A 121896-nucleotide genomic window follows, 5' to 3' on the forward strand; every position below is an offset into this window, starting at 1 on the left:
TTTGAATATTTGTATGTAATTAGGTGTAATTTATTTTAAAAGATATATTTGTTTAACATAAGATGCTGTAATGTGATTTATAATAATTGAGAATAAAATTGTCTATAAAGATAACATCAAATGTGATTATTTTTTTTATAATACTTATTGAAAATGTTATTATGATGAAAACTAATTTAGTCTCCTTATAAAAAAAACAATACTAATTTAGTCCCCTTCGTTAAATACTTGTTATTGCCATAAAAAGATACGAAAATACTCTATTAAAGCTAATTTAACTTATCTGTTTCCCTAAAGTAACCTCGAGTATACTCACCATTAATTATTTTTTTCCAGTTTTTTTTACGCTTTCTTCGATCACCATTGGCGGCTGCCGTTATTTTACTGGTCACAGTTCCGACCGCCACCTACATCGTCCGGTGGGCCAACCACCACCCACATTGACCTTGAAATATCAATAATTGTTTATATCTCTTATTTATTTCGCATATAACTAATTTTTCATTTTTTTTCAATAACATAAGACATTAACAAAATTATTATATATAAATTATCCTCTCTTCTTGTTCACGAGTGCATTGAACGGGTTCACGTTCTAATTTTAATTAATTTGTATATATGTACACAGCATGATCATACGCTCTTCACAACTGTAAATTAACAAACAGTAATCATTGACTTATAAAAGTAATCAAGGCATAAAAAAATCCAAAACAGAGAAAAAAAGGTGTATGGTGGTGTTGGAATTTATTCGTTCTTTTCTTTAGCCTGAAGAAGGCATATTATTCTCTAACACACATTTCAACCTAGTTTTGACTTGGTTCCAACAACAAAACATTTTCGAACATTCCCTTGCTTTATTTTTCTTTTTTGGGATTCCGTGTGAGTAAAGTTTTGAAAATTTGACGCCATCATACCAACAAATTTTAATTTAAGCCTTGGCACACGCGTGTTTTGTCCTGGTTTAGTTTCTGTCTTCCACAGAAAAAGGTTGTGCTTGTGAGTTGACGAAATCTATACAACTGCTCGTCTCTGGTTTGTGACCAGTTGTCGTATTTTTACTTGGCTTCCATCGAGAATGATTTTGGTGGAGGATTTCTCTGGTTTAAAATAATATTTAGCCAAAATGTTATTAATGAATTTGGTGGGTGTAAGAAAACGGCAAAGATTACTATGTTGCTGAAAAATATAATTATTTGAGACTCGTTTTCATTGGTAATAAAATACAATATATTTAGTCTTGCTTGTATTATTATGTTGGTTGAAAACCATGGGAAGAAGTCAACGAGGGGATTCAAGAGGATCATATTTATAAACATCATTTTATATTTATCTTGAAAAAATATACCTTCTCTATAATCATATAACAACAAAAATAACTACTTTCACATATTAAGAAAATTAGTTAAAATTATTTAATTTTATTAATCTCAAATATAAGATAAGATTATTCTTAAAATATTTTTCGTTAAAACTTGATACCATCAATAAAATAGATTCCTTAAAAATAGAGTTGTAATTAAATGAAGAATATTTTAAAAATGATATTATTAATTAGGAGTAAAATTTGTTAGATTTGCTTATACTTGAATCCAAAAAATAAAAAAACTTTTTTGCTTATATATGAGTCTACAAAATATATATGTTAATCTTTCAATCTCATTATAATTATTCTTGAAGAAAAAAAAGTGTCAAAAAATAATTGTTATTTTAATTTTTTAATGTAACATTAATTATTTTTTCACCTATATCCCTTATAATATTAATGATAATATAAGGTCAATTTTATAAATTTATTATTCTCTTTTTTTTTCTTACACGGTATAAAAACAACTTAGGACCATTATTATTTTGAGATTGAGGAAGTATCATTTTATATTTGTGTATTTTTTTGGCTTGATAATGATTAAGCCCATTAAAATTTCTATAAATCAGTGCAATAATTTTTTTCTATAAACATATATTTTAGGTTAAAATATGTTTATAATCTCTAATAAATATCTAAATTTTGTGTTTACTTCCAATAATTTTTTATTGTTTTTGCTCCCTAATAGAGAACAAAAATTTTATTTTCTGTCCTTGTCACTTTTTTTAGTTCCTAATAAATTAAAAAATTTTGTGTTTACTCTTCAATAAAAGAATTTCATTTATTATTAGTTTATTTGAAAAAGACTAATAGCAAATAATTTTTTTTATTGAGAAGCAAATGCAAAATTTGTCAAATTATTAAGGACTAAAAGCATATCAAAAACTAAAAATAAAATTATTATTTTTATTACGAATTCAATACAAAGAAAAAAATTATAAAAAAAATAAACATAAAATTCAAGTATTTATTACAAATTTAAAATATATTTTAACCTATATTTTATTTCTATCAAATCCCTATATAAATATGAATCCAGATGACATGTTAAGATATCTCATAATTAGGAACATATAATCAAAATCCTACTTCTAAAACTTGAACTATCCTATTGTTTTGAACTGACTATTGGGAGCCAATGGTGTTCAATTAATTTTCAACAAAGTAAAATATGTTTTTATTCACTATACTTTTAGTGAAACTTAGTTTTAGTCATTAACTTTCAATTTTAATCAATTTGATCCTAAATTTTATAAAAGTAGTGATTCTAAAGTGCTTTTCAAACGAAAACAATTTTCTAAAGTTCAAGAAATAAATTGATCAAAATTAAAAATACAAGAATGTCATTTTTTTTATACCGAAAGTACATAACCTAAAAATAAATTTTACCCTTTTAAATATAATATCATAACATATTCTGTCTTAATATCAATAAGTTTTCAGTTTTACAAATTTTCCATATCCTATAACCAGTCGTATATGAGAAGGGGAATACTCCGTATAGCTAGAAATATATGACATGAATTTCTCATAAAAAAAAAGAAATATATGACAAGAAATTAACTTTTGAGATGAGCTACGTCTAATATGAAGTGTAAAGATATATATGTCTCTTGCATTGATATATGTAATAAATAGAGTATATATGAACATTTTTTTCTAAAAAAAAATGCGAACAATTTTTTGAAAAACTAATTTTAATCAAATAAGATAATTAAAATAATGAAAAATAAAAATGATTCATATATTTAATTTTATTTTATTTTTGATGAAAGAAATTGTATACTAATGTTAGACATTAAAATTGCCTTTATTAATATAACTTTTGTCTAATCTATTAATGTAGCTATTAAACTTATACTAACAATACGATGTATTGTGTAGTATAATATTGTTCATATAGAAATTTAATATATACTATTGATACATATTGTTAATATATAATTTAATGTATCATATTATTAGTATAGATTTATAATATCTAAATTAAAAGCTTAATTTCTGTTAATTATATATATATATATATATATATATATATATACTATATTAAAAAAAATTATAATTCCCTTTTTGATATTATGAAATTTTATAGTGTTTATATCAAAAAAATTGTGCAATTTTTTTTGTCTAAGTGAGAAAAACAGTGAATTGGCGGACTTAAAGCATGAGTGACATATTTGCCGAAAAATATCTCAACACTAAGGACTTATGACTTTCTTTATATACACTCTTTTTTTATTTGTAATCTGGCAAAGTAAACAAGTTTACCTTCAACTTTTTTAAATAAGTAACTAACAGAAATACCCTCAACGAAAATATGTTTTGTATCTCTATCACAAAAAAGTTACTCAATAATAGTAATTAAATTAACTTAAATTACAATTAAAAAGATAATTTATATCATAACTAATTTGATGACTACTAAGAAGGGTAACTTGCATCATAATTAAGTCAATTTCAATTAAAAAATAATTTATATTATAATTAATTTGATTACTATTAAAAAGGATAAAAATTTGTAGTCAATATTTTTAATTAAGATATTTACCTAATATCTTAATGTTTTTAGTCTAGAAAATACAGAAGAAAAAATTGAACCTTAATTAATATATCAAGAAAAGAGAATAAGATGTAGCACAAATTAACGATGTCAGATATTCACTTAATATGAAGATAAAGTTGATATATATATATATATATATGATAAAGTTTTCTTAGTATTTATTTTTTATACACAAGAATATGAAACATTACCTAATAATACTAGAAATGTCAGTAACTTGATTGAACCAAAGAACTCAAAAACAATTGATCTCTAAGTAATTAGATACTACTATCATGACAATGCTCAAACTCTGCATTGACAGTAACCAAAATACAATGACAAAGACATGAAAGCCAGCAATTGGCCTTCAGATAGGCCAAGTAATTAATCAACAATTCAACAATCCCAACCTAAATACCTAATTAATTAAAAGTAATAAGTTTTTATGTCCTTGCCAGTCAGCTTCTTTAGAAGCTCCTGAACAGCTGGGATACATGCTTATACACTACGGAGTTCAACCGCGTAATCATCCCCAACTTGGAGTTTTGCTTTCTTCAATATATTTTCTACTGCTGTCCTGAGCTTGAAACACATGATTAATTTTTTCAGCTTTAGCGGAAGCACCAAAATCATGTATTTGTCATCCATTCAAACTTATCAGTAATCGTTACCTGTCAAGAAGATCTGAACATAATTCCTCAAATCTAGTTCTTGTGAGGTGTGTTCACTAATACACCGCTCTCATTTCCATTTGCTGTTTTGAATGACAACTTGAAAACATAGGCATTAAGTAGCTTTGCTTTGTACAAATGGTGAAAACACACTGAAAAACTAGATTGGCCAATTAAAGGACAAAAGTAGATACCTGATGGGTGCACAAGTCAAGAATGAGAGGTTCCTGATTGCATTCCGGGCTTCCTTAGTGATGCACACAAGAGCTTCTTTGTCTTTTGAAAGGTCTATGCCTTCAACTCTCTCGAACTTTGAAACCACCCGATCAACAATTCTCTAGGCAATAGGAAACAAACAACTGTCGGCGAGAAAACATCACCACCCAAGTGTGCATAAAAAAAACTACCCTTCTCATAAATATCTTGAACTTAAGGATAAAAAATCTTCCAAGGAGACACTAAAAGTATTGTTTCGAAGGTGAAATTCCAAGACAGTGAAATGATTTTTCTCTTCAGTGGGATCAATAAGAAGAATCTCTAAACCAGTGATCTTACCAGCTTCCTTGTTTTGCGAGTCATTGAAGTAAACAGAGAGCCTTAGTCAGTTTAAGGTTCAAAAACTTAGAAGCTAAGCATCATCCACAAGCTTCCTCAACAACTATACAACACTAGCCCGTATCAATAACATATAGCAAGACAACAGGTGATGTGTAATGTCTTACATTACATAGCAGTCAGAAATCTAAGAAAATTGAAAAGTTAAATAAAGCAATAGAAGTATACCTCGGCAGAAATTTCTTCAGTGTCATCTCTTATGACCGGCTTCGACTCTTGGTCCAACTTGGAGAAGAAAGTGTTATCCTTCTCCAGGTTCACCGTGGCCTCGCCCACGGACTTTACGTAGCCTCTGCTGTAAGGATAGGGTTCGGGAACCCGCAAAGGTGCGTATTTGTGTAGCCATGTATTTGCATCTGTGAAGCGTGGAACAAGATAGATACATAGATAGATGATACCCGTAATCCTAATTTCGCATAAGGAGAAGCACAACCGATATGGTAGATAGGCTCCAAGAAAAATAATAAGGTAGGGTTTTGTTTTGAGAGAGTAAGGGTTATATTGTTAAGGATTCTTTATTTATAATTAATAAGTAACAAAAAGAAAGAATCATGACTAAGTAAGGTAGGCTCCGCTCTCCCTCACACCCACTCTCATTTGTAGGTGTATCTCCTAACAAGCATATCTGTTTGCCACTTTTCCTAAAAATTTTGTTAGCAACAACTATCCAAACTCACTTCTTTTTCTAATATTTTTGTAATTAACCCTGTTCAATTCTTTACCTGATTCAATCTTCTTTTTTTCAAATATATTTTTTAACTTCGGCGAATTCTCTCTTTCATCAATAATTTCAAATCCTTATTTTAATTTACTTTTTAAAGATAATATTAAAGATATTTAAAATTCATTTTACTTTTTAGAATAATGCTTAATTATGATATATTCAAAATTAGTTACTTATTTATATATCTTCGGCGCCTCAGTCTTTGTCTCTAAATCTGACAACAATTCATATTATTTCTTCTCCCTAGTATCAATGTTTTTTTTTTCATGACACCTAATAACTAATTTCTATATATAAAAAAAATCTCTTGACTAAGTCAAATTTAGTGAGTTTCCCTTCCAACCTGGCTGGTCCCTAATCTCAATGTAACATTTATAAGGTTAAATTTGTTGAGATTGTGCATAAGTCAAGACTTTGTGAAAAACATCAAACATAACACTAGATTTTTTGTGTGCATATTATTGCATTTAAATATCGAAAAATAAGCAATCATATAAAAAAATCTCATCGAACATTACCATCAATGATAATGGAAATACTACTCATACATCCACTTTCTCTTCCATCTCACTTCCACCTCTAATTTTTCTCTCTCTCTCTCTTTATCACCTCACTTATCACATTCATTATTTTTTCACTCTATCTTTTTCATTTTCTTTCTATCTCTCTTATTTTCACCTCAATACACCACAATGGGATGTACATATATATCACAAGAGTAATGATACACAAACATCCACACTTTTTAAACACCTAATTAATACTCATAATTTATATTTATCTTTCTTTATGTGACATCATAATTTATATACACGTAACTTCTTTTTATTGGTTAAAGATTTAATCAAAAGGAAAAAAATAAAAAAAGAATTGACGCAAATCATGGATCAGCCGCTAATTTATGTTTTCGTACCTTTCGTGTGACATATTCTTAGTACCATAAAGTAATTTCCTTATAAAATTGAAGTCCTATCCTCGAAAATAAAAAATAAAAACTGAAGTTCAAAATTTTCAGGATTGTCTGAAATAAAAAATATATGTGGTGCAGAAAAAAAAAAAAAGAAATCCTAAACTTCCAGATTGGTTGAGTTAAGACGCGGAGTTCGATCTATCTATTTTGGATCCATAAACTTGAATGAATGAATGGGCTGGAACTTGCAGCATGGGAATCATTTATGCAACTGTACACAACAAACCCATCTCAAGTACTAAAATATTTACAATTTATACATTAAAAAAGACGAGTCAAACACACGTAGCTACATTTTAAAAGAGTTAAAAGTGGACATCCGAAAAAAATATAAAAATATAAAAAAACATTTGTTGAAAAAGTAGTTGCTATATGAAAATTCATAAAATTTCTTACATTTATTTTATCAACATAAACTCTTAATAACAAAATGGTTAATTTAGATTGAAAGAAAACGTGTGCAGCATGTATCTTGTTGCATTATACTTGATTCTACGTACACATTTTTTAATCATACTTTCCTCTGTTGCAAAGGATTGTTTGATAGTTCTTTGAGGTGTGTGTACACGCTGATGAGAAAGTGAAAATAGAAAGGATAAAAAAGAAAAATAAGAGATATACGTACATTTGCATAGTATTTTTATCCATCTTTTCATTTTATTTCATTCTTCTTAATTTTATCACATTAATTATATTATTAATTTATTCATTTTTACTTTTTTTTTTTATTTTTCTCTTCCTATTACTTCTTACACCCTACAAATGAGTTATAGATGTATCAGATATACAATAAGTGATATAATAATAAGAAAAAGAAGGTAAAAGTAAAGGTATGAGAATATCGAAATTCTTGTTATGTATCACTTGAATTGGAATATTGACGAAATGTCCCTTCTCCCTATAGAACAGCATGAGTCCAAACCCTGCTTAAGTTCCTATCGTGAACAAATGATATTAGCTTAATTGACTACCTAGGCCATCTTACAGTTACGTACCATTCCAGCATGCTCATTTGTTTTCAGTGTGAATTAGTAGCTCATTGTTTTCAATGTGAAGTATCTGAAAAGATATACATGGATGGATAAATAAAAGCATCAATATTCTGTGCATGGACCAAAGTTTCTCAGAACCAATAGATGGATAGAACGAGGTTGAACACATATAAGCACCAAATTAAACCACCGACATACATTAACTCATTAATCATCTAAAACCAAGTAAATAATCCCCCTCTCTTCTATACCATTATACCCAATATATTCCCATTCTCCCTATCCAAAACAAAAATCATCACAAAGTTAACAAAAATGAAACCAATATTAGTTCCTTTATTCAAGGACAGCATCATACCCAGTAAATCCCCTACCCCACCTAGCTAACCACAGCTGGTTCATTACAAGATAAGAAAAAGAAAAGAAATGTCATCCATATGTACATAACAAAATGAAAGACCAACTTACTTAACTATGGGGAACTTTAATTCAACAGAAAGGATTTCCGTAGAGAACACTGCGCAGCAACTGTGAGAAGATGAGAGAAGAGGATCCCAGGTTCCTCTCAGAGCAATATATGCAATTCTTTTCCCAATCTTGTAAGAGAAATTTATATATATTTGCAGGATTCAGCTGACATGATCGCTCCGATCCAAACTCCTCTCACCTTTTGCTTTCCCATTTTCTTACAAGTATCACCTTAATTTCCTCCCTTTAATTTCCCATTTTGGCCCAAAAAAAAGAAGAAAAACAAAACAAAAGAAAAAAGTAGCAGCAACAAGACAGAAGGGGGAGACAAACTTGAAAACCATACTTCTTCATTCGATTGGATTGTATTTTTCTAGATCAGAGAAGTGACTGATGAACCAATATTAGCAGCTTGATCGTTCCAAACACCCAAAGCTGTTGCTGAATTATTCCAATAAAGCAAAGGATCGTACAAGCCCACATGCTGGATCTGGCTTTGGAAAGCACCACCATTCCACTCCAACCTGTTGTTGTTTTGTCCTAATTCTACTTTCACATCTTTTAATGCCACCATCCCTGCCTCACTGCTATGATCACTTGCTATTTGCAACTGCTCTAGTGAGGTTAAGCTTAAGCCATGCTGGAAAGTGTTGCTGCTATCAGCATCATTTTTCAATCCACCACTGATGAACTTCTGTTGAAGCAAAAGAGAAGACATAGCTGGAGTAGTAGTAGTAGTGGATGTATAACTTGAAAGAAGCATATTGTTTGAACCAAACCCGCTTCTGTAACCGTTATTATCACTAGCTTCATTGGACAAAACCCCGGATGAAAAACCTAATCCAAGGGCATTATTCAACTGAAGATCAAACCCGGAACTGGAGATTCTAGAACCGAACCTAGAGAACAATGGAAGATTCACATCGCTAGAGCTACTTGGTAATCCATAGAACAAAGGGTTGATGTGATTTGAGGTTGAAGCAGTGTCGATCTGGGGTTGTAGTGAAGCAGCAGCAGTGGGAGCAGAAGAAGAGTTAGAAGAATTAGAAGCAGTGTCAATGGCGGCAGAACAAGGGCTTGTTATTGGACGCTTTACACGCTTGTTTCTTCTGCAGCCTCCACCAACAGGAACGTTTCTGAGGGTTCCACCTCTTGTCCAATAGCGCTTGCAGGCTTTGCAGAAGTGTCTAGGCTGAGACAAACTGTAGTTGTTGTAGTAGCAGAACTTGGTGTTTGATGAGTCACAACGAGGGCACTTGAGGGTTTCTGGATGTTGCTGCTGCTGCACAAGTTGATTTTGACCTGGTTTTTCCATTACCTTATTATTGTTACTACTTCCACCATTGGAACCCATCAAGACCTTGTGATCATCCACCTGATGATGAAAATATTTAGAGGGTAATTAAGAAAAATTAATACAATAAAATATACAAATTAAGGGAGATCCAGTTTAAGTGGCGTTGTTCTAGGGTATGATAACAACACACACAGTGGAGGTATTCTCTTCCAAAAGCAAAGCAACAAAATTGCACTGGTCATGTATTTGTCTAATAAGTGTGTTTGTGTGTGAGAGAGAAGAGAGAGAGAGAAGTGAAGAACCTGTAGCCATTGGTTGGTCGTTGGAGGGATGGCTACCATTTTCTCACAGTTAGCCGACATTTTGCTCGTTCGAAGGAATCCTTGAAAACAAAGAGTAAGCAGACAAAGAACAGATATTAAGTCTTGCTTGTAGGTTTTAGATAGTAATGTAATGTGATGTGAGCTTTAACAGAGGGAGTGAGACACTGAAAATTTGAAGTTGTCGACCAGCATTTAGCTAGTAACATGAACTTAATTATTTAACTACGTACTGAAGGATCATATATATTAAATTAGTTAATTTCTACAAATAAGTCATCAATCTAAATAATCTAAATAATTCTAGACTCAATATCTTATTTAAAATTTTAAATTTAAATCTTATAACTAAAAAATATGTCCTTAAAAGAAGAGAGGATGAATATTTCATATTAATAACAAAAATAATAGTCTTACTGATCATTGTTATAAAATTTACAATGGAAGTTCATTTCTTTATAAAAAAATCACCGAATGCAACGCATAAGTAATATTAATTTTTTTTCATTTTTAATTATCAATTGTTACCTTTAAGTATAATCTTCAGAAAAATTGATATTAGAATTATATTAATTGCTTTCATGTAAAAGAAAAATTGTCTAGTTGCACGTAGGACGTAGTTTCACGTGGCGAGTTTGATTTAATATTAGAATTTACATTTTACTAGTTAAACAATTATGATTATTTTACATTTTAAATTTTAAATTTGTATCGTTTTATAGTCTTTTCGTTTCTTTTTATCTTATCATATATATCACCTTTTTTCCCCTACGTATACCTCTCTTCTTTCCGTGGTACACGCATCTTGTGTGAAAAACCATTTTTGAATAAGAAATATAGAATAATAAAACAAGTAATGTTTATTTGACACACTTAAGTATATTCACCTTTTGAGTAAAAGAGAAAGATAATAAGTAATTATATAGAAAACGATAAATGCAATTAAATGATGTGACAAGAAAAACTAAAATTAGGGTGAGAAAAGTTAAGAATAATAAAAAAATATGAGAAGGACATTCAGAATTTAACAATTGATTTCAACTGATATTATTCAATAAACATTAACTAAGAGTTAATCAGACGTTAGTTTTTTATAATGTGATGAATTAAAATTTAAATTCATATTGGGAGAGATATTTATATTAGTGTTTGATGATGTCTCAAATAAGATTAAATAAAATACAATGCTTTAGACTTTAATGTCTATTTATTAGTGTAAAAACATTTACAAAGTTAATTAATCATAAATCATTTTTTATATAACATTTAAAATAATTATTATAAAAATTAAGATACTATGAACTATTTTAGCCTCCGTACCTTTTTAATTGTGATATTTTCTTAAGAAAATATTTTTATTTATAATCTATTGTTTGTAAAGTTCAATATTTTATTAATTATTCTTTTATCAACTATATATTTACTTATCTCATAATTTTTAATTAATTTACACATGTAGAGTGAAAAGAAAAGAAATAAAATAAGAAATCACAACTATTTTATTATAATAAAAAATTATTGTATTTTTTGTTTTCTACTTAATGAGCTTAATTAATTAATAAATTAAAACGAACGGAGGAAATATAATTTATAAATTAGTTGAGGAAGGTTTAACTTATAAATTATATATTAGTGAAATAAGCTATCATATACTTTTAATATACTCAAATAAATTTATAAACTGATAAAATAAATTATAAATTAACTTAAATATGATGCCAAATACACTCCTAGAAACCAAAAGGAAAAAATCCAAGAGGCGATGGAGGTACAACAAAAATGGGAATTAATCAGGCAGTGATTAAAAAAATGAAAAGCAAGAACCACGATATAAGTATACAGGAAAATGTAATATTTAATATAAAATAAATATTTATTCTAGTAAAATATATTAATAATTTTTTAATATTTAAAATGATTCTGAGAGTTACAGAGACCAACAGTAGACGCTGGTTCCGCGCATCAATACCTAACATTTCCTCGTAGTTGTACTACAGACTATAGGGACTGAGAGAATCTGAAAAATAGGAACGAAGAGGGAATCCCAAAAGCCCAATGCCCTATAAGGAAATAAATTCCATTTCCACTTTGTTTTAATTACTGTAGTAATTTTAATCGACAAATGCGGCAGTTAGATTTTTAAATTGTTAAATAGTTCTGTTACTTCTTGGCCAAGAATATTAATGTGAAATTTCAACTAAACCAAAATATGAGAAAACATGCAATTTGTATTAACAAATTATATAGACGAATAGAGCATATTATGAGTATAATTAGAAATAAAACCTTTTTTCTTAAAAGGGTGAGACAAGTGCATAAATTATTAAAGAAAATAAATTGTGCTATCAATTTTGAGACTTTTAAAATGCTTTTGTATTGAAAATTTATTAAAAAATATTGTCGATAATGATTTTATACAAGTTATTTTGAATCAATGAGATGATTAGTATAATATGCAATCTTAGGTGATTTAAAAAATGAAAAAGAGATACATATATTTATGTTATCATATGGACAAGGGTGTTAAAACAAATGATTTGGATTGAATTGCAACCAAACTTAAATTGAATTGAAATGAGTGTATTATTTTATAAAATCAACTCGATTAATCGAATTATTTTTATTAAATCAGTTTAATTAAACAAATTGATTTTTATTTAACTATTTTTATATTTTAAAAAAATAATTCAAAAATTAGTTTCAAACTAATTTGACTTTTAGAACTAATTTAAAATTGTTCAGTTAAGAATTAATTTTTTAAAATTAATTCAATTTTTAGTTTCTAAATTAATTTAACTATTTAAATATAAAATTAAATTGATTAAAACAATTCAAAATCAATTCAGGTTGATTTTTTTTTAAATCAATTCAGTTTTATTTATTTTACTGATCTAGTGTTTACACACCCTAGTCATGGACCAAAAGTTTCCAAATGAAAGGGACAAAAAGCCATTATCTTAAGAACCTAGGAAGGCCACGCTTTGCTCTTAAGAACCTCTTGCTATGCTCGTTCTTTCTCCTCTCCCACGTAATTTGGTCACGACATTTTTTGGTTTATTAAATATAGGATATATAAAAACGTATTATGAAAGAATCATTAAAAAATTAATGTTTTATTTTTAAATTATTAAATTTCCTTAAAATGTGAAATGCTTCTTAATAGTATTATATTGCTTGGTAAGAATTCATAAATTATTTTAATCAAAGCTGGTAATAAAACCGTTAATGGGGGTGTCAGAAAGAGACAGAGAAAGGGTTGGAAGAGTGAGGAGATGGAGCCTTGAGGTGCAGAATCATGTGGTGGCAGCTCAGCTTCTAAGGAAAAGGAATTAAAGTGAGATAAAGCAAAGCACAGATGGGGAACAAATGGATTTTGTAGTCTCCCAAGGGATCTTCTACTCCTCTCAACTTCCCATCATTATTCTTCACCAGTTTCAAATCTATTTTGTTAAACTTTGGTTATTAGTAATTAAAATAATACTACACTCTGGCTTTTTTTTTTACACTTATAAAATTGTATATTAATCATAAAAAATGTCAGGCATACAATCATTAAAAAATAAGGACAATATATTTATATAGAAGAACCTTTGATGCAAAATGTATATAAACATTTAGTCATTTAGATATACATTATTTAATTTTTTTTAATATGAATTGAATGTAAGTTACTTTAAACACATCAGTATAGATAAATTTTAAAAAAAATTAAAATAATAATAATAATCTTTACTATAACAGAGGGTATATGTATATATGAACTGAATTTGGAATTGACCCTATTATATATTCACCGATTGAGATCAATCACGGTGCGCCATTATATAAGTTAACAAGTTACTAGTGTTATTATTGTGTTGGAAGAAGACCACTTAATCAATGTTTATCCATAACAAGTGAATATCTTAATTTTAGGGATGCTTAACACCCTTCAAAAACCAAATTTTTACATTTAAAGCATTTTGGTTTGTACTTTGTACCAAGATTTTTAGTCAGACTTAAAATATTCAACTATCTCTTTTAAAATACCTTAAAAAAACTCTCTTTTAAAAACTAATTCTTATCTCATCTGAATTTGACATAAAAGTATTCTTTGAAAAATCCAATTGGAATGATTTTTTCCCCTTTCTTTTAATTAGAAAAGGCAAACTGTTACTGTAAAACTCACATTATCTATGACCGTGTTCAATAAAGAGTTGGATCCATTATAGAGCCCCTACCTTTTACCTTTGCAAGAGGCTGATTTCACAACTAGAACGTCACTTTTTTTTTTACAGCACTACCTCTTGCGTATGCCCAATAAATCGAATCATCATACTAAGACTCTCCTTCAAAAGGGTGAGATATAAAGAAAAGGTTGTTTCTAGAATCTAATTCCAACCTTATCCTAACTAAAAAAGAAGAGATTGTTTCTAAAATTCAAACGCCTAGATTTTAAGTATATGTTTGGTTTTACATTAAATTATCTAGAATCACATTAAAATATCAACCAATTAGGTAATTTTTACATCTTTAATTTCACATTAAGAAATTAGTTATGAGTCTAAAATTGATTATGAGTTAAATTTTTTTTGGCCTAATTATAAATTTAGTCTCTCTATTTGTCTTAAAGTTCGATTTTGATCACCCTATAATTTAATTCACGAATGTAATCCCCATATTTTTTGCAGTCTTATTATTTCAGTCCCCAATCCTAAAATTAGATGTTTACTATTAATTGTTTATCTTGATCGTGTCGCACTTTTATTGGACGTTAATTTCGTAAACCTAATTAACGTCAACCTCCCACAAAAGCACGACACGTGACGTTCAACGTTCAATAAAAACATGACACATAACAATCAAGGCATACAGTTAACAATCAACGTTCAATCTCAAGACTAAGTACTAAAATAACGAGATTGTAAAAAACTGAGTGACCAAATTTATAATTTTGAAACAAATAGGGAGACCAAATTTACAATTTTGCTAATAACTTTTGAAAAATTGTATGTTAGATAATTTTTTTTATCAAATTTTTATAATAAAAACATCTAAACATAAATTATATCACTTCAAAATTTATTTTATTTAAATCAAATTTTCAAAATCAATTTTCTCAACATCCATCTAAACACACAATTAGTCATAAGGTAACTATTTTATTGATGTGTCCTGGTTTACTTTAACTATTTAAATAAAATAAAGTTGAACATTACAATCAATTTTTAAATTTATTTTAAACAAATCTAAGCTTATTTCTGAAGTGAACCAGTTTATTTTAATATGAATTTAAATAAATAGGAGTTTATAAGAATAAATAAGCTTCCTTAAAAAAATAAGGATAAATAAACATGCACTGACATTGTAAATCTTTTTACATAAATTATAAATCGTCATGATAAAATTATTTACGTTAAAAATTATACTAAAGAATATTTCTAATTTAGTATGTAGTATAAAAACTTTTACACAAAAAATATAACTCTACTATAAACTTATTTTTCGTACTGTTGTTTTATTGTGTGTTTAAAAACACCTATTGTTAATTGGTCGTAGTGAAATTAAAGTGTAACCGTGATGAGCATATATAAAAAACTTTAACCATGATGAATTTTCTTAAAATATTAGAAAGTCGAATCTTGAACCCAGCGACACTAGAAGGGCTTATACCTTAAAAAATTATATTAATATATTTCAAAAAATTTATATTATGTGGATTTTAATATATATAAATAAAATAACAAATGATTTTAGATTAATATAAAATTTTATATATATGAAAGAAAGTTTCAATCTATGATTTTTATAAAAACATTAATGAGTTAAAAGTTATAAAATTATATATATATATAGAGAGAGAGAGAGAGAGAGAAACGAGTAATTATAACTAGATAAAATTACTTGTGTTTGAACTAGGGAGTATTATTCTATATGGAATTTTGGTGACAATCTGAGCATGTTGTTGGCATCCTATCTAATAGAATTGAAGATGCTTTCCTTTTAAATAATAATTTAACATAATAAAGTGACATAAGTTATTCACGATTTTATGAGTTTTGAAACTCGAAAGTGATTAAATAATATTATATATATCCTTTACACTCAGTCTATCTTCAACGGTGTCAGTATAAACAATTTAATTTATGTCATTTTAATCTTTAGTAATTTAATTAATTTTTTAATGAATATTTTTATTAATAAATTGTTCAATTCATAAATATTTTATTTCTTTCTCTTATATTTAATATAAATTTAAATAACTCAAATAACAGTTACTTATATAACCAACTTTCTCTACTTTTAAGTAACTTAATCCATGTGATACATTAAAATAATTTTTTTTGTTAAACTGTAATGTTGTTAGTATACATACTATTTACTCTTAAAAGAATATGATAGTACTGTGTCATGGAAGAGAAAAACAAAATATAGATGTAACAAGATTGAATAGTTCTATTAATATAATTTTCGTGTTTTTCTTGTGAAATTTTTGAGTGACAAGAGAGGATGTAGATCCACTTTTGATAGTTAGAGATGGAGGTGGAAGTGGGTCCTCCCTACCCACACCCACTACTCGCTCGGGACCCATCAGCGCCGGACAAGAGATTCCAATTTGGCAAGCAACCCTGTAATTCTGCTAACAGATAAAGCTTAGGCCTTTGGGGGACCAAACCATCAACCCAAGCCAACTCTACCCATCAAAAGCTCACAACAATTCACTTTTATTTTCTATTTTTCATTATGATAAAATTTTTAAATAAGATTAGTTTTCCAATTTCATCACTAACAAAAAAACTCAATGAAAATTTATAAAGATATTTATATATTATTTAGCAATAAAATCACCACATCAATATAAGAATCCAACGGATGTCTTTTTAAAATATGAATTTATTTCTTACTAATTACATCAATCTTTTTATTTTTGTTGGTTAGTTTTATTTTATTATTGCCCTTACTTTTTTTGCTTATAAAATTTTCATGTCTGCACCTCAAATTACCTTTTTGCCCTCATTGTCTTTTGTCCTTTACCTTCCTAGGCTCTCGGCACCACTGACTAGTTACTATTCCATCCTGATATGTAATAGGCATGCTTTTGTCAAAGCCTAGGTGCCTGAATAGTTCTATTTCTTTTCTTTATCATCTCTGTGCACAATGTTTATGCTAAAAAGGATAAAAATGAATGGATTTTGTTCGTGTCACATATTACTGTTAACTCACATATCATGCATTGCATGTACCTCCTGTACTTTGTGCACAGACCCATCATGGCTGTCTTGTAATCCAAAAAGAGAAATTATTTCTGTAGATTGTACAACAAAGTTTAGATAGAAAGAAAGAAAAGAGAAAAATGTGTAATAAAACTAGTGCTTTAACGAATAAAGAGAGAAAAAATAATGTTAATAAAAGTGTGATAAGAAAAATGTTGTGGCAATATTGTAATTTAGAGAAACATATTTAGCTCACACAAGAGGGAAACAAATGCTAATGATGTTACGGTTCATGGTGGTTGAATAGGGCAATTTTGATGGCAAATAAAAGATGAGGATTTTGATGTGAGATTCTCCCGGCCATAATTCAACTCGTTTACAACCCGGTTAGGTTCTAAATTAAGGGAATAATTCCTAAATCATATGATTGCTTTGTATACCTTTAAAAGTTGGAGCTTCGTAGAAAAATGGATGTCATGAAGCTAGTATGACTTTAGGGTGTGATTCACCAGCATTTTACCATGCACGTCATCAATCCCAGAGCCAATTCCAATGAACCATATTAAAACAAAAAGTCATAGCCAATTCACGATACAACAATGTTAAAATATCAACGCTATCCACTTTGATATTGCACAATCAATAACAACAGAAAACAAAAGTGGCTGAAAATTAACCAATCAACTGTTGCATCCCGTATTTTTTCTCCTACTTTGAGTCTTGTTTTTATGGGTGTATCCATAGTATCTTAGTCAATGATTAACATATCTCAAGTAATGAGATCCATTGAAGGGTATGAGATCTCTCTCAATAATTTTTTTTTCCTACTCGCAAACTTAAGAATCAAACCTCTACGCCTAACCACATGTTTAGAGAATCAATTTATCTACCAAACTTACCACACGATGTTGATTCTTTGAATCCTGTTAATGTTTCAGCAGAATATACTTAACTACGTGTGTTTGTAATATTACTTTCTGATCTTCATCATAACATGACGGCCGGGAAAACCTTGTTAGACAGTTTTTTATTTTAAAATGTATTGTAGTTTTATTGGCGAAATTATATATGTTACCGACGTTCCTGTTTTTTGTATTGTTAATTGCTAATAAATTAAATCAAGGTGTGGCAATGTAAAATGAGCCACTTGATAATAGTGGACAGTAATTAACAGAGAGAATAGTGAACAGTCACACCAGGGAATTGGACCGCAGGCATGCACCAAGAATAGAAAATTCCAGTATACGGTCTTTTGATACAGAATCTATCACTAAAATTAAGTCACGTTTGGTTTGGACTGTTTCTTAAGGAAGTTTTAGCACCCTTCAATCGCGTGGTGTCTGAGAATGTTGGCGATGGATTATTTTACAATATTATTATAATACTGTGATATGTCCTAGCTACACCACTACTATTTTAATCTTTTCCTCTTTCCCTCGGAATCCTTTTGTTTGAAGATTCTTCCACTTTGACAATATATATTAAGAAGAGACTAATTGGTATTATTATAAGTATGAAAATGAATAAATAAAAAATCAAAAGGATAATGATCGCAACAAGCAACCTGTCAACAGCTCTTATTTGCAAATATGAAATTTCTGTGTCAGTATTATTATATGATTAATGACTATCTAAATGATAACACCTTCGTAATTATGTGTTTACTCACATTCCCTTCTTTTGTATCTTTCTTTTTGTCTGTTATACACGGTTGTGCGAAGCATGATATATGGCGAGAAAGCAATTTTCAGTGTGTGATAATTTTAGTACCAACAGTCAGCTATGGGCCCTGATTATGATTTTCAAAGAAATTGTGTTCAAGTTAGGTCCACAAACCTTACACTACAAAGTTTCCTACAAAAGTCCAACATAAGTTGTAGGGTGTAATCCTTTCTAAATCAGTAGTTAATCACCCTCGATCATGTATGATTTACGATTAATTATTTTCCATTTAGTGACTGAATTAGATGCAATATCTATCTCAGTTGTTCCCCTGATACTTCAACTTCCTTACCAAATTATCCCAAAACAAGTACATATGATAATTGACAGGAAGCTAATATCACGAACCTATAAAAAAATGTAACGTTTAAATATACTTTTTGTGTTCATAATTTACCTCAATTTGATTTTGTACTAAGCAGTTTGATTTTTAGTTCTTATAATAATAATTTCATTCTGTTTAAGTTTTGGTCTTTGCCACTAGCAATATGCCACATATGTATTCTAGAACAGATAAACATCAAAAGTAATGTTTAATAAATAATAAAGACCGAAATTTAAATCGAATAAAACTATAAGAATCCAAATTATAGAGACAAAAATAAAAGTCAAGGTAAATAATAGAAACAAAAAAAATATTTAATCCAAAAATACAATAATGAACCACGAAGAGTGCGCTTAGATTATGTGAATCTGCTCAGAACTACGAGTTACTAAAAGCCAATTTTTTTGACTAACTAATAACTACGTACAGGGACAGGATCATAAAATCTTTGTAACGTAAATCTGATATTCTAGTTTTGTTGATACTTGATAGCTTTGGGCAATTGAAATTTATAGTCATCACTAACAATTACAAGTAGTACCAGTGCTGCCTAGCACAAACACGAAGCTAAAAGCTATATATAATTACATGGCTCCAGTCATCTTTGCAATGGACAATTTAGAGATTTTATACAGAGTAACATATCTTGCACAAAGCCTCAAAATTGGTTAGCACGCAAGAGAATCTTCTAATGAAGTTCATCATATATGACATGAACCAAGCAGAGTTACTATGATATTGGTTTCGTACCCAATATATAAGAAAATCCACAACCCAGATTCACATATGCAAACACATTGCATCCTCTTTCTTTATCATTCCCATAATAATTATACCCTTAGTTAGAAATGTGCTGGTCCAGTGATTTGAACCATACAAGGGTGATTTGGAGATAACGGTGTGGCATCTAAAGAGAAAAATAGAATAGAAAATTAGTTGTTAAAGTGCTTTGGGTAATGCAAAGAAAAAAATAGCGATGAACTGAGTAAATACTAAGTAGCATAATTTTTAGTTCTTTAAAAAGGAATAGAGAGTAATTAAAAAATTAACTTTGGAGGAAATTATTATTAAAAAGAGTTTCATATATATAGTGAATAACATCCCTAAAAATATTTTTTTAATCAAGTTTAATAGTTGATCCATGTAGTTCGTCTAGCCAAACTCATGTAGTAGAATATAACTATTATTGGTGGAGGAGACCGATAAGAGAGTATGCCAAAACCGAAATAGAAAAAGGAAACCCTTGAATCTTTGTTATTTGAGAATAATCTAGATGAGTTGAAATTCTAAATTTTTTTCTACAGCTGAAGTTCTATATTTGATAGATGACACAAAAATTTCATTATAAAAATGAAATCATCAAACAATATAATCAAATATAAATGATTAAGATTTAATTTTAAAAAATCATGTAATTTTTTAAGTAGTCATATCATATTAAAATATTTTATTCATAATTATACGATTTAGATATAATAATCCTCTTATTCTGATATAAAATACTTTTATATATATATATATATATATATATATATATATATATATGTGTGTGTTCATGAAACACCTTTCATAGTTTTGAGTGGTCCACTACAAGAGGTTGTTCTTACCTTCCTATTGACGACACATGCCAAATTTTCAATAATTTAATTCATTTTTCCATCTCATGAGTTTGATGAAATGAAACCTCAAAACAGTCCTTATTATCAGCAATTGTTGATCAGAACACTTCACTACATCGGTCTAAATATTTAAAGTAATATACAAGAGTATATATGGAATGAAGTGTTTCTGTTTTACATATCAACTAAATAAGAGTAATTTGAACCTTTCTGCCCTTGGCCGATGAGACAAATTAATCATGTTCGGGATATTATATTTGGCATCTCTGCATGTTCAAACTTCTCATATTGCTTCAACCAATTAACTCAGTCATATGTGTTACTTCGGCCAGAACCTATTGGCATAGACATGAATAATTTGAATTTGAGATTTGGTATCACGGGACTATAACATTATATGCTTTACATTATATAAGTTAGCACTTCCTTTTCGATCGTCTTTGAATTAATTAATTATTTATTTACTTTCTGTCCAGAGAATCATTTCCGGATCATAATGTAGGACTATGATTAATACCTTACGAAAAGTCGAAAAGCATCTGTAGAGGAATGATTAAACACAATAAATCCCACCAGCTTTCCCTGCTAGCTAATGTGTAATCGTTACAGCTATTCCTCACTAGGAGTGCCACTGTTTCACCACCAATTTTTCTTGTACCTTCTACTACGTTCTTACCTTCATTATTCATTAATCGAACAATCCTTCACGGTTCTATGGAGTTTAATTATTTGAAAATTACATGAACTCTAGATTTCAATTCATTTATAAATTATTTTGTTTTATATTTATAAAGTTATAAATTTTATCACTTTTGATAATATTGTAAATGATTTTATTGTAATTTTAAAGTAAAACAAATCATAAAAAGCTAACAGTACAAGTAAGAAAAACATTATCAATTCTGCACCTAACAGTGTTTAGGTAAAATAACTCCTGGTGTATGATAAATTAAACACACCTGTGCTAACTTCACCTGATGTGTCTGCTAATTAAGTTTGACTTTTCTACGAACTGAGTACATACCTATTCCCTAATAATTACATCATAGCATATATAATTGCTGGTTTCTCGTGTTGGATAGTTTTGGGATTGGGTTCTTAATCACTCACACACCAACTTCCGTATTAATAAGAATACAATTTGACAATTGTCCCGTCATGATAATGATAGTGAAAACGTATTAAAGGAAACCTTGTTGCCTTATTGAAATAACTCCCACTTGATATATAGCAATAGCAGGTAGCCTCCCACAATTTGAAAAATGGGGCAAGCAGCAAAGTGACATTTGTGCAACAAATAAAATATGCAATGCTGGAAGAGGTTGGCAAGCTCGAGGAACCAATTTCTATTCTTGGATATTAAGAAGTGAGAGAATGTTGGGCCAATAATATACCCATATGAAAAGCTGCATGATTTATATATAGGTGGCTGATTATTGTGAACAAATTATACAACGCAATTTAATCTGGAGAAAGCCATTAATCAAGCCGTGTTAAGCTAACTACTTGAAGCACCACAATACTATATTAGTCGATAATGGGGTCCGAAAGTCAGCACACGCTCATCAACGTGGCCTACCAAATAGAAAAACTCCTTTCATTAGTACGTTTATATATCAGAAAATTAAGGAGATATGCATTATGCAAACAATTTTAAGTTGATATGGCCACACATCATAAAATTTAAAGAATAGAAGAGGAGTACCAAAGTAATTTCATTGTATTGCTTCAGAAAAAAAGAAGTTAACTCAATTGTATTATCCACAAGATCTATCTAACATAGTTGGCAAATCATTAGGTTTTTTAAGCATATTGACAAAGATTCAATTTTTTGGTGGTGTGTATGAAAAAAAATTGTTGAAGAGACAATTTACCTTCCCAATCTCCTCTTCTTGAGAATTAGTCTCATGATTCCGATTACAATATCTTTAGAAGAAGAAAAAAATAATTGTATTTGATTAGTTTAATATTGGGCGATCACAAGGGACCACTTTCTCTCCCCCAAGGTTTGGGCCATCACATCTGCTTTACGGGGTGGGGTGAGTCGGTAGATGATTTTTTTTTTTTTAAGTTGGTAGATAGTGGTTAAAATCAATGTAATTGGATCGCTTCACCTGTTTTTGATCAATATTGGGCCACTGTAATGCAGCAGCCTTATCTGCCATTTTACTTGTGATTGGGCCGAATGCAACTCACTTAAAAAAATATAATTATAGAAACAGTGATTGGTTTACCCATTCCCTGCAAAACGAAAATATCAATTTATTGTAAATGATGCATTAATTCATATATTGTGCTTTACGGTTTGTTAGGTATATTCGAATGATATGCGCATATTTATTCAATGAAATTAAAATTATTATAAATTATATATCTATGAAATAAATAAAAACTAACGTTATATTAAAAAAATATTAATGAACTATGATAATCTTATTTTCTATTCAAATTATTCTTTGTACTATTTTTCTGTTTTTTGTAATAGCTATAATTTTTTTAGTTTTACATAAACAATTTTAATACGACAATTATGCCAAATTGTCAATACATGTGCTACACATTGTTTGGGTTAGAATTTCCAATCCTAGTACTGTTAATGAATGTAAACTTCTTGTTTATAACATAACGTTACTTTAGTTTGAAAATCAATTTTAAATTTGTGACAAAAACTTATATTCACATACTCAACAAGTCTTACAATTTTAGTATGTGTCTAAATTAACTCTTAAAATTAGTTCATAAGGTTGCTATCCATTCATATAAATCATTTTGGTATTAGGCAATGGAAAATCTCCAACTCACATCCTTTACACTAACCAAACAATTCTTGTGTAAAGTTTGCATGTTAGACATCTATAGTAATGCAATAATGACATCAACAATCACTAGTATAGGCTTGACATCATTTTAAAATTGGAGTTTAAACATAATTCAATTTTAGTGATTATAGGATTTTGAACAATAGAGTATTTTTTTAAAATTTAATTTTAGTTGATATGATTTTATTTACAATTATAAAAAATGTCATTATTTCTTGTTTTTTATATATTATAAAAGAAGGTTAATAAGTTAATTTTTTTTATCCATAAGGATCATAGATAAATATAAAAAATTTATAATAATTCACATACCTTATTTAACTAATTGAGTTAGATTCCTTAATAAAATTGTGTTAATGTTTGTTATTATAGCTATTATATAAATATGTATTTTTTGTGTTTTTATATTCATTCATCTATGTTAAAGCTTCCTTTAGAAGCATAGGTGGAAGCTTTAACCGATATAGATAAATATTTCCCAAGTAAAAGATTTATGATATCAGAAATGTGAAAGTAAAAGAAGACTACAATATCTTTTCGCATTTAGGCCATGTAACCAAAAAATAAAATGAAAAGGTTTATGATTTCTTTGTTAAAATCTATAGAAAGAAGCGATTTCTTTATTAGTTGACAATAATATTCTCATACCTTCAAACACATTGTTTTCAGTTTTGTCTTTACAGTAGAAAAAAAAATGTATGCATTCAATTTAATCATTATAATTCGACTGCACTTGTATTTTGACACACACGAGATGTAACATTTATATACATAATGAAATGACACAGCTTCTACAGTTCTACATTTTTTTATATATATGTCCGCTTTTTCTTTATTTGTAGTTTTCCAATTGGTATATTACATTTTGTGTGGATGAAATGAAACTGTAATACTTTTTAAAGAAAAATAGTTTTTACATTGTTACCATAACTTATATCGACCGTCATTTACTAATTTTGTTATAACTAAAATTGATGTAGAAACCATATTGCTTATAGTAAAAATTGGTATAATACGAATATAATTTTTATGTGATTTTAATTTTTTTCATTTTCTTTATCTTTTTTCCTTTCTCATCACATCATATATTTTTGTTCTTTATACTATACTAACTTTTAGCTTTAATTTCTTTATAATTTAAGTTATTATAATAAGTTTATTATATGTTAATATGTCACACTTCAAAATTCATTTAGCAGAAAAAAATTAAATCTTTTGTACCTTTTACTCACTGCTATATGTTAATTTAAATAACAAGAGACATAACAAGAAACAAATTTCAACTCATTATGAAAACAAAAAAATAATATTTTTTGATACATAAGAAAACAACATAAAATAAGATTATTTTTTTTTACTATACAACTATAAATATTTTTAAATTTTGTTTGGTCCCCTTTTAGTCATAGGCCCTAGACTAACACATCTCTAGACTATAACTAGAGTTGGCTCAAGGTAGAAAGAATGGGATTAACTAAATTTTTCAACAAAAATTAATCATTAATAAAGATAGTGAATACTTTATACCAATATCATGGTGATCAAGTAAGTCAGGTTAATATATTTTTTTGTAAAGTACACATGTCTCTCATAAGAATTAAGAAAATTGTACACCTCTTATTATTCTGTAAAACCTATCCATGTATCCCCTGATATTTAAGAAAATTACAAACATCCCCCTAAATTCGTCTAACATTTTGACAATAGCAAGTCATGAATATTAATAATTTTGATTAAAAAAAGATTTAAATATATTTTTGCCCTCATAAATATGAAAATCATTTAAATTTGTCATTGCAATTTTTTTTGTCTATTTTTCATCTTTACGAAATTTAAATTTATTACTTTTTTATCAGAAACTAAGTTCAGGTAACAAGAACTTAAGTCTATGTTGTTGTAGAAAGTGTTAGTTTTTTCAACTTTTGTACATCGTTTATATTTATAACAGATGTAGAAAATATTTGAAACTATTTGTATGTTGTAGAAAGTTTTTCAACCTTTTTAATTATATCGGTTATAGATATAACTCATGTAGAATAATGTTTTCTACATCAGTTATACATATAAACAATGTAAAAAATTGAAAAAACTGACACTTTCTATCATAGCAAATATGTAGGTTCGGGTAATCCAAATTTAATCTTGGATCAAAAAGTAACAAATTTAAATTTTGCGAGAACAAAATATAAACAAAAGACTTTGCAGTGGTGAATTTCAAATATTTTTATATTTATGAGAAAGAAAAACGTATTTTAGTCTTTTTTAATCTAAATTGTTAGCGTATGTGACTTGTTACTGTCAAATGATTAGACGACATTTATAGGATTTGTGTAGATTTTAAAAATAGAAGAATATTATGTGTAATTTCTTTAAACTTCAAGAGAGACATATATAAGTTTTACAAAAGAAGAATAAGCATATGTAATTTCTTCAAATCTCCGGAGAGACACATGTAACTTAATCTATATTTTTATACAAATTAAATAAACGCTAAGTTGTTAGATTAATTTGTTTAAAATAAAATAGAAATGATAGTTTGTATAGTTTTTTTTTAATTTAATGTCTATATATTAGTGTAAATCAATTTTATATTATCATTTAATTATAAATTACCATTTGAATTACTTTAAGATAATTATTTTAAGAGTTAACAAATTTCATATATATAATATGTTATGATTAGATAAATGGGTAATTTTTTTTTTTACCTATCAATAATGTATAATTTTTTTTTTTCTGTTTTTTTAGAGGATAGTTTGTATAGTTTTAAGAAAATAATAACCGGTTCATGGATATCCTTATTAAAGAGAATTAAGAAGATGGCGACAAAATTAATTAGATGCAAATAACAAAATTTTAAATGTAATAAAAGGCAGGTTGTAAAGACAATAAGCTTTTAACTTACATCATACCGGGCAGGTATAAGATTCTATAAATTTTAGTTTTCACTCTTTTAGATGTCGGATGCTAAAATTTGGAATAAAATCATATGGAAGATTGATAAAGTGTCTTTAAGATATGGATTTAACTTATGTGAGTAAATATTTAAAGAGAGAAAGTAAACTTTTATTTTATAATTGGTTTGAAAGATCGCGGAGCTCCTTTAATTGAATGGATTGACAAATATACTATTAATTTTTCATTTGCATAAAAACATTTATTTATATCATAATTAAGTTTAGTTAATATTTATCTTTTTAAACAATTAAAAGGTTTAAATACGTTTTTTTTCTTATAAGTTAATGTATTTTTTATTTTTAGTCCATATAAATTTATTTTTCTAATTTTAGTTCCGATAACTTTATATTTTTCTAATTTTGGTCATTATTGGCACAAACTTTAGGAGATTATAAATCAAAAATTAAAATATTACAGTGACCAAAATAAAAAAAAACATCAACTTATAAAAATTAAAATTAGAAAAATAAACTTATAAAATTAGAAAAATAAACTTATACGGATGAAAAATAAAAAACTTTAACTTATAAAGACCAGGAACATATTAAGCCTAAATTAAAAACATCAAACAAAATATATTAAATACTATAAAATAAATTCTTATAAACTCATAAAGTTGGTGAAATAATGTAAGATTTTGTGATATTTATATTTGAAAGAATGATTTATTAAAAAAAAAGAAACTCATATTCAATTTCTTCCTATATAAAATTCTCTTAATTGACAAGAGACACTGCAAAATAAATTAATTTCTAATTTCATAAGTTAAGTGATACCTATCTATAATCTTATCTATGATCTCTGGAAAAAAAACCGAATTCCTAGACAAAACATATATTAGCCATGAGGTTTAAGTGCTCCCTCACATGTGACGATTCCGCTGGCTTTTGAATCCACGTTATCTTTGGTGGCGAACATATTCTGTGTCAATTCCATTGATGATACCAAAGAAGCAAAACAACACAAATGGTTCTTGGTACACATCTATATTCGTTCATGTGATCGAATTCAAAGTTTTAGAGAATTTGATTCGCCATTACATCGCTGTTGGATGCAAATACATGAACTATGCATTGTTATGTCAGCAACGGGTTCAATTTATCAGTCATCTATTCGATTGATTTATATTTTAATCAATTTTATTCCGTTTAATTAACAATAATAGATTTATCACATGCTTCATAAAGATTAACTAATTAAACATTTTTTAAAATATTTTTGAAATAAAAAACTATTTTAAAAAATAAAATACACTAAAAAATACTAATGGTAAATTTATTGCAGTGATAATTCAAATAAATTAAATTTCTCTGTATTGGTTCAAATAAATTACACGATCTATAGTAGCATTCTAAAAAATATTATTGGCGGTATAAATGAAAAAAAGAAATTAATATTACAATAAAATATATTTTTTATGATTGAAATATAAAAAATTAAAATAACACTTATAAATTTTGAGATTTATTTATTTATTTACACCACACTTACTGTGGGATGAGAGCAATACATCTTATTTTAAAAAAAATATTAATCTAAAATTATTTAAAACATTGTTCATATGGATCAAAATTAATATAATATGTACCTTCTAAATTTACTAAAATGTGATTATGGAATAATAGTTAGCGTAATTAACATGAGTGTAATTTAATCCTTTTATCTTTTTCATCATTCTCTTTATCCTTTTATACATACATGAATATGGAAAAAAGTATTAATCATTAGATTTTATTATGAATAGTGAAGATTAAAAGGATGGAAAACAAAATTAAACCTGCATATACTCATAGGGAAAACCCACTATGAATTAAAAATTGATAACTTAATGAATACCCACGAGCAAAATAAATGATTTTTTTTTCTCCCTGCTTATTAATGAAGAAGGGATGAGTAGTAACATACATGTATTCGTGAGTATTCACAATTTGAAAGTACATAAATTTTCTTAGCTATTTATAAAAAGTTGTTCTAATTTATTTCTAGCATAAATATATATTATTTATTTTTAATATAATTTTAAATATTGATAATTTGTTATGATTATACGATTTAAATTTAAAATTTTTATTTATCACAATAATCAATAGTAATTTTCAGGTGATACATGGTTAATGATGTTTTCAGCAGTTGTATTTTTTTAAAAACAAATATCCAAATTTTGGTCCTAATATAAGAGGAGAAAATGTTAGCTTTAAAACTTCAATATTTTTTTTATAAAAAATACAAGGATATTGATTTCACTATTGTAATAATTTTTCAACTAAAAATATAATTACCCATGTGTATCTTAGTGGTTGTGTGCGTGGGGAGTGTGGGCGCATGGGGAGAGGATGGGATAGAGATAAAGGTGTATGAGTTTAATTTTCACCAATTATAATATCGTCAATAATTTTATAAAATGTGATTTTATTGTTGAATTATAACTTTATATCATTAATTATTATTATCCCTATTATTATCTATTGTGATCATAAAGGCAACGGTCATCTTTTATCTTTATAATTTTTTTTTTATTTTTTATCCTTATAAATTTTATTTTTTTTAACTTTAGTCTTTGTAAATTGGTGTTTTTTCCAATGTAGTTTGGGTAAGTTTTTTTTTTTTGTTTATTTTTAATCATTATAAGTTTGTACTCTTTTAATTTTAGTTTCTTTAAATTTCAATTTTTTTTGGATAAAAATTAAAAAAATACAAATTGACATGGACTAAAAATGAATAAAGTATTTTACATGGATCAAAATTGAAAAGATACAAACTTATAAGACTAAAAATAAAAAAAAATTAGAAACTAAAATTAAAAAATACAAACCTACAAGAATCAAAAATATATTTAAACTATTATTTTTTAATTATAATTTAGTGGCCTCCGTTAACAGTTCTCATTTTTTTCATTTTAAGAAATTTCTTATTTGAAACATCCTCTGCCTCCGTTAACTGTTAATATTTTTAATAATATTAACAGTTAAATTAAGAACAAAATATAATATTTTAATATTAGAATTGATAAGATTTTAAAATAAAATAAAACAAAATATAAATATACAGTGACAATAAAACTTACAAGAAATTATATTTTTAACCTAGCACTTGGCACAAAAATATGTGGTCACACCAAGCCCTATTCAATATATCATCTTCGACAGGAAATACTTGAAAAAAAAAAGTTATAATGTTTACACATAACTTTCTCTAATGTAATATGTGAGTTATAGTAAATTTTATAGTATTTGTATTCAATTTCTTGGGAATAAAAATAACTTAACAATAACAATTTACCATTCAATTATCTTTAAATGATGAATGCGTCATTATATTCCACGATCCGGAGGTGAAACATCCAACTTCTCTATACACACGATTTCGAAGAAGAAAAAAACAAGATATTAGATGATATTAAGGTTAGTATAATACTAAGTGGAGCGATAATGTTTCATACTTTTGCATTTGTAACCAGTGGATATTTCACTAATAATATGGTACACCAATGAAATATATCAATTTACTTTAATATAATAGAATTATTTGTTGATATAATATATATGGTACTATTGGTACAGGTCTAAATTTAATAACTTAATTTTCATTAAACTTTATTTTACACAAATGAGTAAATATTCTTCATTTTAGTTTATGAATTTAACTAATGATTAACGCAATGAGATAAGACTCAACTGCATTAATATGTGAAAAATAATGTATTTAATAAAAAAATTCATGTTTGTTCTCATTTTAACCCCTAAAATGTATAATTTATTATCATTCCGATCCGTAAATTTTATAACTTACTATTATTACAATTCATTAGTTTTATAATTTATTATCATTGTAATTCGTAGCAAAATTAAAGGACTAATATATTTCAATTTCAGATTATCTTTTTTACATTTTTCTAATTTTAGAGGTGGGGGTTACTCTTATACAAACGAATATGAGATAAATCTATAGCATAATATTTTTTTCAGTAGTATATTAAATTTAACTTTGTAATGTAATTTAATCCCAAACTTGATTTATTTCTTAAAGCGTCTTAGGTCCTCAATTTATAGAATCCACTATCTCACTTTATAAATTCATGTATTTAAGGATTATCACATGTATACACATAAATATGTAGATAAAAAATGTTCTATTATCTCTTAAAATAACTCAAAATTCAATTTTAATCCCAATAAAAATTGAATATGTTAATTCTTCATATCTATTAAAAGTGTTACAGTTTCGGTCCTTCTTTAAGGACTAAAACATATATTTCTATATTAAAATACATGACTAAAAACATAACAAATTTTTATGAGAACTAAACTAAATTTCAAAATATTTTAACAAATCCAAAAACATATTTTACTCAAATATATTTAGGAGTATTAGAAGTACAAGAGTGGGCTAAATTTTGTATTCACTCCATAAAAATTAAAAACATTGGAATTTCAACGTGCATTTGAATTGAGATAAACATAGCCGACTTTTGAAACAGTGAGTATACAGAAATTATGGTCCAGTATATATAGGACAGACTGAAACTACCTCAGAGATCATAGGGCCAGCTTCACACGATAATAACTTCTTCTACTGCCTCCTCTCTCTCTCTCTATATCTCTCTCTCTCTCTCTCTCTCTATATATATATATATATCCGTCATCGTTCAATGCGCGTGCCTCTCTTCCTCGATGTAGAGTCTATAGCAATAAAGAATTGTATGACATGTTTGAATTGAATCATCTCCATGAATGGTTAACTTGAGTGGGATCAATTAATAGGAGCATGCAGTTCGAAAATTCAAAGAGAGTAGCCATAGGCATTGAATATTCTATAAAATAAGAAAGAAAGTAGTTCATTTTGAGAGATGTTTCCCTCGTACCAGTGGGGACCAATACAATAAACGATAATAATGAATAAAAGTGGTCCTAGCGAGCGAGAAGATAATGGAAGCAATAAGGACGGTAACCCAGGTGACAGTATAGAGCTAGCTGGCCAATTGTAGTTGGCTCTGCACCAAAAAATGCAAAGTGGGAACAAACTATGCAAGAGGGCCAAAAACCAAAAGATCCCACACACACCATGCAATGGTTGCTATTCGTACGTAGCCATATAGGCCAAAACTTGTTAAATCACTTCGCCCTATCTTCTCCCTTTCCTTTCAATAATACAGATGCACGCTTCGCTTCACCAACGAATCGTCCCCCACACCCCTCCTCATCTTGTCCACGATAAGGACTATGATTCATTTTAATAGTGTATGTTACATCCAGAATATTACTATTTCTCTCACATTTCTAATCTTTTCATTCACACTAGTATTTTAGAGACCTACCTTTGAGGGGAGGAAATTTTGCTTAAAACCCAATAAAATTATTATAAATATTAAAAAATTTCTTTTAATACTTAGAACTTAAATTTAAAATGAATAGTTAAAATGAAACAAACGTATGTGAGTTGATCTACATCTTCAATGATTTTTATTTTATACCATCTATCTATGCACCTTTATTTTTATGATGAAATATAAAAAAGTTAATTTAATTATGAAAAATGTTTGATATATGTGTTATTCAATACTTAGATATGCAATTAAAAAAAGAGAAAATAATATATATAATAGAATTTATGATAAATAAGAAGAAAGAGACAAAAAGTGAGAAATATTGGTGGAATATTTAAAATAAAAATAAATATTAACTAGTGTCTTTAGGATATTGATTAAAAAAATTGGAAGTAAAAATATTTTTAATTAAGACCCTAAAATAAAAAATAATTTATATATTATTATTCTTTAATCAAGTTTCTCTCACACACTCTCTTTTTTTAACCGTGAAAAGAGGAATGTAAAAATGTAATAAGAAATTGAGAATCTAAAATTATTAAATGATCGTGTTTATATATATATATATATATATATATATATATATATATATATAACTTGAAAGAGAGAGATTTAGAGAAATTTAAAGGATTGATATATTGATGTAGTGATATAAGATTATAAGATTTTTTATATAAATAAAAATAATTTATTTAATAGAAAAATTTGTATTCAATTTTTATTATGTGTAAAAAAAATTTCAGTAAATAATAATCACCTAATACAAACAAAATTAATGTTTGATCATAAGTTATGAGGGAGAGAGCGAACTCCACTTTCTTTTCTTCAAAAATTTGAGCACAGACTTATGTTGCCTTCTAATAATTACCACTGCTTTGTAGCCAGAAGACAAAAAATTCTGTCCATGCAGACGACAAGATACTTAAACCATGCATTAATATTGGTGTTCTATTTTCTTATATATTTATTATTTTCGTGTTGGATTTTATGTCTTGAACGTGATTGGATGATCCGTACCAATAAAAAAGAACGTGTGTGGATGACGCTATATGAAAGCCATTTAAAAAAAAAAATCTTTCTTTTTTCAACTTTAACATCCATTTTACCTGGCAGAGCCGCCATAAAAGGCACAAAGTTTTCACTTGAGCTTGTACATCCATTTTATAAAAATTTCTAACTAAAATTTTATTTTATTTTATTTTTATCTCTTTTCATCTATCACATTGTATTCTTATAATATCAATTAAGTATGATATTTAAACACCCGTTTCTGTCAAATTACCTATAATATTAATATTTTCTCTCTCCCATTAAATGTCACTAGATATTTTAAGTATCCAAATATGATTTTTTTTTTCTTTTCAAATTGCAATAATAATTTTTAAGAAAATATTATTAAAAAAATAGAGTACAAAGATAGCCTAATTCATAAACAAAAGTATTATATATGAAACAAATAAGAATAATAATAAATTTTAATTTATTTTATTTCTATCATATTTTTCATAGCTTAACTTTTTTTTTTTATCTCTCACCATTATGTCATTTGCTTTACTTTACTTTTTCTCTCTCTTTCATTTTCTAACAATAAAAGAATGAGTAAAAGTAAATTTTCTCATTAACTTTTCATGGATTTAACTATTTTTTGAATTTCATGAACTTGATTATATTAAAAATTCCTTCCTCTTCGTTTAATTTCTTTCTCCATCTTTTCCCCGTGCTCTCTTGAATGTTGACTGTAATTAATTGCAAGCTGCCAAATAACGAGATTAAAAAATCCTGGCGCGGATGGTTGAGAGCCACTAAAAATGGAAACGAGTTCGTATCAAATTGAAGGGAATCAATATAGTCTATGTAGATTCTCTTACTAAGCTATCAGCAAGTATTATCTAGATAAAATTCGTGTGAAACGAAAATCCAAACATACGTAGTAGAGCGAGGGAGAATAAATGGTTTTGTAGTCATTCACCAAAAAAGAATGGTTTTGTAGTCTTTGCTAGGTCTCCTTGCACTTTAGTTGGCTAGCTAGTTGCAATAACCTTTCACTTTGAGATTTTTTTTTTACACTGTCCTTATAGTGGTGACATGCTTTGTTTGGATTAGAATTAAAATAGAGAGGAAAAAAATAAGATGCCAGGAAAGAAGTAAACATGATAGAAAGATAGTAAAAAAGATGTGTTATTTGGATACATAAAAAATGAAAGGAAGAAGTAAAGAAAATTATTTTTACTTGTTTGGATGATCGAAAACAAAAACAAAAAATTATATAAAATATTTTTATTCTAATTATTTTTTTTTTACTTTTTCTCTTAATATAAAATCATTTATTATTTTTCAAAAATATTTTATTTTATTAAAATATTTAATTCTTCATAAATTCTAACAAAAAATAAAAAATGAGATAATTTTTTTTTGACAAAATAAAAACGGAGATCAGTTTCATTCTATTTCATGGTAATTAATTTGAGAAAAAAATATTTTTCAGGTTAGTTTTGTAGAAATAATTAGATCTTTTTATTTTCCCCTCAAACAAAGGGTGACAATTTATTATTTCTATTTTTCTTTCTGTTTTATATATTTCCTTTCACTATTTATTTTACCTAAACAAAAAAATAGTAAAAGAGAAGAGAGAGAAGTGAAGGGAAAAAAAGAAGAGAAAGTATGCATATTTTAATTTATTTTAAAACTAATATCTTATTTCTTTTAATTTATGACATTTTTGTTTACAAAAAGAAGTAATTATTTCTTTACATTTAAACTAAATAAATATATTAAAAATATTAGATGTAATTATGAGTGGTGTGATTAAAATGGATGAGATATAAACAAATTAATATGCAAAACTGTTAAATGAAAAAGGTATGATGAGAAAATATTCAATGTTGTTTCACTATTACCCTCAAGGTGGCAACCAATAAATGAAGACCCTATGTCGTCCACACTCATTCTCTCAATCTATATACCTTTCTAGTTTTTCTATTTATATGTGGACTACTCCTTGACTTCTCTGTAACCTTTTCTAGCTAGCTAGATCATCAATCTCTCTTTCAATTTTCTCCAAAATTTCCTTGAACCTATGGACGAAAGTTGGAGTGAGGGAAAAAGGAGCATGAGTTACAAGGAGGAGGATGAGTACGAAGAAGAGGAAGAGGAGGAGGTGAGTGAGTATAGAGATGATGGTAGGAAAAAGAAGGTGGTGAGTAGTAAGAGAGGGTCCAAAGCTGGAGGCTCAGTGCCACCTTCATGTCAAGTTGATGGTTGTAGCGCTGATCTAAGTGAAGCTAAGCCCTACCATAGGCGTCACAAGGTTTGTGAGTACCATGCCAAGGCTCCTGCCGTACTCATTGGAGACCAGCACCAACGGTTTTGCCAACAATGTAGTAGGTAGGTTGACAACCTCAATCTATTTGAAGTACTACAAATTTAAAACGATTCCTTTTTTTGTGTGTGAATCCAACTATATATATATATAGTGTGTGTGTGAAGAGGTTTGTTTAGAATTTTGTTATGTATACCTTTTGCCCTTTCCAATCAACCCTAGCCAGAGACAACTCTTAATTAGGGTATACTTTGTTCAAGTGTCAACTATCAACTATATGAAATGTGTCTAAGCTTCTTTTGTGTTTAAAATTTCGTTAATTTTATTCATCACTTTTAAATGTGTCTAAGCTTGTTTGGTGTGTGAAATTTCGTGAATTTTATTCACTTTCATTTTCACTTCTACCTAGCACAGGTTAGTAAAATACTAGCGACAACGTGTCTAAAAATATTTTACTTCTTCCCAAATGGAAAAAAAATAAAAATAATCTTAAGTACATTAAGGTGCATTTTTATATTTATAAAACTCATGAGCATATTTACAAAACTATTTATGGAATGTGCTCAAATTAATTTAATCCTATTACCCCCAACATTCTATACATAGGTATGATATATTCTAGATGACTAACTATTTTGTGTTAAAACAGGGACATTGGTCTGCATTCTAAATGGCATGTTAATACACCTATATATATATATATATATATATATATCATTTTCACTTTAGTGACCACTTATAAATTTTGGAATTATGCTTTTAATCCATGAAGTTGACAAAACAAAAGGTGTTCACGTTTTAACCCACAAAATTGGAGAAACTTCTATGGAGATAGAAAATCGGGAACCGAGATGATTTCGTATATCTTATTATCTACAATTTTGATCTACGCATATAATTTTTGTTAATACACACTCATCAATAAATGACACATTCTTCCATTTAAAAAGATTAAACAATACCAATCATGAACCAACTATTTTGAAATTTCAAGCTAGCTACTTGAATTCGCAAATAGTTTTAGATCCAAACTTTTAATTATTTTAGGTAAATTTAAACATGTTCATTCTATATAGTCTTGTTTGAATAAACTACTTCACAAGTATTTATAGGAAAAACAACATAAAATAAATTGCTTTCATTATAATTTAAAATCAACTTATGTAGTTTAATCCATATATAGAAATTCTTTCATTTAACTTCTACAAAATTTAAAATAGTGAGCCAATTTTAATTTACGAAAAAAGTTTAATCATTTAAATCTTTTTCTGTAAGTACATATTTATAGAAAAATTAATCCAAATAGAACCAAATGAAATGAGTTTGCACCTTTGAACTTGTCCTTAACCAAGAAACATATAATGTTCTTTGTGGGAACAAAATTCTGTCTAAAAATTTTCTATGACTTAAATTTGGAATAATTTCATTTTCTAGGTTTCATGAGCTATCAGAATTCGATGACTCAAAAAGGAGTTGCAGAAGACGTTTGGCTGGACATAATGAGAGGCGTCGCAAAAATGCATCTGAATACCACGAACTTTGATGAATTGGACAACAATGAATGTTTATGCAAGATAATATAACAATAACAACAACAAAGTAAACCTTTCGTCTCATGTGAGCAAGGCAAGACAAGCAGCAACAAATAATTTAAATAAAGTCTCCCATAAATCCTTCATATATATATGCTAAAATTGTTGTGGTAGTTATATCCAAGAGAATATTATAAAAAAAATCTTGCTTCCCATTAATATATATATATATATATATATTTGCGTGCTTGTTCTTTTTTTTAGCATAAATTTCTCTACTATTTTCTTGTACTTTAAAGAGTAACGATCAGTTTTCCAGAATAATAAACATTGCCCAAAAGATGAATCTAAGATTTCATCCATAGAACTTGTTTAAGGGAAATTTAGATCTTCTTCACTTGAACAAACAAATATTGATGGGTGGCATTCTGATTCTAAGTTAATATTGCTACATAATTATTTTTAAAAAAATATTATTGAACCAAAATTATTTATAGTCTTCAGTTTTCTCATATAAAATATTATTTCCAGTCAAAGATTTTTTTACTATAAGACATAAATATATATAAGAGAGTTACATCAAAATATTCTAAGATTAAACTATACTGATTAATCCTCCAAATAAAATTTCTAAAATTATATATAGATTAAACAAATTAATTTACACGATCACTAACTAATAATATGAGATAATAATTACACATAAATTCTGTTATTTCATGATGATCTTTTATATATATATATATCACGCAATTATTTACGTAAAAAGTTTGGAAATTGTTTACATATAGAATTTCTATAGGGTTTGAGATTGTCTAGCAGGACATAAAAATATATTTTCTTTGGTCCTAGTTTAGCCTGTCTTATATAGAGGTCATCAAATTACGATCTTAATCCTTATCATATCTTATCTCTAAGATTAAGGAATAAGATATGGTAAAAATATTACTAATAATTAAGGTATGATTAAAATATATCTTATATTTTCAAAATATATGACAAACCAAAATAAGATATAAAAGAAAACAGAAAGCCGAAACGCCTAATCCTCCAATATATAGCACTAAGATCTCATTTGGTTTAGACCCTACTCGGTCGGGTATTGAGCAAGTATATTGGGTCGGCCCAAGGAAGATCGAAGGGTACAGAAATGAAGGATGTCCATACTATTTTATCATCTTAATTACATTTTCAACTTTCAATTTAGATATCATGTTTCGGTTGACCAATCTAAATTATTGTGTTTATTAAATCTGTTTTTATTTTTTCAAGTATGAGTATTTATCATAATTTTAAAATCAACTTCTTTACATGATATTAGAATCACATTTTTTTGAGTTTAAACAGATCTTATACTTAGATATTTAATAATATAATGATTTATTAAAAAACATTTAATCAGCCTAAAAATAGGTACAAACAATGTAAATGCTTGGAGTACCAATGATAAGTAAAGCTCAACCAAAACATTGAAGCTCCACACTGAGCTTCAATTACAAAAATAATTAGAAAATTATTAAAGTATTTAATTAATAAATTATTTGTAGTTAATAATAACTAAATTATTAATTTATAATTAATTCAATTTATGGCAACTTGTTTGTCTACAATTGTATTCACCATTTGGAGAAGGAGGAAAAAAAATTCCTTTAATTTTTTTAAACTACATATTAGCAAAAAGGTAAATAAAGTTGTAGTAGGAAGAACTATGTTAACCAAACACGTTGAACGGATGTGCACTAAAATGGACTCAATCATCACTTTCTCTTATATTTAATTATTTGTATTTTCTTTAATCAATTTGTTCTAGCATTATACATGCATGTGAATCTCTATAGACATGTAAATTACCTTAGTTTTCTGTACGAAAGATTACTTGTATATTTCATTTGACATAATATACAAATATATTGTTATTAACGTTCACTTTTTGATGTCTCTATGTTTACTTAAAAATAAAAATTTAGACAGGCACATAGTGTTTCTCTTTCTACTCATCTAAATAAAGGAACTTTGAGGGGGGGGGGGGGGTTGTAAAGAGGAAATTTGAGTTTTATATATAATAAAACATGGCAAAATCATATAAAAATGGAAACAAATATTAAAGTGAATACAAATAAGAAGAAAATTCGACATTTTTTTGTGAAAATTGATAAAATAATTAGCAAACTTATATCTCAAGTAAATTAAGAAGAATGACTTTGATTGGGTAGGGAAATAAAAATGAATGTTTGAGTGAAAGGGAAATTTTTTAGTTAAAACTAATCTTAAATGAAGGGGAGGGGGGAAGATGATGTAAATGGTATCCAAGTACACCTGATCGCACCGGAATTATACTTGAGTTTTTTTTTTTTACAAGGGAATTATACTCGAGTTACGTACTTATTTTTGTAAATTTTATATATGCAACGGAGTATATTCAATGAGTACATGTATCCAGTTCATACCCAATATGGGTATGACATGACTAATCAATGCTTGAGAAGAGATGATAAATTCTATCTTATTTCCTTCCTTTTGAAGCACTACATAGATTAATAAAAAAATATGAGTTTTTGAATTTCTAATTATCTTATCAATTATTCTGTCAAAAAAATTATCTTATCAATTATTCGTTAACACATCCAACTATTTGGAGAAGCTGATTGTAAAGTGGCAATATGAGAGAAACAAGCAAATTGGAAAACATAACTATATTATTCCTAAAAAATGTAAATTATGATCCACAACTTTTGTAACTAAGTCTAAAACCTATCACTTTCTTATCCTGAAAAGGAACTTTGTCCTGAAGCTTGCTAAGTAATACTTACAAATTCCTACAATTCCTTTCACAACTCCTTAGAATCTACATTTAAAAGTTTACATTCAGTGTATATAACTAGATTCTTAACTACTCAATCAATCATGTATATATGACAAAACTTTTAACACCACCTACTTTAAGTGTCTTGGTAGTTGGTATAACTGGAAATGGAGAAAAAGTTCAGGAAACAAATACAAACACTTGCCTAGACCTGGTGCTTATTAAGTAAATGGTTGAAAGTTAGATCCTCCTGATGCTAATTTTCTGCCCTCTCTAGTCTCTATCAGAGCACTTGAAGTTTTTAAAAAAATGAAATAAAATTTCTATCTTCACTCTGCTTTCAAATTTCCTCAACAGTCGTTGTGGAGCATAGTAACAGAGCAGAAATCAAAGAATAATTATCAAATAATTCCTTAAATCCATGAAAAAATGAGTGGATAAAAATTGAATTGTGCATGTGCTCATATTACTAATGTGAATAATTTGTCCGTGAGTGAATCGTTTATATTGAACATCAAGTAACTTGTCAGAATCGGACCTTACTGATTGTATTTGTTTATATTTTCATAAAATTGATTTAAACAAAATAAATTTGCGTTTGAAAAGTATATTATAAAATGATTTAAATAGAATTATGGCTTAGTTATATTTTTAATTTTTAATAAAATTAGTTTAATCCTATTAAAAAATTAAAACTCATTAAATAAAAATAGGATTTACAAAATTTAATAAGCCTTACATAAATTTAACACAATAATAAAACATGCTATAGAATATGTTATAAACATTTCTCATCAAAGAGTTATTAAAACTCATCCAAGTCCAGATCCACAGCTAAATCAAGTTATTAAAACTCCACTTTCAGTGTGTGCTTGAATAGCTGTATGCAAACTCACTGAGTCCCAAAATAAAAGTGTGTAAAATAAAGAAATAATACATCAAATATTTAATTTAATTAAAGTATTTTGTAAAATTAACCAATAAATTTGATAAAATTTAAGTATAAAACTTTTAACAAAACATAAAGACTATATTTTTTTCTTTAACTAAACACGCTTTTAACCAATAATTAATCAGTTCAAATATATTACATGCATGATTCTCCTTTGCAAGGTCTCAAATTTAAGTTGTGCATAAAATAAATAAAATAAAACTTCTACGAGATAGTTTGAACAAAAAATTCCTCTTATAGAAAATACATATTGTTGTCTTAACAAAAAAAAATGCTTTTAAAAAACAAAACAAAAATTGTTACAAGAAACACGTTTAGGTACATAATTGCTTTCCCAATCATGTTTTAGTGAGGAATTTTAATTTTAAAAACAAGTATTGCATAATCAGAGTGATTCTTAACAAGACTGCATACATAACCAAGATACAAATCAGAACTAAGGAGCACAGTTGAAATTTTAAATTTAGAAAACAACCGTTAGTTAAGATGAATCAACAAATATATGACGACTTAAAACTAAATGTTTTCCTTTGTAATATCAACCATTGAATCCCATATGCTCCAGAATCATACGATATAAAACTAAATGTCTTCCTGGCCTTTCTAGAATAATTAACTTATGGGAATGCCAATGCCTTATAAGACGAAAAGCATTTTTATTTCCATAACATTCAGGGATCACAATTTATAAGGGAAATGACTGATGCGACATACCATTATCATTTACATACAGAGTGCATAAGCATAACAATAACAGTAAAAGCACTTTAAAAAGTAAGATTGTGGGATATCAAATTACCCTTGGAATAACTCTTGACAAAATTGCTCTGATCAACAACCCTTCTGTATAAATCAAATTTCAATAATCCAATTGCTAAATTGAAAATTCTTATAATAAATCAGATCTACGAAAGTTTATAAAATTTTAAAACTATTCGATATTTAATTATAATCAACTTAGCAAATAATATTTTGTTTAAATATAAGTAAATGTCGACTATTAAATTACCTAATTATTTTTTTTAGTTTATCTGAAACTTGATGTGCATCATCGTTGAGATGATATCAAAATATTTAATGCTTGGGTTATTGAACAAAATAACTCCATCAAGAGTTTCTCCTATAAGACAAAAATAACTGTCTTATGTAAAATCAGTTTTAAACTTTAATAAAGTACAAGTATAATCGTTTAGAGGTTCTAGAAAATTTATTTCCTTGATTTTTCTTTGGCTAACAATCCAAGGCAGAAGATTTCAGTTCAAAGATTTTAATCATAGGAAGTGTACACATTGACAAGTTGTATGCTGGCAAAGCTTTGCCATGGTCATTCAGGTAAACTTTGTCACTTCATCAGAGATCATAACTTACTAGGAATAACTTCCTTAGAAATCACTCCACTTTTTCCAGAATTGAAAATGTCCTTTCTTTCAGCAATAAACTTTAGCAAACCGAGAACCCTTCTCTTTATTTTTATTGTCTGTAACAGACTGAGGTGGATCATGCATAGGATGAGGATTAGGATATGATGGCCGCATCAATGCCCATACAGATGAAAGGTATTCGTTCGGTTCATCTAGAATCCGTAGAAGTGATAAATCCTGCATGGCTGCAGTGGAAAAAGCCGCATCATCAGATGTCAACATACCATGGGTACAAAGTAGGAAAATAATTTGTATTTCTGCCTCCTTTTGAGAATTTGAAGACGGGTGCCAAAGCAGCAGATGGAATGCTAAAATTAAGATGAGGTATTACTGCTCCTCCACTATGCCTTGCATTGCTGTTTCAAAAACATCTAATTAAAGATGGAAGTTTAATCTACAACCATTCAGGAACAATCAAGAAAGAAAATTAAAATCACAAAAGCTTATATTACACAGATAAACAATTGGACCAGATAGAGCGGGCTGAGCTCCTATGAGTAAATTAGGATCACAAGAAAAGACAGTCTCATGCTACAGAGACAGAAAGTCTCAAAGCTAAAGAATTTCATCCAAAAAGATCATTATTGTCTTCAAAACATGAATATAGTCAAAAGGTAAGGCAAATTTCGATTTGTAGATTATAGGCTGCCTGAGAACAATATCCTGCTGGCAATCCAACCCACATGGAAATCAAATCAAATAATAGACCACCTACTCATATTCTTATTTCAAAACAGGAATAGGATAAGGTGGTAACATTATATTTAAAGTTGGTGGCATTACCTTGTAACCAGGCCAATCATGTGACCATCTGAATTGATAACAGCACCACCACTAGCACCAGGATGAATAGCAGCTGTTGTTTCGAGCATTGCTGGGAAGTGCTCATGGTTGTGCAGATGCTCAGGTTGAATGGACAGATAAGATTGAGGAGTCTTTGCCTCAACCACTTTTGCTACCACACCAGAGCAAACAGATGGGAAGAATCCTAATGAAAATAGATGACTTCCAAGGTTAAACAAAAAAATAGAAAGAAAACCCACAGCAATTGAATTGGTTCTTTATAAAATCGGATACAACTCATCAGACCGATAACCCCAACAACAAATTATCATATATAGAAACATATGTCATAGCCAAAAAAATTCAAGAACATCATGGAATGTATCCCATTTCATGCAAATGTCATTTGCATTGATGCATATGACCCTGGATGGTTTTTAAAACAAGCTTGTTCCACCTTGTTTTGAAAGGTAGGAATGATACATACAACAATAGAATAAAAAAAGCAAAAGCCTGACAAATCCTGAACACGTTCAGAAAAAGCATTTGTGCCAACCAGAGGCAGGCAGATACATCATAAGCACCCGTTCATTTTTTGCACAACTCTTGTGAGAACGTGTTAGGTTACCGATTACACAAGTGTATGAAGGAAGGACACATGCCAAGTATAAGAGGAAGTCAGAGCAGCAGCCAGAACCTGGATTAGGTAGCTGACTAAGATCAGTTACAGTTAGTAGTTAGCTTTGTAACTGCTAGTAGTTAGCCTTGTAACTGTTCAAGTTAGTTAAAGGCAGTTAGTTAGTTAGCCTTGTAACCATTCAAGTCTGTTAAAGACAGTTAGTTAGTTAGCAGTCAGCTATAAATAGAGTTGGACTGCCTAGAATTAGGGAGAGGAATAATCACGGTGGTTGGTTAGGTAGGCTACGCTCCAATCCCTAGTGGTGCATTTGTACTACAAGAGTAATAAAATAAGAGATTGGCCTGGTACCATCACTGGTATCAAAGCAAAATTTTGATTCTGAGACGTGAAGCTATTCATGGTTTCAACGCGAGGAAACATGGATGCGCGTGTGGAATTTCTGGAACGAGGGTTCGAAGGCATGATCAACACACTTGAGGACGTCGCAAGTTTGAAGCGATTGTTTGAAGAGGAACGCATCGAGCGAGCGGAGCTGAAGGCGCAAATGGCGGAGCTAATGGCAGAGGTGAGGATCTTGTCGAGCACCGATCGGGGAAGAGACAATCGTGACCATGTAGAACAGCAAAATCGCGATCGAGAGGTAAAGTGGCGGAAACTTGAGATTCCAATTTTTGACGGAGGAGATGCGTTTGGTTGGACAAATAAGGTGGAACGCTATTTCGAGATTAAAGGTGTAGAGGAAGAAGATCGAATCCAAGCAGCCATGGTCGCAATGGAAGGAAAGGCACTAACCTGGTACCAGTGGTGGGAATTTTGCGCGAAAAACCCTAATTGGACAGATTTCAAGAATGCTGTGATTGGTTTCAACCTTCAATGAACCAAAGCCCTTACGAGTTACTACTCAGTCTGAAACACGAAGGAATAGTAGAAGAATATCGTGAGGAGTTCGAATTGTATGCAGGTCCATTGAGAGGAACAAAACCTGAGTATTTGAAAGGCATTTCTGAATGGACTAAAAGAAGTGGTGAGGGCAGAGTTAAAGTTGCATCCAGTAAACACCCTCCCTGAATTGATGGACTATGCGCAATGGATAGATGAGAAAAATTCACTAATGGAAAAAGGTAATGTTGGAGGTAATAGAGGTGGTCCAACTAGAAGTTATAGTTTCTTAAGAACTGTAACGTGGGATCCAGGAAACAAAGGCACCACGGCAAAAACAAGAGAGACGAGTTCGAGCTCGGAATCAAATAGTGTGAAGTCCACTGGGGCATACAAAGGTAGGCCTTTTAGGAGGATGTCAGATGCGGAGTTCCAAGAAAGGGCAGAAAAAGGACTTTGTTCCCGCTGTGATGGGAAATTTGGCCCTGGTCATATGTGCCCCAATAAACAATTTCAAGTCCTTATTTGGGAGAAGGACAAGATGAAGAAGACGAAAAAGCAGGAATCGGTTGATGTTATGAAGCAGCAATTTCCTGCATTTCACCTTGAGGACAAGGTGGCTCTCTTGGGGGGGAGTATTGTTAGGTTACCGATTACGCAAGTGTATGAAGGAAGGACACATGACAAGTATAAGAGGAAGTCAGAGCAGCAGCCAGAACCTGGATTAGGTAGCTGACTAAGATCAGTTACAGTTAGTAGTTAGCTTTGTAACTGTTAGTTAGTTAGCCTTGTAACCGTTCAAGTCAGTTAATGGCAGTTAGTTAGTTAGCAGTCAGCTATAAATAGAGTTGGACTGCCTAGAATTAGGGAGAGGAATAATCACGGTGGTTGGTTAGAGAGGCTAGGCTCCAATCCCTAGTGGTGCATTTGTACTACAAGAGTAATGAAACAAGAGATTGGCCTGGTACCATCAGAATGCAACTTTGTTGTAGTTCCCAGTAAATATAGTTGGAACTGCTGAAGCAGGAACTCCAAACACAATCAAATAAAAATGAGGAAGAGTAAAAAGTTTATTGGAACTTCAGCATGGAGATATGTGATTATGAGCAACATTAACATCTATTTTATAGCAGGACATCTAACCAAGAAAGAAACTTATCAACTGGATCAGCAAGGACATACCACGCTTTGGGCCAAATAATCCATGGCCAATGACAAATGCCTGTGATCCTGTGGATGGCCTAGAAAAATTCATTGTGATAGGCAAAAGATTATCTGGAACAGATTCAAGCTGCAGTAAGGCAACATCCCATGGTCCTTTACAAACATAAACTACTTTTGCATAACACCAAACCCAAGGTTTGATATGGTCAAGACGTACACGAATGTTTCTATGGTTGTCATAAGTTGGACTCGACTTATATCCCCCCTGCTCATTAGCAGCGAAAGGATAAAGAATTGGCATCTTCAATGGTGAAGTTTGACTAACTTGATTGCTCGCAACTCTGTTAACAAGATATGCAGTTCCCTCCAACATGGAAGAAATTCTTTCTGAATTAGTTCCATATCCTCCACCATTTACATGTTCTTTCCCAAATCTCCACGGTTCCAACAGATGAGCATTTGTAAGTATGAGACCTTGACTGTTAAGCAAAACACCAGATGCCCATACTCCATCACCAATAGTAACAAGACAGACAGAAGTCATTGCCTTCTCAATTGGTAATGGTGACGAGCTACCAAAATATAAATGCTTGTGTATATTCCTAGAGCATACATTTAATTTGACAGTGTCAGAAAAAGGTACCCTTCCTGCAGCATAAAAGTTTCCCCTGATTACATAACCCTTTCTGTGTGTTCTGAGGCCTCTTTCGCAGCAAGCTACTAGAAGCAGTCACAATGGCATCCCAAGGAATCACCAGCTGTTACCAAATACTAGAGTTTTGCATGATGTGTTAAATTGGAGGAGGATTAGATAATGTTGACCAAGGAGAATGCGATCATGGTACCTGGATTTCCTCTCCATACGTCTTCTGTCTCAATGGTCTAATCAGGACACCAATAAGACATGCATGCTCACTGAAAACTGGACTGCCTTCCATTCCTGGTAGATAGAGTGTCAAAATAGAGCCAGAACCACTTCCATAAATGACCAATGGATTATGCAACAGAGAAATGGCTCACACCAGGAAGACAGCGTATGTCAGCCATCAGCAACGATCCATCAGATGAATGAGGAGGATAGCAGTTTGCAATGCATCCTACAGAGATGCTGATTCAAGCAAGCAACCATATCAAAGAACTGAAAGACACAAAATTTGTCAAACATTGCAATCCAATTCACTGCACTGACTGCCGTAATAGAGACAAAATAACTGCTTGTGCAACTCAACACAAAGGTGATCCCAACATCTCATGGAAATAGTTTGACATAAAGTGGCAAAGAACAAGTAGAAGAGTTTGACCATTTTTGAAGTAACTGCCAGATTTTGTTTTCTATTTTTTTTTTCTTTTATCCAAACAAAATAATAATAATACCTGTTAAAAAAGTGCATAGGTGACAGGACTCCAAAAGGAGATCCAACTGCCAGAAGAAAATCACCCTTTTTATTCATGGCAGATACTTTACTATCCAGCAAGTCCTAATAAAACCACCAACCAGTTATTTTCACTAGTCTCAGTGGGCCAACAAAGAATACCAATAGAAAAATCATTTTGTGGGTAATTATGTTGCAATAATGGTTTTTACAAGGAATCCAAGTTGAGAAAATAAGATAAATAAAAACAAGATACCCTGAAAGATAAAGAAACACTGAAAATTGCCATTCGAGTAAGTGATTTGTACATAAGACTTGCACTGCCAGATACTCCCACGCCCAATCTTTCCTGAAATTTCATTAAGATTTATCATTCTTCATCTGAAAATGTTAAGTTTCCTTTTACACATCATGATCATGGAGATGTTATTCCAAAGGCAATTTACACCATCAAGAAGAATGATACTTTAATAAGCAGAAGATCACAAGAGTATAGAAAACCACTTTTAAGATGAGGTGACAAATGAAAACCATGATATTTTGCAGTTGCACCAATAAATTTTATCACAAAAATATACAAATATAATAACAATTAAGGTTGTCGAGAAACAACTTTCCCAAAACCTTGAATCATTAGGTAAAGACCCATGAATAGCTTTATAAATAGCATGCCCCCAGACCCCTCACAGAAACTCCGTTTGCACTTGAAGCATGAACAACACATAGGCCCACTTTAACTTGTGCTTTCAACTCAACTTTTAGTTAGAAGAATGAAGCTAAGGATCACTCTCTACTAGACTACTAGGTCTTAGAAGGTATGATACTATGTTGAGAAAAACAGATAGAGAGAAAAGAGGAGCTTATGCTGAAAATGTGCATTTCAAGTTTCAACTAGATGTATAACCGAACACAATATTAATTAATAAATGTAACAGTACAATTTTCCTACTATTTACATAATACATTGAACCAAGACATTTACATAATAATACACATTTTTGACATAGGTAAATCCTAATTATCAGTGGATCTAATACAGAGATTATGAGTAATCTAAGTTAGCATTCAACCAAAAACATAATATGAATATCAAAAGTTCAAAACATATTTATCAAGGTGTAACTTTCTAAACTTAAATGAAGTCTTTTTACATTATGTGATATGTTGGGTAATCAACGCTCACACAAATAAAATTATTCAAACCCACAAAGGATCGTGAGAACACAACAAAGATTACACCGTAAGAAAAATAATAACAAACACAAGAATTTAACGTGGTTCGGCACCTTTTGCCTACATCCACAGAACCGTCTCAAAAATATTTCACTATCACAATAATGATTACAAGATTGTAACCCTCCCTAAATAGTGTATCACTCTACAAACCCGAGTATCACGCTCAGTGGTTACAAGAAATGATAACACTCTCACACAAAAACACTTTTCTCTCAACAAAGTGACTTTGTTTCACAATCTCTCTTTTCACACACTCTCTCTTCATGTGTTGTGCTTCTCCATTAATTCTCTTCTCTATTTATAGTAAAGATTGTCACCAACTATAATAAATAAGCTCTCTTGGAAGTTGAAACAAAAACAACTTCAAATGCATCCATTCAACTAAAGTTCATCTAGTAAAATGCAATTTTCCACTTTATATTTAAGTCACCTAAACCTTAGTCATAAAAATTCAATTCTCAATATGCATGCATCTTATCTTTTGGCTTAGAACTCTACATGATATCAGCTACATGAATGTTAAATCATAAATTATGTATATAAATAAATCATTGACCTCTAAATTCTTCTTAGTGTTTTTCCTTATAGTTTTTCTCTGTCCCTCTTTCTCTAGCAATTGGGATTCAATTCAATTGATTTACTCTCTTTACTAAGGCTTTTACAGGTCTTCTCCACACATCCAAACCACAACAAGTTTCAGCCATCATACTTCCTATTTCATTACTCAACATGGACATCTCTTCACGTACAAGTACAAATTTATAGACTAAACTTATTAATAGCAACAGGAGAAAGCACATTCATGAAGAAAAACTAACCCAAGGATGAGTTTGAAAAAAATCTTTGGAAGGTTGAGAATCATTATTGTAAGATGCCAAAGACCAACCAACCTCCCATTCATGCTCTGGCAAACCCAAAGATGCTTCAATAAGTGACTGGAGACAATTGGATGAAGCAGGAATATCAACCTGCATGATGCAGAAATATTATTAGCATTGAACTAACACATAATGGTTGAAAAAACTGTATAAAAAAGGGAAAAACAATCCTAGCATGTTAAGAAACAAATGTTACAAATTATAAATGAACCATCATACAGAAGTCACACCACATGAACCCTGATATTATTTTGTTGTCCAAAAACAGATGATGCATGAACCAAAAGTTCACCATCACCTTCTAAAGAAAATGAACAGCTGTGTCAGAAACCTATGAAATCAAGAGAAAAATCCATATACAATCCAGACATAATGTCAGGAATTAAGATGGCATCAGACTAACCTAGTCATGTACATTTACGAGTCTCGACATCTAAACACATGTCATTCACAAGGATGAGTATATTACTCTATAAATTATAAAGTGTCAGGTGCACCACATCATTAACTGTTTAGATGACAGCATAATAAGGAACTAAAAGGTTCAAAATGCCTACTAATGACAAAAGCTCTGCCGCAAGCCAACAAGGAGTTCCCTGATTGGATTTTTCATTGGCTTCCTCTGTCATAACATCAATCCGAACACCAGAAATCAAGTCTGGCCTACCCTGAAAAGCACAAGTAACACAATTTAAAATGCACACGCACAAAACAAGTTTACTAAATATAAAAACAAAGAAAGCCATCCATTGAACTTTACCAATTACTAAGGGCATGTTTAGATAATTTTTTACATAAACACCTCTAGGAGAAGAAAATAAGAAACAGAAACGAAATAAGTTTCTCTATAAGCTAAAATTAGCTTATGCATAAGTTAAAAATCATCTTTTAGCGAAGCTAATGTGAGAAAGCTTTTATAAATAAGCTTATGCATAAGCTAATTTTAGCTTATAGGAAAGCTCATTTCATTTCTTTTTTCTTAATATCCTCTCCTAGAAGTTCTTATAGAGAAGTTTATCCAGAATATGTCCTAAATCTAGCAGCACCAACCTGAGGAATATTGTCTCTCTGTTGAGGTGACAGAAAAGGCTCAACAACTGAAGCAACCGTCACAACCAACACCCTATCCTCACAGTTATCACCATAGAGACACCCAGCTACTTGAGCATCACAAAGGGTATCAGGTACGAGCATCCCAGAAGCTGAAAGAGTTGTTCCACCAGAACTACACATACCCAGAAGGAGAAAACCAAAACTCATCGCCATAAGTGCATAAAAAACAAAACTTTGAGAAACAAAAACAAAAATAAGATTACGGGTGGTTAGAAACCAGTATTGATGAAAAGCGTGTTTTCTCATCTTTAACCCTTTTGGGTCCCGAAAAGTTAATTGCAAGCTGAGTGAGCGGTGATAATAGAGTAGGCGGCGTTGTAGAAGAGAGAAAGAGAAACTCACAGGGCCACGAACTCTGACCATAGCTGCGAAATTTCGAGCAAAATTAACGGTTTCCGATGGAATCATAGTTACTGGGTTGGGACCTAAGAGGAATTTGGGACAGTGAGTATGATGAATTGATGATGATGACCTTCATTTTGAAGTTCCGGCTACAAGTAATATATACGTGGTTTAATTTAATTATAATAGTTAATTTATTGTTATGGATTTTTAAGTGATTTTTTAATTATTATAACTAAATATTTTTCTTTCCTTACTTTTAATTTTTTATAAGTTAAATTTTTTTAAATATTATTTTTCTTAAGTTTCATCAATTAAAATTAAAATACTACTATTAAATTAACCTAAAATAAAAAAAAATCTGAAATTTTCCCTTTTCTAAACATTAATCGTGTTCTATCAACATGCTTCAAATTTATTATTTATTATTTTAAAAATTATTACATATCTTGATTTTTTCACAAATTTTAAACTATTTGATTAAAAATAATATTTTGAGCATTTTAAATTTTAAAAATATAAAAAATATATTTAATTTTAAAATAAAAACTTATTTTACTAAAAATAATCTTTTTTTATTTAAGGGAAGCCATAATGGATGTTCCTAGAGAACAACAACTTCGTTTCTTTTGCATTGGATAAAAAGTTTGTTTCGTTGTATAAATCTGTGTGATAGTTAATTAAGGAGCTAATTATATTTTCTATTATTTGTCAACAGTTATCCACCTAGCATTTTTACTCTCTGTCATGTGTTGTATCAAAGTATTTTGAGTCAATAATATCTAATTTTCTTTCGTTTTTCTTTGATTCTTTGAAATCTTTTCACGATAATAAGTTTTGATGCCATCCTTGAAAGATTACCATAGAAATACAACTCACTTGTAATGATAATTTAACAAACATTGGATTCAATATCTATGATTGATATATTGGATCACTTTAATTGGTTCAAGAAGCTCAACTTGGGAAGAATTGTCAAGATCTCACTTCTCATTCAGTTATGGAGAATGTTACTAATGGACCACATGATAATAATTCAGAAAACACCTCGTCATCACAATCTGCCTCTTGTTATGGTGGAATTCAGTTCCCTAATCGTGGAGGAAGAAATTTGAGTGGTCACAATTATGGTCATGGGCCTACTTGTCAACTATGCTTCAAATATGGTCATGAGGCCTTTCAATGCTAGATACAATTTGATGAAGCATTTGTTCAACCATCTCAACCTCCTCCTTCAAACAAGGCTTCACAGTTCACACGTAAAATATACACAAAACTTCACTCCATCCTTGCTTGGATCAGCTCAGCAACTGCGGGCATATGTTGCAACTCAATTATCTCATACATACTCTACTTGAGTTTTAAGCACCACCTCCTACCGATTCTCAGCCTTGGTATCTTCACATCATGTGCATCAATTCACATAACCTGCTTTAAAGCAACACGTGTCCACAAAAAATTAGTGGGGACGAAATAATTTAAGGTTAATTATATTTTTTGTCCAATTTTTTTTTTTTTTTGCAAATTTTACTTTTAGCCCTTAATCAATTTTTTTTAGTATTTTTTGTTCTTATATTTTTTTCTCTATTAATGATTTTAGTTCTTGCTATTAAGTAACCAAATACGTTAAAAAAATGTTTAGGGACTACAAGTGAAATTTACAAAAAAATTTAAGCACCAAAAACATAATTAACTAAATTGTTTATAATATTTTCACAAAAAATATCATAATTTTTTACAAAATACATAATATCATGCCAAAAAAATCCAAAATATTTAATTTAAGCTTCAACTAATTACAATTATTTTCAACTCATAATTTGAAAATATTCTATAATTTTTTTTCTTATACTTTTATATTCCTTTAAAAGAAATTATCTTGTATAGAAAATACCTAATTTTTATGGGGACAAAAGATTTTTTATTATACATATATAAATAAATAAATAATTTTTGTGGGAACAATTTCCCCAGTATGTGTATCCGCCAATGGTACAGATCATGAACAGATTTTCATTGGAAAGGGGCAATGTCTATCCATATAACTTGTGTTGGCTATTGCAAGTCTGTGTCACCACGATACTCACCCAAAAATTGCATACAATGTCACTAAGGTTGTTACTTCTTGAGTATTCCTCTTAACAATATTATAGAGTTGTTAAGAGAATTATTTGATTACTGTAAAAAAGAGAGAGAGAGAGAGAATTATTTGATACCTTAAAGGCACCTTCAACCATGGTTTAATTTACTTCTGCAACCTAGAGCTTCCACCACCAAATTCTCTCTACAAGTATTTTGTGGTGCAGATTGAGCAAGTGACTTAGTTGATCACAAATCAACTTCTGATTTTGTGTTTTCTTTGGATTGACTCTGGCCTATACATTGCAAAGATCATATGGATTTAATCTTTGTTGAATCAACTTGGTATATATTCTACATGACACTCTATTGCTTTATTATATGAACCTTGATGATATTGTTCTATCTATTTGGTGTTACATTCCTGCACTAAATATTTGGAACTCGACATCTATTTTGTTTGTTAGAAGGTAGTTTATTGATTTTTAAACATTATTAAAAGCGTTTATCCATCCGTTATACGATGATCGATATAAAAAAACCTTCTTCATCGGTTTAGATATAACCGATTCAGATATTTCGACAAATGTAACGGGTTCACATTCTTCATCAGTCATTTAACAATTACATCAATTATTAAAGAATTGATGTAGAAGTCAAACATGATATATACTTTTTACACCGCTGATTTCTCCTTTATTAAAAAAAATCATTCTCAAAGGTATCAAATACACGATATATACAAACAATATTTTTTTTCTCTTTAGTTTTTTTTCATCTATGATTCATAACTAGAGATTAAACCCAATTGCATAAGAGTTTGTCTTCTCTGTTTTAAAATCAAATAGCATTTTATGTAGTAATTGTTCATCGAGTCATAAAATAATTAATTATATATTTTATCATACTCCAATTAGACTTTAATTTTATTTATTGTTATGTAAAATTTTCTACACTGTTGACTAATTTAAATATAATGTTTAAGTAATTATTACAAAAATTAACAAATTTTTAATTATAGTAAAGCAATGATAATGTAAAAAAAATACTTACTGTAATTAAATTATTATATTTAATCTCATTTTAAAATTTATTTTATCATAAATTTGGTATGACAAGATGCACAATTATTTTCTTCTATAAAGCATTAAATAATTTATCGCATTAAATGCTGCACAAGTTTGTTGTAAAGAAGACGAGCTCATTGATCAAATAGTGTGCAAGATTGCAAGGTTCTGCCCCTGCCGCTCTCTACTTTAATAAATGACCTACATTTCTCAACCAAATTCCGGTGAGCCATGATATGCATTACACATACTGACACGTCCACTCTACTATAAAATCCTAAGCAACTCGTACCAAAGAAACGAACTATATACCAGTGAATTTTCCTTCCTTATGATGACCATATCTATCACTTGTGTGCTATTAAGGCTCATCGATTTTTTTTCTTCAGTAGCAATGCTCCATTGAGTGCCACACCGCTCCTATTCATTAAGCCATTGACATTTCATTTTCAATGCATTAATTCATCTAACAAATTCTCTCTATTCGCAATAAAACTCAATACCCCATTGAGGCTCATGCACCTCTCTTCTCTTTTTCTCTGGACTTACATATATAATTGACGAAGGGATGTCTTATTCCTCCTTAAGAATGAGACCAAGATGAAGAAAGACATCAGAAGTTGCTGCTATAGTGAAGGGTCAACCTCCACTCTCAACAAGCAGAATGATACTTGCAAGGTAAGTTCACTAGCACTGCAGGATCTCATGATGCAATTTGAGTTAGAAGCTAAGCTTAGTGATGATTTCAGTGGAATGAGGGGAAGGATGTCATGTGTGAATGACTCCAACATTTTGAGGCCTACAAGGAAAGCTTTGAATCAGTATCCAAGGTTGTCACTTGATGGCGGTAGAGATGCTATGAACCACAGTTTTGTGAACATACAAGGAAGAAGATCAGTTTGCTGTGATAGAAGACTAAAGGAAGGATCAATACAAGAGAATAATGATTTAGGTTCCAAGTTTAGGTTTTGTGATGGTGAGAGTATGTCTTTGCCACATACTTTGGCTGGGGAGAGTGTGGTGTGGTGTAAACCAGGGGTTGTAGCCAGGTTAATGGGCTTAGAGGCTATACCGTTGCCAGTGAGTAGCATAAGAAGATCTGATAACAAAGAAAAGATCCTTGCTGTTTTTAGGATGCAAAACCCAAGGAGGAGATTTTGAGAGGCATGAATGTTGTGACATGTCTAGCAATGTTGAGTTATAATGCTGATATATTGTAGCTGAGAAAAAGTTTATTTGCACTAAGGGATGCTGTACTCTACTATTTGATTTGATATTGTGCAAATGATGCTTCACAAGTCATAGGACTAATGGTGACAAAATTTGATACCATTTTAATGATTTTCTGTTTACAATTTATTCCGTTCACTTTATTTGCTACTTTTGCAGTAGATACACAGACGACTCTTGATTTAAATTGATGTGATTGTTAAGCTATTTTGTTCCCTGGTTCGTAATTTTTTGTTAGGTTTGTACTTATCAACACGAAAGCAAACAATTCTTAGAGAATGGACGCGTTAAAGAATAATATAAGGCAAATGAAATTCCTTACGTATCATGTTTTTAAATCAAATAATAGCATATAAATTCTTTAAAGTACCAACAGTACCTTATTTGTAGCTTCATTTTGGTTCGTAATCTCATTAGAAAATACAACAAAATTATCCAAAAAAATACTAAAAATTGCAATTTGAAGGAATGGTTTTAGTCACTATAAATTATTTAATTGGTTTTCAAGATTATAACCAACATAAAATATTTAATTTATTTATAATCAAATTATACGTATAAATAAATTTATTAGTCACCTCATATTATCATATGATATTAATATTGAGAATTAACAAAAATATGTTATTTTTACTGGTATTAAATTAAGATGAAAATTTTTATGAAAATGAAATTAATATCTTCCAAATTTTTCGAAGATCCAAAACATATTTTTTTCTAATATTTTTTTAATTTAAAAAAATGAAATTGAAAATAAATAATTACAAATAGTATATATATATATATATATATATATATATATATATTACATCAATATGCTAAATTATTGAATTTCCAAATTTAAAAATAAAAATTCAATACCCAAAACAAAAAACAAATTAAAACGAATCAGTCAAATTCAACCCGTATCTTGACTAACTAATGCATTTGGATTCTGTCAAATTCATGGATCACCCAAATATATGAACACTCCTGTTTATATAACTTAATTACACTATCATGACCCCCGCACAATGATATTAATATGGTTACCGTGAAGTATCCAGAAAGTGGACCACCCATGGAGCATTTAAATTACCTATAATATCAGGTCACTTACAGGAAAAATAATAATAATAAATTAAAAGAATATTTTTTTACTTAAGAAATGAAATAAAATAAAAAGATAAATTATATTAAAGTGGACAAGTTTATCAAGTATCCGATTTGTTAAATAAAAAAAAGGGGAAACTAGTTAAATCGGTATTTTGTTTGATACATTTTTTGTCTAATTTCATCCTTTCTTTATATCTACACCGGCCTCCCTGCTCTCCTCGTGGAAACTTCCACCACTGTAGCAATGCACACAACCTCCTCTTTCCTGTCCCCAATTTATGAATTATTGTCCAAAATCTGTATTAATTTTATAAAAGAAAAAAACAGAAAAAAAATCAGGCAATTGTGTGGTACATAGCAACCCCCAAGTATTTTCAATACAACTGATTAGGACGTTATTACCTAAAATATTATTGTATGAAGCCCAATCAGCAAGCAATTTCAGTCAATTGAAAAAAAGGTGTCATGAGAATTTAAACGAGTTTAAATCTCCTTATGTGGCATTTCTATCCAATAAAATTACAACTCTCATATAATTAAAAAAAATAGAGATTTTAAACAATAAAAAAGGTGATTTGAAATTTTGATGGTGGAGATTTTTAATGAAAAAAGTTCAATTAAAAATCTCACTTAAGATGATCTACTCGGAATTTAAACCCATGCCCGTGGGAAATGTGACCCAAAATAGTGGAATCTATAGATAAATAAGGCGTAAATATTTTTATTAAAAATAATCATTAGTTCAAATTATTTGTCAAAGAATTTTAATTTCAACAACAGTGTTTTCTATTCGACGTTTGTCTCCAAAGTCTATGATAAGCTTTCTTGGTAGGCCCCCTTCCCTTTTGTTTGGATAAGAAAAAGCAAGACAACGAGGAGAAAAAAAATACAGATAATAACTTATTTTTTATTTTATTTAATTAAAAAGAAATATGCATTTAGAAAAACAAAATTTTCTATTTTTTCTTTTATTTTCTTTTTAATTTAAATTTAAAAATTTCTCTCTAAAAAAGGATAAGCTTCTAGGTTGGTCCAAAATACAAATCAATACGCAAAAGTTAAATATCGAATTTATTTCTTTTTCTTCCTAAAAGTTAAATATCAAAACAGAAAAGTCAAGGTTTCGCGATATTAACGGGCTGATCTTAAATTATTGATATTCAAACTACGGATAAGATATCTCTGTCTCCATTACATCATTTATTTACTTATAAAATGAGAAGGTTAGTGAATCCCAAAAACTTCAATTATTACTAAATATTATATATGGATGATTAGGACAGCCACCAATTTTGTACGAGAAGATTGAGCGAATCTATAAAGATCATACCTATCTCACTGATTAAATATTCTATATTCTACTATGATGATGTTTAACCAAAACAAATCCCACGGCATTCTAAAATATCACCACTTTTCTTTTTTGCACAGAAAAATATCGTTAACTTTCAACATATCACAATTTTGAACATGTAATTATATTTTAGTTATAAATACAGATGGCACTAACAACTAGTTACAACATAAGATTTTAACAAAAATTTATTTATTTTAATACTAATCATTTAACAAAGGGAGAAAAAGATTAACCAATCGCCAAAGTTCAAGGCAGATCTGGCTTAACAAAACTTAGCATACTAACGAATTATTTAGCATTTTTACATTCACTTGCTCAAAAAAACCAAACACGCTAGTAATATTATGTTTGAGTCAGCAACGGAGCAATAAATTCCCGACACATAATAGTAATAGTAGCTGCAAACGTGGCAGATGCTTAACGAAAAACGACAATATTTACATGCAACCCACGGTCATCTTAGCTAAAGACTTCAGCTTCAGCGGTGCCTGCTTCTGGTCTCCCCACTGTACAGCCTGCAATCACATAGTACAACACGTTTCATTATACCACAGTATACATATATATCAACCGTTGATTTCTCACAAGATCTAACGGCTCACATCACCCCAATCCTTTTTTTACAACTTAGCAAAGAAAAATCACATAATTTAAAATAAAAAAAAAAATTCATAAACTTAAACTTAAATTCTTAAAATTTTAGTTAAAAAGATGAATCAACATGTTATTATGTATCCTAGGAAAGGAGTGTGAGATAAAGTCTTAAAAAAAATTCATAAACTTAAACTTAAATTCTTAAAATTCTAGTTAAAAAGATGAATCAACATGTTATTATGTATCCCAGGTATCCTAGGCTAGGAGTGTGAGATAAAATCCTAAAATAAAATTCATAGTTTCTCAACACTTGATGCATGCAAATTAAGTTGTTGATTAGTTATACATGGGGAAAAGAACGTAGCAACAAACAATAATATACCAGTCATAGACAGTGGGAGTGTTGGGAAGTGGTTTGTCAAACATCTGAGCACCGATGGTCTTTGTGGCGGAGTTGCTCCCAGGATGGAAGACGCTCCTCCAAACGTTGTCAGCTTTACGGGCCGATCCCGGTGTCGTTGGAGTCGTCGGAGTCATCGGGGTTGTTGGTGTCGACGGCATCGACAACGTCTTCTGCAGCTTGCTACTTTCTCCTTCATCAACTACATGAAGGATCAAACATTAATTAATTACAAATATTTAGTTTTAGCTAGCTCTCTCTCTCTCTCTCTTTCTAGCTACAGAGATATGTTAGGATCTATCTAATGACTAATGAGTCTCCTTAGATATTGATAAAAAATTAAAAGAAAAAATTCATAAACATCCAAATTTTGTCCATTCCAATAAAAAAAAATTATCTTTTTAATTTCTTAATCAAAATTCTAAAAACATTAATTAGAAATAGCTATATGTGTATTATAGTTAATTAGGAATTAATCTATATATATATATATATATATATATAAGAAGGGTACGTACTAGTTTTGAGGGTGGTGAGTTTTCTGAGCTTGCCAAGGCCCCGCTCAGGTTGAGGGCCAGCCACAACATCATCCCAGAGCTTCTCTAGCAGAACCATCTTAATTGGAAGCAACTAAGTGTATGATCGAAGGATGAAAAGTGAGTAATGGGGGGTTCCTAATGAGGTTGTGCAGGCTGTATATATATAGAGGGGTGATCGTTAGTGATGATGTCTAAAAATAAAAATATCTCTGACCAAAGTGTAACTTATTGATGGGGAGTGGATATAGCGACAAAATGGGGTGGAAAGAGTGAGAGAGAGAGAATTGGATAAGGATGAAGACTTGGTAAATGTGGATGTAGGACCCGCAATATAAATTATAATTTTGGGTAGTGGGTTGCCTCACAAGTGTACAGATGATAAATTATAATTACTTGTTTCCTTTGTCCTATTCTTCAGATCCAGCAAGGTGATGGGATCAGGACTTCAATTCATAGTGGACCCCACATTCCTTCTTGCTTGCTATCTTTTCTTTTACTGCTAAGATTAAATATTAATTAATAATTATGCAATGGTCATGACTCATGTCTCTACTCTAGATGATTCCTTCAAAGGAAAGTTTGTCCTTCCACGGTGATAAGTGACAAATCATAGTAATTCATTATTGTATGCATAATTAGTTATCAAATTACTGTATTCTATTTTTCAAAAAAGAAAGTATTATATGATCATTTTATCATATTTAAAAATAAAACTATAAATAATTATTTGAATTTCTTTGCAAAATTTTGTAAATGTTTGACTATATATATAGTTAGATGTTACATATGGTTATAAATAACATTTTTAACAATAAAAAAAATTATAAATAAAGTTATTTGTTCTTTTTACCTATATACATCAAGTTTAGATTTTAAGTTATCGTCTCCTTCGATATTTTTTCTCCACTCTTCTCCTTCACCTTCTTGTTCGGTAATTTTGATCTTTATTTAGTATCCACTAGATGTGGCAAAAATGGGTTGAACCCATTTAAACTCTTGATGAAATGTATGATTTGGATTATAAAATTTGATCAAGAATTAAATATGGGTCTATTTAGTGAGCTGGGCCAACAAACACTCATACACAATGGGTTGAGTTTCATTTAAAAGCTCAAATTGAATTTGGATTATAACCAATGACTCGCTTCAAGCTTGTGATGGGGCCAAACTGAAAGTCGTTCGTGAAACGTGAGACTTAGTATTTAAATTCGGACTTTATAACCCAATCTAATCATGGTTCAAAACTTAGTCTGCAAAAAAACTTGTACAATGTGAGCTTCATACCATAAAAGCTTGGATTGAATCTTGGCTTTTTTACACGACCTATTATAGCTCGCAACTAGCATTGAGCTCACAAGAGACTCACTTCAAACTAGCTTGATGAAATGTTGGGCTTCAACTTTAATATTTTTAAACGAAATACGTTTGAACCTTTTTAGCCCAATTTGCGCGTAACCCACACAAAAAGTGCAAATGAAACTTTCACCGATTGGACCTTATTTTGAAAGCCGAAATCAAACTCGCAACCAACCTAGTTCGAACTTGTTCAATGAAATGTAAGGCTTATACTTTAAACATTGAACACAATTTAAATATGTGCATTTTTAGACTGACCTGATCATGGCTTAATTCGAGCTTATTCCACAAGGGCCCCATACATAATAGGCTTTCAGTGAACTCAAACCTTATTTCAGAAGCTTGAATTGATTCTTGTTTTTTGTTTATCTTGACATGTAATTCTCAACTAGTTCGACTTGAATTTGCTTGATAAGATTTAAACTATGATTTGAGTATGACTTAAATCTAGACCATTTTAGTTAGAAATGGTCATGATCCAGTCTAAGTTTAGCCTAAAAGCTCGTAAAAACTTAAAGAAAAATAATATGATTGACAACAAATTTTTAAAACTATAATGAAGCAAACTAAAAACTGAAAACAACAAAATGAAAGCCTCTAATCCGATTAAATTGAGTTGGGTTACACACTTTAATATTACAACAAGGCTAATGAATCCAAACAAATATTTCTTTCGACTTTTTTTTTAAGAGCAATAGATCGACACCAACCCTTTTGTTAGCTAGTTCCAACACCAACGGATTTGTTTTGGTAATATTTTCATTTTGTTTTTAAATACTTCAACATCAACTCAACCAGAGTATTTACTACTGGATTGGTTTAGAAATTTCAAAACTCGGACCAACCCAGCCCATGAATGCATTTAATGTATTGAAGAGCGCAGTAATCTTGGATTCAACTAGCACTCATACAATACAAAATTTAAGCTATAACTTTAATCTATTGGGCCACATAAAATCATATACTATATTTTTAGTCGAATAGTGTGGAAACAAATTGAAGGTTGATTCACCTTTGGACTTTCAAGTCCACATATTGTAAATTGTAAATAAGCAGAAAAATCACATATCATCATGAGAAAATCCAAAAATATTAGAATTTTCCTTTTCCTCTTCGTTGTCAATATCATCATACTTCGACACTGGTCACTTAGTATTCTTCATTGTACCTTTTACCAGTCGACCTCTAAAATAAAAATGCAAAGCTGTTTCTATTCGGTGATTAAAATCAAGCATAATTGCGAAACTTGGATTCCTTCTCAATCCAAGGGTCGCAGTTACACTCGTACCCCTTCAAGAAAGCAAGTATGCACTTGCTACAAAATGAAAATTAACATGACACTTCAATGACTACTTGGGCTAGTGTCCAGCAACCGTCGCACGTCGGTAATGTAGCTGCATGTTAATGTAAAAACAAGAATAGAAAACGACAAGGAAACGTATTAACTGTGATGATTTAACAGCAAAGAAATAACAAATCATTTGTCCACTCTTCATCTACCATCACTTGCCATCCTCGTAGGATCATAAGCTGATTGAGATTTGACAATGACCTTCAGAAAGAATATATATTTATATATGTACACTCTACCTTCGTAATATCCACCCATACGCAGACTCCTCAATGAATATACTGACCAAACGGAAGATGTGACAAATACTTCGACTAAAGATGACAAACTCCATACCCAAACTCAGTTCAATTGGCTACTCAAACTTGGAGACCGAAAAGTTAATAGCATGTTAACTTCTCAAGAAATGCCCCCTAAAATTCAATATGCGTATTGGCTTTACCCCCTCCACCACAAAGCGGACAACAAAAAGAAAAATATAAAACCAAAACAACTTCAACTCAGCAGAACACATTCTAACTGCATTAAAGTGGTCCCAGCGTCTAGCAGGTTTCTGCATATATATACAAGTTTTCAACCCACATAGCCATTTTGGTTATAAATCAATGGACAAGCTCACCTCACATGTGGCGTATGATAGCATTTCATATTCATTGGACTCGCTCTCTTTTAGTGGCCTTGTTGCTATTCAAGACCACCAACCAAAGCTCCCTTCTCCTAACCGGGCTAAAGACTACCAGGTAAGCAAGCATGACTCAGAATTTGAATTTACCAGCACTAAAGCAAACTTGAATTCTGCTGTCAATCCAATCAAGATCACTCCTGCTGACCAACTTATTTCCAATGGTCGACTTCAACCACAAGCACTTGCCATCCAAACAAATCAGTCTCTGATCAGAAATCTACCCAGTTCTTCAAACTCATTACTAGCAACCCATAGCAGCAGTAAGATGTCATGCAGTAAAACAGGCAGCAATATGAAATATCACGAACAACTTAACGAAGCAAGCAAACATGCAAACAAGAAAAGCACGGTGACAAGGACAGGGTTTGGCCAGAAAATGAAGTCTTTTCTATCACCATGCCGAGAATGTCGAACCATTAAGCAAGGTGCTGTTAAAGCACAAACTGTTCCAGGAGAAAATCTCAAAATTGACTGACATAAGGTTTACTTTCTGTGATTCTTTCATGCAAGACCAGAAAATGTAAATCAGGAATCTAGCACTATACAGTTAAGTAGTGTCTCACAAGAATACAAATGACATGCTTCATTTCAATGTCAGTTACTACAGCAGTAATGCACCAAATGATCAACATTACAAACCTGTACACTAGGGATAATTTCTATCATTTTTGTTTAATTTGGTTGGTTAAAGCTATAAAAGATTCTATGTGCTTGTTTGATCATTTGTTATACGGCTTGCCATTGATCCTTTATTTTGTCAGCTCAAGATCTCAATATGTTCAAATACAAATTTAAGATGCATATGTTACCTAGAGGTCTAAGTATATAACATGTTGGGCATTACTAAGAAAAGCTCCAGCACTAGTGCATTTTGAGCCTCTAAAGAAAGAAAAGTTCTTCACCTTTTTTCTTTCCTGGTCTAGATGAAGATTTCTTGAAAATATGTTGACCCCAACCCAAGGCATCCAACATGCACCTTCCAACTTCCTAGTTATGCGTGGATGTACCTTCTATATTAACCACTGATAATAGTGATATGTAAATTATCAAAGCATAAATGGTGCATAATCAACGGCTACTAAAGCCTGGCACATTGATGCTCATTTCTTGAAGGGTGCATTGCAGAAGCGTTCATGTTAACCAATAAAACTCAGAAATCAGAATGATAACTGATTGCCACTTGGAGTGAATAATATTAATATATGCTATTACCAAGGTCCTAATTTGTATCTTGGTCTCCAAAACAAACACTTGTTGCACGTCAGGTACCAAGGCTGAATATCACAATCTTGCCACAGCTACTGCAGATATTTTGTGGATCCAGAATTTACTTTAAGAACTTGCAGTGCCTCATCTCGCCCTTACTATCTACTGTGATAATTTCAATGGAGTCAACCTTGCTCATAATCTCATTCTTCATGCACAAACCAAACACATGGAAATTCATTTGTTTTAGTCAAGGAAAAGTTCTAGCTAAGCAATTGGTTGTGCAACACATTCTTAGCCTCAATCAGTGGGCAGATCTTCTGACCAAGCCTCTCCTACTCGTTTTCTTCCCTTGAGGACCAAGCTCAATGTGTTTAAGCCACCTGTAGTTTTGAGGGGGGAGGGTAAGAGAATACTCTTCTTGAGTATCTCTCTATTGTTCTATTGATTTTCTCTTTATGTACTTTATTGTTTTTCCTTTCTTTGCATCTATCCTTGTCAATTTCACAGTGCATTTCAATCACTGGTCAAGTAATCTACCACAAAGTTTTATGTATCAGCAGGGGATGGCATAGTTATGAGATTTATACATGTAAATTCATATGCATTTTGTATCCATAGCTTGGTTCCCCCTCAGAATATCAATGTCTGATTGTGGAACCACTTATATGGATCTCCTTTGTATTATAAGTACCCCTGGTACTTCTTTCAATATATATTATTTATCTTTGCCGATCAAAAAAAAATCTATCCTTGTCAATTATAACTATCACTGCCAAACAGTTATAACTATCTATTCTTTGAGTAAACTCACTAACGCATACAATCCTACGACTTTTTTTGGGGGGGGGGGGGGTCAACATGCTAACTCACACAGGAGATCAGTAGTTGTTTGGATCACAAGTTTCAACAGCTGAAGACACTTTATTTCTCTCTGTAGTCTGCTCTCAACATTGTTGTTGCCGTCTCCTGACACATTGCCATCATAGTCGCAAAACCTTGCCGATAGACACACCCTCGATCTTGTTAAAGTGCTTGGCCGAGCCATTGAGGTGCTTGCAGCATTTAAATTTCATAAATCTTAGCTTGTAGTAGTGCTCTTTGACTAGCACATGTTCAAAATTGGTTATTATTTGTTGCTTGGTGTTGTTTGGTGCGTGTTGGAGTGTTAGGTGTGTGTTGGCCTGTTTAGGTGTTGTTTTGTTTGTGCCTATTATTTTTTCTTCTTAGTTATTTGTGACTTATTATAAGTTATTAGTTATTGCTCTCATCTATTAAAAAAAAATGGCTATTGTTCTTATCTATGCTACTTTTTATGTATGTGCGTGTATATTAATTTTGCATTTTAAGAAGGATCTTACAAACCATGTTGATTCTTTTAGGATCCTCAAGTTATGATCTTCCCCTTTCAATTCTCGAATGATTCTTGAGTTTGACAACATTGGTTATAATTGACCCTCAGTCCTGGTAGTATAAATAGGGTGGTAAGTCGGTGAATGTTATATCTTGTACACTTTTACACTTCAATACAATTTTCATTTTCTTTAACTCTGTAAAGATAATATCCTAACATGCTGAGGAAGAGTGTCGTATAAAGTACATGCAATACATGTATGTCATGTTTAATTAGTTTTCAACACACGTAACATGTCATTAGGACTTTATCAGCATTTATTATTGTATCCCACTCATGTAAGTATAAATACGTAGTGTGTAGTCTACATTAAACACAAGTTTTCATAAAATCTAATAAAATAACTAGGTACTTTTCCAAAAATTGACATTGCCAATGACCAAGAGAAACATAGAAGACAGAAGGGATGAGAAAACCCTAGATACATACCACAAATCAAATAAAAAAATGCTGACCCAAGTCTTAAATATGAAAAACAACATTTTACATAGGCAAGGCCGCCTAGGTGTAAATGATGGAACAAACTACTATTGATGATGAAGAAAAATGAGATGATTACCTTACTGAAAAAAGTTCAGAATTTCTCCTGACATTAGCATTATCCATGGTTGAAGAGTAACACAGATATGTCATCCATAAAGATAAGAAGCTGAAATTCACAACTAAAAACTATGATAAACAAAATAATAGAACTATAAATCACATTACTAAGGGACTTGAACTTGCAGTTATTTTGCAAAATTTTCTCTATAGTCAAATAATAAACATAACAAGAAATCTTGATAAGCAGAAAAAGATGAATGCTAAGATTGACAGTTGGGACATTAAAAGACCTTTCCAACAAATTGCAACTTCTAAAGCTGTAGTCTCTTGATATGTTAGGAATTCATCAAACTATATCAAGGTTTTAAATAGAGCGCTGTAACGCTGCTATAGATATGTGGTGGAGTGGCACCTTGTCGCTATAGGGGCCATCATAGCATAGCAGTTTAGTGCAGTGCCCGTCACAAACAAAATAGAAGCTGTAGCATTATGTGTAGATTTAAAAAAAAAAAAAACTTTGAACACTAACCTTAGGGCTTGTTTGGTTGCTATTTTTGGGATTTCAATTTCCAAAAAAATATTTTGCTTATAATCAATCAAAGAGTTGTAGTTTCTCACATGGTCACATTCTCTCTATATCCAACCCTGTTTATGTGTCTGACATCTCACGACCTCGTTTCTCTCTGGACACAACAATCTCGTTTCTGGTTTCTCTTTTCCAACAACTAGTTTCAAAGCCTTTGTTTTGTCTTCTCTAGAGAATGGCTTCTGGTTTATCTGACAATTGGAAGAGATCAAGTCCTACATTTGATTTCTCTTCTTTCCGACAATAGTGTATGGCCACTGGTGCCTCTAACGGCTGCATCTAGATTCTCTTCTTTATTCTCTCTAACAAACCTCTGCCTCACTTTTCTCAATTCAGTAACCATTGCCTCTTCTTCAGGCATGGAAACATCCTCTCAAAAGGAAGGATTTGCAACTGCATCAGTGTAGTGTCTTATATAGTGAATTGGTTAAGCCCAGCACTGACTATCTTGGCATGGTACGATAGTGGAATAGTTTCAAAGATTTCAAAGATAACAAGGCAATAAAATGTGATTATTGTGAGAAAACAACTATCGAGGGAATTACTAGAGCCAAAAGACACTAAATGGGAATGAGGAGAAATGTTGGAGCTTGTAAGAAAACTCCACCTAAAGTAAGTATTGTTGAGGGAAGCCTATCAGAAGAAACAAGCAGAAAAATATTGAAGTGAGTTGCAAGAAGACCAAGTCAAGATAGAAGTGAAGGAAATTATGAATATCCAAAGTGAAAAAATGCCTCTAAAATCATCAAGTGAGGCCTCTAACCTGTTTATCTGCTGCAAAAAAGGCCAACAATATCAAAGGTCCCATGTACTAGTTTTCATAAGGAACTTGAAAACAACCATCAAATTGGGGAAAGTCAAGAAGCAAACAAGCATAAATGATGTTAGTGATGACAAAGCTAGAGCAAGAACTATTTAATGTTGTAAATTCAAAAAAGTTCAAATTAATGGTTGAGGCGATTGGGAATTACGGCCCTTGTCTAAAGGTTCCAAGTGAGTGTAGAGTTCCACCCTTTAAGGATTTGGAATACACAAGGCGATTGTTGAATGAAAGAGTCATGAAAAAAGTGTATTGTATGAATGCTCAATTATGTAGGATGCAAGGATGGATAAAAGGAATAGAAGCTTGAAAAAAGAATTTGGTGAATTGTCCAGGGGATCAATGTTTGTGAAGAATGTTGATGCTTCTGGGAGCATGAAGACCGAGGAGAAATTATTTGAGCTCTTGAATAGTCTTGTTAAGGAGATTGGAGAACAAAATGTTGGGCAACTGATTATGGACAACGAAAGTAATTATTTGTTGGCTGGTAAAAATTATTTTTGATTAGTTTCACAATTTTAATTAATTGTTAGTTTGTTACTCATTTAAGTTTATTGACTTCGGTCTTGGTGAAATTTTCAGAAGCCAAAAGGGTATTAGGAAGATGGCTAAAGCTAAAAAAGCAATAGCAGTCAATAACAGCCGGAGTGGCCACGATAGCTGTGGAGTGGGGCTAAGCAGCAATGTGGTGTGACGTAGACATTGTTCGTCTCAATTTCATGACCCCGATAGAGTGACCGCAATAGCCGCAGGCAAGGCATCCACAATCCCACTCTTGAGGCGTTTTGCTCCCACAACAGTGAAGCCCTTCTAAAATCCCCAAAATAACTTCATTTAGTAATCATTGGCGAGGGTATTTTGGGGTTTTTCCAGGTAATGACCTAGCATAAGCAGAAATTTGTCATGAATAATTCATGTTTGGTATATCGAGTTTTACATTGGCTGTCGAGGATCTAACACAACCCTCCTCTTTAACCCAAGCTTGGGACCAGCTATGAAAAAATATAAGTGGGATATACACACACACACACACACATATATCAGTGTTGTTAAATGGCGGCCATGGCGGCGCCATGGCGGTTTTCCATGGCGGGTTTGCGAAAAAACGCCACCGAATAGCGGTGGTGTGGCGGGTTTGGGATGGCGGCGCCATGGCGGCCGCCATAGCCATGGCGGTCGTGGCGGGATGGCGGAAATGGCGGAAATCTTCGGCTTTTGTCCGCGGTAGGAGTTGGGCCGACCCGACCCAACCCTACCCGGTTATTCATTAAATTAAAAACCCTCCACAGCTTGCGTTCAGAACACCTAGCCGTCCCTCCAACAGCTTCCATTCCCTCCCGAACCTGCCTGCGTCCCTCCCGAACCCCGCCGCTCCCAGCCGCCGCCGCGACACCACCCCCTCCCCGCCGCACCCAGCCGCCGCCGCGACGAGGCCCGCAACGCACGAACGGCGCCGACGACCTCCGTCGACGAGCCCCGGCAACGCGCGACACCCCCCATTTTTCTGTCTCGCGTTTGAAGAAGACGAAGAAGAGGAAGGAAGAAGACACGGGTCAGCTGATCTGTTTCTTTTTTTTTTTTTTGGGCTTTTTGCTGTTTGACACCCCCCATTTTTCTGTCTACAGCTTTTTTTTTCCTTTTGCTATTTGACACCCCCCATTTTTCTGTCTACAACTTTTTTTTTCCTTTTGCTATTTGACACCCCCCATTTTTCTGTCTACAACTTTTTTGAACTCTTTAATGAGTTTATTTGGTGTTGGTACTTGATTATTGTATGAACTCATGAAACTTTTTTAGTTTATTTGAATGCAATCCTTTGTTTTTTTCAATTTCAATGAGTTTATATATATGTTTTTTTTTTTTTTTTGTGTCCACCATGACATCCGCCATTTTCCGCTACGCCATCCGCCATATTTTTATGACGGATTTTTGACTTTCCGCCATGAACCGCCATCCGCCATTAACAACATTGACATATATATTAGTAAGGTAGCAACAAATGGTTAGTAGGTAAAAAAGGAAGACATAGATGCCAAAGATGATTTGCTTTTTGATAATGACAACTTGACATGGGGAGCTATTGCCAATTTAGCTGCTGTGGATGAGACTTTTAACATACACTAGGCAGCAAGCAAGATTGATGAGAGGTGTTGCTGCTACACCTTCAGCAGAATTAGAAATTAGTGAAGTTCAAGAGGAGGAAGAGGAAAGCAATGGTGTAACAATAGTGAAAATGATAAAGACTGGGATTTAAAAAATGATGATTGATTATTCTTATCTAGGAAGCTTGTATTTGACTTTTGTTGGTATTTATTTTATTTTATAAGTTGTTTAAGAAACCTGTGACTTTTTATTATTAATTATGTATGTCATGAATTTTCAATAATTATTATCATTTTGAGAATTAATGTATATAGCATACATTATATAAACTAAATAAATATTTCAAAACAGTGGCTATCTCTCTATCCTGCTATAGCGGTTTTGGAGCCGGCCGATAAAGGCCACTATCCAGGATTTAAAGCACTGAACTATATAGTACTGGACATCAATACATATACAAAAAACAAAAATGTAATTAGACAACTAAATCTAATTATGTAAATTAAGGAAAGTAAGGTATCCTCATAAACGAAGCAATTCATGCAAGTTTTCTCTAGAATGGAACGAGCAAGAGAAGGCATGGATAAAACAATAAGCAAATATTTGAAAGGAAATTCAAAACCAAAATATTCCAAATCAACCTTCTGTATGAAAAAGAGAGCCTCAGACAGAACTTTTCATGAATTAGGATCAGCCAACTGATCAGAAACTATACAAAAAAGGTGTTTGGCTTGCATATCAATATTTGCCATATTTATTGACATATCCCTGCAAATCAAAGATATTTCTGTCAAATGAAAGACATATCATAAACAAACAACAATATCCATGCACTTTCATTGAAAAATCACTATCACTGATATAAAAGGGAAAAAAAAAACACTTACATTGACCAGCTTTGCAATTTTCACCTGACTTGAAGAAACATATTGCTTAGCAGTATCCATGATCGGAATCTGATGGGGTTCCAAGGTGCTAACAACCTTGTCAACTGATTTTTTGACTATCATAATGTGTGCATCCTTGCTAAGATGACCCTCGTGCCAAGCTGGTTTTAACAACTCTTTAACATGATCAACAAGAGCTGCGCGAAAAAATTTTAATGCCTTTGATTCCTTCTGAATGCTGCCATCAATCTGAAAGTCGCCATCCATTTCATGATTTTTCTTATCCCTGTCTACTCTCTTCTTTTTATGCCCTGATCCTTCACCATGACGTCTAGCATCACACTCGGTCACATCTCTCTCATTTTTTGTACTATCTGCAACACCAAAGGTATGTTGTCCCATGCCCATTTTACCTTGATAAGTTCCTGATGTTATCTCTGTTTCAGGTGGAAGACAATCTTTTTCATGAGGAAGACAATTTTTATTTGGCTCATTTTCACAAAATTTATTATGAGAAGATACAGAACTTTTGTCATCATTAAAATTGGACATGTGTTTCCCAACTACAGCAGAATCACCATATGTCCGAACCTGTGATGAAGCCTGCACATTTGATCCATGAATTAAAAGGGAAGCCTTCAAAGACCCATCTCCTATATTAGGTATCTCAATGCTATCACGAAGAGGGTCATAAAGATCTCCAGGAGATGATACATTCATAGAAGTAATAAAAAAAGATGGTCGAAAGGGAACAGAAGGTTCCCAATCATAAGAACAGATTTTTGATTTATATCCAGCAGGATATGATGGAACCCTAGACGAACTAACAAGAGAAAAATCTTCCCGCCCTGAACCAGAGAAAGTGGACTTAGATGTGAGATATTCTTTGTCAGTGTTCAAAAACTTTAGAGAATCCACATTACTAGCCCCTAAAGATGAACTAAAAGGCAGCGAACGTCCTGATTGAGCTAGAATCCGGTGGGAGAGTGACATACTTGAAGCTGCAAATTGAGTAACCAGGCTCGAATTCGGCAAATGGCTCAAAAGTGTGGAAGTATATCCTTTGTACATATGTTGGTTACGAGGAGTAGCCATTCCATCTGCACGGGTTGAATTCAAAGAAAGATTTGGGCTCAAATAATTGTCTGATGCACTAAATGGAAATCTATTATCTGGAAACAAGTTGTCCCTCGGCGGAAACTTCTGTTTTTCTTGAGATGGATGCCAACTAGGAGTTGCTTCTTGCTCATTCTGCATGCTCATATTTAAAGGAAATTCAGAAGAATGCATTGCAAAGATATGTTTTCAAGTTAAGCAGTAAATGGAACTAGAGTACTAACCATCCTGGATCTCTCAACATTTTCCCTAACACCTGTTACAGGATAGTATCTTTAATAGAAATATGATTACAGAGCAGATTCCTGAACAGCTTGAACAAACAAGTTACATGACATACCTTCTTCCACTTTCAATTGTCTCTTCTGATAAGTAGAAACTGAGTCTGCTTCAGCTTCCTGGTCAGTATTGTCCCCAGTATCTTTTATATGAAGAAAGCTACAAGAACTACCTCTGATACACCATCCTTTAGCAAAAAAATCACATATAATTCTGGGGCGTTTGTTTCCATCTTTAATCTCAGCACTGGGAGACAGATTTCTAGTCCTGCTATGAGGAGGAGTTAATCAGTAAAACTTAATGGTTAGAAACTATGTGCAAACCAATTTAAACAAATTGGTAAAGGACAGAAAACTACTTCTGGAAGAGACATGTTGTATAAATTAAACTTTACTACATTACAATGTAAAAGAACATAATGAACTAAAATGAACAGACCTTGATGTCATTTGTTTCGCATCATCCCTTGACTCCATCTCCGACAGCATGATTTTGTTTCTAGAATTCTGACCACCATTAGAATCCTCAACAAGGCAATCTCTCGGTAGGGGGCCAATAACCATATCTTGTACAGTATCACTAGATGACTTGGTGGCCCTGGCCCTGGAATCAATATTATTGTCACCACATAAATTAGCTTTGCTATTGCAACCTGGCACACAGTATCCTCTAAATGTTTTCTTCTGCAGAAGGGATCCATCATTTTCAACTTCAACATCTAATCCTTGACTTCTGCAAACTTCAACAGAAGTCAGATTTTCTCTTGATTTTGGATGACTTGAAATTTCATATTTCAGGGGAAGCTCTTCCTTTTTCAATGTAGGTATGTCACTTTTTTTGAGCATGACATTATTCTCTTCCATGCAATGCATACTAGATGGTGGCATTACTTCAGGGTTTTCAGCCACAGAAGAAACTGGTCCCAAGTTTTTGTCTTGCCCCTCAAACTCCATATGTTGGCCGTAATCTACAATGGAAGATAAAAATTAAATCAAGAATATGAAAGATGCATACAGAAAAAGAAAGGAAACAAATAGACAGAAGGTCCTGACAAGTGTCCCAACTATCCTCTTGTTGATATATGACTACAAATAATTTGACCTTATATAAAATTTGATTCCAAAAGACGCCACCTTTTTGTTACAAAGGAGGGCTAAACTTTAGATTGGAAACTGGGTAGGAGATGGCTAGGCTGACAAAGCAGCCTATGTTGGATTCTATTTTGAGATTAAACAGACACCAAAAGATAAGGAAAGAGATGAAATACAACAGGAACTCTTAAGACATGTAAAGTTTTGCATTAGTATATTTATTAGATCAGTGGAGATACAAGTAATGTCAATAGATTATTAAAGGATGAAAGTATGAAACAAGTTAACTTGTTCCTAAATACACACATTTATTAATGTAAGATACCAGTGAAAATAAGTATGAATATAGAAAAAAAATTAATTAGAGAAAACAAGAAGCAGGGAACAGGAAGCAGCTCAAGAAAAAAGCGTGGCCAGCCAATCTGCTTGTAAATTTAGAAAAGTAACTCTTTTGAAGCAGCCATGGACAGAACACCAAAAAGAAGCCAAAAACAAACAAAATCATATCATAAAGTAAATTAGTAACAAAGAGACATCCTCAAAGTTGTGAACATTCTGCTTCAAGGTTCACCAAAGGACTGCATACATTTATTGTTCTAACATGCATTATTCACCTTATTTAAAAAATTATACAAGTGGACCAATTTGATTACATGTTAGAGATCTAAGTTAACTTTTTTTCAGTCCATTACTTTACTGATATTTTATGCACGTTATATTTTTAATTATTACCATATATTAATTATATTTCACATCCAAGAAAAAAGTTTATAGAAAATACAGGTGCACACGAAATCTCGGTTTTACTAAGATTGAGTTGGAAAAACTGCCTTAATTGCGGACACCCCTTAGCCCACCTTAGTTGCAGACAATACTGTGCCAAACAAGCACCAAACAACGTCTTTTCTGGCACGTCCAGCATTATTTCCGACTGCAATTTCAGTGCCTGGGTCGCCCATCCGCACAATCCAACCCTCCAAGTTTTCTCCTGATTTGAGTCCATTTACCATTACTTCATTTGTAAACCGGTGGTTTAGGTACTGTTTGGTTTGCGATTTTAGGCATTTTGAAGTACATTTTTAATGTGTTTTGGGATTTTGCTTATTGTCTCTCTCAACAATGGCTTCCACTAGCCTTGCTTTGTCCTAAATGCCCTGGCCCTTGTCTATGTCCCCCACGCATTGGCCCTAGTCTTTGTCCCAGATGCATCTATGTCCCAGGTGCACTAGTCCTGACGACTTTGTCCCTGATGCATTGGTCTCGCCTTCAATTTAAATAATTTGGGTCTCCAACATTATTAGCTTGAAGCTGCTGAATGTGGTTTCAAGAAGAACAGACCCTGCTATGCTTGGCATGAATTTTCTCTGATGATGATCATTCCAGCTATCTGGCTAAGATATTTTTTTCTAGCAACTTTCTCCGACTTCGGCAACATCCTTGCGTTGTCTTTCAAACTATTGTTTTTTTTTTGTGGAACTCAATTTTTATGTTTTTATTTATTTGTTCGAAATAAATTATTTTCTTGTAACAAGCTAAAGCTTAGTAAGCTTCAGCTTGAGGGGGAGTATTGAAAATCAGAATTAATATTTTGATTCTATTAATAATGGCAGTTTATAGGCACATTATCTTTGTATTTGGAGGAAACACAATATCCTCTATTTATGTGTAATTAATAAACATGCATCCGTTGTGTACTCTAACACACAGGTTTCAGTTCATTATACCTTTGTTCTCTCCTATTTTTAACAGTTAATTTGTGTACAAATGTATCCATACCAAATTGCTTCCCTGAAAGGTAAAACACAACTCTTCCACTATATTGTTATACCGAGAGTGTCCATTTTCTCATGCATTCACAATTGGTAGCGTTCTACAACAGCATAGTGATGTGGAGCAGATATGGCCACCACAAAGTTTGAATAGCAGTGTTTTTATTAGCAGTCATTGTGGACAGCAGCCTTTCACAGTATAAGAGTGAGGCATTTCGAAAAACCCAATTTTGACCATTGAAACAGCATCATTTTGAGAGGTTCTTTTGGGGCAAAGTTGAAATTTCCCTCCTCCTTTTCAGAATTTTTAATATATCAGTACTTTTTCTTTGTTTTCAGAAAAAGTTGAAACAACAATGACTTCTCTTTAATTATAGGTACTTTTTCTTTGTTTTCAGCACATATACATGTGTAGTATATGTGTGTGTTTGTTTAGCATTTCAACATCCATTTCACACATTCCAAAAAACTAAACGTGAATGGAGAAATTTGATGGAATCATGTTGAACGGAGATTTAACAGTTTTACAAACACAGATTAGGGTCCAAAATAGCAGTCATCCCGCCATCCCAATAAAATGTATCAGCCACTCCTCTATTTGGGATTGACCACTAAGAGTTTACCACAATTCTCTCCATGGTGACACCCAAACTGTGTGGCCAACACCCTTTCACCCTTCTCTCTATTATGTCCAACCAACACCCACCCACCTTAGGCAATATTTCCTGTGACACCCATCCTCCATTCTTTCCTATGTTTTGAATTTTTTTAGTAATTCTTTCTATTTTTAAGGATTTATACGTCTATACTCGGTGTAAAATTTCAAAACAGCAGTCATCCTGCTACGTGCTATCCTGTTATAGAGGTTTTAGGATCAGCTGCAATGTGCTGCTATCCTGCCATGTGCAATCCTGTTACAGTGGTTTTAGGGTCGGCTGCAATGTGCAGCTATAGATTAATAACTATGCTATATACAGTGTTAGTTAAACTCCCACTACAATGTTAGTTAAACTCCCACTGGAATAGAATAATAGCAGAGTTGTTTCTACTCTCTAGAATACCCTAATAAAGATTAAGCCCCACAATCACTACTGGGTTTTATCTTTGGTAGCATATCCTTCCTCCCGAGTGCCCACCATTTCCTTCTCGCCCCAGTCCCCAAACAAATAGTTCAATATGAATGAAATGACAAAGTAAAAAAGAAAAACATCAACATGGCATTGGATATGTTAATACACAAAAGTTAAAAACCACATAAACTCAATGACAATCGACATGTGAGGCAGCACCAGAGGGAGCAATGAGCAACACAGCATCGAAAAGGAAAACAAAAACATGCATGTAGTAGACAAAATTAAGAATGAAAAACACAATTAATTTATGAGATGAAAAACCTTTGCGATCCTTATCCGCATCGAGTGGAGAACCTGGCACCGCCGGTTTGTCCTCCTCCTTCTCCTCCATTGGCACTTCTTCTTGTTCCTCCATTGCTGCTTCTGCTTGGTGTTGCTGTTGTTGCTCTTCCTTCTTCTCCTCCACTGCTTCTTGCTGCTGTTGTTGTTGTTCCTCTTCTTCTTCCTCTTCCACCTCCTCCTCTTCGACTTCTTCTTCCTCTTCCTCCTCCATTTCTTCTACTTGTTGTTCTTCTCCTTGTTCCCCCTCCTCTTCTTCTTCCTCCACCTCTATCTCTTCTACTACCTCCTCTTCCAGTTCTTCCTCCACCTCTATCTCTTCTACTTCCTCCTCTTCCAGTTCTTCCTCCACCTCTATCTCTTCTACTTCCTCCTCTTCCAGTTCTTCCTCAACCTCTTCCTCTTCTACTTCTTCCTCCTCCACTTCTTCTTCTTCCTCGACCTCCTCCTCTTCGACTTCTTCCTCCTCCTCCTCCTCCTCCTCTGTTTCTTCTTCTTCTTCGTCGTCGTCGTCAAGGGATGGATCGATTTCGACATCTTCGGCGAAGGGAGAATCGGGGATAGACATTGGATTGAATTAGATTTGGGAGCGCAGAGAATGAGAGAATGAGGTTAATCTCTGCGCAGGGAATCCCTAAATCGAATTGGAAATCAAGCAGGGGCCAGGGGCCAGGGGCGGAGACACACAACAAAGAAACCAAACCCAAACTCATGATGATGATGATATATAGCAACACAAAATAAGAATGAAGAAGGAATGCCATGCGCTGACGTGTCCGTCAGAATCATGCTTCCAGAGACCCCACTCACCACGTCTTCTCTCCGACGTGTCGCTCCGATAACCCTAGTCCCTTTCTTTGTCTAGTCCAAACCCAATTTTTTTCTTTTTTTATCTATGGATATATGAATAAATACAAATTTGAATTTGAATAAGAGTTTGGATATATGAATGAGTTTGGATGCAGGGCACGTACCTCCCTCGACAAGTTTTGGGCCTTACACCGCAAATATTACAACAAGAGTAACTTCGACTTGTAAAGTCCATTCCAATGATAAATTTATCGTATGACTAATTTTGTTTATTTTATTTAGTTTTAATAAGTCAAATTAGAGTGTGCTTATGTATCATACACATCACGCTCAATACACTATGCTAAAGTATAAGTATGATACATTATGCTAAGGTATAAGTATGACTTAAAGTTATTGAGTAAAAATAAAAAAATTAAATATTATATAATTAAAAAAAAAATTACTGATGTGACCTTTTTTTTACCATTGATAAAAATCTTCTCCTAGTGCATAAGATTGGCATTCAACGGGTTTGTAATAAAAATATAAACACACTCTAATGGCATATTTGGTTTCTCTTCTTTTTATTTTAAAAATGATTTTTCTTAACAGTTTTATTTTTTTCACTAATCACTTCCTTATTTAAAACCTATGAAATTTTGAAAGTTAGTTTCTAAAATAAGTATTTCAAAGACTAAAAAATCATCTCTTTCTCTTCTTTTGTCTTATGTTTTCCTTAGAATCCTTCACCTATAATCTTTGTGTTCCAACAATTGTGAGAAATTTTGTACTCATTTGTAATTTCTTTTTATTTCATCAAAAGCTCAATCACAAAAATAGAGAGAGAAAGCGTGAAAGGGAGTGCAAGTGTGTTTGAAAAGAGAAAGTTCTTTGTCCTAAAGAAATAAAGTGTATGTGTTTTTCCACGTGAAATAAAGAAATAATATTTTGTTAAATTATTAAATGTGCTACATTATGTGAATCTCATTTATTGATGTAGGCAACATAGCAATGGAGTGATAGTTTGTTGGTATAAAAAACAATTAAAAAACCACATGAGTTCGTTTTTTTTTTACGATAAAACTTTTTGAAAGAATGAACTCATTACCAACCTTGTATGTCTTTTATGTCAACAAGGAAAAAACAAGAAACTATGTGAACTTTGTACAATAGATTATAAGGCAAGAGAAAGACCATATTGACATTCTGATCCCAACAAAGAAAAAATACAAAACTAACTTTTGATTGGATAAAGGGTTTCCATACTTGATTCTCAACTTATTAGAGTAACTTTAGGATTTTGAGCTAAAAAATTAATCATGTGTGGATCTAACCATAAAGGAAAAGCATAGATCTCCATGATGAAGAATGAGTTCTTATATAAGAACCATTAAGATCTCTGACATACTTGAAAAAAAAAATTAAAAAAAACTTCAGAACAGAAACCCACGAAAATGAAGAAGGTCGTCGTAGAAAAAAAACAAGAGAAGAGAGAGAGAACAACAAAAAATGAAATTACCTGAAGGACACAAAAATGGTCGCGATCGATCATGAAGGAGGCCATGGAGGGAGAAGGAGGAAGAAGAGGGAGGCAATGGAGGAGAGGGAGGAAGAAAGAAGATGGAAGAAGAAGAGGCAAGAGAGGAGAGAGGGAGGAGAAAAAATTGAAAAAAAAAAAAGAGAGAAAAGAGTGAAGGTAGTGTGAAGGAAGAAAAGAAATGAAAGGAAGCATGATTAGTCGGAAAAAAATGTATAGTAATAGTAAAAAAAATTGTATACTATAAATTGGTCCAAACAATATAAATTTATACACCCAAATTTCATTCTCATTTTTCATTTCTAAATTGGTTCAAACAATAAAAATAAAATTTATGTTTATTTTCTTATTTTTTAATATTTATAATTTTTCTTCTTCCATATTTCATTAAATTTAATTACTTAATTAATTATATTTAATTTAATAAATATTTAAAAGTGAGATTCATATGAGATATATAAAAAGTTATCTAAGATCCCAAAATAAGATTTACCTACAAAGGAAAAAATGGAAGAGATTTTTAATCCTTGTAACGATTCATCAAAAAGTAATTTAAGATTTAAATTTAAAATTTACCACCAAAGATACTCTTTGAGGGACCGCAACCAAAATAATAACTTTTATATTAGTTACAATTTTGGGAAGAATAATAAGTTTATGACAACGGTAAAATTTGTAACAAATATTAATTTTCTATATACCGATAGTTTCGTATCATTTAGTATAATTAACCAGAGACAAAAATAAACCAAGTTATAAAAAATATTCAAATGTGTCTCGCTACTTTTTTTTAGTTAAGATTAGTAGATTTTCTGTAACATAAGAAAACAATTTGCACATCAATGATTAGATTTAAATTATCCCGAAGATAAACTGATTTATTTGAGTAAGACCATGTTATGGGTAGCTTAACTTGAGTTGTGCATTTAATTACTATTGTGATTTTAAGTGGGGGTGGTGCATGAATGATATTCAATGTTTTGTGTTATAAATGGGACATGTTAGTTGTCTATCCTTTTTTCCCATTTTAAATGAACATGTACTGTAAATATTAACAACTTTTATATATCTTTCTTAAAAAAATTATATATCTCTTATTATCATTTTTTTTGCAGACACTTAAATTAGTATATTTTTTATAACAACAAACTTATTTCATTTTCTTATGAATCTGTTAAAGTAATATAATATGACACATGATAGAAGGAAGGACCAGGATAGGAGTTAGATATCCCAGGTAATTCACGAACAAGTTTGTGCACTATGTTATGACATGCCCAAACTTGAAAAGATCCTCCTTTATATTATTGTGTATACTTCCTACAACCTTTTGACAACCTAGTTCTATAATCATGGTCTACATTAATATAATTTATTATTGTCTACATAAATTTTTTTCAATGCAATATTATCTACATCATTTCATGCATGTATATCTTTTGTTAAAATTAATCTACATGATAACATTAATCAACACGCATTCTTTGCAGAAAACATGTTATACTTTAATTTTTATAATATTATTTATTTATAGTAATATAAAGATAGATTTTTATTAATTACAAAATGAAAAAATTAAGACCCAGTGGAGAAAAGTGACAGCAAGATTAAGTCAAGATGATAGGGCATGAAATTCCTCTAAATTTTGACCCTTCAACCCATGCGCTGCGTCCGCGGGGGCGACGCCCTCCGATGATTGCGCCTTATTCAATCCTTCTCCAGTGTCAAACACCCAAACCAAGAAACTCTTCTCCACCGTCCGATAAAAAAAAAAAAACAATTATTCTTTCATGCTTCTCAATTCTCAAGGACAATAATGTAATTCGTTAAGTAGTTATCCAGCGTAGCTTAATTATTTATTTGATTTTGTAAATCCAATAGATAAAAATATATTAAAAGCAAAAATAAGAATGGTGATGTTTGTACGTTTACTTCAAACGTATCTTTTTTATTTTAATTTATTTTCATATTTCTTTTATTCCTTGAAAAAAATGTAAAAGTGAATTAAAAAATATAAAATATTTGAATTAAAATAAATTATAAAAATATTAAACCCATATAAATTTTTAAAACTTTTATTACAAATACACTCAAGTATATAAGTTAACCAAACACTGCCTTAATGAACTTCCTTCTCTTTCCTCACTCACTCACGTTGCTGTTGTCGTTTTATAGCAACAAAAAAGCACAATCCACCTCCAACTAGCAATTCCTACTCCCTTGAACTATAAATGCAAAAAAAATATGAATGTTATTTTTTTTTTTATTTCTTTACTGACAGAGAAATAACCACTAATAAGTGGGGCCCACATGCAAGTAGAAAAATTAACTAAGGACCACGATACACCCACTCCCCCCCCCTCGAAACTCAAATCTAGCCGTCAAAAAGTGGGACCCACAAACAGCGACGACGCAGAGTGCAGACCTACCCTAATAACACAACACGTCAACATCACCTCTAAATTAATCTCTAACCATTAAATGAGCATTAAGACCGTTGAGACGGTTCGCGCCTGCATGAATCGTTATAAGGCTCAGCACCACCGAAACCCCTGTTCCTTTCATTCATTCATCCATCACGAGTCAACTAAAACGTAGTAGCGAGTGAATGTGAAATTGTGAATTTTCCATTTCCAACTGTGTCTGTTGTGTAGTGTTGCTGCGAAGTGCAAACACGTTCGAGCGCTCTCTCTTTCTCTCTCTAGAAAAAAAAGTTGGGATGTGAGAGAGAGAAGAAGAAGAAGAAGATGCCGAACTTAGCAACGTTTCGATTCCTTCTGCTGTGGACGCTCTTCCCCTGCTTTGCCTTTATTGCGCGTGCAGCTCAACGAGGTGAGCTTCTCTATTTTGCATAAGGATTTTGGTTTGGATTTGTTTGAATTTTGTTTTGTTGTGCTTTCAATTAAGTTTAGAGGTGAAAATGCGCGCGTGTATCGTGGAATTGATGCTTGAAGTTGAATCTGAGTAATGTAGGTGTGCATTTGATTTCATCCGGAGCATCAGAAATTGCTCATGGATTAGAGAAAGCCCAAATAAAGCAGTTTTCCACTTATTTATTTTTCATTTAAATTGTTTTTGGGTTTATCTCACATTAGATAAAGCCAGAAGGCCTCGCTGAATAAAAAAAATTGTTTTTGGAAAAAATCAATGACATCATCGAAGTAATTTCAGCAACTTACTATTCTGCTAATAGTGTGTAGGGTTATTTAATTTAAGTTTGAATGGTTCATGGCAGACATTTCTCCTTAGTAGAGTACTTTGATCTTAAAAACATAAGAAGTACAGAGCTTGCCCAAACTCTAGAACTAGCTAAGTTTAACCCTCTTTTTTATTATGCACCATTCTCATTAAGAATCCTTGCCGTATTGAAATTCCCTGGCTCTGTGCCAGTTTATTAATTTATCGTGATTCATGAAACTGCTTTATCAGGGTTACAGGTTGCTCAAACTGTATTATTTAATTGAGCAACATCTCAGGGATATGATCAAATTATGCTTTTGCGTGTTTGCACGCACTCATGTGTGTGTGCATGTAATCTATCGACAATCTACAAAGTGACTTACAGTGAAAAGTAGTTGCTAGCTACATTGCAGTTGCTGTTGGTGAATTTTGGTGTCAACGAACCCAGCATGATTGCTTGCACATTCCAAAGGATTAGTATTTTCTTAATTTTAATATTTTATCCCCTTTGAGTTGATTTAAATTTCTGAGGCCTCGTATTCAATGCAGGGCCATTTGGCATGCGTATAAGCTGTGGGGCTCGTCATAATGTTCAAACAGAACCAACCACTACACTTTGGTATAAAGACTTTGGATATACAGGAGGCATTCCCACTAATGCATCTACAACAAGTTACATTGCCCCTCCTCTCAAGACTCTTCGCTATTTCCCCTTGTCTGAAGGTCCTTCAAATTGCTACAACATTTATAATGTGCCAAAGGGGCACTACTCAATCAGGATATTTTTTGGACTTGTTGCACAGGCTAGAGCTACCGATGAACCTCTATTTGACATCTCAATTCAAGGAACTCAAATATATTCTTTGAAATCAGGGTGGACCACTCAGGATGATCAAGCATTTACTCAGGCCCAAGTATTTCTTATGGATGGTTCAGTCTCAATCTGTTTCCATGGCACAGGTCACGGAGATCCAGCAATTCTTTCAATCGAGATTCTTCAAATCGATGATAAAGCTTATTATTTTGGACCACAGTGGAGTCGAGGGATAATACTTAGAACAGTCAAAAGACTGAGTTGTGGATTTGGGCAGTCAAAATATGGTGTTGATTATGGTGCAGATCCCTGGGGAGGCGACAGATTTTGGCAACATATTAAAACTTTTGGTGATGATTCTGATCGACGTAGATCTGTTGAAACTAGAATCAAAAAGGCTTCACGTCCACCAAACTTTTATCCCGAAACTCTTTATCGATCGGCACTTGTTAGTACTAGTAGCCAGCCTGATTTAACGTATACATTGGATGTGGATCCCAACAGAAACTATTCTGTTTGGTTACATTTTGCTGAGATTGATAACTCAGTGACTGCTGAAGGTCAAAGGGTCTTTGACATTATGATAAATGGTGATGTTGCTTTTAAAGATGTTGACATTGTGAAATTGAGTGGGGATCGTTATACTGCCCTTGTGCTTAATACAACTGTTACCGTTAATGGGAGAACTTTGACTATAGCTTTGAGCCCGAAAAATGGTAGTTTTGCCATAATCAATGCCATTGAGATATTGGAGATTATAATGACCGAGTCAAAAACATTATCAGATGAAGGTACATACAGCACCCTATGTTTTCAACTCGAATTTTCATACTGATGTGTAATACTTATTATGTAATTAAATAAAATGCGGGTTGACTATGGAGGAGATTTGAATTTCATATTAACCACATCACATGCAATCTGGATTTTTTTCAGGTTTAAGGCAAGCAATTACATATAAAATAATATTTACATTCCTAGGAATTTATCAGTGATAGAATTATACATTTTATGGCCTTTTTTCCTCATATTAATTAACACTTTTCATGATACTCACTATTTTTGGGTCTGTCATTGTGAATACAACATGGAACTTGTTTAGACTTTGGACCAATTTATGTGCTGGCACTCGCTACTTTTAGATGCATTACCATACTCCCTAGGTTACTTTGTCTTGTCGCATTTTTCCTTAACTGATTTCTACTGTTGTTTTTGCTTCCTCTTCCTCTTAGGGATGACATTCAAGCCTAGTGTTGATTTGTTGCTTTATGATATGGTTACATTTAGTTGTTCTCTGTTTTATGTACTATTAATGGTAGCAAATGTGATTTCTGTTAATCCAAATGCATATAAAATTTTGCTTTTTGATAATTGTTCTTTTACTCTAGTTATGGCGTTACAAAAATTGAAGAAGGCTTTGGGGCTTCCTCCCAGGTTTGGGTGGAACGGTGATCCATGCATTCCCCAACAACATCCATGGACCGGAGCAGATTGCAGATTAGACAAAAGTAGCAGCAAATGGGTCATTGATGGACTGTAATTTCTTATAATCCTTATTGTTAGGCTTTTATTGTATATTTGGTTGTGTCGTAGCATGTCATTCCATCTTCCTCCTGTTAATTCTTTTTCTTTTTTTATTTTTTGTCATCCTTTTCTTTGTTTTTGTACCAAAACCAAGAATAAAAACTTTTTTCTTCAGCATTAGAGCTTCGAAGTATGAATCCCATTAAAAAAGTAAAATAAAATTAGAAGACTGTGTCTATATGTATGGCTTTGTGCACAATGATAACTTACATTCAAACACTGATGTATGTGTGTGTGCGCGCGCGCGTGCCCGTGTGTATGTATGTATGTATGTATAAAAGACATTGTGTGTGTGTCTATGTATGTATGTATAAAAGACATTGTTTGTGTGTGTGTGTCTAAAAGACATTGTATGTCTTTGTGCACAATGATAACTTACATTCTAATACAGTGATAACTTCTTTATTAAAATTTCTTTGGGCCCTGATTGTATTCATTGGTCAAAATAAACTTACAACTCCACTCTACATTTAGCTAAGAGAATGGTAACACTAGGGTACAAAACCATTGTATTTTGCTTTGAAAGCTGTATTGAATATTTAATCTCAATATCTTTAATAACTTGGGGCTGTATCTGTTGATGAACAGTGGTCTTGACAATCAAGGTGTGAAAGGATTTTTGCCAAACGACATTTCCAGACTGCATAATCTGCAAATCCTGTGAGTTTGAAATGATTTCCTTTCATGAAAACATTATTATTTGTGTCATGGCATTGCATATATGTATGAATTATGCTCAATATATTGATAACAAAATAAAGCCATGCTTATCAAATAACAAGTTACATGACAAGTATTGATATAGTGATATTTAATAATTTGTCTGACCTTTTATTTTTTAATTTCACTATTCCCTAAGATATAGAAACATGGAGCATGTTCTTTTTCATATTACTTATACTTATGTTACTTGTGCATCACAGAAACTTGAGTGGAAACAGCATTCAAGGGCCTATTCCATCCTCACTTGGAACAATAACTAGCTTGCAAGTGCTGTAAGTGATTTCTTGTTCTTCTTAGTTCTTTTTGGCAGATTGATTTATTTGTCTTTATTTCTTAGGTCATACAATATATGGTACAGTGCCAATATGTTATTCTCATCTTCAGCACAGGTGTATTAGGAATAGATGTCAGCTCCAATCCTGTCTTCAAATTTTCAGTGTGAATTAAGCCTTAGAGGAATTAGTGGACACGATATACTTGGCCAGCAATATGAATTTGTATATGTACTTTTTTATGACATACATTTGCAGTCCCTACCTAATCTTCATAATTCCTACTTACTATCAGGACTTACATAGACTGAATCACATGTGTTGCTCCAAAACTATGTATGAAGCTAAAACATCTAAAATAAAGAACAAACAGTAAGTGAAAGGGAGACTGTTCTTCTTATGTAATTTGTTTGTGACTCAGCTTCTTCATGCTTTGATTTAAACCTCTTTGAGATTAGCTATTTAGCTTCACTGTTAAATTATGGGAAACTTTGAATCTTTGCTTTGGCTATCATGGTGATATGATTTCTGAATGCTATGTACACGTGCAGTGACCTATCCTACAACTTTTTCAATGGATCAATTCCTGAAAGCCTTGGACAATTGACATCGTTACAAAGACTGTACGATTTCTTAGTGTTTAACTTGACCATAAGACAGATAAATAAATGAGAAGTCCATATTAAAAAATCTTCATGCAGGAACCTTAATGGCAACTTCCTGTCTGGAAGGGTCCCAACAACTCTAGGAGGAAGACTTCTGCATGGGGCTAGCTTTAAGTATGTTGTCAAATGCTAAACTCTAGAATAAACTTATAAAGAATATTTATATGCAACGAGAGGAGAAGCATATCTATCTATTGCCATTCCTCCACTTTCTGTGATTATGGTTGCTAAATCTACACTTGTGGATGGCTGCAGTTTCACTGATAATGCTGGCCTATGTGGCATACCTGGATTACCTACTTGTGGACCTCACCTTTCTGCTGGTGCTAAAGTTGGTATTGGGTTAGGTGCTTCTTTTACTCTTCTACTTCTTATTACCGGTTCAGTTTGCTGGTGGAAAAGGCGACAGAATATCCTCCGTGTTCAGCAAATTACAGGTAAGAATGTTAATTTGTGGGTTATAGTTATCTTAGTAAAATGTCATTGGGTCGAGTTTATACTAGTTGTATTGCACTTGTACTTAAAAACATTAATATAAGCTGGTACAAGGCCAGCGTTATGTTAAAAACATTAATATAAACGGGCACAAGGCCGGCATTTATTTTATGTTGTGAAGTCTTCTGAACATAAGCTCGCATTGAGTAGCAATTATTTTGAGAATTTGAAATACACACATTTATGTGGAATCATTAGGAAAATTAGTGATATTTTTTTTATGAGTAGGAGAATTATTAATATACTAATGTGTTTTGCTGATCTTTGCCGCCCTAAAGGCAATGGATAAAAAAATAATAAATATTTTTTTTTCTTCTTCTAGAAAACATGGTAAAAAAATATTAGTAATATATCACATTGAATTAAAAATAAATCACTTTTGATTTTTAACCATTGTCCTTGGTAAAACCGTTAGTAATGTAGTGCGTTATTTATGGTCCACCTTGCATACTTGCATTCCGAGTTTTTCCCTTGCTCTCTCTATACAGCCTTCATGTTTTCCAACAGTAGTTTCCCAGGATAAAAGAAATTTGAATTTGAGGGAACTTGTCACTTCAAACTTGGGTTGAATTAGTAAAAATGGTGAATGGCCCACAGTTAAATTTGCTAAGCATTGAAAAATGAAGATTATCTTGAATGAAAAATTTATACTATTGATTTTCATTTGTAGCAAGGGCAGCTCCATATGCGAAAGCAAGGACTCAATTTTCACGTGACATCCAGATGACAAGGCATAACAGTAATAATTATGGCAATTCTCAAACTGCTGCGGAGAATGGACCTATCTTGCTTTCACGATAATATACCCCATTGTTCTGGTAACTTTTGAGGACAATCCCAGCGCACTTCTGTTTCCCATCTTAAATTGCTTCTTTTAATTAAAGAATACTTAATGGCAGGCAGGGAATATTGACAACAATTTTTTTGAGCCCCTTGAATCACTTCTTACAAGCTGGGAACCCTCTTAATTTGTAAATCAGAAATGTGTACATCATGTTTACGTTTTCACTTCCCACTCTCTTTGAACTTCTATACAGGTTTTTTCTTTTTTCTATTTGTTAGGAGAGGATTTGTAACATTTCAAAAGTTGAAATGCAAATAGAAATCATAATGTTCTATGAAGTGGGATAAGCAAGGTTAATTTACATATACGTGCCACAGTTTTCATTTATATCCTGTATGGTTGCTTAAGCGTTGATAAGGAAAGAGAAAAACCAACCAAATTTCTAAATTTGCGTCAGCTGAAAATTGTTTTCTAATTTGAAGGAGGTTATACAGGTAAGAATAACAACTCACAGTAACAGTACCTAATAAAACCCAAACATGTCCCTGCTTAACTTTGTTTCACTCAAATATAGATTATTTGTTAGAAAATAATTAGAAAACTAAAATTACAAATATAGCAGTGAAATTATTTTACATTCAATCAATACACAAACATTTTTTATAACAACACTTAATACAAAAAAATATATATAATAACAAATGAGAGTTTAAAAAAAACCCCAAGTTAAAACCCATTATGCACGTCCTTAGAAAGAAAATGTTTCATGGTGATGAAATATCTATTGTTTGAGTTATGTACATTTTTTGGGTGTTGTATTTTTAGTGTTTAATTTTTGAGCAAAAGAGTTGCATATATAGAAACAACCAACCATCATGTAACAACAAAATATGATAGCTTCCTAAAATATAGAAATAGGAGTAGTTTGATGTTTTTAGTACTTCACTGGAAGTAATTCTAAAGGCATTTTATCTTGAAAAACATAATTGATAAAAAAAATAATTTTAAAATTTAAATTATAAAAATTATTTTGCAACATTATTATGGGAAGAATTTAGTTCCAGACACTTTGAATGGTTTAAGGACAACCTTGTCTCTGATCTTTTAGAGAAAATATGATTTGATAAATTATATATATATATATATATACGATTTTTTTAGTGTATTATATACAAATATACGAGTAATTTAGAAAAGTTACAAGGTTATTTCACTTTGTAACATAGGTAAAGCAGATAAAATAAGTAAATTTATTTATAAATATTGTGTAAAAATGAAAATAAGTGTTCATAATATTTTTCATTTATTTATAAGTATTTATTAAAAAAATTATTCAACCAAAATTTATCTAAACAAAAGTGAAGTAGATCGTAACAGTAATAATAATTAGAATGATTATATTTTGATAATAAAAATTTCAAATACTTAATTAAGAATTCTCTTTTTTCTTCATCTTTCTTCCTTTCTACTCATTTTTTTTAGACAACGTCTAGGAAATATTTTTCTGAGTAATAATTATGATATAGAAGAAGTTACAACGATCGGTAATTGTTTCAGATAATGAATGGCTTGAGTATTTCTAGCATATGTGCATACGCTGTCAAGTTGTTTGATAGACACAACAAACTGAACAGTAATGAAAACATCCCACAGAGCACACAAAAAGGAGCAAATAAAAAAAGTTGCCGTCCTATCATATCATCATCATCATCACAGTCATAGAATATACAAAGTGAAACCAAAAGGCAAATTTTGAGAAACACAAAAAAAAAAAATTATGTAAAACCACTTGTCCTCGTGCAGGGGGGAAATCATCCAAAGATGGTCCAAACGCGACCACATTCCAAAAATATGTGCCCATAACTTGATACGGCACTTTAGTTTTTTTTTTCCTTTATGAATCATCAAGTGTTCTTTTTTATATATAAATATCTAACTTTATTTTTTTCACATAGAAGGTGAAGTCCTAAAATTCTATTCTCAGCGTGAAGTACTAATTTTTACCATTAAATGTTTATAAAATATTCAAGGGTTGAGATTTAAGAAAGGAAACTGATTTGGTCGTTCTTTTTTAACAAAATTTTCTTCTTTTTTTCTTCAATCATTTGCTTCATTAATGTCGCAAGACCCAAATCTCAATCCAAATCAAATTTCATCCCAAACAACCACTTTCTTCTATTGTTTTCTTCAATTCCAAGTCAAAACAGCTTTAACTCACGTTACCACGACTTTCTCCTGCTAATTTCTTGAATTACATTCCATATATCAAGTCTAAATTCATTCTTTGACACCAATGAAGCAAATGATTAAAACCCATATCAACAGAACAAACAAAAAAATTTCAAACAACAAAACTCCTAGATTTAGGATTATTAACTTACAACAGATCTCTCACAAAAAAAGTAGCCAAATTCATTTCAAATCCTCAAACCAATTTATGCAATTGAGAACAACTAAGATTAAAAGAAAGAATAACAAATCCAGAAAAATCCATGACATCAATCAGCAAAATAAATGAATAAATTTCATGATTATCGTGAATAAATATCACGATTATCATATCAGAGAAGAGGATTCTGTCTGGAGTTCCAACCCGGGTAAGGCCAAGGAAGTGACAGCGGTGAAGTAGGACATGGCCGGCGGCGAAGAAGAGGAGGTAATGGTGGAGTGGATTAACATTATTCTTTTTTTTTAGGAGATTAAAAAAAATTAAAACTTTTAATAATGGTTGTCTATTAAAAAATATTTAAGCATTTTTGAAATCCGTATCTGTAGGCATATAAATTATTACATCCGTGACGTAGGATTCAAATGAACATTATTACATCCGTATCTGTAGGCATATAAACTGTGCCAGTCTGGTTGGTGCAGTGAGTCTGAACCCCGCACCCCTGTCTTTCACCACTCCCACTTTTCAAATTTATTTAGAAAATATTTGTAAATTCAGACAGAGAATCGAATCGGTTTGAAAGAATAGTAGTATAGTAAAGTAATAATAAAAGTGAGAGAAAGGACTGAACCCAACAAAACAGAGTCAAACACGCCAAGTAGAGCAGAGAAGGCCCATAATATAGAGGGGTGTGGTGTGGTGTGGTGTGGCGTGGCCCAACTTCACCTGTTCCCTGCAACTCAGACACCCTTCCACGTGGGAGTCTCTGTCACTGCACCAACCCCACCCTTTCCCTTTCATTACGTCAACCCAAAGGTTTTGACTAACCCCCGGTTAAGGAAGTAAAAACAAATAAGTATTTGATTTAAAATCATAAAAATAAAAATCATGGATAATATAATTTTTTTTCTTATTTCTTAAACAATATCTTCAAAACACAACACTGGTTGGTTGGTTGGTATTTGCCTAAAATAAAAACCAGTTCTTCCAAACTCCCTCCACTACTCATAATAATCTCAATCCCAATTAATTAAAAATAATGTCAGGCGCCGTACAGAACAAGTAGGGCTTACGTCACACCCGTCACTCCCCCCTTCTCACACGTCTCATCAAGCGGCGGCTCCCCAACATCAACAATCCACCGTCCGATCCTTCACCCTATCCCCTGATCAAGATCAACGGCTCTCATCTAAAGCACCCATTTTATCCACATTCCCAAGTGTGTGCGTGTATATATAAAGGCAAAGCAAAGAGAAAAAGAGCGTGGTGTGGTGGTGCCGGCCAGCCGACAATCACGGGAGGTTATGTGGGTCCCTCCACTTTTATATACATAACAACAACAACACACATACTAGTCATTTGTTGTTGTGTTCTCCTTTCATTAAGGTTGTGTTGTGTTTGTTGGGCTTCGTTACTGTACTTTGGTTTCATTATTATGGCGCCGTCTTCTTCAGCTTCTGCTTCTCGTGAGGGACACTACAGAGGGGTTAGGAAGCGACCATGGGGACGCTACGCCGCAGAAATAAGAGACCCATGGAAGAAGACACGTGTCTGGCTGGGCACATTCGATACTCCCGAGGAGGCCGCCCTCGCCTACGATGGCGCCGCCCGCTCCCTCCGCGGTGCCAAGGCCAAGACCAACTTCCCTCCGGCGCCGCCCCTCTGCCTCGACCTCAACGTCCCTTCCTCCGATCACCGCTGGCCCCACCACGTCCCCCCCCGCAGCCTCGTCCTCAGCGACTTCCTCCACACCGCCGTTCTCAGAGATATCGACCCGCCCCAACAACCTTTCCCACCCGCCGCCGCAGTAGCTCACCGAAATCCCCACGGCGGAGCTATGCCCGTTGGCGGCGGGGTTCAGGTGATGGAGGGTTCTCCAACGGCGTCGTTTTTGGGGTTCGTTAGGCGCGGCATCCCCATCGACTTGAACGAACCTCCACCCATGTGGCTATGAACGAATGAAAGCCCTGACTAGGTTTCTTACGGCGTCGTTTTACGTTCAGTAGTAGTATCTAATTTATCCACTATTTTCTCTTAATATATGCTTAGGTTTTACTATTAGCGTTGTACGTTGATCGTAGAGGGAGTGGTATCTATCTGTCCATGTGAGTCTATCTAACACTAGGTAAATGAAGGGAAAAAAGAACAGCTATGATATTTTGTATATAAAGTACATTTATTTATTTTTCCTTATCAATGCCTCTAGGAATTTATGTATGGTTGCGTTATGTTGGAATGCGAAGCGAGCGTGTGGGTATGAGCATGATGGCATTCCTTTTCTAGTCAGACCTCTGCTTCCTATCATTTTTGCAGCCTATAAGTTCCACAACTCTTAACTCTCAGACCCTTTCGCTATCCTAAGCGCGTGTCTTTCCTAGCGCCTACTATCTTTATTAATTAGAGAGAGACATGTGAATCAAGATTTTGTAAATTATCCAGATAGAGTTTGGAATATCTTATCTGACTATATCCTCCTATATTTTATGCTTAGGATTCGATCACAATTTGTTAGTATTGGTCTAGGACAAAACTAGTCCTAAATATTAATTATTGTTCTGACGAAAACTGATGAGCAGTCAAATTGGAATAACAAATTTTACATTCCTTAACATCACTCAAAAAATAAAATTGTAGTATTACATAAATAATAACCTTATTTTATTAATCTTTAGTATATCACTAACTACACGTATTTTTTATATGTGATTGGATTAGGTTTGATTTGATTTAATATTAAATATGGACAAAAACCAAATCAATTTTTTACAATTTTGTTTCAATCAATTTTTGTGATTTTTACTTAAATAATATCATTAAAAAATTTCTACATTTATTTATTTTTTAAATCAAAATTATGAAATTGTATTAAAAAAAACCTATTAATAAGAATCTATAAAAGTTATTAATACGTTCAACATTTTATAATAAAATTTAATCTATTTAAGTACCCAACAATCAAAATTATATCTAGTCGTGGGATTTTTGTAGTACTCATTGTTTATTTAGTTTAAATAAATGTTTTTTGTTTTATTTTTTCTAATAATTTTAAAAATATTACTGTAAAAAATCACAAAATAAATAAATAAAAGTTAGACAAATGTCTGATATAGATTTTTTATAACAAAACATTTAAAACTTGTGATATTAATTAACATATAATGTAATGATAAATATATTCTTAGTATTACTGTCATTGTAGTTATATTATCAAAATGAAGAAATGAAAATATTAAAAAAATAATATAAATACTTTATATTATTATATGTAACTATTTTAAAAAGGTTATTTTTTAACTAAATACAGATGAAGTCTAATAGGTGGCAAGTGGTAACTTAAAAAAGGAAAAAAGTTGAAGGGTTAATAAAATATACTAAAAGTCATAAATATGAAGGAATTGCTTGGTTGAAAAGAAGAAATCAATATTTGAAAAAAAATTAAAAAATAACGTGAACTTTATATTTTTTCTATATTTTAATTCAAATAATTTTTCTCAATCTCTTTTTTTTTTTTTTCTGTTCCACACAACCAAATGTGGATTTGCATTTATGGAGTCAAACTATATATAGAGATATCTCTGCCTACGGATGTGACGGAAGCAAATGAAGGATTCCTGATGGGGGGTGACTTGAAGCCCATTGATTGTTCCTTTCCTTGCGTCTCCAAAGGTAACAGTCCCTTTACTAATCTTATATATTGAAAAAAAAAAGAAGTTAAATTACAAATTTGGTTAAAACCATAAGTAAAAATACTTCCCTTTTTCTCTTCCAACTAATTCTAGAATATATTAAGGTTTTTTTTATTCTTTATGCTTAGTTTAAAAAAATATATTGCTATGTAATATAAAATATCATTATAGAATTAAAAAAACAATAAAATAACAAATATGATTGTCTTCTTAACAAATTGAATTTTGCCGACACACACTAATAAGTATTTTAAATGTACCTAGAAATGAAAACAATTAATTTTTCACTGAAGCTCATTTCATAGGTAGGCTATGGTAAGGTTCGTACTAATAAAATATTTGTATTCTTGTGACGAGAAACGTTGTTCTTCAAGTAAAATATTCTTTCTAGTCCTTTTTACATTGTTTGATTAAATAATTTATAAGAATTAAAAACTAATTAATTTAGTAAGTAATACTACTACGTTTATCTTAAATTTATATGTTCTTTTCAAAATTATTTCTAATATTAATGAGACATACAGTCAAGTTTTTAAAAATGTTTTTTTCATTTTTAATTCTTTCAATCTCTCATTAATAATATATTTATTCTTTTAAGTTTTGTTTATTATATGTGAAGAGACAAAAGAAATTGCTAAGATGCAAAATTAGAATAATCTAACAAGCTTCAAGTGATGTTTCATAGGAGTAATCTTTAAATTAATTTTCATCAAATATTTAAAATTATGAATGGTCGTTAATATTTAATTTTATTTCACTGAAATAAGAATAAAACATTATTCCAAAGTTAAAAACTATAATTATGTGGAATAGTAAGGTTTTAGAAAATACTAAAAAAAGTATTTTAGTGCATTAGAGTAGTGATGGGTGTGAGGACTGTAGTGGATTAGCTTGGGTTTTTGTGAGGTGATGCAGTGATATTATTATGGGAAGAATGTGACCAATTCAAACCCAATTGTCAGAAAACTATTATGAGCAGAGCACACAGTTGAGTGCAGAAGTACAAGCTCCAACCCATTACCCCCACAGGCAAACACCCCCCTTTCCCATTCTCTACTCTCTAGAGACTAGAACCACAACACTATTGTTGAAACTTGAAAATATTTTTCCTTTTAATTTAAAGACTACTAAAATAATCCAAATGATACACAAACTACAACTTTAAACATTTAACCGATACTTTTCATTTCAAAAAGTCGTAAAATTAACTTGTTCATCAAAGTTTCACAAACAAAAACTGATAATCAGTAAATATTATCAATAAAAAAATACCTATAGTTATTTTTATTTATGACATTATAAACTCTATTGTATTTATAATTTTTTTGGTGTTGTGTAACTTATTAGATATTTATCAAATATTTTTCCTCGTATATATGGTGCATGGTAGTATTGGATTAATTTTTTTAAAACTTGTTTATTAAAATAATTATTTTAATGAAATAAAAATATTTTTTATGTATTTATCTAAATTTTTTTTATTTAAAAAAATAATTTTTAACTTAATTTAAAAAAACAAATCCTTATAGATTCTTGAAAAAAAAATCTAAAATTATTTATTTAAATTTAAACCAAGACAGCATCATCATCATTTGAAATTTGTTAGAAATGGATATTGGTAATATTTGGGATAAAATAAGAGAGCGAGTGGTGAACAGAGAGAGTAAATGAGGCATAAGACAGCACACGCTGAAGCTGCTGCTGCAGCAGGCAGTGATTTCACACCAACAATCTCTCTTTGACCCGTCTTCCATGTCATGCGGGCCCCACACATTGAATGCGGCTTTTCATATTTCATGCCATGCACCATGATATGATATGATATGTGTATTCACACACCCGTCATGCATTATGTCCGCATGTTATGTCATAACCATCATAGTTGCTGACCGCCCCTATACCCTCCTTGGATCTATCATCCCAATCAGGCTAGGAATGGAGTTTTAGACCTAACCTTTTTTTCTCACTTTCTTCTTTTTCATTTTTATAATATCATACGCCTTTTTTTTTTGTCATAAGTTTTATAATTACAACAATATACTGTCACTAGAAATATCATGTACAGTAAGCTTATCATTATATATATATTTTTATATATTGTATGATGGTTAACTTTTATAATAATATTAAAAGTTGTGTTTAAAGTAATTAATCCTTAATTAATTAATAGTGTAAAAATAGTTACTCCGTGATTAACACCTTTCATGTTTTTTTTTCTTTTCCATTTGATATATACTCCATGATTCAACACCTAAAATATTGTTTGAAATAAACTGCACCAAATATTCTTATTTTAAAAAGTAAACTATATAAATTCTATCTATTATGCACAAATGATAATATAAATGATTAACCAAAACAATGAAAACTAGATAAATTCATCACAAAAGAGCCGAATAAAAACTTAAACTAACCATATTAAACTATCTAATTTTTTTTAATTTAAATAAAAATGAATTATTTTTAAATTGCATAAGCCCATTTCATGCATGTACATCATGTGTACCGATGTTGCACGTCATAACCTTCGTTATTTGCTCGTGTTTGAACCTTTTGTAGAAAAGTAAATTTGCATTATTCTTTGTGAAAAATTGAAATTTATATATTAAAATTAATTCAGGTCACGTGAAATATAGAGCCAAATGCCCAAATCAATTTAGTGAACACACAATAATAAGGAGGTGTATCAGAAGGTCTATGGAGCATTTTTTCTTTTTTGGTGAAAAGGTCATTAATAGAATATTTGTTTTCCCATTTGAAAATCGTGATAATTATTACATTTTACAAGTAAATTCTAAAGGTAACACGATCAGCCCATTGTTTCCTTTACGCACTATTCAATGTGGTAAACTCTTCCATTAGCAACCGACTACAAACTTTTAATTGGTCATTTGTTATAATTAAATCATTGCTTTTTTGTTACAGTAATTAAATCATTGTAAAACATGAACCAAACAATTTTATAATTTATATATTTGATCAATTGCTAAAAACACTACACGATACTTTTTAAAATTTATTTAAATGCCTTTGACAAGTCATTTTACAACTTATATAACTGACTTATAATTTATTTGATTATAATATAAATATTCCGTAAAAGACTTATTTAATTACTTTATTATTTATTCTGTAAAAGACTTATTTAATTACTTTATTTAATTATTTAAAAATACATTTTTAGCTCCAAAATAAATTATTATATAAAAATCATATGAAAAAAATTCTTTTATGTCATAATACACATATCAAACTAGTTCCAATGTTAATTTTAGTTATAACTTCTAATTTAATTAAGTATATCCCTGTAAATATATTCTAACAGATAAATACGATAGTCTATGATTCAATTCAAACTAAATCAAATCACAACTTGTCTTAATATTTGAATTGGGTATTTTTTTTTTTCAACTCAAAACTAATCTTATCCATGAAGACCTTTACCTAAGGCTATGTTTGTTTTGCACGGTAGAAATAAGTTGTCCAGATAAAATTGAGGAAGAGTTGTTTGTTGCAGTAGATTAAGGTGAGAAATAGCTTGGTAGGATCCACTTGTATTATTTCTTTCTCTTTTTTATTTATATTTATTATCAACAGCTGTTTCTATTATTATAACATACAAAACATGAGTGTATATTGGTCGTGTGTATAATTTGAAAATAGCCGCCCTAGCGGTTCTTATTGTTATGGGTAGGCTGCGCGTAGTTTGACTTAAAATATAATTTTGGTCCAAACTCGACTTATTGGATGAAGGCAATCCCACCCACAGATTCGTAGGGCCCATATACCAATTTCTGCAAGGTTTGGAAACAAAATGAAAGTGGCTTCTTACGAATTGAAACATACTATCTGCTTTTATGCATACACGAATTAGATTCTATACCCATTGATAACCCATTTCTTTACGATTTAAACGACATTCATGTGTTCATGTCATGATCATCACTCCCATAATAATTGCAACTATTACTATACGTTATTGTGCAATTCGTTTCGTTTGAGATTACTTGGACCTGTAAACTAGCAAGTCAAATTCGTGTACAACTAGGACTGTTAAACAGGTGGATCCAGTTTGTTTAGGTCGGTTAAGGTATTTAACCAACTTGGTGTTTTATCATGTTAACTTACTTTATTGGACCGAAATAAATTAAATCTCTTAATTAAGGTGCATAAATATTAATTTAAGGGAGTAATTACATTTACTCTTCATAAAGTGTGCGCACATTGTTTATATTTGATACCTCTTACTCTAGAAACTATACCAATATCTTTTACATTATGTATTAGGCTTAATTAAGGTTTTATATTAAAAATTCTCTTTTTTTTCTTCATTTTTTTAGTGATCTAAGATATTGATGCCTAGAACTTAATGGTTGATTTTCTTAAGATACGAAAATCTATTTAAGAGAATGGTTTCTGTCAACAAATTTTTTAAATACCATTTTTCATTTGATCTCATTTTTAGTATTTTTAAAAATGGGTAATTTTTAAGACATTTTTCTGTATCAAATAGTGCATTTGTAGTTTTTGTTTCTCATTTAGTTTCTTAAATATTATAACTTTTCTTTTAGTCCCTTTAAATATCATGGATTTTCTACTTGATAGATAAAAAAGTAAATAAATTAAAGGGACCATTTGATGAAAAAATATTTGTATTTTACACTAATTGGAAAAAAAATAAAATTAAGAGATCAAATAAAAAACTTAATTAAGCATATATAATATTATTATTATACCAGACACATTTTAATAACTGGAAAATTGTACTTATCTTTCATACTTTATATATAATTCTCATATCACATGTACTTTATGGCGAATAAAATAATTTTTCAAAGAGTCGAGGCATATTATAATAAGTGTTAATAGATTGGACCGAATAAATAAATAAATTTAAAGTGGTCATTCTGTTATAAATTGATACCGATAAAGGACACCATAAAAGGGTTGGCCCATCTAAACTCGTTGAGTAGGCTCTGCTTGCCAACATTCTTTATTATCTCCGTCTCAAATATTAATTGCTATTTTGTTGTGATTAAGGCGGAACTAGTGGACAACAGAGTTTACACTATAAGTTAAACTCACTCTTGTTGTTATTAAATAAATTTATTAGATTATATTTACAAAATTTTAAATTATTTAATACTTCAATAATATATATATATATATATAAATTAACATAATATAAACATTTGTAACATATGGAAATAATAATCATTCAATTATCTTCTTTTGATTATTTAACTTTAACAACATTTGACATTAGATAATGTTATACTTAACCTAAATCTACCAATCTACGTGAAAAACTATCAAGTCTGTGTATATAAAAAAAGCCAGTCACTATCTAGAGCATGAAATATTTGAAAAACTACACTTTTCTTTCATACTTTACATAATGGACGGCTCTTTTTTTATTTTTTATTTTTATAGACATGATATATTTGATGCTCGTTATTGTGATTCATGTGATCAGCCATTGTATATATAATGATTATTATTTTGTCTACTAACTTGAAATGAAAAGCGGGGACCATTTCATGGGTTTTTCATAACCCAGTGCCTTGAATTCAAAAGTTGTTTGTTTGATGAGCCACTTGAAGATCATGTTAGTTTTTGTCTCATTCAGTCATGACCATGTAGCTGAACAGAAATTCCTCAAAGGTCTTATAAAGAATTATCATTCGGCTTTGGCTTTTTTATAAAGTCAATTACTGGATCATTAAATCTTTGCTACATCGCTTCCTCTATTTTTATTGCTCCCTCCTTTTTAGGCCATTTCTTTTTATTGGATTGTAGGCTTTTCTAATGTAAAGAAAATACACCGTATGCAGAAAAGTTAACCTGAAAGTTGAAGAAAAGGAACACTAAACAGAATTGCAAATCAATACACACACCAGTCACCCATTCCAATAACTTGAACGGTCAAGCCACACTTTCAAGTCATAGTGGAAAGCATGATTATAAAATATAAAAGCAGCCCCACTAATATTTTGTACTGTGATACTATTATAATTAGTTTTTAATTGATGTGCAAAGCCCTTCATCTTGAAGACTACTGTATTCGCTAGCAACAACTCAATATCTCAAAGATCCTTTGTTTAAAATAAAACAATATGTTCTGTGGATACCCATTACACACAGACTAAATTCTGATTTCTTTTATTAGATAACACCAATAATGAACTTTCTAGAATTTCTAAAAATGATAGAATTTTGCAGGAATTAATTATCAAGGACGAGAACCAAATTCAACAGGCTATTTTAGCTCAAATAATATAAAACTATTTGATACTTGAGTTTGAGTTTGATTCTTTTGGATAAAAAAAAAATATCAAATCCAAACTCCTATTTTGTATAAGAAATTAAAAAAATTTAGCTCACATGAAACCTCATGTACACAAACACATACAAGAGAGAAATAAATTAGAAAATTAAGCTTCTTTTTTACCTCAACCAGGTTTGGTCAAGGATGAATAAATCCAGAGAAAATGATCAGAATTGACATGTGCAAATTAACTGCTTTTCATTTGCAAGGCACAATAGATTAATTTAAAAAGGCTTTGCATGTATAGGCTAAAATATTATATTATATAAGAAAAAAAGCAAGAGCGTTTATGTTCCGACTGTTTTATTAACAAGTCCTTGATAATGACATAGTAATAATAACCCATGACCCATCACATAAGTTGATTGCTCAAAATTTTCAGCACATAGAGACAAATTCTTCTAGATAGGAAAGTGATCACTTAGATGATAATAATAATATCATGATCAGAAATAGTAACTGCCAAATAATGTTATTGGAAAAAAAAAATAACAAACTTTGAAGAGGGGCATGTTTAAGGGCTCCATATATTCACCATGTAAGTATTCACAGCAACGTTTGCTCTGAGTCTGTGGCTATAATAGGGTTACACAGTCTATTATGCGACAAATTTCATGATTCTGCAGCGCCAGTTTTGAGCTGAAAAACTTCACCCATGAATAACAAGAGCTGGACAACAAAGAACTTAAAATTTATTTTTACATGATATATATACTTTTTTGCCCATTTAATGCCCATTTAATGCCCAAGAACTAGTGAACTATGAATTTTGAAATACTCTTCTCAACATTCCTATTGAGGACAATAAACAAGCCGCTATAATAACAGATCCAAAATCCCCCTATAGTCTTTGGAATGGTAGTTTGGCTGTCATAAAACTTGCACTTAATCATTTGAGAATGACCCAAAACCGCATATTTTGCCCGGACTCCACATTGTTTCTCAAGGCAAATTAAAATATATTCCAAATTCCCTTTAAGAAATTTAACCTAAATGACTTAGTAGTTTCAAAGTTCTTATATTTTCACAATATCACTTGCATTTAGTAGCACAATGGTGATTTTGCCAAAGGAAAACTTGGATTATTTAGTTACATAACTTTCAAAAACAGAATTCTAGCACCCAACTAACAAATGCTTTATTTATTTTCGTTTTTGACTAACCCAGTTCAACATAATGACAAAAAAATCACAATAGGAATTAAGGCATAAGGGTATAATATTCATGCTTGGTTGGAACCATGTCCTCAATTCGCCTCCATTTCAACACGGTCAATAGTAGTTTCCCCCTTAACGAGGTTCTTGGACGCAATTGGACATTAACCTCACAGCTTCAGGAAATTTCCTTGAATTGAAGGCATCCCTGATCAGTAGGAAATTTCCAAAATAACATTGCACGTGCAAGTGTGAGATATGAAACCAAACATAAAGAAACAAAACCAAACTTAGACTATTTTTTAAAATATATTTCTACAGCATTTTATGTCATACTTTTTGCTCTTGATTATTGAAAAATCATTACCAAAATGAGTAAGAATCTCGTTAATAGATGGTTTTGTCCAAAAGTAGCTAGCATAGAATACAAACTCAATAGTCTCCAAAACAATTTACTTGTAAGTTGTAACATTATATTCCGCACGTTATAGATGGGGTCTCTCCTAGTATTAACAGGTTTTAAATTCAAAGATATGCAATCAAAATTCAATATTTTACCTATCAAATTCATCATTTCAAGCCCATAACAGAGATTAAGCACTTTTTTTTGCAATAATTGAAATTAAATTTATAGGAACCGTAAAAATGTGGAAAGGGAGAGGCAAAAAGCCTCATATACACCACTTTCGGAACCGCAAAATTTTGTTTTACCATTGGATTACAAATGAATGAAGGGGGTTCTTATATGTAACAATTAAGGGCCCACAAAAGAGTGTCAACAATCCAAATTGGGTTCTTGGGTTGGAAATGGTTTAAAACGAATATTAAGTTCATATTATTAAATCTTTTATGTTATACTTGTCAAAATAGTAATATTATATTATAATAATATCTCTTACAAAAATATTTTTTATTTCTCTTTAATATTTTTTTTTATATTTTATATGTTCTTATTTTCTTGTATTTAAAAAATATAATGTATAAAAGTAATATCTCTTAGTTCAAAGATAGGGTACAGTACTACAGTGGTGGTCAAATTCAAATATTCCAAATCCACCACGTACTTTTGGGGCCATATATTTTCGTTTTCAATTTCAACGCGCTGAGAAGGAAACTATGGAATACGACACGAAGGGATTGAAAGTGGTTGCTGCTTTTATATTTTTATTTTTTATAATTTATTCTTTCCCCTTTCTCACAAAAGGTGTCACCTCAATGCACAACAATAAATTTAAAATTAAATTCTTCAATAAAGTGAAAAAGGACACCAGCCGCCCGTACCTAACCAATTTTTTGTCATTTCATTTTTTCTTCTGTAAGGAATTCCTTTCCATAATAATATTTTATCTTGACTCAAAAAAAAAAAAAAAAATTGGTGCAAGATACATGTGGTAATCTAGAAAGAAAAAAAATCCACCCTAACTCAACGCCATTACGTCTCGTACTTCAATGAAAATGAAAAACACTTTTTTAAAATTAGTGTTGAACGGATCGAAACACTGGGTTCAATTATGTATATTTTAATATTTATATTGAAAATTAAACATAAAAAATATTTATATTGAAAACTAGGCGTAAAGAATTGCAATAATAATGATTACTTTGCCGCGATTCTCCAACTCAACGAATGTGATTGATAAGTTTGTTATTATATATATATATATTACCAAAAGATGTAAAAATCACTTTAATAATTTTTATTTTTAATTAAACTAATCTTTAACTTTGTGAGCCTTTAAAACTACTTACGTGAGTTCCTACAGAATCACCATGATTAATATAAGTAACATTGACTAATTTCTTTTATCAATAAAAAATATTTTTCAAACCAAAAATTAGCGGAAAAATGAAAAAAAAATTAAGTTAGAATATTTTTTTTATGTGAAGTACTTATAAAGCTTACAATTTTTTAATGCGGATCACTTATAAATTTAAGATAAAGAACTACTAAACATGTATTATAGATATCGTTAATTAGACAGTTTCTTAAATAAAAAAGAGTAAATATCTAAAATTAATTTTTGTTCCTGAATTTGTAAAATTGTGACTTAGTCTATTGACATTATTTGGATGACAAATTAATCAGTTATCCAAAATAATATTTTCTATGACATTTTAGTTCTTATTACGACAGTATATATTTTAAAGGCTCCACAAACTAATGATACGACTAATATTTCAACAATTTTACATATTTAGAGATAAAAAATAATTTTGCATCTTCCAAAAATTCATATACCAACAAATTATATTTTTAGGGACTGATTTAGATATGTATCCCATAAAAAAACAAAGGGATAAAGATGAAGCAGAAAATAAAATCCATAGTTATTCTGAAAAGAAAACAAAAGAGAGAATCCACAATTATTTGCCCCTACTGGTGTGGTGATCCTTCATTCGTAATAAAAAGCAGCATCTTGGCATATCAAATTGACAAACTAAAGCGTGAATCATTCGTTTTAAGTCGACATCTTCTCTTTTAATTCAATGCAACTTCATTATGAAATCTTACAATCCGGAGGAAAGTGCTGCGCAGCCATAGAGTGCCCCACTAATCCTTTACTTAAGCCAGGTGTTAAGGACAATGATTGCTATTTACCTAATCGTCGGAATAATTAGTCAATTTTTTATTCTGCAAGTACAACATTAACTAATGTTTATTTAAACATATAATAAGACAATATTAGAATAAATAAGTGTAAACACGTAGCTTCTATTTTTAGTTACTCCATATATTTCACTCATTGAAATACAAATTAATATAACTAAAGTATTTGCTTTAGTAACAGTTTCAAATTTTAAACTATTTTTTCTAAAAAAAACCCTATAATTCACCTCTTGAAACATTTTTGGCTCACATACAACATACACAGCACTCATAAAAAATGTGAAAAATATCCTTTTTACATGTGTTTTTAAACTTTTGTAAAGCTCAATTGATCAAGTTTTTTTTTTACCGATAATGAATAAATAGTTGAATTTATTCTCAAGGGTGTGATGTGATGCTCCTTAAAAAATAAAAAATAAAAATTTAATACCTAAATATATAAAAAATATAATAAATTAATCTTACCGTTAAATTTATAAAATCATTTCATTATTAGGTTTCAAAATTTAAAAACTAATTTGATAATAAATTATATTTTTTAATAACTAGTATAACATTAATTCATAAATTTTAAGGAGTAATTTATTATTAAATTATATATAATTAATTTATTACATTTTTACGTATTTAAAAATAATTTAAATTTTTATGTTTGAAGTTCGCAGGTAAACGTTTACAAAATTTCCTATATTAAAAAAATAAAAGTATGAGTTGCGTGGTAATAATAAAATAATAGTACTATAGTAATAAAAGGGGTGAAATGGAGAGCGTAAATAATGATTATACGGTAGGCAGAGGTAGAGTCCCACCAAGGCAGCAGCCGTGGTTGCAATAGTGGGTCCCACAGTTCTTGCATTACACGTGCATGGCAAATGGGATGTGCCCCACTCAACATCACAATTCCGCCTCAAAACCCTACACCACGCGCTATTCCTATTCTTCCTCCTTTTATTATCATTGTCATTTTAAATTCTCATGGTTTCGTTTGGTTGGATGAAAATAAAATAAGTGTGTTTGAAAAAATATTTAAATTTTGTAATAATTAATTAAAAATTACGTGGGGTAATTTTCAATTAATTTATGGTGTAAAAATCTTTTTAGTGCACGCGAATTCTGTGAGACACATGTTAGTATGTTACGGAAAATAACATTATTCTTCATGCCCAATTTCAATTATAACTAAACTAACATTATTTATATAGCTTACGGCGTTTTTTTCAACTTTTTCGTGTACCTCGTTGTGTGTTCAAAAGAGATATTTGCGCGGCTTTTTCCTTTTACGAAAAAGTGTATTAGGATGGGAAGAAAGTCTGCATAGCCATGAGTACATGACATGTTTGTATCATCTTATTTTATTTTCTTTGAGGGGTAAAGGCTACATATGCCATCCCATGCCATGCATCAGTCACAATTTTTAAATTTGCTTTCCAAAGGTGAATGCATATAATAGATAGCTTTGATTTCTGCTTCTCTTACTTCTCTATCCAACCACTCAAGTAAACTATTATTATAATTTTTTTGAACAACTTATTAGGCTAAGCCCTAGTGTGAGCCCACAGGACCACATTCAATATTCAACCAAGAAAACTCAAAGTGTGGAAAAAAAAAAACAAAGAGTCTTTTCTGCAGTGTATGAAACGAAAGATATATGCTTCCTAGAGGAGATATTGAGCAAAAGTGTTTTAAAAATTATGAGATCCACTTATATTATTTTTTTATTTATTGTCAGTTATTTCACTATCCTTTTATTTTTATTTTTCTTCGATTAAATATTTTTTATTTTATGTCTCACATTCTCACTTACTTTTATTAATGTATTTTGTTTTCATCAACTCTATTTCTCCACATCCTACCAAACAAGGTGAAAGCACATATTTTGTTGGAAAAAAAAATAAAAAAATCCAAGGGAACAACTTGAGTGCTTGGTGCCAAAGGTACCCTAAATAGGAATAAGAAACCAAATGTTTGGTTAGTACCCAATCTATCGTGAAGCACGGTTACGTGTTTTGTTCGTGGGGTCTCTGTTAAAAGTCGTCAGGCGCATAATTAAGTTACACAAAGGGATTTTCATTTTTTTTCTTTGTATATTTTCAAACTTCATCTTGAATTTGGCTCTGCCTTTTTCTATCGATCGATTGTACAATCTATTCCATTCTAGGCAAAGTCAAGTGCCATCTTAAGCAAAGCGAAACCGTTTCGCAATAAATTTTATTCCCTCCATTGCGAGCTAATTTAAATAAAACTACAAATTAAAGCACTTTAAATAGATCAATAAGACAACAACGTTCAACATACCAAAATAATCAATGAAAACAATTAATGTGTTATGTCATATGTGCTTGTAACTATCCAACCACGGGAAATGCTCATTAGGAGTTTGTCAATCATCGGGACTTCATTTTTTCCCCCTTTTATTCAAGTCCAAAGAAAATAACGATAGATGTAAAATTGTATTTGATTATGATGAAAGGGAAGATAAATAAAAAAAACAAGAAAATAGGATTCAATGAACCAAAATATGACAAAGATAAACTCTACCATAAATAAGGGTTATTCGTATTATTTATTTTCGGAAAACTATTTTTAAGACAGAATTGAGAGCAAATCCTTTTTAAAATATAAACAATATTACAATTAGACGTATCTTTTGATAAATAATTCTTTGTCTATTACGCGTCTACTAAAAATTTGTTTGCCTATTCAATATATCTAACTACTTTCTAGTTTCCTATGCTTGCCCTCTATGTTTGCGTGGGTTTGGCGAGAAACCTTCGTCTATTATGAAACTAACGCATGATCTTACGTTCCGGCCGCAAAGTCATCTAATCAAAGCTCAAGTCACATGCTTAGTTTCGACCAAATAAAAAAACATCACATGCTGGCTTTGAAGCTCAGTTTATAAAAAAAAAATTTACTTCAACGCGTGCTGTTGAAAGGTATTAAAAAAATTTTAAACACTCGGACGATTTCACGTCACATACGTACACATATCATTGGATGTTTGGATGGGAATATAGAGTAAAACAGCGAGTATTGTAAAATTTACAATATATTCTTTATTTAAATTTGAAATAAAAATGAAAAAAACATCTATTGTAAAAGGGAATACTTTTTAATATAAATGTTTTGTATGTATTTAGAATGAACTTCTAGAGGTGGTAGATCCAGCACCTTGAGTCAATGTGGGTGATATAAATGATAAAATCATAAAGTCTTAGTATATCTATTTGAATAAATTACATATCTTATAATTGAAAGTACAAAAAAGTGGTAAATAATGTGGGTTCAAATATATAAAATAGAAGGGGTAAAAATATAAAAGTTTATTTTATTTGATTATAATATTATCAAAGTCGGGTTACATTTACACACCCTCAAACATATGTAGATCAATTATTGGCTATAGGGCTTACTATTAAAGATTCCACGAACTAGAGCTTCCTTTGCATTATGTCAATGGAGTTTTCCTTGGAACGATAGAGTAAGAGGCGTGGCAGCATAACTCTGACTTCCAAGTCTTGGGACGTATGAATTAAGTATGTGTATTTGCTTGAGGTTGCCATGGAATATCAATAAAGGACGCAGATAATGCGTTAGATTGTTCATCATTATGAGTTTGCCACAATTTATCCAAAAAAATTGTTGTATGATATGACTATTGTCTTTCATATGTAGGATTTATGTTAGTGGAGGTTGTGTCATTGACAACAATGATTATGTGATTTTGGATATTGATAGTTAGGGAATGGAATGGTTATCCTTGTGAATCATTATATAGAAGAGTGAATTGATTGGTTAGTCACTAACCAATAGAGTTGTTCAACCTTATTACACTTCCAAATTGCCTAAAGCATTTCCTTTGCAGCATATTCATATCACTAAATTGTTTTGTGATCATGTTTGTAGCCACTTGATTTAATGCATTTAAATGTTTGCACTAATTTCACATCATCTGTTCGATGAAAAGTTCAAGCAAAATTACATCATAGCTGCCCCGATAATAGTAAACTTAGTGTCTAAGTTGGTTAATAATTCCCAGAATAATAGGGATATATATTGAAATTCCTTTATGACTAAAAGTGGTTTGAAAATCCCTATTTCCTTTAATAATTTATAGAATAATAGGGATTTATATATTTATTGATTTGTTTATTTATTATGTGGTCTGTGTGTCAATTTGGGAAAGCATTTTAGGAAAGAAAAAAAAATGTAAAAGATGAAGGTGAGTCACCTGCAACCCCATGAACAAGAATTTATGACCGTTGATGCAGAATACTTGAACCCTAAACTTATTAATTAATTAATACTAGAAAGGCTACATGGCTGACATTTTTTTAAGAGTAAATTTTATGCCCATGGTGCTGGTGGCACTAGAGATAGATGGCCAGGAAAGTTACAGCATAGATTGAGACCAGGAAGAAATTCTAAGGTACTACTAGATTGATACTTCCATCGGTTAAAGTTTGATCTAAATCTTAATTTGATATTCTAAATTTAATTTGAAGAGATAGTATGGTTATACATTGGTTTCTATTCCATATAACTAGTAGCTAATATAATGTTTAATAAGCACTATGATTCTGATTATTCTATTCTACCTCTAAAAGTCAATTGATGGATAGAATATTTGAGTAGTTACCTACTAATAACTTACCATTTGATATCATGAGATTTGCTTGAATATGAGAGCATTAAATTGTGAGTCGCTATATTATATTTGAATATATAAATGCTTTAAGGCCTACATTTCAATTGTTGGTTGATTTATAAATATTTTGATGAGTGAATTTCAAGGTATAAGATATTCTTGTTTTTCATCTTTAATTGTTTACAATGCGGTATTTACATAAAGACACAAGCAATACGACTATTAAACTGTCATTAAATTGTCATGATACGTATGATACATGATCAGGATTAACATAATCGACTATTAAACCGTTAACATCTTCAAGTTTATCCATGATTTGGTAACACATGTTTAAGGAAATGAAAAGGGCTAATTAAATGACTTTTGCATACTTTAGTTAATTTTTTACCATGAAATTCATTTTCATCATGAAGATGGGAGCGAATTGAGAATGTGGCACTGTGCCACCAGTCGTGTAGTTACATACCCCAACAACGACCATTACTACCAAGTACGCTTCACCCACATCTTTTCTTTCCTTCCCCATTCGTATTTAATTGAAAATGTATATCACAATCAAAATAATTCAAACTTTCCGTGTTAATTTCATTGAACCAAATTATGGCTGCAACCAAAAAACATTACACCGTAGTAAAATAATCAATCAAAACGAAAGAAAAACCGGATGAGCGCTTCGTGATTTAAGAAACAACAGCATGAAACTGGTGGTTCCTCTGTCGCAAAAAAATAGAGACAATCATACCGACTACGTATTCACATAGTATTTCTTTACCTTCCCTTCCCTTCCTTCCTTATCGAACGCTGCTACTTTCTCTACTTTAAAAAACAAAATTAGAAAAAGAAAAACTCAAGGCATGAGTCAGATTCTGGATCAAGCGATCTCATGTGGAGGAGGATGGTTAAGGTCGAGATCGAACATTCTAGAACCGTTCCCCTTAACAACGCCTTCGTTATGATTCAGATCGATAACGGAGGACGAGTCCGAGTCGCTCGTCGTCGCGTGGTACTCACTCGCCGCGACGGGATGAGGATTGTAGCCAAACGCGAAGCCACGTGGACCGGCCATGCCGGCGCGTAGGACGGCGTCGAAGTACATAACCTGGTTCGCCGCCGGCACCGCGCCGGGGAAAACCGGGAACTGGTGCCGGAAGGGGAATCGAGCGGAGGAGACGGCGACGGGGGCGAGGTTGAGGTCGAGCGGAGAGGAATCGGCGGCGACGTCGCGGTCGCGGCTGGAGGACTCCACCGTGCTGCTTTGGCTAGGGCTCGCGTTCTTAAAATTTTCCGAAGGGAGAGGGAAGTTTGTCTTCGCCTTAGGGCCGCGAAACTCCCGCGCGGCGGCGTCGTAGGCACGGGCCGCCTCCTCCGCGGTGTCGAAGGTTCCGAGCCAGACGCGGGTCTTCTTGGCGGGATCTCTGATCTCGGCGGCGAACCTCCCCCACGGTCTCTTCCTGACTCCACGAAAATGCAGGTCCTTCACCCCGGCGTTACCGCTAGGCTTAACGGCACTAGTCTTGTCCCTGGGCGCCATCGTAATTGCAGAGACGGAGAGGGTGAGGGTTGGGGTGAGAGTGGGAGGGAGCAGGTGGGCATTTTATAGATGGGAATCGAAGAAAGAAAGAGTCAAGGATGAAGTTTGACTTGTCGGAATATGGGCAGCTTTCTTTTTCTTTAATTGGCGACACTGTAATAGCGTGATAAATAAGGAAGGGGATAGTACATACGTAGAAAAGTTGACCAAGACAAACCAATCTAAACAAAGGAGCATCATCATGTGGACACGCGTCTGCACCTTAACCTCACTATTGTTTGATGGATTTGATTTGATTTTCATCCTATGTTTGAGATCGTCTCATATTTACATGCTACTCTATTAAAATACATTGTTCCATGGTGCGATACAAATATAACAGGTTTATTTGTTAAGATCCAAATGTAACTTAATTAGTGAGGTTATGTTGTGTTGTGTTAACCACTCTCACCTTCTCCTTTCCTTGTTAGTTCCCGCTGCGCCCCCTGCGACCATCCCGCCCCTCATGTTATTCCCTTTTTTTATTAGCTTAATTTCTCTGAGAATAATTATCTATTTAATTAGTCAAAACAAGTTATGCTACCCAGATCACCTATTTAGTACTTAGTCATAATTCACGAGGTATTAAATTATGTAAATTTTGAAATTTGAAGAATGACGGATCAGACGACTTTTTTAATTGTAATAAAATACTATTTCATAACTGTTGTACATTAGATGATATTATTATTTTGTTTTTGACATAACTACTCGTAATTATGGACGAGTTTTTCATGTATGATTACAGGGATTCAAATAAAATGCTTAAAATTAATTTTTCTATGTAAAATAAAATTATTTTTTCTGCATAGACTGTGTACTTAATTATTCTTGTGTGAGTTTCAAAATTCCTATAAACTAATGTTTAAACATATGGACTTATTTTGATCTCAAATTTCATCAATAATTTACACGACAAATAAGTGATGCGTATATTTTTGAGACGTACACAATTTAGAGAGTTCTAGAGTTTCATTTTCAACACTGTCTCCGTTAGGCATTCTCGTTATTATTATTATTGTTTTCTTTTTAAAGAACATTTCACACATTATTCATGTAAATAGCAAAAATTATTGTCTCAATCATCTCATCCTACTTTTTTTTTTAAAAAAAATCTTTAGCTGTATATTTGATCTTCAATCTTAACCGTCCTTTTCTTTCTCCTCCCATATATCCTCCTTTCAAGATAGTTTACTTTGATGCACAATAGTACATTAAATATAGGTACACCTTTTAGCAGAAAATTGAACCTTAATTTACCACATTCTGCTGTAACTAACCTCTTCCCTACACCTAATCCCAGTTGGTAATTCTTAATGGCCTATCTCTTTCAATTTATCATATCTTATCTTTATTTCTATATTGAATTTCAATATTTTTTTAAAAAGGAATTTATTAATAATTTTTTTATGAAAACGAAAATGTTTCATTCTCACCTCCCTCATAAATCCATATTTTTTAATTAACAATCTTAATTTTATATCTGCAAAATATTTTTATTCTCCTTTATGGGAACTTTTGTACCAAACATATCACGTTAGATTATTTTTTACCAAACATATGGCACCTCAGTGTATAAGAAAAAATCCTTGTAGGTTTCGGCTAGCATTAATGAACGTTAATTTATTAATATACGTTTAATTCAATGTTTACGCAATTATAGGTCCACGTCTAGCATCTACAAGTCCATATATATTGTGGCTGTGAGTCGTTTACAAGAACTACAGATCCGAGTTGAAGCAGAGGAGCATGTGTTTATAGTGTCAAACAAGGTGAAAACGAAGTAAGAACATAGAAGCATATAGTCAAACTTCGTTTGCTATGAAACGGCAATAATTTCTCGGTTCTGCACCAAGTGAACACGCAAGCTATTGCAGTAATAAAAACCCACAAACACAAAGCAAGAAATAGACAGGCTCCATTAATAAGTGACAGAACCGCTGGCCATTATTTACACAGATACCTTAGAGGCAAGGAGAAATTCACAGGGATTCTCGCCGATTGATATTGATTCATGTGAGATTGTGACCTGTTTTAGGGATGAAAACAAGCTAATTTTACCAACAAAAAAAAAATAAATGTGTTTTTATTTGGAATAGAAGTAATATATAAATAAAGATTTTATATACTTACACTTCAATTTTTTTTAAAAAAAGTCTCACGTGTTCATTATTTTTTAGTGAGGTAATCTCTCAAATTAATTCAGTGAGCCTAACAATGCAATAAAATAAAAAGATAGATAAAGAATGAATTATAGTGAAAAAATGTTTGAATTTATAGGAACAGAAAGAAAAGAAGTGGTAATATCTATGAATTTAGATAAATGAAATAGAGTAAAAAATAAATAACTTATACAGAAAAATATTTATATACCAAATAAAACAATATCATCCTTTACTCTATGTATTTTTCTCGACATAAAATTACTTATTATTTTATTATATTTTTATGTTTTTAATAAATTAAAACAAGATAATACAAGAAGAGAGAGAGAGAGAGAGATTTTCTCTCATTTTACTGTCAATCTGAGAATAAATATTTTTTGGTGCTTCCACAAAAAAAAAATATTATTTTTCGTATAAAAAAACAATTATTTTTTTCATTTATTATCACATACCCTTTCTTTTTATTTGCTTATGTTATTTTAATATAATCAATCATAGGGCTAGATGTCTAAGAACTTACTCACCGTATAACTGATTTCAAAAAATTGAAAATAAATTAAATTGTTAGTTTAAAAATTGAAAATGAAATTCATATTTTTTGTTTACACTTTAGTTCGATTTTCACTTCCAAATATTCAAAATTAAACTATAAAACCAAATCAAACTGTAAAAATATTTTATAATAATTTATTCTATTATTATCTTAAAACTGCTCTGTTTCAGATTATTTTTTTTTAGAAATAGAGTGACTAAATTTTTAATTTTATAAATTCGACTCAAAAATAATTCAAACTTTGAATTATTCCCTCTTTATTTAATTCCTTTGATTTAATTGGTTACATGAATGCACAAAATTGACGACTATACATAAATTTGTTTCCATTCAAACAAATTAACAAGTGTTCATGACTCAACTTATTAATATTCTTTGGCGCCCTCTTGCACCGACCATTAAACATTGAAAATAGTTAATGCCTTGTAAAAAAGTATGTTCTTACTTCACTTGGCTGAGAGATGTCTGATTTTTAAAGTGATACAAGCATAGTACTAGTGAACGTAGACATTAGCACCGTTAATGACATTATTGAAAATTGTTTCAGTTAAAAAAAATAACTACTTGATATATTTTAATGTAAGAAATATATCTGTCTCCGATTAAAATTGTTATTTGTGTTTTCTAAACAACTGCACCTAATACATAAAATAAAAACATTATTCAGTAATTATTTTTCAAGTAGTTAAAGAATTTAATAGAATACGTAGAGCAGAATTTAACTAATATTCTTATATAAAAACTATTTATTCTAGTCTGTGTTGAAATTGATTGAAAAATAAATTGATACATTTTACATTGAAAAAAAATATTAAACATTTCATTTTACAAAATCTGGCACTTGGGACCCTGTCTCTCTCGGTCTATATATATATATATATATATATATATATATATATATTTATTTATTTATTTAATTGAGATTCTTAACAAAGAAAAATAATTAAAGGAGATACAAGGAAAACTATTTTGCTTGTGTTTGAAGAAAAAGGGGAACTTGTGAAGACAGAGTCAAGTGATCCACTATATTACCTCTAGAAGGGAGCCAGGAGTGAATGGTGATTTCAGGTTTGAACTTTCAAGTTTTTTTTTTATATCAATTAAGAAACTTTTTATGAATTAAAGGACTTACTCTTATAAAAAAATAAATTAAAAATCAAGCTCAACATATATTCACTACCAAAATATCTTCCATTATAATTTATCCATGGATGGGATTTTAAATCTAAGGACGTTCATTAACGATTACAATAAAATTTGTTTTGCAAAATATTAGCAATAATTTCCAGAGTGGTTGGAATATGTTGTTGATCCGAGATTATGTCATATCATATACATACATATATGTGGGTTGTCCCACACGGCCACAGAACATTTGGGGCGAAATGTGGGGTCCACAGTTGGGTTTTGACGTGAAATTCTTGCGTGTTCTGTTCTGGATACAAGAATTTCTCTATCTTTAACCGTACTGTTATTTTAGTTGCACTTAGCAGCAGCCATAAGGACATGTCCAACACGTGTCGACAACGGACAACCCAGTAACAACCTTCGGTCATTGGTCTCACAACATTGAACACGTGATTGACACGTCTTCCCTTTTCCCATTTTTTGACTCAACTCAACACAGTTATTTATGGCTTTAAAAACCAAGGAATACTAATTATTTTATCTAAATATTTAAATAAATTTTCTACTGCAATTTAACGTTTTTAAATTTTAAAAAAATATTTATAATACTACTAATAACTTATATAATTATTACTAAATATTAATAAATAGTGTGAGACGAAACAAATTTTTTATTATATTAAAATGAAATCAGAAGAAAGACAAGGATTTAGCATTTTACAAGAAAAAAACATCAACAATGGCTGCTAAGTGCTAACTGGGCTCCTTCGTGTCAAACGCACACTACCGTCTTCATTAAACGTGCTAACGGATGAACTTGACATATTTATCAATATAATAAGCTTTAGTTTCATGCAGAAACCTCTCGGTCACCCTTCCCTTGAACCTGAACTGGTCCGGAGAGATGAACCCGCACCGCATTTTATAACCTTCGAACCGAAACCCCCAACTCTCCATGGAATTCCAGAATCTAAACAACTCAAGAGCGTATGAATTGACCGATTGGCAATTCTTTAGACGCTGCTGCGTACCAGTAGAGAAGTGCTTTTTTTCTTTAAGCCGGTAAGGTAATTCGGTGTCAGATCCATATCGAAACGAATACGTAAAAGGAGAGATTGTAGCTTACTCGAAAGGGATCGAGTCCATGTATCTAAACCTAGCACCTCTTTAATTGTGTTTTGTTTTTATTTATTTAAAAGTCATTTTATAAATTATTTTGAAGTACATTTTTTTTTAAAATAAAACAAAAAAGTCGTTTGTTAAGTATTAATTTGATAACTTTGTTTCGAAAGTATTCATTTTTACGTTTTTCTTGTTTGCTTAATTGTATGTTGTGGTAAGAAAAACATAATAAAAATAGAAATAATTTATAAATGTTTTGGTTTTTAGAATGTCCGATCAGGATGATCTACAATTATCACGAAACACGCTTATGTCTTTTAGGCTTAACATTTGAAAAATAATGCATTGTTCGATCAGAATGATCAATCGTTACTATGAAGGAAGGATAATTGGTTAAAGGGTATCCACGCCTTGGGCTCCATATATGAGAGCTAACTTATTGGCCTATATGATTGAAAGAATGAAAGTAACTAGGATGACAGACATAAAAGATTAATGACAATAGACTAAGAGATGCAATTATAGAATGACTTGGTGATTAAGATATTCCCCACACATTATCTGACACTTGACAAAATAGACAACATCATCAGTCAGTGTATGGGAATGTGGCAACGAGGCAAAGGGAACATCGCATTCTGACATGTTAGGGAGACGAAGCAACACTGTCCTAATATATCATAAGGGTTGATCGACGCTGTCACGCAGGAATCACAGATGTAACACCCATATGTATTAGACACTTGGCTTGTGATATAAAAGACAAAAGGGTTTACCTCAAAACCGTTAGGGAACACCCACTATAAATAGAAGGGTCACCACCTTCATTGCAGGTTCACGAGTAAGACAAACAACTTGCGAAAGTCTTTCTGGGTTACTTCGACTCAAGGACTCCTCCATAGGCAACCATGTTTTTTTTAGCATGAACAATTTTCAATTTTTAATTTTAAAAAATAAACTAAATAAAAATAAGTTTGAAAATTATTTTTTAAAAAGAAGTTTCTAAAACAAATATTTTTGTTTTTTTAATTTTAAAATAAAACATAATTGTTAAAAACAGTTATTAAATAGGATTTTTTTTCGAGAAAAACAAATTGGTATAATAATATATATTTTTCATAAATCTGGTATTTTTTTTCAAGTTTGGAGGAGTTAATTAAATTCCTTTATTTTTGAATCATCATAATATATATCTGGGCTTAGTTCTCCTTTTTGAATTTTTTTATAAAGAGTATAATAACCTCTCTTAATTTTTTTAATTTAACATGATTGACAAATTATAACGTTTTTTATTGTTAATTTTTCGATAACACTCACACTACAACACCTTATATGATGATATTTCACTCAAGATTCGACAACCAGTTTTGACACTACTCAATTGCTCTCAAGATCATTGATTGTCTTCAATCACACGCTTTTTAGGAAACTTGCTGAAAAGTCACTCATCTCATAACTACTTTAAGTCAAACACGTTTAACTGTAAAATCCTTAAGTGATAGACTAATGAAAAGTAGATGCATCTTGTTGGTATAGATAATATCAATTAATTTCTTTAAGTCATTCTCAATTGTATAGTTTCATACGTGTATTCATTTCATTCTGGTATGATTCGTTCGGAATGTTACACAGATGATCATATTTCTTAAATATTTAGTTAGATGTTTAATCCTAAATTCCATGTGTATAGAAGAATATTTGTTGAAAAGTATCACTTCTTAGAGGATTCTTAATACCTTGAGAGATTAGGGTGTGTTAATGTGACTCAACTTATATTTTTTTCAATGTTAAAAAGGTTTTAATACTTGCCTGAATAATTTGTTTCTATTGTTTTCTTTTTTTTTTTTTGAGAAATTTTAAGAACACACTATTGTAGATATATTTTTTTATTGGTTAAATTTATTGAAAATGATTAATTTTTGTACATCATACATACAAATATTTGTTATCCAGATATGGATGCAAGTAGTCCAAAATACTTTATCACCTTTATAGACGATTATTCACAATATATGTATCTCTACTTACTTCGTACTAAGGATGAAGCTTTGGATGCCTTTAAAATTTTTAAGGCTGAAGTCGAGAAACAATGTGAAAAGCAATTAAGATCGTGAGATCTGATCGAGGTGGACAGTACTATGATAGATACACGAAGAATGGACAAGCACCTGGTCTATTTGCGAAGTTTCTTCAGGAGCATGAGATTGTTGCCCAGTACACTATGCCTGGTTCTCCGAATCAGAATGGTGTGACAGAAAGAAGAAACTGAACTTTAATGGACATGATAAGAAGTATAAGAAGTAATAGAAAACTTCCTCAATTCTTGTGGATTGAAGCATTAAAGGCGGCTTTGTATATATTAAATCGAGTTCCAACCAAGGCTGTCTTAAAGACACCTTTCGAGTTATTCGAAGGTTGGAAATCGAGTTTGCGACATATACGCGTTTTGGGATGTCCATCTGAAGTGAGAGTTTATAACCCACAAGAGAAGAAACTAGACCCAAGGACTATTAGTGAGTATTTCATTGGATATGCTGAAAAGTCCAAAGGGTATAGATTCTAATGTCCATCACATAACACTAGGATTATGGAATCAAGAAACACAAAATTTCTTGAGAATGACTTGATTAGTGGGAGTGATCAATTTCAGGACATTGCTTTTGAAGCTCAACCCTCTAGCTCAAGTGACAGATTGATTGTCATTCACACCCCTTAAATACAAACAGGTGTTAGACAACCAATGATTAAAAATCCACAAATTATTGGAAACAATCATACAGATCAAATTATTGATGAGGAATATCAAGATAATGTTGAACAACCAGTTGAGCAACAAGTTCCTCAAGAAAGTGATGAGGTAACATTAAAAAGATCTACTAGAGTCAAAAGGTCAGTAATTCCTAGTGATTATGTAGTGTATCAGCAAGAATCGGACTACAACATTGGAGCTGCAAATGATCCTGAAACGTTTTCATTGGCCATGAGTTCTAAAGAATCAAACTTGTGGCACAATGCCATGAAAGATGAGATGGATTCTATGGCGTTTAACCAAGTCTGGGATCTCATACAATTGCCTAGTGGTGTAAAAGTCATTGGATGTAGATGAATTTTTAAAATCAAGAAAGACTCACAAGGCAACATTGAGAGACATAAGGCAAGACTTGTTGCCAAAGGGTTCACTCAAAGAGAATGAATTGATTACACAAAGATTTTTTTCTCCTGTATCTAATAAAGATTCATTCTGAGTAATTGTGGCATTAGGAGCTCATTTTGACTTTGAGTTATATCAAATGAATGTGAAAACGAAATTCCTTAATGGTCATCTAGAGGAAGAGGTTTACATGAAATAGCTTGGAGGATTCTCCTCTACTAAAGGTGAGCATTTATTTTGCAAGCTTAATAAATCAATCTATGGATTGAAACAAGCCTCCCGCCAATGGTATCTGAAGTTTCATGATGTCATCACTTCATTTGACTTTCAAGAGAACATTGTGGATCAATGTATATATCAAAAGGTGAGTGGGAGTAAAATTTGCTTTCTTGTCTTATATGTAAATGACATTTTGCTTGCAACTAATGATAAGAGTTTACTTTATGAAGTGAAACAAATTCTCTCGGATTTTAAGGGTAATATAACATTTTAACAAATTTATTCAATTTTTATTATATTTTTTCATCTATTTCTCTTAAACCAAATAACTCATAATTTCATTTTATTCCTCTCTTATTTCTCTTTTCTTTGATTATTTTTCTTTTATTTCTACCTATTTTATTACTCTACTCACAACCAAACATACCATACAATTCATAAAGTTAACTGCCCCTGCGCCCCCAATCAAAATTTACGAGCAGCATATCAATACCTTCAAAAGAATCAATTTTAAGTTAACCATAAGCAATTGATATTATTATTTTTTCTATTGAAACCTGCTGGCCGGCCAAGTTTAATTAATTCAACTTGTATACGTTGGGACTTTCCTGATTCGTGGTGAGAGGTTTGATCTTCTTAAATTCTATTCCCTTGTGTTCCTTAAACTAACCACAATTTCAACTGCATGAATATTATTGTAAATTTACGACTAAAGCGAACTGCGTATCCAAATGTGAACCTTTGACTCCATAATAAATTGGCACCGAACCTTGACATGAAATTGTTTTTTTTTCCCCTAATTTGTCGGCACTAGGCATTTATAATCTATTCCTTTGGCATATCTGGTTGAACAAGCAAGAATTAAACTGACTTAGTTCCGCAAGAACAAAAATCACCATTCCCCGATTATTCTAGTGGTCTTCAAAACTTCTTCATTATTCATGTATGCTTGATATCTCAGCGAAGCTAAATGTGAAAAATAAAACGAGTACGAATTACGCTACAAAACGAAAAAAATTAAAGTTTGCTACCTTGAAGGGCAAAATCATGTTAAAAATTTAGAGTTAACATACTTTTTTTTATCAATAAATATTAATTATTAATTTATTATTTTTTCAGTAGAAAAAATTAAATCCATATTTTTTTTTCTTTCTTAATCATTCAACCAACTTGTATTTCTTACAACATGTATCTCAGAACGAGTGCACATCGTGAATATGCTATCTAGGCTTGCACTTGCCGGGAAAATAAAAGAAATTGACCTGACAAACATATAAACCCAACGCGAAATAATGACTCTTAGATAAGTTAAAGAAGCACACCCTAATTGAATAAAATTTGGTAAAAGCAGTTTTCTTTATTCCTTTTTTTGTTAATTTCCCCCCATATGTTTTTAACATAAAACTGTTCGTTAAGAGTAGCCTTAAAAGAATCTAAATTAGGTAGACAAAATTGTTTGAGTGGACTTAATAGTAACCGTGCATCGCCTTAAACACGAGGAAGACAGGAAAGTATAAATCCTTTATTACAATATTTTTTTTTTCCTTCTGAAACCTGCATGACTAAAGAAATTTATTGATTGAGTTAGCTACAGAAAAGAATCATTACTGTAAATGTAATTTTTATTTTAAATCAGCCTCAATTAATTTGGATAAAAAAGAATTTGTTTGTGTCCTAAAAAAAGTTTTTTTATGGACCATAATTATTCTCCACATGAACCGGAAGGAATAAGGGATCCTTATAGATAATTATTTTTTTAATATTTAACGTAACTGCATATTTATGATTCAAATTTAAGATCTTAATTTACTTATTCTTATTGATTTTTATGTTCGGTGGTTAAAAGAAGTATTTGCTTGTACATACTTAATTAAAATGTTTTAATATATCAACATGTGCTTAATTTAAGTGAGATTAAACTTTACTCTTATAAACTTAGAATACTCTCACTATATATTGTTCCATTCCTCTCCCAAAAGTCATACCGATCTCTTATTACAATGGGATAAAGCTTGCCTTTCCTCTTTCTTGCTTACAACTACTCTTGTCCAACTAAGATCTCAAACACTATTCTTAGGCACACGCTTTCCTCATACCCTTAAGATGTCATAATTCATCGTAATAGCAACATATAATCCACATCTAATTGATGGCATACATGTTATTTATTCACTTTACACGTTGTTGTGATAAAAATTAGTTTTTAATAAACTTGGTGAATACTTTATATCAATATTAAGTAAAATAAAAAAAATCGTTATAAAAAATATGATTAGACCAAACACTTAATATAGTAGCTAGATGAGTCAACCACTCATAAGTAAACTTATACAAACTAGCCCAAATTATTAATATCCTTACGTTAAGTAATTAAAAAAAATAGTTTTGGGGGGCATTAACTTGATCCGCTTGTGTGTTTACATAAGCAGAGCTATCATGACGGGCTACCCACATAAAAACAAATCTTGCCTCATTAGGGTGGCTTTTACAAGGCCCGCAACATGGATGATGGATGGATTTAGATTTTTTTTTTAAATGTTTATACATTTAAAAAATTTAAATTTGACTCTTGGTTCATAGATTCGAGGGTTGTTCCCAAACATAAATTGAGTTGAGTTCAAGCTAAAAAAAAGAAGTCTATATCAAGTTCAAGTTAAACTTCAAAGCTATGAACAAGGAATCCACTATATGATAAAGTTAAACTAATTGGGCGGGGCCTAGGCCCATTCTAATAGTTTTGCTTTTGTATCAAACACAAAAACATACTAAAAGTGCCAAAAATTAATCTAGCCTTACATACAAGTATTCTGTATTGGGATTTAAAAGCATTTCGAGTGTTTCTAAAGCTTACTATTAAAGAAAACAATATAGATTTTCTGTGTCGACAATTGACACCAGACATTGTTTCCCCCTTCTCAAAGTACTTCTTTTATGCAATTATACAAAATCACTTCCAACCTCACTGTGTATGTGATTAGATGTATTGCAAATTTGATTATGGATAATATTGATTGTGTATAATTGATGGGTTAAATTAAGTTTGAACTGAAGTAATTTATGTATAGAATAGGCAAAACGAATATTATCAATAATTGTAAGACAAGACTTAATACAAGTGTGTCAAATCAAGCCAAAGAGTACATTGATACAGTTTTTATCTTGAAATAAAGTTTTGTAGCAAAACTTTAGCGCAACACCGATTTTAGAGTTGAAAAATCCTGTTTGAGACAGGATGCAAAAGTATAACCAAACATCTTGAAAAATGGCCGAAGGCACGTTTAGTGTTGCAATTGCAAACATGGGGTTTGAGCCATGCCAATGTCTATTTAAACATGTACTAAGTGGCTGCTAATGCTAACTATTATCACAACTCCTTAATGGTGTAGTGTATATTATTGCGTATAAGAGCATAGGTGTACAAAACACCAGGGCCTGGAAATGAAAATGGAAAGCACAGTTCGCATTGAAACAGTGTGCTCAAAGAATTAGAATAATAAATAAAAAAAGTATGGTCAAAGAATTCTAGGAAGAAAGGCATAAAATCAAGATAGTTCTGTACTTTCCGTTGTGTGATGCAAATGATCTACCCCCTCCTCTTTCTTTAAGATAGATGTTGTTTATAAATCCATGGTTCATCTAAATTAAAGGTTCACTCCATCCACTTTAGGTTTCAGAAGAACTAACCCTCGTGCTTATCAATTGTCTTTGATAGTCTACTCATTGAAGTAGATTACTACAAAACCATTCACCAAGTATTCCTCCTCCACATTGATATAGATTCTTAGATTGAACCTTTTCTCATAAGCTTATACTACTTTACCGCATTACTTGTTGCTTTCCTGTGACCAAATTGCAAAAAATCCAAAATGAATAAGGACGGAGGGGAAAAACAAAAGTAATTCAACTTTCAACTTCATTCCCGTCAGACGGAAGCTGGTTAAAGAGGAAGCGAAGGAACCAATGGAAGATAGCAGAGTTCTTCACCACCCCAAATTCTACCAATACTTAATGTTACAAATTCTTGAATTTGAACATATCACGATTTGTCACATGTAGGAAACTAGTGCCCCATTTCCCAAACTCACAGCATATATGTCACAAGATCATGGTATTTGTACTTGCACAGCAGTCACCGTAGATGGTTGGCATTGGCAAGTTGAGAGAAATATATAAATTGACATTAACATTAATTCATTCTGATAAAATAAAATCAAGCTGAATTTTTTGTTGATGCAAGAAATAAAATATTACAAGAATAAAACATTCATTTGGGTGAAGGAGATATTCAGAGCTTCAATTTATTTATTACATACCATTGTGGTCCATCCTATTCATTCCTACGCTAAAAAGTAAAAGTAAAAGTAAAATAATATGAACTTTGCGCGCATCCAATTGTTTTTGGTTCTCCTCACGACTCTACTCTACCACCCAACGAACCCCAAGAAACTGCATATGCAACACGGAAGCAAAATAAGAGCTGGCCATTAATTAATTTGCAGAATGAAGAAAAATGAGTATATGTACCTGAGAGAGAGAGAGCGGAGAGCAATGTGTTGGGTGAGAGCATGGAAAAAGAAATGGGCACCGTGAAGGAATACCACCACTCCTGTGCAACCTAACACCAACACTTCCATCATCTTTCTTTAATTTCCACACATCAAACAAAGCTTATCAGACAAGGGTTATGGTTGACACTTAACAAAACATAATCAAATGATTTTATTGTGTGGATTCAATCATTTTAAGAGGAAAAGGTCGGTTCAGTGCACCGCTCCTTCCTCAATATTTTATACACCATCATTGTCTAACAACCATTCATTCACCAAAAGTAATAAACTAAAATAAATGTTGTCTAACAGTTAGCTATATTCTCAATTCTCAATTATTGCCAAAGCTTTACTTGTGATTTAGGGTGGTTTGGTTGTGTCCAAATGATAAACAAATTAAAGGAGAGGAATTTAAAAAAAAAAATGTATAGGTGCACA

General features: G+C 31.3%; 8 protein-coding genes, 2 long non-coding RNA genes and 1 pseudogene across 16 annotated transcripts; 4 read left to right on the top strand and 7 right to left on the bottom strand.

Moving 5' to 3' along the window:
- Positions 1 to 4150: 4150 nt before the first annotated feature.
- Positions 4151 to 5685, bottom strand: LOC114387661. 4 transcript variants are annotated; one of them, XR_003661370.1, is made up of 3 exons: positions 5366 to 5685; positions 5138 to 5240; positions 4151 to 4919 (listed from the first exon to the last, which is right to left on the bottom strand). It is a non-coding gene; the product is annotated as an uncharacterized LOC114387661 (long non-coding RNA). The 4 variants fall into 4 exon arrangements; XR_003661369.1 differs by having other exon boundaries at positions 4151 to 4488; positions 4583 to 5240; XR_003661368.1 differs by having other exon boundaries at positions 4151 to 4493; positions 4583 to 5240.
- Positions 5686 to 8030: 2345 nt separating this feature from the next.
- On the bottom strand, positions 8031 to 10162 carry LOC114386812 (dof zinc finger protein DOF1.4-like). The gene is made up of 2 exons (XM_028346864.1): positions 9951 to 10162; positions 8031 to 9726 (listed from the first exon to the last, which is right to left on the bottom strand). The coding sequence occupies exons 1-2, from the start codon at positions 10008 to 10010 to the stop codon at positions 8725 to 8727; spliced, it is 1062 nt and encodes a 353-aa protein (XP_028202665.1). The 5' UTR covers positions 10011 to 10162; the 3' UTR covers positions 8031 to 8724.
- A 24749-nt stretch (positions 10163 to 34911) lies between these two features.
- Positions 34912 to 36997, top strand: LOC114387251 (squamosa promoter-binding protein 1-like). The gene is made up of 2 exons (XM_028347401.1): positions 34912 to 35311; positions 36681 to 36997. The coding sequence occupies exons 1-2, from the start codon at positions 35004 to 35006 to the stop codon at positions 36787 to 36789; spliced, it is 417 nt and encodes a 138-aa protein (XP_028203202.1). The 5' UTR covers positions 34912 to 35003; the 3' UTR covers positions 36790 to 36997.
- A 4596-nt stretch (positions 36998 to 41593) lies between these two features.
- On the bottom strand, positions 41594 to 50496 carry LOC114387250 (annotated as a pseudogene).
- A 6853-nt stretch (positions 50497 to 57349) lies between these two features.
- Positions 57350 to 58930, bottom strand: LOC114388186 (dormancy-associated protein 1-like). Its single transcript, XM_028348527.1, has 3 exons — positions 58703 to 58930; positions 58167 to 58386; positions 57350 to 57705 (listed from the first exon to the last, which is right to left on the bottom strand). The coding sequence occupies exons 1-3, from the start codon at positions 58797 to 58799 to the stop codon at positions 57669 to 57671; spliced, it is 354 nt and encodes a 117-aa protein (XP_028204328.1). The 5' UTR covers positions 58800 to 58930; the 3' UTR covers positions 57350 to 57668.
- Positions 58931 to 61065: 2135 nt separating this feature from the next.
- On the bottom strand, positions 61066 to 76205 carry LOC114387586 (protein FRIGIDA-ESSENTIAL 1-like). 3 transcript variants are annotated; one of them, XR_003661352.1, is made up of 8 exons: positions 75324 to 76205; positions 71508 to 72036; positions 71131 to 71339; positions 71015 to 71046; positions 69675 to 70925; positions 69429 to 69555; positions 65295 to 65384; positions 61066 to 62356 (listed from the first exon to the last, which is right to left on the bottom strand). XR_003661352.1 is itself a non-coding variant. In XM_028347786.1 (6 exons), exons 1-6 carry the CDS (start codon positions 75907 to 75909, stop codon positions 69526 to 69528), a joined length of 2637 nt encoding a protein of 878 aa, XP_028203587.1. In that variant the 5' UTR covers positions 75910 to 76205; the 3' UTR covers positions 68536 to 69525. The 3 variants fall into 3 exon arrangements, 2 of the variants coding, with proteins under 2 accessions (XP_028203587.1, XP_028203588.1); XM_028347786.1 differs by lacking the exons at positions 61066 to 62356; positions 65295 to 65384 and having other exon boundaries at positions 68536 to 69555; XM_028347787.1 differs by lacking the exons at positions 61066 to 62356; positions 65295 to 65384 and having other exon boundaries at positions 68536 to 69555; positions 71131 to 71336; positions 75324 to 76204.
- On the top strand, positions 61982 to 63065 carry LOC114387587. Its single transcript, XM_028347789.1, has one exon. It carries the CDS (start codon positions 62036 to 62038, stop codon positions 62588 to 62590), a length of 555 nt encoding a protein of 184 aa, XP_028203590.1. The 5' UTR covers positions 61982 to 62035; the 3' UTR covers positions 62591 to 63065.
- A 4025-nt stretch (positions 76206 to 80230) lies between the features above and the next one.
- Positions 80231 to 86574, top strand: LOC114388380 (receptor-like protein 4). Of its 2 annotated transcripts, XM_028348830.1 has the most exons (10): positions 80231 to 80502; positions 81400 to 82455; positions 83053 to 83200; positions 83837 to 83908; positions 84172 to 84243; positions 84795 to 84866; positions 84945 to 85022; positions 85164 to 85345; positions 86074 to 86221; positions 86303 to 86574. In XM_028348830.1, the coding sequence occupies exons 1-9, from the start codon at positions 80418 to 80420 to the stop codon at positions 86202 to 86204; spliced, it is 1896 nt and encodes a 631-aa protein (XP_028204631.1). In that variant the 5' UTR covers positions 80231 to 80417; the 3' UTR covers positions 86205 to 86221; positions 86303 to 86574. The 2 variants fall into 2 exon arrangements, with proteins under 2 accessions (XP_028204631.1, XP_028204630.1); XM_028348829.1 differs by having other exon boundaries at positions 86074 to 86574.
- Positions 86575 to 89835: 3261 nt separating this feature from the next.
- LOC114386975 (ethylene-responsive transcription factor 12-like) lies at positions 89836 to 90905 on the top strand. Its single transcript, XM_028347061.1, has one exon. The coding sequence runs from the start codon at positions 90012 to 90014 to the stop codon at positions 90528 to 90530; it is 519 nt and encodes a 172-aa protein (XP_028202862.1). The 5' UTR covers positions 89836 to 90011; the 3' UTR covers positions 90531 to 90905.
- Positions 90906 to 107564: 16659 nt separating this feature from the next.
- LOC114386616 (ethylene-responsive transcription factor 4-like) lies at positions 107565 to 108675 on the bottom strand. Its single transcript, XM_028346645.1, has one exon. The coding sequence runs from the start codon at positions 108532 to 108534 to the stop codon at positions 107875 to 107877; it is 660 nt and encodes a 219-aa protein (XP_028202446.1). The 5' UTR covers positions 108535 to 108675; the 3' UTR covers positions 107565 to 107874.
- Positions 108676 to 121079: 12404 nt separating this feature from the next.
- Positions 121080 to 121667, bottom strand: LOC114387480. Its single transcript, XR_003661324.1, has 2 exons — positions 121436 to 121667; positions 121080 to 121357 (listed from the first exon to the last, which is right to left on the bottom strand). It is a non-coding gene; the product is annotated as an uncharacterized LOC114387480 (long non-coding RNA).
- Between the last annotated feature and the right edge of the window lie 229 nt (positions 121668 to 121896).

This window comes from Glycine soja, chromosome 15 (assembly GCF_004193775.1).
Source record: "Glycine soja cultivar W05 chromosome 15, ASM419377v2, whole genome shotgun sequence".
NCBI lineage: Eukaryota > Viridiplantae > Streptophyta > Magnoliopsida > Fabales > Fabaceae > Glycine > Glycine soja.

What these genes read in the sequence shown, in the direction of transcription:
- LOC114387251 (XM_028347401.1), top strand. Translation starts at nt 35,004, where the DNA reads ATGGACGAAAGTTGGAGTGAGGGAAAAAGGAGCATGAGTTACAAGGAG. An exon ending in TTTTGCCAACAATGTAGTAG is followed by an intron (nt 35,312 to 36,680) that starts GTAGGTTGACAA and finishes TTCATTTTCTAG; the next exon opens with GTTTCATGAGCTATCAGAAT.
- LOC114386975 (XM_028347061.1), top strand. Translation starts at nt 90,012, where the DNA reads ATGGCGCCGTCTTCTTCAGCTTCTGCTTCTCGTGAGGGACACTACAGA.
- LOC114388186 (XM_028348527.1), bottom strand. Translation starts at nt 58,799, where the DNA reads ATGGTTCTGCTAGAGAAGCTCTGGGATGATGTTGTGGCTGGCCCTCAA. An exon ending in ACTCACCACCCTCAAAACTA is followed by an intron (nt 58,387 to 58,702) that starts GTACGTACCCTT and finishes TCCTTCATGTAG; the next exon opens with TTGATGAAGGAGAAAGTAGC. An exon ending in ACTCCCACTGTCTATGACTG is followed by an intron (nt 57,706 to 58,166) that starts GTATATTATTGT and finishes ATGTGATTGCAG; the next exon opens with GCTGTACAGTGGGGAGACCA.
- LOC114386812 (XM_028346864.1), bottom strand. Translation starts at nt 10,010, where the DNA reads ATGTCGGCTAACTGTGAGAAAATGGTAGCCATCCCTCCAACGACCAAC. An exon ending in CGACCAACCAATGGCTACAG is followed by an intron (nt 9,727 to 9,950) that starts GTTCTTCACTTC and finishes TTTCATCATCAG; the next exon opens with GTGGATGATCACAAGGTCTT.
- LOC114388380 (XM_028348829.1), top strand. Translation starts at nt 80,418, where the DNA reads ATGCCGAACTTAGCAACGTTTCGATTCCTTCTGCTGTGGACGCTCTTC. An exon ending in TGCGCGTGCAGCTCAACGAG is followed by an intron (nt 80,503 to 81,399) that starts GTGAGCTTCTCT and finishes TATTCAATGCAG; the next exon opens with GGCCATTTGGCATGCGTATA. An exon ending in CTGCATAATCTGCAAATCCT is followed by an intron (nt 83,909 to 84,171) that starts GTGAGTTTGAAA and finishes TGTGCATCACAG; the next exon opens with AAACTTGAGTGGAAACAGCA.
- LOC114387587 (XM_028347789.1), top strand. Translation starts at nt 62,036, where the DNA reads ATGGACAAGCTCACCTCACATGTGGCGTATGATAGCATTTCATATTCA.
- LOC114386616 (XM_028346645.1), bottom strand. Translation starts at nt 108,534, where the DNA reads ATGGCGCCCAGGGACAAGACTAGTGCCGTTAAGCCTAGCGGTAACGCC.
- LOC114387586 (XM_028347786.1), bottom strand. Translation starts at nt 75,909, where the DNA reads ATGTCTATCCCCGATTCTCCCTTCGCCGAAGATGTCGAAATCGATCCA. An exon ending in ATGTTGAGAGATCCAGGATG is followed by an intron (nt 70,926 to 71,014) that starts GTTAGTACTCTA and finishes ATGAGCATGCAG; the next exon opens with AATGAGCAAGAAGCAACTCC. An exon ending in AAATTGCAAAGCTGGTCAAT is followed by an intron (nt 69,556 to 69,674) that starts GTAAGTGTTTTT and finishes TTTGATTTGCAG; the next exon opens with GGATATGTCAATAAATATGG.